Source organism: Felis catus, assembly GCF_018350175.1.
Source record: "Felis catus isolate Fca126 chromosome X unlocalized genomic scaffold, F.catus_Fca126_mat1.0 chrX_random_Un_scaffold_70, whole genome shotgun sequence".
NCBI classification, from domain to species: domain Eukaryota; kingdom Metazoa; phylum Chordata; class Mammalia; order Carnivora; family Felidae; genus Felis; species Felis catus.
The window spans coordinates 1-130,016 of NW_025408527.1; the positions used below are offsets into that span (position 1 = coordinate 1).

Here is a 130,016-nt window from a genome sequence, read left to right on the forward strand (position 1 = left end):
CTCGGGTCCCCAGGATCCCCACCTGTGCCAGCGCCCCCTCGGGGGCGGGGGAAGGAGCAGGTGACGTCACGCGCAGTCCCGGGGTGCCCGCGGCGGTGGCCACAGCCTGGCCGCGTGACCCGCGCGCGCCAATGGCCCCGCGGTCTCCGGGGCGACGCGGAGGGTCCGCGCGCCGCCGCCACTGCGCCCCCGCCCCGAGTCCGCACTGCAGAGAGTGGTGGCGAGCAGGCGCCGGCGCGCTAGCCCACGTGCCGCGCTGAGAGAGGGACAGGGAGAGGAAGAAGGAGAGGGAGTGAGAGGCAGCCAGGAAAAGAGGGGCGCACGACCCCGCTGCCGCTCGGCGCAGCCCCTGCGCCCCACCTGCTGGGACCTCGACGAGGAAGGACCCCGACCCAGAGGAGGGTAGGTGCCAGAACCGGGGAGGGTGCGCTCAGCCCTCCGGGAGACCCGCCCGCCTGCCGCCTGCCCTCCGCCCGCCCCAGTAGGACTGCGGCAGCCCGCGGGGGCGAGAGGGACGCGGTGGGGAGGGGGCCGTGGCCCCGGCGGGCGGGTGGAAGGCGGGGCAGGGGTCTAGCCTGGGCTGCAAAGGCACCGCCCCGGGGGAGGAGGGTCACCTGGGGGGTGGGCGCGGCGGGGCGGAGGGGGGGGGCGCTTAACTTCGCTCTCACCTCGTTTGTATTCACAGGCTGTGGAGACCTGGGCGGTTCTCTCTGAGTCCTAGGCTCCCTCACTAATTCACCCCCCCCGCCCCCTCCACCCTGCCCAGTGTCACCCTGGTCCGCGCCGGGAACCGTTTCCTACGGCTGATATTAACCCCGCGCCGGCGGAAATTGCACGCGATGGCGGTGACGATGCTGCGGGACTGGTGCAGGTGGATGGGCATCAGCGCTCGAAGGGGTCTGCTCATTCTGGGCATCCCGGAGGACTGTGATGAAGCCGAACTCCAAGAGTCTCTGGAGGCCGCCCTGTGGCCCATGGGTCACTTCACCGTGCTGGGCAAAGTGTTTCGAGAGGAGGATAATGCCACTGCAGCCCTGGTCGAGCTTGACCGGGAAGTTAACTATGCTTTGGTCCCCAGGGAAATCCCGGGCACCGGGGGTCCCTGGAACGTAGTCTTTGTGCCCCGTTGCTCAGGCGAGGAGTTTCTCAGTCGCGTGTTCCACTTCCTGGAGCAACAGGGGCAGACGGTGGAGAGTGTGGCTGGGGCCCTGGGGCTGGGACTGCGCCGGGTGTGCTGGCTCAGATCGGTCAGTCAGGCAGTCCAGCCCTGGGTGGAGACCATGCGGTACCAGCGCCTGGGCGTGTTTTCTGGGAGGGATCAGCCCGCCCTGGGGGAGGAGTCCTTTGAGGCCTGGCTAGACCACACCACAGACATGCTACATGTATGGCAGGGGGTCTCAGAAAGGGAGAAGAGGAGGCGGCTGATGGAAGGCCTTCGAGGGACGGCCCTGCAGCTCGTGCACGGGCTCCTGGCAGAGAACCCTGCCAGGACGGCTCAGGACTGCCTGGCGGCCCTGATCCAGGTGTTTGGAGACAACGAGTCGCAGGCAACCATCCGGGTGAAGTGTTTGACAGCTCAGCAAGAGTCAGGCGAGCGGCTCTCTGCTTTCGTGTTGCGGCTGGAAGTTTTGCTGCAGAAAGCCATTGAGAAGGGGGCCCTGGCCAGAGCCTCAGCTGACCATGTACGCCTGAGGCAGGTGCTCGCCAGGGCCAACCTTATTGAGCCGCTGGATGAAGCGCTGAGGAAGTTGAGAATGGTTGGGAGGTCTCCAAGTTTCCTAGAGATGCTGGGGCTTGTTCGGGAGTCTGAGGCCTGGGAGGCCAGTCTAGCCAGGAACGAGAGAGCCCAGGCAGAGGAAGGGGCTGGTGCCCGGGCCAATGCCCAGGCTGATGCCAGAGTCGGTGCTAAGGCGGAGGATGACAAGGTGGAGGAGAAGGAGCAGGAAGAGCGGGAGTCTGAGGGGGAGGACAGTGACGATCATGACGCTGTCCTTGCGGGCCTAGGTCAGGCAAGACCCTCAGAGGCCCCTGGGGGCCCTACCCCTGCCCAGATGGGCAGCGCTTCCAGGGAAGGCCCGGGAGGTCCTGGCTGTGAGCCAGAGGGCCTCGCCCAGGCAGGAGACCAGGAGACTGGGGAGCCCCTGGAGGAGGGGCTCAAGCCCATCCCAGAGGAGTTGGGAAATGAGGACGGGGCTGGGGAGATGAGCCCCGCCAAGTCCTCCTCGGGCAGATAGGCTCAGAAGGCCCAGAGGCCCCCTCTCCTCTCAGACAGCAGAGCTCTGGAGGCAGGGGGAGGCCACTCCAGGGAAGCAGCCTCACCCCACATGTGGAGCAGGGCCAAGGGAAGGACCCACCCAGCCCAAGCCAAACCCCCGGGCACTCCACCACCCCCACGGGGACCTGATCACCACCATCAGCCCTTCCAACGGACCAGGATGACCATACTTGATGCAGAATGGGGCAGGGAGAGGTGCCCCCTCCCATGGCAGCTCCACCCCAGCCCCAGCCCCAGCCCCAGCCCGAAACCCTGCCAGTCCAGGCAGCCAGCCTGGGAAGCACCCCTGAGTGGCTGGCCCTAGCCTAGGTGAGGGGCACCTGAAAATGTCTGCCACCCACACTGGCCTGGGAGATGTTAGGAGCCGTCTCAAGGGTGCCGGCCCCTTGGGCCGCCCAAGAGGGGGACCCTCATTCACTGACCCCTGGAGCACGTCGCTCCATGCTCTGGGAAGCCCACTTGTGTCTCTGTAGGCCCCTTAGTGACCCCCGTGTCAAGTGGCACCACCCCTCCCCCGCTCCCACTACACGCACACTAGTTACCATTCTCATGCAGAGCCCTGAGGTGTGCAGGAGCCCGCGGCCGGTGTCCTGGCCTAACGCAGCAGCCACCTCTCAGCCCGGGTGTGTGGCACGAGCTTCAGTGCGAGCCCAGGCTCTGCTTGCTGTCGTCTGGTGTCGTGAGCTCAGCCTCTGCTTCCTCGGTGTAGATTTAGGCCAACTGCTGCTTGTTCTTGTGGAGATGTATGTGTGTTCTTATCTGAGCAGCCACCCCCACCCCACCCCAGAGACCTCTCGAGCCCAGTCCCAGGAGATGGCGGGAAGGACAGAAGAGAGCATGGCTGGTGCTCACCCCGTGACCTCAGGAAGAAGGAACTGGACCAAGGACAGAGGTGGCCTGTGGGAGTCTCCACGGAAACCGTGCTCTGATGTGCCACTCTCTTGTTACTTGTGACTCAGTTTCTTCGGCTTGTCCCAGTGCCCCGTGCTGCGTTTTCCAGCATCCTGTGACTGTCCTGTGCAGGCCATAGGGCAGGACCAGGCCCCAGCATGTCGGCCAGAGTGGAGAGTGCCCTGGAGTGAGGGGCCATGGCCAGCATCCGCATCCATCATCCTGGCCAAGGGCCGATCGTGGGGCCCTCAGGAAGGGAGACTATGGCAGGAGGGCCACGGTGTTGGGGGAAACAGAGGCACCTCATTTGGGACCCCAAGAGGAGGGGGTCCGTGACCTATGGGCTGTAGTGGCCGTCAGACGTTCCTCTCTGTGTTGTCATTCCCTCTCTTCAATGGTTTCAGTAAATGTTTCTCTTCAATAAATTTCATTGAATGTTTCAGCCGAGTCTTGCCTCTGCTGTGGGCAATTGAGGGAAGGGTCTACTGGGGTTGGGAGAGGGAGCCAGAGAAAAGATTCTTGTTCAGCACCCATGGGAGGCTTCTCCAGTGACAGGGTAGGGTAGGCACTTTGACAGGAAAAATAGAATGTGTTGAGGGCCATTGTTCTATTTTATAGGTGAATTATAAAGTTTTGGGGTTCCACTGGTCCTCATCTTGGGTTGGTCCTGTCACCTTTGATTTTTGAAATGTGTGAGGGTTTTCATAGTTTTCTCCTTTACTAGGGGGAAGTGTACACTGGCATCCAGCTGCTGGGATTGAATATTGTTTCAGGTGCGTGATGCATGGAGTGGGGCCATGCAACAAAGAACTGTCTTGTCCCAAAGGGTTATAACATCCTTGGTGAGAAAGCCAAATTAGACTGATGGGGTTTTAATTTTTTTTTTTTATTTTCAGTTTTTGTTTCAATTCTAGTTAATTAACATACAGTGTTATGTTTGTTTCAGGTGTACAGTATAGTGATTCAACACTTCCATACATCACCCGATGCTCATCAGAAGGGCCCTCCTTAGTCCCCATCATCTATTTGACTCATCACCAACCCACCTCCCCTCTGGTAACCATCAGTTTGTTCTCTATAAATAAGAGTTTGTTTCTTGGTTTCTCATGGAATACTACTCGGCAATCAAAAAGAACGCAATCTTGCCATTTGCAGCAATGTGGATGGAACTAGAATGGATTATGCTAATCAAAATAAATCAGGCAGAGAAAGACAAAAGTCATAGGATTTATCTCATATGTGGAGTTTAAGAAACACAACAGATGAACATAGGGGAAGGGAAGGAAAATAAGATAAGACCAGGGTGGCAACAATGGTATGGTACTGGGGTATGTTCAGGGTTGCATCCAAGATAGGCTGTGTGACTGGAACTTAGCACAAGCTGTGGCTGGCTGAAGCACCTAGAAACCTCAGGGAGTCCCAGGAATAATTAGGTTCAACTTTGAAGGGAGGGGAATGGACATCCGGTAGTACCTGAGGCTCCAGAATCTGTGGAAGGGCTGCATGGCTCAGGGCATCCACAGGCTCAGAGAGTTCATGTGTGTAATCCCAGAACCAAACAGTCACGGAATGGCCTGGTCATGATGTTGGGTGCCCATACGAGGAGCTGCATGCTGGAGTCTGTGGTGAGGGGCTATCCCATGCATTTGTGATCAGTAACCATAAGAGACTATTAAGTACAGAGAACAAACCCAAGGCTGATGAAGGGTAGGTGGATGGGGTTTGGGCTAAATGGGTGATGGTCATTAAGGAGGGCACTTGCTGGGATGAGTACTTGGTGTTATATGGAAGTGATGAATCACTGGGTTCTACTCCTGAAACCAAAACTACACGGTATATTAACTAACATGAATTTAAATAAATAAAATTTAAAAAAGAGTCTGCTTCTCGATTTCTCTATCTCTTATTTTTCCCCTTTGTTCATTTTGTTTCTTAAATTCTATATATGTATGAAATTATATGGTGTTTGTCTTTTCTGACAGACTTATTTCACTTAAAATAATACTCTCTAGCTAGAACCATGTTGTTGCAAATGGCAAGATTTCATCCTTTTTATGGTTGAATATTATTCCAGGATGTATGGATGTGCATGTGTGTGTGTGTGTGTGTGTGTGTGTGTGCGTGTGTGTGTGCATGTGTGTATATGAGAAGCTTCGTAGCTGGTGTGAGGGAGACAAGAGAGAGGAGGGTTATTGTGTAGGATGACTTTCACTATCAGTAATGGAATCACTGCTACCTATTTACTCAGTGGAACCTTTTCCTGCTTGGGGGCCACTGTATATGCTTGCACGGATGTTGACTACAGTACAGCATTAATAAACTCTGGTCATATGCTGTATTTAATGTAACTGGCAATAAGGCAGCAAAGGAAAGGGTCTCTATCTGCAGGCAGCCTGACCTAGAAGGAAGCAAAGCATTCCTAAGCTTACCCTTGTGTGCAAAAGCAAAGGACTGTCCATAGATGCTTTGAAGTGATTAAAAAAAAAAAAACACTAGTACCAGGTGTGGGCACCTTCCAACGTTCTGAAAAATCACTGATTTCTGCCAAACCCTGTGGCCCACCCCAATCCCACAATCCCACAGCGAGAGAGAGAGAGAGAGAGAGAGAGAGAGAGAGAGCGCACCATTGGCTTACAGGTTTTGGGGGAGGGGGGCACAAATATCACTCTCTCTGCAAACTACTTAGATAGTTTGATGTATCGTGGTCTAGAGCTGTCTAGGGCTTGTCATGGTCTAGGGCATGGATGCCCTAGGGATGAAGGGTAGGACAGGGTGGGTTCCACATCCTTCGTGCCTTGTGCAGCAGGAGGAAATTCTTGGAAGGCCACCACAGTATTTCCATGTTTCAGACATTCCTGCTGTATATAAGATACCACACAGGTCTAGAGCTAGAGATTTTCTGTCGCTTAGTAACTTTTTAATTTTTGTTCCATAATGAGATTGTCACACTTAGATACTGAAATTAAAACCAATATGGGTTTTTTTGTTTGTTTAAAAACCCTATCAGTCTAAGAAGATGTGATTGTAGTGTGTGTGTGTGTGTGTGTGTGTGTGTGTGTGTGTGTATCAAAACTGGATTGCAAGTAATTCGTTCTTCAGGCGTTCCACCAGACAAGCAAACATTTCTAATAAATTTCTAATAAAATTTCTAATAAATTTTAACTTGATAAATGAGCTATGTCTGGCAATACTAGTATGTGACACCGAACGCCAAACGATCATAAATCAGCCATAACCTCTCTCTCTCTCTCTCTCTCTCTCTCGCTGTGGGATTGTGGGATTGGGGTGGGCCACAGGGTTTGGCAGAAATCAGTGATTTTTCAGAACGTTGGAAGGTGCCCACACCTGGTACTAGTGTTTTTTTTTTTTTTTTAATCACTTCAAAGCATCTATGGACAGTCCTTTGCTTTTGCACACAAGGGTAAGCTTAGGAATGCTTTGCTTCCTTCTAGGTCAGGCTGCCTGCAGATAGAGACCCTTTCCTTTGCTGCCTTATTGCCAGTTACATTAAATACAGCATATGACCAGAGTTTATTAATGCTGTACTGTAGTCAACATCCGTGCAAGCATATACAGTGGCCCCCAAGCAGGAAAAGGTTCCACTGAGTAAATAGGTAGCAGTGATTCCATTACTGATAGTGAAAGTCATCCTACACAATAACCCTCCTCTCTCTTGTCTCCCTCACACCAGCTACGAAGCTTCTCATATACACACATGCACACACACACGCACACACACACACACACACACACACACACATGCACATCCATACATCCTGGAATAATATTCAACCATAAAAAGGATGAAATCTTGCCATTTGCAACAACATGGTTCTAGCTAGAGAGTATTATTTTAAGTGAAATAAGTCTGTCAGAAAAGACAAACACCATATAATTTCATACATATATAGAATTTAAGAAACAAAATGAACAAAGGGGAAAAATAAGAGATAGAGAAATCGAGAAGCAGACTCTTTTTTAAATTTTATTTATTTAAATTCATGTTAGTTAATATACCGTGTAGTTTTGGTTTCAGGAGTAGAACCCAGTGATTCATCACTTCCATATAACACCAAGTACTCATCCCAGCAAGTGCCCTCCTTAATGACCATCACCCATTTAGCCCAAACCCCATCCACCTACCCTTCATCAGCCTTGGGTTTGTTCTCTGTACTTAATAGTCTCTTATGGTTACTGATCACAAATGCATGGGATAGCCCCTCACCACAGACTCCAGCATGCAGCTCCTCGTATGGGCACCCAACATCATGACCAGGCCATTCCGTGACTGTTTGGTTCTGGGATTACACACATGAACTCTCTGAGCCTGTGGATGCCCTGAGCCATGCAGCCCTTCCACAGATTCTGGAGCCTCAGGTACTACCGGATGTCCATTCCCCTCCCTTCAAAGTTGAACCTAATTATTCCTGGGACTCCCTGAGGTTTCTAGGTGCTTCAGCCAGCCACAGCTTGTGCTAAGTTCCAGTCACACAGCCTATCTTGGATGCAACCCTGAACATACCCCAGTACCATACCATTGTTGCCACCCTGGTCTTATCTTATTTTCCTTCCCTTCCCCTATGTTCATCTGTTGTGTTTCTTAAACTCCACATATGAGATAAATCCTATGACTTTTGTCTTTCTCTGCCTGATTTATTTTGATTAGCATAATCCATTCTAGTTCCATCCACATTGCTGCAAATGGCAAGATTGCGTTCTTTTTGATTGCCGAGTAGTATTCCATGAGAAACCAAGAAACAAACTCTTATTTATAGAGAACAAACTGATGGTTACCAGAGGGGAGGTGGGTTGGTGATGAGTCAAATAGATGATGGGGACTAAGGAGGGCCCTTCTGATGAGCATCGGGTGATGTATGGAAGTGTTGAATCACTATACTGTACACCTGAAACAAACATAACACTGTATGTTAATTAACTAGAATTGAAACAAAAACTGAAAATAAAAAAAAAAAATTAAAACCCCATCAGTCTAATTTGGCTTTCTCACCAAGGATGTTATAACCCTTTGGGACAAGACAGTTCTTTGTTGCATGGCCCCACTCCATGCATCACGCACCTGAAACAATATTCAATCCCAGCAGCTGGATGCCAGTGTACACTTCCCCCTAGTAAAGGAGAAAACTATGAAAACCCTCACACATTTCAAAAATCAAAGGTGACAGGACCAACCCAAGATGAGGACCAGTGGAACCCCAAAACTTTATAATTCACCTATAAAATAGAACAATGGCCCTCAACACATTCTATTTTTCCTGTCAAAGTGCCTACCCTACCCTGTCACTGGAGAAGCCTCCCATGGGTGCTGAACAAGAATCTTTTCTCTGGCTCCCTCTCCCAACCCCAGTAGACCCTTCCCTCAATTGCCCACAGCAGAGGCAAGACTCGGCTGAAACATTCAATGAAATTTATTGAAGAGAAACATTTACTGAAACCATTGAAGAGAGGGAATGACAACACAGAGAGGAACGTCTGACGGCCACTACAGCCCATAGGTCACGGACCCCCTCCTCTTGGGGTCCCAAATGAGGTGCCTCTGTTTCCCCCAACACCGTGGCCCTCCTGCCATAGTCTCCCTTCCTGAGGGCCCCACGATCGGCCCTTGGCCAGGATGATGGATGCGGATGCTGGCCATGGCCCCTCACTCCAGGGCACTCTCCACTCTGGCCGACATGCTGGGGCCTGGTCCTGCCCTATGGCCTGCACAGGACAGTCACAGGATGCTGGAAAACGCAGCACGGGGCACTGGGACAAGCCGAAGAAACTGAGTCACAAGTAACAAGAGAGTGGCACATCAGAGCACGGTTTCCGTGGAGACTCCCACAGGCCACCTCTGTCCTTGGTCCAGTTCCTTCTTCCTGAGGTCACGGGGTGAGCACCAGCCATGCTCTCTTCTGTCCTTCCCGCCATCTCCTGGGACTGGGCTCGAGAGGTCTCTGGGGTGGGGTGGGGGTGGCTGCTCAGATAAGAACACACATACATCTCCACAAGAACAAGCAGCAGTTGGCCTAAATCTACACCGAGGAAGCAGAGGCTGAGCTCACGACACCAGACGACAGCAAGCAGAGCCTGGGCTCGCACTGAAGCTCGTGCCACACACCCGGGCTGAGAGGTGGCTGCTGCGTTAGGCCAGGACACCGGCCGCGGGCTCCTGCACACCTCAGGGCTCTGCATGAGAATGGTAACTAGTGTGCGTGTAGTGGGAGCGGGGGAGGGGTGGTGCCACTTGACACGGGGGTCACTAAGGGGCCTACAGAGACACAAGTGGGCTTCCCAGAGCATGGAGCGACGTGCTCCAGGGGTCAGTGAATGAGGGTCCCCCTCTTGGGCGGCCCAAGGGGCCGGCACCCTTGAGACGGCTCCTAACATCTCCCAGGCCAGTGTGGGTGGCAGACATTTTCAGGTGCCCCTCACCTAGGCTAGGGCCAGCCACTCAGGGGTGCTTCCCAGGCTGGCTGCCTGGACTGGCAGGGTTTCGGGCTGGGGCTGGGGCTGGGGCTGGGGTGGAGCTGCCATGGGAGGGGGCACCTCTCCCTGCCCCATTCTGCATCAAGTATGGTCATCCTGGTCCGTTGGAAGGGCTGATGGTGGTGATCAGGTCCCCGTGGGGGTGGTGGAGTGCCCGGGGGTTTGGCTTGGGCTGGGTGGGTCCTTCCCTTGGCCCTGCTCCACATGTGGGGTGAGGCTGCTTCCCTGGAGTGGCCTCCCCCTGCCTCCAGAGCTCTGCTGTCTGAGAGGAGAGGGGGCCTCTGGGCCTTCTGAGCCTATCTGCCCGAGGAGGACTTGGCGGGGCTCATCTCCCCAGCCCCGTCCTCATTTCCCAACTCCTCTGGGATGGGCTTGAGCCCCTCCTCCAGGGGCTCCCCAGTCTCCTGGTCTCCTGCCTGGGCGAGGCCCTCTGGCTCACAGCCAGGACCTCCCGGGCCTTCCCTGGAAGCGCTGCCCATCTGGGCAGGGGTAGGGCCCCCAGGGGCCTCTGAGGGTCTTGCCTGACCTAGGCCCGCAAGGACAGCGTCATGATCGTCACTGTCCTCCCCCTCAGACTCCCGCTCTTCCTGCTCCTTCTCCTCCACCTTGTCATCCTCCGCCTTAGCACCGACTCTGGCATCAGCCTGGGCATTGGCCCGGGCACCAGCCCCTTCCTCTGCCTGGGCTCTCTCGTTCCTGGCTAGACTGGCCTCCCAGGCCTCAGACTCCCGAACAAGCCCCAGCATCTCTAGGAAACTTGGAGACCTCCCAACCATTCTCAACTTCCTCAGCGCTTCATCCAGCGGCTCAATAAGGTTGGCCCTGGCGAGCACCTGCCTCAGGCGTACATGGTCAGCTGAGGCTCTGGCCAGGGCCCCCTTCTCAATGGCTTTCTGCAGCAAAACTTCCAGCCGCAACACGAAAGCAGAGAGCCGCTCGCCTGACTCTTGCTGAGCTGTCAAACACTTCACCCGGATGGTTGCCTGCGACTCGTTGTCTCCAAACACCTGGATCAGGGCCGCCAGGCAGTCCTGAGCCGTCCTGGCAGGGTTCTCTGCCAGGAGCCCGTGCACGAGCTGCAGGGCCGTCCCTCGAAGGCCTTCCATCAGCCGCCTCCTCTTCTCCCTTTCTGAGACCCCCTGCCATACATGTAGCATGTCTGTGGTGTGGTCTAGCCAGGCCTCAAAGGACTCCTCCCCCAGGGCGGGCTGATCCCTCCCAGAAAACACGCCCAGGCGCTGGTACCGCATGGTCTCCACCCAGGGCTGGACTGCCTGACTGACCGATCTGAGCCAGCACACCCGGCGCAGTCCCAGCCCCAGGGCCCCAGCCACACTCTCCACCGTCTGCCCCTGTTGCTCCAGGAAGTGGAACACGCGACTGAGAAACTCCTCGCCTGAGCAACGGGGCACAAAGACTACGTTCCAGGGACCCCCGGTGCCCGGGATTTCCCTGGGGACCAAAGCATAGTTAACTTCCCGGTCAAGCTCGACCAGGGCTGCAGTGGCATTATCCTCCTCTCGAAACACTTTGCCCAGCACGGTGAAGTGACCCATGGGCCACAGGGCGGCCTCCAGAGACTCTTGGAGTTCGGCTTCATCACAGTCCTCCGGGATGCCCAGAATGAGCAGACCCCTTCGAGCGCTGATGCCCATCCACCTGCACCAGTCCCGCAGCATCGTCACCGCCATCGCGTGCAATTTCCGCCGGCGCGGGGTTAATATCAGCCGTAGGAAACGGTTCCCGGCGCGGACCAGGGTGACACTGGGCAGGGTGGAGGGGGCGGGGGGGGTGAATTAGTGAGGGAGCCTAGGACTCAGAGAGAACCGCCCAGGTCTCCACAGCCTGTGAATACAAACGAGGTGAGAGCGAAGTTAAGCGCCCCCCCCCTCCGCCCCGCCGCGCCCACCCCCCAGGTGACCCTCCTCCCCCGGGGCGGTGCCTTTGCAGCCCAGGCTAGACCCCTGCCCCGCCTTCCACCCGCCCGCCGGGGCCACGGCCCCCTCCCCACCGCGTCCCTCTCGCCCCCGCGGGCTGCCGCAGTCCTACTGGGGCGGGCGGAGGGCAGGCGGCAGGCGGGCGGGTCTCCCGGAGGGCTGAGCGCACCCTCCCCGGTTCTGGCACCTACCCTCCTCTGGGTCGGGGTCCTTCCTCGTCGAGGTCCCAGCAGGTGGGGCGCAGGGGCTGCGCCGAGCGGCAGCGGGGTCGTGCGCCCCTCTTTTCCTGGCTGCCTCTCACTCCCTCTCCTTCTTCCTCTCCCTGTCCCTCTCTCAGCGCGGCACGTGGGCTAGCGCGCCGGCGCCTGCTCGCCACCACTCTCTGCAGTGCGGACTCGGGGCGGGGGCGCAGTGGCGGCGGAGCGCGGACCCTCCGCGTCGCCCCGGAGACCGCCGGGCCATTGGCGCGCGCGGGTCACGCGGCCAGGCTGTGGCCACCGCCGCGGGCACCCCGGGACTGCGCGTGACGTCACCTGCTCCTTCCCCCGCCCCCGAGGGGGCGCTGGCACAGGTGGGGATCCTGGGGACCCGAGAGCCAGTGCCCCCATCCTAGACCCAACCCTGCCCACCTCCCGCCCCTCCCGGAACATGCTCTCGGGGCGTCAGCCTGGCGAGGGGTCCATATCCCCGGGTGCCCACCAGAGAGCCGCTGGGCAGGCCCGAGATGCGCCCGCCAGCGCTGCATTCTGGCATGGGTGGAGCGCGGGATGGGGGCGCGTTCTGGGGCTCCTTCACCTGTTTCCGCCCCTCCTCCCCTCCACCCAGAACGGGTCCTGTCCCAGCTAGGCGAGAAGCACTTCGTCCGGGTGCTACTACGTGGAATAGATGCCACCTGCGCACATGAGCGCTCGCACACACCACCGCAACCGGGGGTCAGCAGTCCCCGTACTCGCGCGGGGGCCGTGGCCGCTGTGGGCACACGACGGGCCAAGATGCGTCGCTGCCCCAGTGCCAGGGCCCTGCCCCAAGGAGGGTGTCAAGGACTTTCCTGTTTTGCTCACTTCATGTCCCAATCCCAAGAACGGGCTTCTGCTACTTAGAGCTCAACCCCTTGGGCCTGTATCTTACCATGTGTCCTTGGGCAAGTCCTTGCCCCTTCTCTGGGCCTCAGTGGAGGGACAGAACTGGGGGTCTCTACCTGAGGGTGTGTACAGGAGAGCCAGTGGGCTGGGCGTGAAGCGCTGGATGTGTCCCCTGCCCCCCTGTGCTCTCGCCAGCCTAATGAGCTCTGAGACATCTGCTCTCTTGGCCCCTGAGGGCAGCATGGGTGTTGTGCCTCCCCAGAGACCTCTGTCTGGCCCCGAGTCAGTCTTCTTCTACAGATCCTTCCCCTTTCCTTTGCTACCTAGGCTAGTCACTGTACCAAGGCAGTGCTGCCACAACTCAAAATGGAGTGCCAGCCCCTCTGGGTCTCGCCACCTTGCACCCATCCTGTCATGGGAGTCTGGGGCCATGTGGACAGCCTCTCCACTGGTCAGATGGCAGACAGGTTCCCTTGGGGTCACACCTCCCGGTGTTGTTGGCTTCTCTTTCCTTGCCTGCCTGGCATCTGGCCAGACATCCTCTTCTGTGACTTGCCTTTCACACTCAAGCTATACTGGTCAAGGTTTTCCTGAGTGTCCAGCTCACTCATGCTCCTTGTTGAATCACAGCCCTGGTTTATTTGTCTATGACCCTGTGGATGGGCGTTCACACTGTTCCCAGTCTTTGTTACAGACACTGCTGCCACCAGCACCCCACGCATGCCTGTCTTAGCCGCTGTCGGCCTGACAGGCTCTGGAACGTACGCCAAGAAGTGGTTTTTCCGGGACTTGGGCTGTGCCCATCAAAGCTATGGCCAGGTGTTGCTAATCTGTTATCTCCCATGAGTGGCTGAACCTGTGTTCACTCCCACCGGCAGCATAGGTGTGGTCCTGTGTGCCCCCACAGCCTGAGCAGCCTTTGGTCTTGTCCAGCCTTGACCACTTGCCCACTCCCATGGGGAGAAGTGCTACCTCATTACTGTGTGCCTTGCATTTCCCTGGTCGGCAGTGAGGTTGGGCATCCTTGCACAAGTGTGTTGGCCATTCCCAGTTCCTCTTCTGTGAATCTCCTTTGCTCATATCCTCCCCACTGCTGAGAAGCCTCATTGGCCTGTTACTGGGAGAAAGTTCCTAGCATCAAGGGCAAAGGCACTCTCATTTTTTTTCTACACTCACCCATCGCCCAGAAACAGGCCACATTGGAGTTGGTCTCATAGTGGGAGCTTGACTGGCCCATATGGTCTTACTCTCCCGACTTTCCTGTCTCTCAGGTGGTAAATGCTGGGTAAATGAAGAAGCACGAGTGTTCTGTCACAAACCAGCTTTCCCAGTCGGCCTCGTGTGTGGACCCCCTCCCCTTCTCCCCACTGAGGGCCAAGACAGCCTCTCCTAATACAGGTGAACTGCTGCTCTAAACACCCACAGTGAGAATTTCTGTCCACCAAACCTTGGTGTTAGCCCTGCCATGGCTCGCACCCCACATTGTCCTCTTTCTTGGTTTCTGCCATGATTTATCTGGGGTCCTTCCTCAGAGAGGGTGCTCCCGTGGGAACATACATGGGTCCCGTGTCCCCAGCCAGCCAGCTGGCCTGCAGACCGACTGTCAATTCCTTCCCTCTGTTTTCAGCCTCGTCTCTTCCTACTCTCCTTCCTTCCATACCTGCTGACTCCAAGTCCAGGACTGTCTGGCTCTACCTTGGGGTGCCCATTACTCCCTCCCCCCGCTAGGGCTGGACTGTGATGCCTTGACTACTTTTCCTTTGTCACCTTTCAGCCCTCATTTTGCTCCACCTCTCAGCACAGTTGACCCTCCTTCCTTCTCACAACCTTTTCCTTTCTCAGCTTCTGTAAGCCCCCACCTTTGGGCTAATCTCCTCCCTCCCTGCCTGCCCATCGTTGGAACTCCCTCCTCCTTCTCCTTTGCTTGAGTTCAGTGCGGTGGAGGTGGCCTCCCAGCCTCAGCCCCAGGACCTTTGGTGCCTCCAACGCCATTCTCGCCCAAAGTCCTCTCATCCGAGGGACCATCTGCCCGCTGATGGCTCCAAATGTTTTGTCTCTGGGTGGGACCCCCTTCCCTGAGCTCCTCATGTCCTCATCAAACTGCACGCTTGGATGCCCCATGGGAACTGCAGGATGAAGATGTCCAAACAGGAGCATTTCATCCTCCTCGACACACTTGCTTCTTCCCCGGGATTCCCCCAAGGGCTCCACCTTCCACCTGGTTGCTCCAGCAAAGATGCCAGGATTCTTTCTCCCCTCTCCTTTGTTCCTTACGCCCAATCTAACCCAATGTGGGATTTTATCCACTTTAATCGATGACTGCTGGCCCTCTCCACGTCTCCATGGTCTCCTGCTCTCCCAGCCTCCACTCTGGCCTCTCTTTCTACTTCACTCCCACCCACAGGGAAGCCAGGGCAAACTCTCTGCAACAGCACCAGACCATGCTCCTCCCCAGTGACAAGTCCTCCCTGTGGCTCCCCATCTCTTTAGACTAAGGAAACTCCAAAGTCCCTTCCCTGGCCAAAAGCCCCCTTTGCCCCACCCCCACCCCCCGGGAGCTGGCCTCCTCTTATGGTCTTCTTCTTCTCATACCACCCACCCCCAGCACCTCTCACCAAACTCCTGATTCGTTGGCCTTATCAGCTGGCCCCAGAGCACCATACCCAGCTCTTTCCCGTCTGTGGCCTCTGCCTTCCCGCCGCTTCTGTGTGGGACAACCCACCCCAAGAACTTCCTGTGGTGGTGGCCTCCTCTTCCTCCTCTTCCTCATTCAAGTCTCAGCAGAAATGCCTTCTCCTCCCAGAGGCCTCCTCTGCCCAGCCACCCACAACAAAAGTGGAACCTGGAATACTCTCCATTCATATTTAGCAGCATTGATTTATATGTCATCATATGATAGATAGAAAGCAGAGATTTGGGTCTCTGCTTTGGGGCATCAGGGTCTCCCTCCCCAGATGGCAAGCTCCCCAGGAGAAGGGGCCTTGCCCATGTTTCTCATCCCAGGGTCTCATCCCAGAGCCTGGCTCAGAGGAGGCCCTCAGTGCCTTGTTTTGAGCAAGCACCTGAATATGTCAGCCTGCTGCCATCTGCCACGGGCCTGGGACCTTTACCCTGAGGGCTGTGGAGGGCCCCGATGGGTTTGAAGTGAGAGGGTGGCAAGGATCAGACCTGCTGTGTGGTTAACTGGGCAGCAGGGAGGTAAGCCTGGAGCAGACAGGGTTTTCTGCAGTCGGCCAGACCAGACGGTGATGGGCTCGGTCTCTTCAGGCAGAGGGTTTAAAGAGAAAGGGGGAAGATACAGTCTCTAGGGAGGGAGAAGGCACAGGGAGGGCTCAAGCAGGGTCCCAGATTTTTCACTTGTGTGTGGGCTCAGAGGATGGGAGGGTCCTTCTCTGACATGGAGAATCACACCAACAGTTATCTTTCTTTTCCTCTCACCTTTTGTGAGAGAGGGTGTTGGGAAGTGGGGTGACGGGGGTGGGGATGAGTTCCTGTGGCCATGCTTGCATTTGAGAGGCCTGTGTGACACCCAGGTAGATATACACTCTTCCCTCTTCCTCCTACCCCCACTGCCACCCAGGCCCTGTGGGCAGCTGGGCTCCCTGGTAGAGGTAAAGGAATTGTAATTGTGCCACCTTCTTGGCCCAGCTCCCAGGGTCTTCCATCTTTTGGCTTGGTCCCCCTGATTTCCAGTACTGGGCCCTGCACAGAGCCAGCACCCAGTAGATGTTAACCACGTGGAGAAATAAGCACAGAAACACTTCACTTTGGGTGGTGCAGAGATGCTTCCATCAAGACTCACAGAGGGCCCGGGCCACTAGGTGACTGGACGCTCCCATAAGATACTTCCTCTAGTAGTAGCTGTTGGGAATAAAGTCCAAGGGATGGCCAGCCTAGCTGAGCACATAGAACATGGGCATGGCAGCAGAGGGAGATCTCGGTGCTTCCCTTCACTTGGCTGCTTCACTTGACCTCAGGTGTGTCCCTTAACTTCCACAGGTTGAGTGAGAGTGTTGTCTGCTCACAACCCAGGAAGAGCTTCTCTGCTTTGCACCACAAACACCAAGGGCCCAAGCCCTGCACAGCCAAACGGGCCCCTCCTGTCTCCTCCAGGGAGAGCCTGAAGTTCCCTCCTACCTTCTTACCAGGCAGTGCCCATCCACACTTCCTAAACTGTGGCTTCAGACCAGGCCCCAGCCAGCCGAAGACTTCTCTGGCTGCTCAACAGCCCTCTTCCTCCACCACCCCCTCTCCTCACACACCCGGCTCTTGCTCCTAGCCTCTGGGGGCTCCCTGCCCTGTCCCAAGCCTTCCACAGGCTCTTAGGCAGCCAGGCGGGCCCTCTCCTCCCTTTTTGAACCCGCCATCTCCTTGTTGGCTGCTCCTACATGGGGGACAGTACTTTCTCAGCTTCTTCCTGGCTGCCAGCCCCCTCTGTGTCCACCTGCCCACTGAAACCTCGAAAGTGCAGGTGGCTCCTTTTGGGTTCACACGGCGCATTGGAGCATCACCTCAACGTGGCACTCATGCTTCCCCGACTCAGGGTACTGCTGGGCTGGATAAGTGTCAGCATGTCCTCCTTCGGTCCTTCACAGACCCGGTTGCCTACGGCACACTCTGTAACTCATGGAAGTCCCTCTGGGGGATGCAAATGTGGGACTCGGGGTGTGGTCAGCCTTGAGTGGTTGCCAGCCTCTCTCTGCCTTGGGTCGGGGTTAGGATGGTTCTCATGTTGAGAATTGGTGATAGGCGTGTGAATTGTCAGAACAGCTTTAAATATCTGCATGCAGTCATTTTCAACAAATCATCCAGCTACCTTGAGACCCAGCCCTGGCTCTCCTACTTATTTACCTAGGAGAATGGAACATAAAGAAGGAGACTCACTCAACAATGTTCCCATCAGCTTTCATCATAATAGCCCCACACTGGAGCCAACCCAAATGCCCATCAGCAGGAGAAGGGATAAGGGGCTTGCTGTGAATCCCTACCCTGTGGCGATCCCACACAGCAGTAAAAACCAGTGGGCCCCTGACCCTCACAACCCCATAGGTGTGTCTCACAGACAATATGCCAAGTGAGAGAGGTTAGACGCCAGAGTGTGACGCCGTATGATTCCACTGATACAGAATGCAAGAGGAGGCAAAAAGGATCTGCGGCACAGGACATTCTGAGGGCGGTTGCCTCCAGGGAGGCAGGAGCAACTGGCGAGGCAGTCAGAGGTACCTCCTGGGAAGACAGAAATGGTCTGTAGCTTGACAAAGGGCTGGGTCAGTCACTGAGTGGATGCAATTTTCAAAATGCATCAAACTGTGTACACTTTGAGTAGAGGCAGCAGTAATAAAATGAACCATGTTCTTTAAGGCTCTGTTACAGAGCACCTGGTGCTATGGACTGAATTTTGTCTCCCCAGTGTTTGCATGAATGTATGTACGTATGTTTGTATGCCAGGGCCCTAAATCCCAATGACTGTATTGGGAGATAAGGCCTATAAGGAGGCAATTAAAGTTAAATGAGATCATAAGGCCCTGATCCGATAAGGAGTAGTGTCCTTCTGAGAAGAGATGCCAGGTAGTGCTCTGTCTGTCTCTGTCTCTGTCTCTCTCTGTCTCTCTCTCTCTCACACTGTCTCTCTTTCTCCCCTCTCCCCCATCTCCAAATGCACAAAGAAGAGGTCCTGTGAGCACACAAAGAGATGGAAGCCACCTACAGGTTGGGAAGAGAGCTCTCAGCAGAAACCAACCACATTGGCACCCTGATCTCAGACTTCCAGCCTCCAGAACTATGAGAAAATCAAGGTCTGTTGTTTAAGCTGCCCAGTCTGTGGTATTTCCTTACAGTGGCCTGAGATAAACTAAGACACCTGGGTTCCCTTGTGTTTGCCTGGGAAAGTCACACTTCCCTGGAGAACCCCTATTTCCTCATCTGTCAATCGGAGTCATCTGCCTGTCTCACTGGGAGGCTGTGAGAATCCCCTGAGAGAGTGTATGTGGTAGTGTTTTGGAAGATTCCAAGTTCTGGCATTCTCCTGAGGTGACATTGTGTTCCCTGCCATGGTGAGTACAGTGCCTCTGTAATGTGCAGGCTCCTCTCCCAGCCCTGCCTCCTCAGAGCCTAGCCATTGCCATTGCCACCTCCTAGGAACGAAGCCCTTGAAAGGAGCACAAGTCTCTCTCTCCTGACCTGCCACCTCTGTGCCTGGAATAAGGGTGCGTCCTGCCCTATAATGCCTTGACCCTGGTGACTGAGTCCACGTTCTCCCTCAGGAGCCAGACCAGCCCAATCCAGCCCAACAGGACCTCAGTGAGCCCTGAAGCCTTTGCTTACTTGTCTATGGCCCTCCTTCCTGGGCTGCCTCTCTCGTAACTAACCTCCAGCTTTCTCCAAATGCAAGTGTTCCTTTAGCCTCCAGGGGCCAGGTGTACAGGGGATCCCTTCCCTTGGGAAGGAAAGATATGTTTTATCTTTTCCTTCCCTCCTTCTCCCCCACGGGGAAGGAAATTCCATCCTGGTGAACTTGGGGGAGCTCCGAGGGCCTTCCCCAGACAAAGTGAGGAACTTCTTTAATTTATCCAACAAGGAGTTGAGCTGTACCCTCTACATTCCACTCATTATAGTATGTGCTGAGCCTCCGCCTGCACATCAGAGCAGAAGTAGACCCTGCCCTAACTCAGTGCATAATCTAAGGGGTGACCACAGACCATAAGGAAATTATCCCCCATGCAAACGTTGAGGAATAAACTCTGTCATATCCATCAAGGGGACTCACCCCACCCCTACCCCAGTGTCCTGGCATCCATTCAGGTGGCAGAAAAAGCTCTTTGTGCACATTTCCTTCCAGGAATGGATAGTACAGAGCTGCAAAGGATCAACCAGTATTCACTGAGTGCTTGTTTCAAGTCAAGTATGGCTCTAGAGTTCAGGGATCCGGGCAGTCAGTGCAACAAGAAACGTCCAAAGAGAATAAAGGGTATAACTCTTGGCCTCATTCTCCTCCTCCTCCTCCTCTTCCCTCCCTCGCTCCATCCCCTCCCGCTTCTTCTCTTTCTCCTTCTTCTTCTCCTCCTTTTTCTCCTCCTCCTCTTCCTCCTCCTCCTCCTCCTCTTCTTCCTCCTCCTCCTCCTCCTCCTCCTCCTCCTCCTCCTCCTCCTCCTTTTCTTTCTTCTATGGGGCCTGATAAAGACCATCCTCTTGAAAACTATGACTCTTGGATGTCGGAGCCAGGTGCATGAAACAGAAGAGTGTCCTTTTTTTAGTGTCAAGACTCATCAAGTGAGGAGAACTCAGAGCATGGAGAGTGACCCATAAACTGTAGTGTAGGAAGGAATGAACGGAGGCCAAAGAGCTGTTCTGTCATTCAAAAGGAATCGAGTGGATGGCTTGGGAATGCATGTGGAGGAACTGTAATTTTGAATTTTTTAAAAATCACTCCTTTTTCTGCTGCTTCGTTATTGGTGTATAGAAACGCAACAGATTTCTGCACATTGATTTTATATCCTGCAGCTTTGCTGAATTCATGTATTAGTTCTAGCAATTTTTTTGGTGGAGTCTTTTGGGTTTTCTACATAGAGTGTCATGTTGTCTGCGAATGGTGAAAGTTTGACTTCTTCCTTGCCGATTTGGATGCCTTATATTTCCTTTTGGTGTCTGCTGAGGCTAAGACTTCTAGTACTACATTAAATAACAGTGGTGAACGTGGACATCCTTGTTTTGTTCCTGACCGTAGGGGAAAGGCTCTCGGTTTTTCCCCATTGAAGATGATACTAGCTGTGGGTCTTTCTTACATGGCCTTTATGATGTTGAGCTATGTTCCTTCTATCCCTATGTTCTTGAGGGTTTTTATCAATAATGGATGCTGTATTTTGTCAAATGCTCTTCCTGCATCTATTGACAGGATCACATGGTTCTTATCCTTTCTTTTATTAATGTGGTGTGTCACATTGATTGATTTGTGAATATTGAACCAACCCTGCAGCCCAGGAATAAATCCCACTTGATCATGTTGAATAATTCTTTTAAGGTACTGTTGAATTCGACTTGCTACAAATTTTATTGAGAATTTTTGCATCCACGTTCATCAGGGATATTGGCCTGTAATTCTCGCTTTTAGTGGGGTCTTTGGTCTTGGAATAAAGGTAGTGCTGGTTTCATAGAATGAGTTTGGAAGTTTTCCTTCCATTTCTATCTTTTGGAATGGTTGAAGAAGAAAAGGTATTCACTCTTCTTTAAATGTCTGGTAGAATTCCCCTGGGAAGCCGTCTGGCCCAGGACTTTTGTTTGTTGGGAGATTTTTTACTACTGATTCAATTTCTTTTCTGGTTGTGGATCTGTTCAAATTTTCTTCTTCTTCCTGTTTCAGTTTTGGTAGTTTGTAAGTTTCTAGGAATTTATCCATTTCTTCCAGATTGCCCAGTTTGTTGGCATATAATTTTTCATAGTATTAACTTATAATTATATTTCTGTGGTGTTGGTTGTGATCTCTCTTCTTTCATTTGTGATTTTATCTATTTAGGCCCTTTGTCTTTTCTTTTTGATAAGTCTGGCTAGAGGTTTATCAGTTTTATTAATCTTTTCAAAGAACCAGCTCTTTGTTTCGTTGATCTGTTCTCCTGATTTTTGTTTGTCTGTTTGTTTCTATATCATTTATTTCTGCTCTAATATTTATTATTTTCCTTCTTCTGTTGACTTTAGGCAACTGCACCAAAAACAAAAAGATACCTAGAAATAAACCTAACTAAAGAGGTAAAAAGATCTTTACTTTGAAAACTATAGAACACTTATGAACAAAACTGAAGAGGAGACAAAGAAATGGAAAAACATTCCATGCTCATGGATTGGAAGAACAAACATTGTTTAAATGTCTATGCTACCCAAAACAATCTACACATTTAATGCAATCCCTATCAAACTACCACCAGCATTTTTAATCTTAAAATTTGTATGGAACCACAAAAGACCCCAAATAGCCAAAGCAATTCTGAAAAAGAAAAGCAAAACTGGAAGAATCATGATTCCAGGTTTCAAGCAATATTACAAAGCTGCAGTCCATCAGGGCAGTATGGTACAGGCACAAAAACAGACACCTAGATCAATGGGACAGAATAAAAAACCCAGAAATGGACCCACAGCTATATGGTCAACTAATCTTCGACAAAGCAGGAAAGAATATCCAATGCAAGGAAGACAGTTTCTTCAACAAATGGTGTTGGGGAAACTGGACAGCGGCATGCAGAAGAATGAAACTGGACCACTTTCTTACACCATACACAAAAAATTAAATTCAAAACGGATGAAAGAGCTCAGTGTGAGACAGGAAACCATCAAAATCCTAGAGGAGGGCACAGGCAGCAACCTCTTTGACCTTGGCCGTAGCAACTTCTTACTAGACACGTCGCCAGAGGCAAAGGAAGCAAAAGCGAAAAATGAACTATTGGGATTTCATCAAGATAAAAAGCTTCTGCATAGCAAAAGAAATAGTCAACAAAACTAAAAGGCAACCCATGGAATGGGAGAAGATATTTGCAAATGACATATCTGATAAAGGGTTGGTATCCAAAATCTATAAAGAACTTATCAAACTCAACACCCAAAAAACAAATAACCCAGTGAAGAAATGGGCAGAAGACATGAGTAGACACTTTTCAAAGAAGACATCCAGATGGCTAACAGACACATGAAAAGATGCTCAACATCACTCATCATCAGGGAAATGCAAATCAAAACCATGATGAGATACCACCTCACACTTGTCAGAATGGCTAAAATTAACAACTCAAGGCACAACAGGTGTTAGCAAGGATGCGGAGAAACGGGAACCGTCTTGCACTGTTGGTGGGAGTGCACACTGGTGCAGCCGCTCTGGAGAACAGTATGGAGGTTCCTCAAAAAACTAAAAATAGAACTACCCTATGATCCAGCAATTTCCCTACCAGGTATTTACCCAAAGGATACAAAAATACAGATTCAAAGGGGTACATGCACCCCGATGTTTATAGCAGCATTATCAACAATGGCCAAACTGTGGAGAGAGCCCAAATGTCCATCGACTGATGAATGGATAAAGAAGATGTGGGGTGCGTGTGTGTGTCTACATATATATATATATATATATATATATATATGAATATTACCCAGCCATCAAAAAGAATGAAATCTTGCCACTTGCAATGACGTGGATGGAGCTAGAATGTACTATGCTGAGAAAAATAAGTCAATCAGAGAAAGACAAATACCATATGATTTCACTCATATGTGGAATTTAAGAAACAAAACAGATGAACCTATGGGAAGAGAGGGAAAGAGGAGAGAGGGAAGCAAACCACAAGAGACTCTTAATGATAGGGAACAAATTGAGGGTTGATGGAGGGAAGTGGGTGTGGGGGGTGTGGGCTAGGTGGTTGATGGGTATTAAAGAGGGCACTTGTTGTGTTGAGCACTGGGTATTGTATGTAAGGGATGAATCATTGAATTCTACTCCTGAAACCAATATGGCACTGTACGTTAACTAAAATTTAAATAAAAACTAAAAAAAAAAATCACTCTTGAATCTTCGTGGATATGCTTTAAGTATCATACCTGCTAACACATATAAGATGGCAAATATGACTAGTGCTATGAGAGAAAGGTACACAATGCTGTATGAGAACTCTCAAGGGGGGGTATGAATTAGTCTGGGAAGTCAAGGGAGTCTTTCCCAAGAAAATGGCAGGGTGCTGGGGCCTGAAGGACATGTAGGGCATACCTCGTGGAAGGAAGAAGGCAAGAGCATTCCAGGCCAAGGGTACAGCAATGTTCAAACGTCCAGTGGTGGGAACAATATTACCTAAGAGGGACTGAAATATGGCAGGTCGAGCAAGAGTGAAAGGCTGGTTTGAGATCATCATGGTTGGCAGACAGGTATCAGAAATCTCAGCCTGTGTAAACCAGGGTTAAGCATTTTAGCCCTATGTCAAAGCACAATGGGAAGTCGTTGAAAATTTTCTAAGCAAGGGATTAATGTGATCAGATTTGCACCTTAAGAGATCACTCTTGCTGCAGTGCGGAGAAAGTTTTGGATGGGGCAAGGTGGTCTTTTGAGAGACGAGTTAGTGGGATACTGTAGAATCCTATCCAGCAGAGGAGAACAGCTTAGACGGGAAGTAGTCAGTGTTTGCTCACAACCCCTCTCAAACAATTCTGAGAAACTGTATATCCCCTCACACATGGAAGTTGACAACTAAAACATCTCACTCTAAGTCCAAATAGTAAATGTGTCATTTCTGCTACATTGTAAGTGTTGACATTTTAGAACAAAACCTTAACATCACTACTTTGATGGTATCCAATGAAATCTAAATATCCTGGCAATTTGACACCCATCATCATCTATTTAAAAATACACCAAAAAACTCTCCATCAAGTTGGAAAATTGACATCCACATTTCATCTCCATGAACTTATATCTCCATCCCCCTTCCCTCACATAGTTTTATCTGAATGTAATCTATCTTTTATCCTCAACATCTTTTGTGGAACCCTATGGTGTTTCTTTGCAACAAAAATATATAAACAAGTTGAAATGCTATTTTATTCATTGTGATTTTTATTCACTGTGCTAAGACTCCACATTTTTGAAGTTTTCATCACCACAATTGTTGATCATGACACCCAGTTGCTCAGAATAGCAAAGATAGTAAAACTTTTGAAAAATAATTAATCAACATGTAAAGTAAAATTTGGTTGGAAATGAGTCTTTAGAAGAGGTGGGTGGGATTTTTTTTTTAATGAATTAATGTTTTCATGGAGAAGTATGCAAATATGTGTGCAAATATGGGGCAGGATTCTGCTTTAATTGTAATGCTGTTTCCTTTTTTTTTTTAATCTAAAGAAGCAGATGAGCCTAGCCACCGCAGTTAGAAAACAAAAAGAAATAAAAGGCATCCAAATTGGAAAGGAAAAAGTAGAAGTGTCACTATTCACAGATGACATGATACTATATGTATATAGAATACCCCAAAGACTCCACCAAAAACTATTGGGACTAATTAAATGAATTCAGTAAAGCTGCAGGATACAAAACCAATATACAGAAATCTGTTGTGTTTCTATACACTAACAATGAACTATCAGAAGAATAAATTAAGAAAACAATCCTAAATTCCACTGTACCAAAAAAAAAAAAAAAAGAATAAAATACCTAGGAATAAAGTCAACCAAGGAGATGAAAGACCTGTACTCTGAAAACTATAAGACACTGCTAAAAGAAATTGAAGACAACTCAAATAAATGGAAAGATACACCATGCTCATGGACTGGAAGAATTAATATTCTTAAAATGTCCAAACTACCCAAAGCAATCTAAAGATTCAGTGCAATCCCTATCGAAACTACCAATGAATGTCATTTTTCACAGAGCTAGAACAAAGAATCCTAAAATCTGTATGGAATTACAAAAGATCCCAAATAGCCAAAGCAATCTTGAGAAAGAAGAACAAAACTGGAAGTATTGTGCTCCCAGATTTCAAGTTATACTGCAAAGTTGTAGGAATCAAAGCAGGATGATACTGGCACAAAAACAGAAACATATATCAATAAAACAGAATGGAGAGCCCATAAGTAAACCCACACTTGTATGCTCAATTAATCTACAACAAAGGAGACAAGAATATACAATGGAGAAAAGACAGGCTCTTCAATAAATGGTTCTGGGAAAACTGGACAGCTACATGCAAAAGAATGAAACTGGACCATTTTCTTATACCATATACAAAAGTAAACTCAAAATTGATTGAAGACTTCAAAGCAAGACCTGAATCTATAAAAATCCTAGAAGAAAACAGGCAGTAAGCTCTTTGACATTGGTCTTAGTGATTTTTTGTATCTGTCTCCTCAGACGAGGACGACAACAACAACAACAACAACAACAACAACAACAACAACAAACCAAGTTGGACTATGTCAGACTAAAAAACTTTTGCACAGCAGAGGAAACCATCAACAGAACAAAAAGACAACCTACTGAAGGGGAGAAGATATTTACAACTGATATACCCAATAAGGGGTTAACATCCAAAATATATAAAGAAGCCATAAAACTCAATATCCAAAAAACAAACAAAACAAACAAACAAACACAAAAACCCACCACCAATCTGATTAAAAAATGGGCAGAGGTCCCGAGTAGACATTTTTTTCCAAAGAAGAGATATAGGTGGCCAAGAGGCACACGAAAAGATATTCAACATAAATAACTGTCAGGGAAATGCAAATCGAAACCACAATGAGGTCAACACCTCACACCTGTCAGAATGATTACTGTCAAAAAGACAAGAAATAACCTGTGTCTGAGAGGATGTGGGGGAAAGGGAAGCCTCGTGCACTGTTTTTCTGTTTGGTTTGATTTTTTGTTTGTTTGTTTTGGGGGGAGTTGTAGGTTTTCTTTGGAGTTTTGGGGAAAACCTTTTATTTTATTTTTATTTTTTTTATTAAAGTACAGTTGACACACAATGTTACATTACTTTCAGATGTACAACATGGTGACTCAACTCTATCCTTTATGCTATAGTCACCACAAGTATAGCTACCATCTACCACCATACAATACTATTACAATCTCATTGAGTATCTACCCCATGCTGTGCCGTTTATTCCCATGACTTACTCATCCCACAACCGGAAGCCGGTATCTCCCACTCGCCTTCACCCGTTTTGCCTACACCCCCGCCTCCTTCCCCTTTGGCAACCATCAGTTTGTGCTCCGTATTTGCAGGTCTGATTCTGCTTTTTGTTTGTTTGTTTGGTTTGGTTTTTTATTTTATTGTTAAAAATTTTTTAATGTTTATTTATTTTTGAGACAGAGAGAGACAGAGCATGAATGGGGGAGGGTCAGAGAGAGAGAGAGAGAGAGAGAGAGAGAGAGAGAGAGACACACACAGAATCTGAAGCAGGCTCCAGGCTGTGAGCTGTCAGCACAGAGCCCGACATGGGGCTCGAACTCACGGACCTCAAGATCATGACCTGAGCCGAAGTCAGATGCTTAACCGACTGAGCCACCCAGGTGCCCCTGTTTTGCTGTTTAGATTCCACATGTGAGTGAAATCATGTGGTGTTTGTGTTTCTCAGCCTGACTTATTTCACTTAACATAATACCCTCTAGGTCCATCCATGTTGTCACAAATGGCACGATCTCACCCTTTTTATGGGTGTGTAATATTCCATTGTGTATATGTGTGTGTGTGAGAATAATTGTGTTAATATGCAGATACACACACACACACACACACACACACACACACACACTACATCTTCCTTATTCATTCGTCTATCAATGGATTCTTAGGTTGCCTCCATATCTTGGCTATTGTAAATAATGCTGCAATAAACATAGGGGCACACATATCTTTTCAAATTAGTTTCTTCTTTTTCCTTGGGTAAACACCCAGTAGTGGAATTATTGCATCATATGGTAGTTCTATTTTTAATACCCTTGTGCACTGTTGGTGGGAATGCAAATTGGTGCAGCCACTATGGAAAACAGTATGGAGTTTCCTCAAAAAAAAAATAATAATAGAAATACCATATGACCCAGCAATTCCACTTCTGGGCATTAATCAAAACATAAGAAATAAATACACAAATTCAAAAAGGCATATGTTCATCAGAGCTTTATTTACAATAGCCAAGATATGGAAGCCACCTAAGTGCCCATCGATAGATAAATGGATAAAGAAGATATGGTAATGAAATGTTACTCAGCCACACAAAGAAAGGACATCTTGCCATTTGTGACAACATGGATGGACCTAGAGGGTATCATGCTAAGTGAGATAAGTCAGACAGGGAAAGATGAACAGCGTATGACTTCACTTACACGTGGAATCTAAAAATACAAAACAAAACCAACAAAACAAAATAGAAACAGACTCATAGATGCAGAGGACAAACTGATGGTTGCCAGAGGGGAGGGGAGTGAAGGGAGTATGGATGAAATAGGTGAAGAGGTACAAACTTCCAGTTATAAAATAAATAAGACAACGGGGACTTAATGTACAGCATAAGGAATATAGTGAATGATATCGTAACGACTTTGTATGGTGACAGATGGTAACTAGACTTAGTGTGGTGACCATTTTGTAATGTATACAAGTGTCAAATCACTATGTTGTACACCTGAAACTGATATAATATTGTATTTCAATTATTCTCCATTAAAAAAAAAAACACCCAAAATCAGAAAAGAAAAAAAAAAAGAGGATGGGAGCAAAAAAAGATTTAATGTGCTATGTGATCTCATTCTTTGAATTCCTTCCATGAGGTGAGGTCAGCCAACAATCGCACAACAATCTCTCATCATCAGTTAAGGACCTATCAATCAGCTGACAACTCAAGTAAGTCCCTTTGGAAACCACCTGGCCTGCAAAAGGATTGGTCCTCCACTCATTACGGTCCTTTGTTTCACAATTTCTGAGACATACCAAAAAGCCCTTGCAAAGACATGGCTATAAATTCTCTCTCTTACTCTTTTACTTAGAACTACTCTGTTTCACGGTGCCTGGGTGGCTCAGACGGTTAAGCATCTGACTCTCGATTTCAGCTTGGGTCACGATCTCAAAGTTTGTCGGTTCGAGCCCCAAGTTGGGCTCTGCGCTGACAGTGTGGAGCCTGCTTGGGATTCTGTCTCTCTCTCTCTCTCTCTCTCTCTGCCCCTTCCCTGCTCACGTGTGCTCTCTCTCTCTCTCTCTCTCTCTCTCTCTCTCAAAATAAATATAAACTTTAAATTAAAAAAAAAAGAAGAAGAGGGGTTCCTGGGTGGCTCGGTCGCTTGTCGACCAGCTCTTGATTTAGGCTCAGGTCATGATCTCACGGTTCGGTTTGTGGGATAGGGCTCTGGGCTGCCAGCAGGGAGCCTGCTTGGGATTCTCTCTGTCCCTCTGCCACCCCACCCCCAACCCCACACATGCATAGTGCTCTCTCTGTCTCTCTCAAAGTAAATAAATAAACATTTTAAAAAAGAAAAAAAGAGAAAACAAATTTCTGTTTCATCTGATTTGCTCAGAAAAGTCTGGGCACACTGAAAATTAGTTTAAATACAGTTTTGACAATAATTAATTCTTGATAAAAATGCTCTTACCTTATGCATATTTTCCACATATTGTTGCTGAAACTTTAAAGTTGCAGATCTAGCTCATTCAATATATGGGAAATATATGCCATGGAACTTTGTTGGAGAAAGCCCTCATCATTGTCACACCAACGAGGCAAATCAGCCTTAATTTCTGTCAGAACAGTCTGACTTTTTTTAGGCAATTTGAATAATTGCATAATTAATATGCAGTTGGAAAAAATCTTTTATTATTTATTATTTATTATTTATTATTTATTTATTTATTTATTTATTTATCAATATATGAAATTTATTGTCAAATTGGAAACCCATGGGGGAGGGGAAGAAAAAAAAAAGAGGTTAGAGTGGAAGAGCGCCAAAGCATAAGAGACTCTTAAAAACTGAGAACAAACTGAGGGTTGATGGGGGGGGTGGGAGGGAGGGGAGGGTGGGTGATGGGCATTGAGGAGGGCACCTGTTGGGATGAGCACTGGGTGTTGTCTGGAAACCAATTTGACAATAAATTTCATATATTGAAAAAAAAATTGGTTTCCATACAACACCCAGTGCTCATCCCAACAGGTGCCCTCCTCAATGCCCATCACCCACCCTCCCCTCCCTCCCACCCCCCATCAACCCTCAGTTTTGGAAGAACATCTTTTAAACCACTAAGAAATACATGATAGGATACTTCTTTGAATATAGATATTACTAGAGTCTTCAATATCGAGATTTAAATACTACAGAGGTAACATACTTTATCCATTTTATAATCAATTGTAAAACTGGGTAATAAGGCTGTTTCTCATCACCTAGTGTATGATAAACCTATGTGAACTATAACTAAAATTTTTAAGTTTATTTATTTATTCTGAGGGAGAGAGCAAGCGGGGAAGGGGCAGAGAGAGAGAGAGGGAGAGACAGAATCCCAAGGAGGTTGCACACTGGCAGCGCAGAGCCCAACATGAGGCCCAAACTCACCAAGAGAGCCCGAGATCATGACCCCAGGCAAAATCAAGAGTTGGACGCTTAACACACTGAGCCACCCAGGCACCCGTGTAACTAAAATTTTATGTTATCAAATAAGGCATTATAACGGAAAGCATGACATGCATCCTTGTGTGTTTTTCATGCTAGTGTTGTCCTTTGGGAATAAATAAATCACAGTCATGTGAATCTCAGAAATAATTTCATTAATTATACTAGGCATTATGGGCAACCTTTCCTCATGTCATTAAGAAAGAGAAATGGAAGGGGAAAGTGGGTGATGGGCATTGAGGAGGGCACCTGTTGGGATGAGCACTGGGTGTTGTATGGAAACCAATTTGACAATAAATTTCATTAAAAAAAAGAGAGAAATGGATGTACTGCTAAAATTTAATCAGTCTGTTAGCTGGCCTTTTGTTTTATAAAAGGAGGTGGAAAACATAAAACATTTTGTCAGTGAAATAGGTAATGATAATTGGAACACTTCTCGATTCAATTTGGTAAAAGTAGTTTTTAACTATTTTACAAAGTTAATTTATCTCAAAATCTTGTAAACTTTTTATTTGTTGATATTATTCAGTGTATCTTGAATGTTGGTAGCATTAGAAAATGTTCCAGATGTAAAACAATAAAGTAAAATTAAATTAAATTAAATTAAATTAAATTAAATTAAATATTGTCCAGATAATCACAAAATGATGATTGTTCTAACCTGATTCAGTTATTTGATTGTAGTTTTCCCTAGCTATTTACATGTTCTAGGCAAAAGTTTCAAGAATAACTGGCAAAATAATTGTTACGGGGAAAAATAAAAGGCTGTTTTTAAGAAAATATAAATTAAGTAATAATATTACGGCACATTAGATGTCAAATCACTCCCATGCTCTAGCATACAATATATCTGAAATCGTAATATCTCAACACAGGCTAAAATACTGATGTTTTTGAACCATGCCTCATTTCCAGCAGAAATTAGTGTGTGTACGGTAGGAAAATTCAAGTCTTAAGGAATTTCTTGATGATTTCATTAACTCACTGATGGAAGGTTTTTCCAAACTAATGATTGGTGGTGTTCCTTTATTTTGCCAACCCACTGGAGTTTTTAACTCCTGGGATTATATAGTTCAGTTGTCAGTATAAGTATTTCAGGATGAATAATGAGTATGCTTTCCTTTATAAAGTAAGTACACGAAACGTGATTGTGGAGATGGAGAGAGTGCATGACCAAAGTGTCAGGCTCTTAAGCACCTGAATGTGGAAATTAAAGATAGCCTCACCCACCCAACCCTTGGAAAGTGTGCACATCCCCAGGGGCACATGAACCCCATTTTTGTAGGCCACTCGGTTGGACTATGGTGGTAGGTAAAGAACTGGAGGAAAGTAAACAATTTTGAAAATAGTTTGAAGGTAGATTGGATAATGTTTAGGGGTGTTGAAGGAGATTATTGATGTAACTGGTATTTGTCCTGTTGCATCCACACGACTCCTGAAACAGAATGCTACGGGCACCGGTGACAGTCACAACAAAGTCTATTACAATGAGAGGCAAGGCCGACCGATCGGGACCAACACTCTTGATAAGAGTGTGGCTCCAAACAGCCGGGGTACAGAGTTTTTAAAGCCGATCACATCGTTTTATCGTTATCTGGGAACAGAACAGAGAAACAGTTCCCAGATGAGTTAGAAACAGTTATTGAATGAGGTGATTATTTTAGACTTTCTGCCGCTAAGTTGCAACCAGTGGATCTCCTTGGCCTTGTCTCTGATGCTCTTTTTTTGAGCTTTTGTTTCCTTCATTGGTAAAGCCTGATTCACAAGAGTATGAAGTATGATTTACAAGAGTAAAAGCAAGGCTGTTATCTTTTGACCTTCAGGGTCAGAACAAAGTTGTTATTTTTCAAGCTAAGCGTTAGCCTTACACTACAATTTAACCCTTACAGTCCTTCACCTTTGTCTGGCTAAATTGTGTTGTTCCTTATAGTAGTGCTTTGATACATGAAGGTGACCCATAGACCCAGAATCGAATTGGGCTCTGCAGAGATGAGGTCTGGGTATCTCAGGCATTTTTCTGGCTGAAAGTTACCTACTGGGCCCCACCTCTACTGTTACTGTAGGCTAAGGGTTGGCTACCCTTTTCAGTAGTTTCCTGCACCCTTGCACCTAGACTCACTGCCCTGTAATTGCTGAACTCCCCAAGGGTGCGGCCTGTGCCTGTCTGGGTTCTCTGTTCTCCTGAGCCTGGGCTAGTGCCTCCCTACTGGGCTAGTGCCTCGCCCACGAGAGACACTCAGAGTTAATCTTCAGGACCTCACTCTGTCCCCTGCAGTCTGCTGGAACACCAAGTACCTGTCCTGTAACCACGCTGGTGCCTTTCCTGCCAGGACACCCATGGCTGCAGGTGTGTTAGCAGGCAGCTGGGCTGAAGGAGCCGCCAGACGGCTCATCCCCGAGATTCTCGTCCTCAAGGACCTTGCAGCTGATGCAGCTGCCAAGGCTGTGGCCTCCAAGCTAGCCACCTGTGGAGGGGCGGTGCTCATGTCGACCCCGCCTGCGTCTGGGCTGCGGACTACAACTCCCAAGATCATTCGGGAGGGCGGGACCGCCTCCGTCTGTCCTGGGGGCTAGAGATGGCTAAAAGTGCGATCTTAGGAGCGTACATCTGAGAGGCAGCAACTGCGGAAACGCGGCTGCGGGTCCAGGAGGAGCTCGGGAGGCGGCTGTGGCTGCAGCTGCAGAGTGGAGCGCAAGCGCCCTGTGTGCCTGTGGAAGGCTTGGTGGCCTTCCCGAGGCTGCGGTTTTGCTGTCGTTGAGTGAGTTTGATAGCTTGTGAGGCTAAGTTACTGTCGTGGCGGCCGTGCCTTGGAGCATATGATGGCTGGATGAGAGCTTGCTGGAGGAGATCGGCGAGTCTTGGCGCTGGAGGTAAGCTGGCGCAAGGACCAAATGCACTCTGTGACTGCAGCTGCACACGGGAGCGTCCCTCTGCCCCAAATCTTGGAACCTAAATGGCTTAGTGTTGGAGCCCTAGCTGGAAGGCGTGGTGTAGAGCCACTGCTCATATGGGAAGAGTGACGTGGAGGAACCAACTCAGATAGTGGGGGCAGAGAGGAGAGCCCCTCGGGCTGCAACTGAAGGAGTGGATCAGCCCTTACCCAGACTGAGGGAGGGGAAAACCGATGCTTGGGGTTGGGAGGTGCGAAGGACTGCAAGACTGGATGTTTGGTGCAGAGAGAGCATCGGTTGCCTTGAAGATGTCAAGCCGCCACCATTCCGTAGGGGACGGTGCTGTCCAGTAGAAACATAATGCGAGGTACATGTGTGCCGTATGGGAAGTTAAAAGAAACTGGTGAAATTAACTTTAACAATGTGTTTTATTTAACCCAACATATCCAAAAGTATTATCATTTCAATGTGTGATCAATATAATAAGTTATCAGTGAAATATTTTACACTTTTTTTCTTCACTAAGTCTTCAAAATCCAGCGTGTATTTGACCTGTACAGCACATCTCAACTCACACTCAGCACATTTCAAGTGTCCATAGCCACATGACTGCATGGCTGCCCCATTGGACAGTGCAGCCCAGTGGAGCTGGGTATAGAGGGGTAGCTCAGATGTCACCTATTTCCTGGCAGTGCAAATCCTGCCTTGCCAAGGTTTCTGCTATTTAGGCTTTCAGTCATTCCTTTTATTTCATTCTGGCTTCCCCTTAGCAAGGCACTGCCATGTCTCTTATCTCATTTTGAACTCCAGTGCCTGTAAGGCAAGTAGGATAGGTGATAACACTATTTCATGGGTGAGAAGTATCCAATCCAAGGTGAGTTTTTATCTTACCTTGCTGCAGGAAGGGCCAGAGTCTCTCACGGTTTCTTCCTCTTCTTCCAGCACTACCTTCCCAGGACTCTGCTCTTACCCCGGAAGGATGACCCAGAAGAAGAGGGTGTTTAGAGGTGAGCTGGGATTTCTTTTTCCTCTCTGAAAGGCCCCCTCAGTTCTTAGGGAGAGAGGGTATTATCGTCCCTGCCCTGCAGTGTCTCTGCCAAGCCAGTTTCCTTCAGGAGCTTGAGCCTCAGACTCCTCATAGATTTCCCATCTTGGAAGAAGATGGAACCCATAGGACACCTTTCTTCAGTTTTCTCTTCTCCACCCACCATTTAATCATTCATCACACCTTTGAGATCTACTCTGTGCCTCAGCGTTCTCTACTATGTGGGACCCAGTCCCGAGCATGAGGGAACTTAGGGACTGTTGGGGGAGAGAGAACAGGACAAGATCTGAGTATGAAACGATGAAATAATAAGAAACTGCATGATTAACTACCCATATCAGAAGTTTAAACAGGAAGTACTCTGGGGAAAAACAGAAGGAGAAATTTAAGCTGCATTTGGAGATGTAGAAATGACAGGGTGTTTCCAGGCTAGAGGAGAGTATGACAAAGGCTCAGGGACAGAAACGAACAGATTTTCCAAGGACTAATGAGAAGATAGGCTGGAGTAGAAGGTGTGTGAGGGCATAAATCAAAGTTTATATGTAAGAAGAAACGCAGGTGGTGTTTACACTCTTGTAAAAACATTACCGTGACAAAATATATATAACACAGAAGTTACCATTCTAACCATTGTTATGTGTATAGCTCAGTTACACTGAGCACATCCACATTGTTGTGCGGCCACCACCACTGTCCATCCCCAGAACTTTTTCATCCTCCCAAACTCTGTGTCTCTATTAAACATTAACTCCGCATCTCAGTAACCACCATTTGACTCTCTTGTCTCTATGATCTTGCTCTAGTAAGTGGAATCTATAGTATGTGTCCTTTTGTGTCTGGTTTTTTTCATTAGGCATAACGTCCTCCAGGTTGGTGTGTATATTGTTGGTAGTCAGCTTCGCTGGGCCTTACTGCGTGTGCATCAGGAAGCTGGGAAACATTTAGTATTTTAGGGAAAGTCTATAGGGTGTTTAGAGGAGGGAAGACCCAAAGTGACCTGATGTGGTTTTGTGTGTGTATGCGGGGTTTTTTTTGTTTGTTTGTTTTTGTTTTGTTTTGTTTTGTTTTGTTTTAGCTCAAAGGCTGTCACAACCACAGCCCTTATTACCTAAATGAGAAGCCTTTAGCGGGCCTCAGGAAGCCCTCCAAGAATCCATCGTTTTACACATAAGAAGGGTTTCAAAGATCTAATTTCCAGGCCGTTGGCACTGTGTAAAAGAGAAAAGGCCCCCACTTTTTCCTGGGCAGTTGCCTCAAGTAGTCAGTCATGGATTCCTGAAGGGTTTCCTGTAGTCCACTAACGAGGCACAACCTGGTCAGGCAGAGACCTGGAGGAAATGGCTGCTTTTTGGTGCCAGCTAGTTGTTTTTGACTGGATGCAAGAAAACAGGCAGAAGAGAGTTTAGTCTTTTACTGTTGTATTAGCCACAATAAAGAAGGTGTTTATTCCCTGTGATTTTAGGTCAATTTTCAAATTAAGAAGTTTAGGTCAATTTTCAAAGTAGCAGGTTTTTTTTTAATTTCACATTGCATATAATTTCAGATCTACAAATCTAATATCAGTGCAACTCTTCTCAAGACCAGGGAAGTGGATTTAGAGCCAAAAATAAATGAATAGATTTCAAGTTTTGTTTATATCCATTTCTTGTGTTGGACATGTGAATTGTCACAAGGTTTTCAGAGACTCTGAGATCTAAATAAGACTATTGCTTTCCATACTTTAGGCTTATTTGTTAAACATGATTTACATACCTGAGACACAGAATTTGAGAGAGAAGCAGCTTAAAGGAATCAGCTCTTTCACAGATATGAGAGTAAACAGGGTTCAGTTGCATTTTCTAGTCAGAGCATAAACCTTTGTAGTCTTTATTGTCCACATTATATAAAACTGTATTGTTTGCCTTTAGAATGTGATGTGAGCATTGGGTTGTGTGGTATAAACATATTAGCTGATATCGACCTTGCAGCACCAACCATAGTCTTTCCTTCTTGGGACTGGTTTGCTTGGAGGCACAGGGACTGACACCTGCTCTGTTTGCCTGTGGGGTACTGACCTTGCTGAATCCTGGCCTGCTTGCTCATCTGCCCTGTCAGCCCCTGTAGAAATGCCCGTGACTCAACAATGCAGACTCTGACAAAGTCACCTCCTCTAGAAGCTTCACTCTGCAAACTCGTTTCCCTCTGGGAACACTAACATCCAGATTCTCTCCTGCCCTGTTGGCAAGGCACATAAATCCCTTCAGGGGCTCAGCTGTCTGAACCAAGATCCCTGGCCTCTGGCTGCTTCTCAGGGAACTGTCCATATATTTTCATTCCCTGATTTGTAAAAAGTTGATATAGAGTTAAATGATTGCTGTTTTTACATTTCAAGATCTTTCTGTATAGTGTTTTAAAAATCTTGCTTTAATAATTTTATTTTATTTTATGTTCATTTTTGAGAGAGACGGAGAGAGAGAAAACATGCAGGCAGAGGGGCAGAGAGAGAGGGAGACAGAGGATCTGAAGCAGGCTCTGCACTGTCAACGCAAAGTCTGATGTGGGGCTCAAACGCACCAACCTTGAGACCATGACCTGAGCTGATTTCCGACACTTAACAGGCTGAGCCACCCAGGTGCCCCTATTATTTTATCTTTTAAAAAACTACTTGAAAAATTATAACAATCGCCTTTTGAGACTTTTAATCCTAATACTTAAATTTGTTAAACTTTCAGATCACATTAATGGTTATGGAAGGGGGGGGGGTACATCTAGGAATCCATCAAACTAATTCCTTCTTCATTTACAGTCAAAAGAAATTGCTTTAATGTTATTATAACAACATTAAGAAAAACTACCAGAGGTCATCAGGAAAGCACCCATGATCTCACTGTTCAATGTGATTAACTTTATTTTGTCTGTATTCCCTTTCAGGGGGCTCAGAAGTATACATAGGCACTTCTTAGCTCTGTCACTTGCATGCTAGGTGCTAAGCAAGTTCTAGAACCACTCTGAATGCATTTCTGTTGTGAAAGGATATAAGAGGTATATACCTCACAGGGTTGTTGTGAAGGTTTCACAGCCTACTATATGTAACTTCTGACCATGGTGCCTAGCATGTGTAGATAATCAACAAATATTATTTTCATTCCTGCTTCCTCTTATTCTTAGAAACTTCTGCTATTCCCAAAGGAATAACAGGCTCCTTGGGAATTCACCACTCTTCCACTCTCAAGAATATGGCTCTGGTAACTGTGCAGCAGAACCAGTGTGTTCTCAGGTACCAAGTCATGTACCATTTCTAGATATTGGTGGCCATTCCAGGCCCCAAGTATGGTCACATTATCTCTTGTCTAGGAGTTGTCTGACTTCCATCCATTTTCCTGTACTCCCAAAGCCTTTCCATTCTGGTACCTGACCCCCCTTTTATAGTCTTTGTTTGTGTCTCTGGAGCACAAGACCTCCTGCTCCTTCTAGATGTTGTGACGTGCTTTAGGCCATTCCCTCCTACTTTTTACTCAAAACTCTTCTCTTCCATGATGGCATCTGTGGTAAATCCAGCCCACTGTGCTCTTTCACTTGAATAATTGTCCCCAAAGCAGATTCTTTACCTTAAAGCTTTCCTGTCATTTGGTACACTATTGCTTGCTGGGTTTTTTAATCATTAAACAAGATATTAAAGCAACACTAACGTATCTTTTCTTGTAGAAGAAAAGAAACTGTTTATAACTCTATTACTCAACAAGACTTATTTCAAATTTGTGTATTTCCTTCTAATCTTTGTCCATTTGTACATCTATTTTGTTATATCATATCACCTTTTCCACTTATGCATGTAAAGAGGTTCTAGATGTGTTATAATTTTTTTAAAGTTTTATTTATTTTGAGAGAGAGAGAGAGAGAGAGAGAGAGAGAGAGAGAGACAGCGATCAGGAGAGGAGCAGAGAGAGAGAGTGAGAGAGAGAGAATCCCAAGCAGGCTCCATACTATCAGCATGGAGCCTGACACGGGGCTTGAACTCACGAACCGTGAGACCATGACCTGAGCCAAAATCAAGAGTTGTACACCTAACCAATTGAGCCCCCTAGACCCCCCCAAGATGTTTTAAATCCCCAAGGAGACAGTGAGGATATTTTTAAGACCAGATGGTCATTACCTTTGAACTTGAATGTGTTTGAAAGCAACTACAAAAGCGTTGGAAACATAAAAGAGCATAGTAACATATGTATTCGGAGAACAGTGAAAAGGACAGTTTTCCTGGAGTATGGAGTCTATGTGGGCAGGAGTTGGAGTAGATGAGGACAGACAGGTAGGTCAGGTCCAGGTTGGTAAAGGTCTGGAATATCACCTGAAGGAATGTGGTTTCATCTTTGAAGGAGTGCTTGCAGAGGATTTTAAAAAATAAACGTGCTGGGCCTAGGTTTGCTTTTCAGAATGGCCACTCTGGTGTAGACAATGGAATGGTAGAACATGAGATTAGAGGTGGCAGTAAATCCAGTTCTAAAACAATCACAGTAATCCAGCAGAAGGCTGTGGCAGTGGGGATGCCTCCCTACAAAGCAATGGCAGTTGAAGGGGCTTGAACTACTGTTGTAAGGATTTCTGGTGCCATGGGCCAAATGTGGGAACTGTCCCCTACAAGTCTTACCCTCCCTTAAAGACCACTTCCTTCATAAAGCCACTCTCAATCCATTATCACTACCCCCACCATACCCCACCCCCATCTCTCTTCCTTCTCTGTGGCTCCAGCAGGCTGTATGCTCTCTACAATAAAACTAATCATTTGACTTTGTAATCAGGGCATTCATTCTCAAATTGTTTGTTTGTTTTTTCTTTTTATATCCATTCATATTTTTTAATTGAGATTCAAGTTAGTTAACATATAGTGTAGTATTGGTTTCAGGAGTAGAATATAGTGATTCATCACTTATATATAACACCCAGTGCTCATCCCAACAAGTGCCCTCCTTAATGCCCATCACCCATCTAGCCCATCCACCCTCCCACCTCCCCACTATCAACCCTCAGTTTTTTCTTTGTATTTAAGGGTCTTTTACGGTTTGCCTCCCTCTCTGCTTTTATCTTATTTTTGCTTCCCTTCCTCTATATTCATCTATTGTGTTTCTTAAATTCCACATATGAGTGAAATGATGATATTTGTCTTTCTCAGATTGACTTATTTAGTTTAGCATAATACACTCTAGTTCCATCCACATTGTTGCAAATGGCAAGATTTAATTCTTTTTCATCACTGAGTAATATTCCAGTGTGTGTGTGTGTGTGTGTGTGCGTGTGTGTGTGTGTGTGTATCCATTCATCATCAGTTGATGGACATTTGGGCTCTTTCCATACTTTGGCTATTGTTATAGCATTGCTATAAATATTGGGGTGCATGTGCTCCTTCATATCAGTATTTTTAAATCCTTTGCATAAATACCTGGTAGTGCAATTGCTGGGTCATAGGGTAGCTCTATTTTTGAACTTTTTTTTTTTTTAATTTTTTTTTTCAATGTTTATTTATTTTTGGGACAGAGAGAGACAGCATGAACGGGGGAGGGGCAGAGAAAGAGGGAGACACAGAATCGGAAACAGGCTCCAGGCTGTGAGCCATCAGCCCAGAGCCCGACGCGGGGCTCGAACTCACTGACTGCAAGATCGTGACCTGGTTGAAGTCGGACGCTTAACCGACTGCGCCACCCAGGCGCCCCTATTTTTGAACTTTTTGAGGAACCTCCATACTGTTCTCCAGAGTGGCTGCACCAGTTTGCATTCCCACCAACAGTGCAAAAGGTGCTGGGAAAACTGGACAGTAGCATGCAGAAGAATGAAACTGGACCACTTTCTACACCATACACAAAAATAAATTCAAAATGGGTGAAAGACCTAAATGTAATATAGGAAACCATCAGAATTCTGGAGGAGAAAACAGTCAGCAACTTCTTTGACCTCAGCTACAGCAACTTCTTACTAGACATGTCTCTGGAGGCAAAGGAAACAAAAGCAGAAATGAACTACTGGGACCTCATCAAGATAAAAAGCTTCTGCACAGCAGAGGAAACAATCAGAAAAACTAAAAGGCAACTGACCAAATGGCAGAAGATATTTGCAAATGACATTTTGGATAAAGGGTTAGTATCCAAAGTCTATAAAGAACTTATCAAACTCAACACCCCAAAATCAAATTGTTTTAATTATTCTCCTGACAATTATTTATTGAGCAGGCAGAGATCTGGGGCTGGAAGGGATTAGAATTGGGAGTCCTCAGCATATACCACGGGGCAAATCAAGCCAGTTCCTTGCTGCTGAATTTCCTATCTCCACCATGCCCAGCATGTAGGGGCTCATTGGAATCTGCTTTAAGTGTTTTCTTCCCGATTAAATGACTTTCTTCTTGAGAGACATGTGTCCACTCTTTTTTTGTAGTTTCCATGGAGTAAAACACTCAGCTAGACATACACTAGGTGCTCAGTAGGCATCGGACTTGGAGCCGAGGAGACCTTCCTGTCCATCTTCTCTTCCTACAATGCTACCAACTCCAGCCTTCCCCAAGGAGGCTCATGGTAAGTAGGAATGGTTTGGGTCTTTTAGGAGTCTGTAATATTCACAGATGTGCCCTCAGACTTTTGTCAAGAGGGTGGTAGTTAGCTGGCGCCTGCTCAGCAGGATGTGGGTAAGGATGGGACACCAGCGAAGTACAAGACCCTGATCTCCCTCGGTAAGGACAGCATTCCTTCTCTGGACCCTATGAGCCGGGGCTGGAGAGCCAGGGCTCTGATTTGTGTTTCTTATGGAGCCAGAAACAGATCGTTTCTGTTTCTGTTTTCTGTTGCAAGACCTGTGACAAATGGAGTTGTTGATAAACTTCCTTATGGTGCTCAGAGACTTTGGTCTCTCTGTCCTCTGATCTTCTAGGTCAGGGGTTTTCCTATCACATTCCATTGGAGATGACCAGATTTCCATTCTATCTGGGAAGGCAAAGCTAGTTGTTCCTTGCAGCTGAGAGTTTCCCACTCCTGCCCCCATACCCATCCTCCTTCCTTTCCTCCTGTCCTTCTTGGAAGTCACATTGGACCCTGTGGAGATATTCTTGGTACCACCGTGTGGTGTCCTAGAGTACCTTTTCCTCCTGGAAGCCAAGTGATTGGAATGGATCTGTGGGACACCATTGTGACCCTAGCACAAATATCTAAGTCCCCTTTATTTTTCAAAAACCAGGGATTCCAATTCCCAAACCAGACATGATTTCCCAGTTAGAGCAGCAGAGGAATCATGGATGCTTAAAGGAGAAGGGCCATGAAGCCTCTGTCTAGGTGAGTGAGTGAAAGCCAAGTAAGTTGATATCCTTCTGGTTAGCAAAAGCGTGCAAGGCCTTTTTCACTTTCCGGTAGTGAGAGCAGTTTTATGTTTATTTTGTATCCCCCATGGGAGGTACTCATACCTGATCCATTCAGAGAAAGTGAAAACTGACCATTTGGAGACCCTGGATTGAAGTAAGGTTTGCAATTCTAGCTCTGAGAAGAAAAATGAACATTTTAAGAATTCTAAATGCTGTGTGGTGTTTTTGTTGGCCTCTGCTACCTACTCACATTCAGCATTCATAACTCTGTGTGAGGTGTTCCCAATTGCATTCTCCTTCACAGGACGTTTACATTCCAGTCAAAAGAATAGCGTGTTTAATAATGGCAAGTTGAGGGGCGCCTGGGTGGCTCAGTTGGTTGAGCGTCCGACTTCGACTCAGGTCACGATCTCACAGTGTGTGAGTTTGAGCCCTGTGTCAGGCTCTGTGCTGACAGCTTGGAGCCCAGAGCCTGCTTTGGATTCCGTGTCTCCCTCTCTCTCCCTGCCCCTCCTTCACTCACACTCGCTCTCTCTCTCTCTCTCTCTCTCTCTCAAAAATAAATAAGCATTTAAATTTTTTTTTAAATTAAGGCAAGTTGACCCCAAAGAAAGGGTGGAAGTAGGGTGACAACGAAAACTATTTGTTGCATTTTGTGTTTTTTTAAAAAGACATTCATTCATTTAACAAATAGATTTTTTTACCCAGATTGGCCTATGACAAAGATAATATGTGCTCAAAAAAAAAATGAGAGAGACATCCAGAAGAAAACACAAATGTCTTGAAAGCCTAACTCCCAGAGCCAATCACCGTCAACCTTTGTATAAGCATTCTTCTGATCCCTTTCTTCCCACACAACTACTTGTGGAGATGTGGCTACTCTGAGGTACGTGCTGTGATCCTTTACCTGCCATTTGGCCTTCATAGTGTGGTGTGGACAGCTCTCCGTGTCATTGCATATATATGTGTAGCTGGGTATTCATCCCCTTCAGTGGCTGCATAGCATTGCACTTTACCAGCATGTTGTCCTCTATTTACCCCAGTCCACTATTGATAACGAGGTTGTTTCCAGATTTACATTATTCTATGCAACACCAAAGTCAAATAACCTTCTGTTACATCTTTGCAAACTTGTCAGGCTATCTTTTATGGATAAATTCCTCGCAGTGGCATTGATGGAGCAAATGGTGACGTTCAAGTCATCTAAAATACGCTGTTTCCTTTAAACTCATGATACTCCTGAATCATTTTTAACTAAAAGCCAAATGCAGTGAATTGATCTTAGAAAAGTAATTGACAACATTTTCTAAAAGCTTCCCCAGGCCTGTGAGGGAGATTGATGATACTGGGATGTGGGGTTCCCTTTAACTTCTTCATTTTCACCCAAGTCTCTATTGTGTTCACTTCTTCTGTGCCTCCCTCACAGATTGATGACTTTCCCCATTTTAGAACTGAACCCCTTAGCATTCACCATTTGTATTTTAGGTCGTCTCAAATTAGTACACAGGTAATGGCAACAGATAATAACAATAGCAAACACTTGTATGGCATGTACAGTGTGTCAGGCATGCAGTGGTATGTACTTTTCAAATATAGCTGAGTTCATCTTATAAAAAGTCTTAGGTAGAAATTGCCAACATCTTCATTTCACTGGTGAAGAAACGTAGGCCCTAAAAGACTAAATGATTTGTTCAAATTCAGACAGCAAATATGTGGTTGAGCCAGGAATAAAACCTGTGCAGTTTGGCTCCAGAAGCTTACAGGTTCATCTAAGCCAATGTGCCTTCCCTTGCCAGCTCACAAAGGTGGTAGACACAGGTGCTCCATGCCCTAGCTACTCAACTTCTGTGAGCAGCCAGTCATAATCCCCTCCTCCCCCAGCATCTCAGTTGAATTAAGATGTGGAAGTTACCTGTGTTCATTTGGTAGGATGTAAGCCTCTTGTGTTTGAATGAACCCTCTAGAACTAATACAAGATCCTGCTTTCTACATCTCTCTTTCCCCTCCCTATTGTTCAAGGCCAAGTTCACCATACTCATTCTGGAACAAAAGTCTCTTCTGGTTCCTTATTCAAGGCAGTGGGCAATTTTGCATAGGACCTTGATTCTTTCATGCAGTTCTAAACTTCAGGGCTGGAGGAAACTGGGATTTCTCCCTTCCTTGTTTGTAAATAATGTCTCTTGTTGGCAGAGTTTGTTTTAATCATAAAAGTATGTTGTGTTGGTTGCAGAAAAAAATTTTAACAGGCAGAAAAGTATAAAGAAGCAAATAAAATCACTTGTTAGAGGAAAGCACTATTAATGTTTTTAGTGTATTTCCTTCCATTATTTTTTATATACACATGTAAGTATATATGTACTTATACATTATAACTACAAAAGATTATGGTCATGTATACTGGTTTTTGTTTGATTTTATAATCATAACCAGTTTTACAAATCATTAAAAAATCTTTAGGGGTGCCTTGGTGGTTCAGCCGGTTAAGCGTCCAACTCTTGGTTTCAGTTCAGGTCACAAGGTTTGAGTTCAAGCCCTGCATCAAGCTCTCCACTGACAGTGCAGAGCCTGCTTGGGATTTTCTCTCTCTCCTTCTCTCTCTGCTCTTCCCGAGCATTCTCTCTCTCTCAAAAATAAATAAATAAACTCTTAAAAAAAGTTAAAAAATTCTTCAAAATCATGATATTTAATGACTATTTCATCATCTAGATATATAATTACTTTAATCATTTATGTGTTCTGGGAAATTTTAATTTTTTCCCTTTTCACTTACACTGTTATGAACATCTTTGCATTTAAATGTCTCTCCACAGCTCTGTTTTTTCCCTCTAGAATAACTAGAAGAGGAATTTTCATGGTACTTGATTTGTGTTATGAATTGCTTGTCAAAAAGCTTTCCAGTTTACATTCTTGTAGAAGTATATGAGAATGCATATGTCCCTATACCCTGCCAGCATGTACTGTAGTTTTTAAAATCTCTGCCAATTTGAAAAGGGGAAAAACGGTTTTAATTTTGAACTTTTTTTTCAAGTGCTTATTGGCCATTTATTGTTTTATTCCCCTGTTCCCTCAGGCTCCCCTTTTAATGACAGGGGATCTGGCGAACCATAGACCCTTAACCTGGATATTTGGATTCTCTTACTCCTTCTAGTTTCCTCTTTAAAGCATGCCCTTCTGCTTGCACTCTGAAGCCCATCCTAATTTGTCCTCATGCCCTTGTCCCCATAATTATTATGTCTTCTCTCCCTTCAGCAACTTCATCCTTTCCTCTTGAAGTCATGCATTCTCTGCCTTCCATCAGAATCAGAACTTCATACTTACTCCTATTCCCTTTTCTAGTATATGAAGTGTGAAGGAATTTGTCAAATTCCTCCAATGTGTACTTAACATGTGACCCCTGCTCCTGAAGGAGGTCCCCATTGGCTGGCCCTCATCCTTGTTCTCTTGTGCTTCTCTATGTTGGACAGTGCATATTTTCTTAAAAACACTTGCTTTGTGTCATTGTGCTACACTCCCAGTAGCTTTGGCTACTTCCGGGCCTCTTCCAAATGCTCCTTGGTTCCTTTCTCTTCACTAACTGTGTGTTTCACATTACATAGCTGCTAATCACTTGGTTCACTTAAGACACGTAGACCTTTTAGTGATTGCCTTGTAATGATTGAATGTTGTCGCCAGTGGGGCAGCTCAGACAGTAAATTCTGGGAGCTGTGGCCCTCAGGGTTGTATATTTGGAGGAGGGAGTTCCTGCCTCCTTGCTTAAGTTTCCTTGCCAAAATACGGTACAAAACTGAACTCTATTCATTAAAGCAAACTAAAACTTAGGTACTAACACAATGCCACCATAGGTTTCCTTCACAACAAACTTCATGTTTACAAATTGTTTTTCATCTATTTTTGACTGGGGTTCACTTGATGCCAGAATTTCACACTTCTCCTAGTGCTACAACATAGAACTCTAGACTGTAGAGTCACCAAGTCACTGTGGCGTCAAAATAAACAAACAAATGGTTTAGAAAGAGACTACAGGTGGTATACACATGCACACATATGTACAATATAAATGAAGGAAACATCAGTCATCACCATGGAGGGATGATTCAGAGATGGTATCAGAACATTTAGCAATTTGGAGGAAAACAGAGCAGATCGTTAACACATGGCGTACTCTAAAATATGTATCCACAGGATTAAAGGCTAAATGTAAAGACAAATATTAGAATAAAATACCAGTGAGTACTTACATCGGCTCTGGATAGGAAAGAATATTCTGAGCTTAAAAACAGTGAAAACAGGGGTGCCTGGGTGGCTCAGTCGGTTAAGCGTCCGACATCAGCTCAGGTCATGATCTCATAGTTCGTGGGTTTGAGCCCCACATCGGGCTCTGTGCTGACAGCTCGGAGCCCGGAGCCTGCTTCAGATTCTGTGTCTCCCTCTCTCTCTGCCCCTCCCCCCCCTTTCAAAAATAAATAAACATTAAAAAGTTAAAAAAAGAAACAAAGACTTAAAGAACAGAGGTACATGGTTAATAGTGCTAAAGAAAAAAGCCAAAACATGAAATTGCACACATAAATAGCATAGCCTTAACTATGAAAACAAAACAAAACAAACAACAACTAAAAGTAACATCAATTCTCATTACATGCCAGGCACTGGGTTGAGCAACTGGGCCTGCGCTCTCTCCAAGAGTCCTCAGAGGAGCCCTGGCGGGAGGTGGGCACTGTTGTGGCCCCTCTTCTCCAGATGAGAACTGGGTGCAGAAAGATGCAGAGATTTGCTCAAAGTCCCACAGCCCCTCAGTGGATGTGCTGGGATTCTAGGTCAGGCTGGCAAGACCACACAGCCCGGCCCCTGGAAACAACGGAAAGAACCTCGAGGCATGTGGGTAGCAGTGACGGTCCCGGAAGCAGAGCCGACGGACACGCGGCAGATTGCTAATGGTGACAGCCCTGAGAAATAGCTGAATGAAAGACATACCGCACATGGGGAGCAGTGATGGATGCTCCCTGGGTGGGGAGTATGTGGTGCTTCTGCCATCAAAGCAAAAACTCAAGAACGTCGATGTCTTTTTAAAGCCTCCAAGAAAGAGGTTGGATGTACATGTGTCACATACTCACGGCAACTGCATGCTTATGAGATGCGATGATGGTGAATTCTCAGCTTCTCTTCTGAAGCCTTTAGTCAAGCGTGCACTCCTAGACACAGTGGCAGAAGAGACCCAGTGGGGTGTGCCCTAGTCTTCACCTCCCACATGCTCCTAGGCATGGCCCTGTTGCCAGCTTTCTGCTGGGGCAGGTGTTGGAATGTCTCTCTGGCGTCCCCTGGGATGTCATCCCTTCCCTGTCTTGGGGCCCTACTGGGTGTCTCCTTGTGCACCATTTTTTTGTGCACACCACCTGCTCACTCTTAGCCAGGTCAAACTTGTTGCACACATGGTACCCTGGTCCAAGCATGATGACAAGCAAGGGTGGCCAGGACCCCTGGAAATGGAAAGGAAGAGAGCAACAGAAGGGCTAAGGCAGAAGTGGAACAGGCCTTTCGGCTCACCTTAGTCCCTGTTCCGGAAAGCACACCAGACGCCAGACACGGGGCCTGCAGACATGGGCTCTAATCCCACCGTACCTGACCTTGGGGGACCCTCATGTCCTTCCCAGGCCCTCCGTCTGATGCTGTGGCTGTCCTCAGACCAGAAGATGTGGGGACCAGCACCAGGCTCTGTGGAAGCCCAGGGCAAAATGGACTCCCAGAGGGGAGGCAGATCAGTGGTTCAGGTGTGAAGTGCATGTCAGGCAGGACTCATGTCCCCATCTCCACTCCCACCCCATCCTGGGAGTCAGACTTCCTAGTAGAGACCAAGGAACAGGACTGAAAGGGCTTGGCACAGCTTTATAATTGGAGGGGATCTGGGCACATGGGCAGGAAGCAAGGTGAGGCTGCACAAGAAGATGGGGAGCCCCCCGTGGGGCCAGTGGGTTTGAGCTGGCACGAGGGGATGCCTTTGCCCACGTTGTCCCAGAGCCTTTGGGGTCTTTCCTGGGGCAGAAACTGGTCCCTGGGAGAGGCCTGGGTAAGGCCCCAGAGAGGCCACAGGGCCTCGGGGTGATCAGGGCCAGGCCACTGCCCACATACGCGGACCCTGTGGACCCTGTGTCCCTTGCCAGTCCTCTCACCGACCCCCTCAGCCTGCAGCAACCATGCAGTTTGAAACAAGGAGCTCCTGTCCCCTTAGATTGTACTTGGTGTTCCCAGGGCTGTGCTTCCTTGCCCCGGAGCGGAGCACATCGCCTGTTGCTGGAGGCCCTCAGCCTCCTCAGGCACAACCCTCAGGACAACCCCTTCTGCCCTACCCCCTCGCCCACACCCCTGCTGGATCTGGGACAACTCCCTCTCCTGGGGCTCCAGCTGCACAGCTCCAAGCTGGGACTTGTTACCTCAGGCCATGTCCCTGTCTCTCCAGGACTTCCTGAGGAACCTTAAGCTCTTAGTGGCTGTGTCCAGGCACAACTTGGTGGACAGGGGAAGGGGGTCTTCCTTTTCTCTGTCATTCAAGTACAGAGGAGCGGTGGTGGCATTCGCAACACCCTAGTTCAGAGGGCACTGTCCCACCGAGTCCATCCAGTGCAGCCTTGCCCAGGGCCAAGGCTCCCCTTTCATGTTGCCATCACCCCCAAAGAGGGCCCAAGTGCACCTTTTCCATCGTGGGGGCTCAGGGGTGCTGGGACTGTTGGGTGGAGGGGTGGGGAGAAGCTAGCTGGGCCTAGGGGCCTCCTCCATGCAGCCCCTGCCATTTGTAGGAACAGTTCCTTCTCCTTCCCCAGATGGACACAGTTTTCTACTCCTTTGCTTCTTTCTCTCCAGCCCCTTTGGGCTCCTGCTTTCTCCAAGATCTTTGCTCTCCATCCACAGGACCCAGTCATCTCCATTTTCTCCAGTCTCTCTGCCTTTGCTGCAGCCCTTAGCCCAGGAACTCAGGGATGTGGCCAGGGGAGAGAAACGCTCCAGAGAGAAGGCAGAGAAGGTGACAGTGGGGCAGAGAAGCACTCTGATTTCATTTGTGCATAAACCTGCCCCATTTCCCCCCAACCACACACATACAGACATGGTGGTTTGCCCTCTAGTGAGTACTTACATCAAGCACTTTCCCCCTTAACACTGATACCACCTTGCTCTTTCATTCAGAGCCATTTCTGGAAGGCCTTCTCTGGTCCAAGACTTGCACCAGATGCTGGCGATTCCAAACTGAATGTCATAATGAGGCCTGCTCCAGTGGTCCTTACAGTCAATGAGGGGAATGGACAATAAATCAAGGGGAAAATCTATATAATTGCAAATCATGGTCAATATGAAAACAAAAGGATGAAAAGTAAGCATTGAAGAAGAATTACTGTATTCAGGGTGGTTTAAAAAGCCACTTTAAGAAGGTGAGAGGATGAAAAGGAGCCCAAATTTTGGGAGTACTGGGGAAAAGCCTGGGAAAGCAAAGGAACAACAAGGGTTTAACCTCTGAGACAGGCGTTTTCAAGATATAAAAAGGCCTAAGCCCCTTGCCTGGAGTAGAACCACTGAAAGGGACATGAGTGGGAGCTGCACTGGGAGGACTAGGCAAGGACCTATAGGCCATGGACAGGAGTCAGGTAGCCATTGGAGTGTTCTGAGCCAAGCAGTGACGTGATCAGATAGGCAGTTTATTTTTTTTTAATTTTTCTTATTTATTTAAATATAGAGAGCATGAGCAGGGGACAGACAGAGAGAGGGAGGGAGAGAGAGAATCCCAAGCAAGCTCCGTGCTGACAGTGGGGAGCCTGACACGGGGTGGCCGACATGAGGCTTGATCCCACAAACCATGAGATCATGACCTGAGCTGAAGTTAAGAGTCAGATGCTCAACCAACTGAGCCATCCAGGTGCCCCTTGAGATAAGCATTTTAGAATGACCCCCTGATTACTTTTTGGAAAATGGGTGCAGAAGAAACCCAAACAAGGAGTGAGTGGTTGGGAACATAGTGAGTTATCCTTGGTAAATATGGCAGTGGCATGGAGAGGCAGTAGCCATGAAGCAATGCAGAAGCACTCCAGGGAGGTGTGTCTGGGTAGGCCCCAAGCTTCACACTATAGCCCCCTTTTGCAAAGGCAGAGGAGTCTCTTTTGATGAATATTCACTTCTTACTCACTTCAAAATGAAGAGTATATATATATATATATATATATAGAGAGAGAGAGAGAGAGAGAGAGTAAGGCCCTTAATGGATTGGAACTGATTAGAAGCTCTGTGTGTACAGGGGTCAGAGAGACTTACTCACTGGAGGCCATGGTTGTGGAGTCAGAAGTAGGTGAACTGGGTTTCCTATGGTGGATTTACTCATGGTAGTGTCTGAAGGTCTCTTCTCTTGACCTAGTTTTTTTTTTTTTTTTTTCTCAATGGAGAAGTTTTTTTTTTCATCTTTTGCCTGGGAGATATTCACCTTATTACCAGTGGTCTGGGAGCTGGGTGGGAAATGGAGCTGGGTGTTTCACTGTTCATCTATCTACACCTTCACCTCATTTTCTAGTTTTTAATAAGTGTTTCTACCCCAAGGCATGCATCAGCATTTGCTGGAATACTTCAGTCACCACACCTCAGTGGTTTATAACATTTCTTTCTCATGCACAGGCCTTTGGGTTGGTTGTGGTGTGCATCAGTTTATGGACATAGCTTCAGGTGTGCTCCATTTGTCTTCTCATTCTGGAACCCAAATGGAAGGAATAGTGGCTACCTGAGTAAGGCGGGGTCTCCTGATGGTTTAGGGCAGGGGTAGACTATGGCAAGCTAAATGACGCAATCACATTGAAGCCTCTCGCTGGACATGGTATACCTCATCTCCGTTCACATTTCATTGGCCAATGCAAGTCATGAATCAAAGCCCAAAGGAGTGGGGCATGGAAGTATTTTCTACCTACAGTGAACCATGGCAAGGACAGGGAGGGAAGGGAGACTTATGACCAAATAAATCTTCCTACGTCATCTGCGGAGGCAATGGTATTAGATGGAGACCTGAATGATGGGGAGGTGTTGGGCATCTGGAGAGGAAGAACACTCCCAAAAGAAGGAATAGCACATGAGAGCTTGGTGAGTCCCTAGAACTGGGAGATCTGAGTGGTTGGAGCAGAGTAAGGGATCAGCATGAGGTGAGGTCAGATAGGCACTTGGGTCAGTGAGGCAGAAGGCCATGAGAAGAGGTCAAGATTCATTTCCAAGAGTGATATGAAGCCCCAGCCTGGCATATTTTAAGAGAGGGATGTAACAGGTTTGTATTTACTTTTTAAAGGATCTCTCTAGCTGCTTTGGGAAAGAAAGATGGAACGGGAAAGAAAGGTCACAAGAGGACCAAATAGGAGGTGAATGCAGTCAGTAGTTTAAGCTAAAGATACTGGCATCTTGGACTTATGGTGTAGCCATGGAGATAGAAGTTGGTGGGCTTGGAAGACTGTTGGAAGCTGAATGGACAGAACTTGGTGACAGAGTAAATGTGGGTAAGGGAGAGAAGGAGATGTGAGAATTTGGTCCCAGGCACCTACCTTGGATTACCACAGGGCTATGGTTATCATTCAGAAACAGAGAGGTGAGGGGAAGGGAGAGGAAGAGAAATATCAAGATCATAGGGCGTGGAGGAAAGGTCATTTCTAAACTGAGGAGTCTTGCTGGGACATACTGAGGTCTCTTAGGACAAAATAACCCAAAGAACCTTCCATGAGCAATAAAAGGGAGCCAAGTGGTGGGTCTGGCAGAGTGAGCTTGCAGCCTGAGAGGGGCTGGCCCAAGGCAAGTTCACCTCCAGGGCAAATGAGTCTGAGAAAGTGCAGCAAACTCTCCAGAGGCAGTTCATTGGAGTGTGATTCTTTTTATCGTTATTATCATTGACAGTGGGTACGGCTGGGGAGAGGAATAGAGCATGTGGGACTGTAAGAGGTCCATGGTATGCTATTATATTTTGTTCCACATAAATGTGGACCGTTTACATTCTTTTACATATAATATATCATGTTATTACTGTGGGGCAAAAACCATGAAAACCATAAAGGAATTCACTATAATAATTGAATGTAGCATGGTATATATTTAAGAACTAGGGAAATGAGCATGTTTCAGCTTTAGCTATGCCGTCTCATCACTGTGGGACATAGAGCAAGTCCATTTCCTCCATGGGCCTCAGTTTCCCCATCTGTACAATGAGGAAATGTCACTGCAACCTGCTTACTCTGAAGGCCTGGGACTCTGTAACCCTGAGGCTATCCTCATGTGGCCCATGTGCTTCCTCTTTCCTTAGTGCATCTTTACCCCTTCACCACTCCCAGGAGTTCAAATGGTCCCCATGGAGTGAGTGAAGGAGGAAGAGAAAAACTGTGCAGATGACTTTATGGAAGAGTTTTACTGAGAAGGAGCACAGAGAACCAGGGCTGTCATTAGAGGGAAATGTGAAGACAAAAGAGAGCCAGTATACGAGAGGCAGCCAGTACAGGTTTGGGACTTAAATGGATAGAGTGTGACACTGTAGTGGATGCTTGCTACATATTTGTTGGATTAAATTTACATTAAAGCAATCCTAGCAATGGAGATGCACAGTTGCAAAGCATGGAGAGAAGAGATGTAGTTGAAGTATTTACTTTTTAGGAAGGGATTTCAAGGGTAGTGAGGGAAATAATGTTTAATGTTTGATTTTGGACACACTAAAAATAAGATACTCATGGAATTTTCAGTAGTCTTAGAAATTTGTATTGAAAACTTGGGAGAGAGTTAGAAGCTAGAGGTAGAGATTTGGAAGACATTGTTAAAGGTCATAGTTGAAGCCAGAACGAGATTATTCAGGGAGAGTGTAGTGTGAACTAAACACAAGGCAGAGAAGGGAACCTGAGAACTGAAACACTTCAGGGCCAGGAAAGGAAGAAGAACTGAAGAGGAAAGATAAACAGGAGATAGAGGGAAGGAAAGAACCATCCTCTTCATGGCTTGGAGAGGAAACATTCATCCAGGAGCTATAGTCTGCAAGAAAAGAGGGATACTGACTTGGAGTTAGTCAATGACTACAGGGAAAGGTAGAAGTTAGCAGAGTCTGATGACAGGATGGTTAAAGTTTGGTGTTTTTTAGGGAAGAGGGGAGGAGAATGATCTGCAAGTGACAATGAGTATCGGGTTCAGGAGGAGATTTGCCTCACATTCTTGTCCAAGTGTTTAAGACACATGTTTTAACTCTTAATGTTTATGAGCCTAGATTTTAGTATCATTCCCGTTATTCAGGTAAAGTAACAAGGCCAGAGAGTGAAAACTATAAATGGAAAATCTAGGACAGACGCTCAGGCAGTCTGGTGCCAGAGACTGGACTCTTACCACCATGCGGATTGCCTCCCAAGAGAAAAAAAGGAAACCATCTTGAATTAAAACAGTACTTCCATACAAATTATGTCACCCATAGATATTCATATAATGTACATAGAAATCAGGAGCCCCATTAGACCAATTGCTCAACAACACACTATGGGAATTGTTCACGGTAGGGCAGGTTATGCTAGTAAACTGATAGCCTCCAATCCTAGTAGCTTCTCATCACAAAACCTTATTTTTTTAAGTGTATTTATTTTTGAGAGAGAAAGAGAGAGAGAGAGAGAGAGAGAGAGAGAGAACACGTGTGGGACAGGGGCAGACAGAGAGGCAGAGAGAGAATCCCAAGCAGGCTCCATGCTGTCAGCGCAGTCCCTGATGCGGGACTCAAACTCATAAACCAAGAGATCATGACCTAAGCCAAAATTAAGAGTCAGACACTTAACCTACTGAGCCACCAGGCACCCCAGAAAACCTTGCTTTTTAAAGCTCATGCTTCCTGTTCCTCACAGGTCAACAGAGGTCCTGGATAATCAGGAACTCCATCTACTTTGTACCTTCATCCTCTGGAACTCATGACGTCCTCATACTCAAAGAACAAAGCATACCAACTCTTAAATTCTTTGGTTTAGAAGCACTAAACATCATTCAAGCACTATTTATGGGCCACAGGCCAGCACTGATCACATGGCTCTTCCTAATTGCATGGGGTCAGGTCGAGGTGGAGGAGGAAGGGACTGGGAAATATAAAGAAACAAATAGGATATTTGCTGAGCACTACTGTGTGAACCACAGGGACCTTCTACTAGAGGGGCTTGGATGACTTGTTTCACATATGGCTTAAAAATCCTTGGAGGCTTGTTTTGTTGGGAATTGTTATGGCTGTTTTATTTGTGTGTGTGCCTGTGTGTTTGCAGTCATAGCTCATTGGAGACTTCAGTATCTCTGCTATTTCTGTACTTTACTCTTACCATTTTATTCACGCATGCATTCATTCACTCATTCAACAACTATTTATTGAACACCTACTGTGGGGCAAAAATTTCTGCCCTCATAAAGGTGCTATTTGAATGGGATCAGATAATTGACACAATGAACATATGATGCCTGGCAAGTGGTGAAGAAAAATAAAGCAGTGAGGGGATATGAAGTGCCAGGCCTGAGAGCTGCAGTTTTCCATATGCAGTCAGGGAAGGCCTAAGTTTTGGAGCTTAGGAGTAAAAGTTTTGGAGCTTTAGGGGCCAGTTATGTATGGCAGTCTGGATAGGTTAGCTAGGTTTTGTGAGATCTCTGTGGATTGGCTAATGTAAATAATTTCCTAGGTTCCAGGGCATAGAGGCTATCCTTAAGTGTCTGGTACCTGGCCCCAGGATAATTAGGACAGGTATCCTGGAGTGTTAGAGCATGGTGTTGGAAGTAGTTGGAGTACAGACTTAACCAGCTGCTCAAGAAAGGGAACTGACTGGCCCGTGACCAAAGCCTCAAAACTGGGTCAAGACATCATTTTGGGGAAAAAACCATACAACTATATTACAGAAGGTTGCAGACAAGGCCCTGAAGAAAAAGGGAATCTGATATGTTACAGCAAAAGCAATGAGGCTAGTGGGACTGAAGAAGAGGGAGTGCAGGCGAGAATGGGAGGAAATAAATTCAAGAGCTTTCTAGGGGCCATGATGTAGTGAGTTCTCTAGAGCATTGTAAAGGCCTAGACTTTGACCCAGAGCCAGAGGGTAAGCCCCTGGAGGTCTTTGAGCAGATAAGTGCCATGATCTGCCATAACATTTTAAGAAACTCTCTTGGGCTGTTGTGAGTAGAGTGTATCAGGGAGTAAAACAGAAGCAGGGTGACCAGTTTGGCTGCTCTTACAACAATCTAGGAAAGAGGTGATGGTGACTTGGACCAGGGGAGTGGCCCTGGAGGGGAAGAGAGGTGGACAGATTCAAGAGATACTCTGAATATAGAGCTGACAGGATTTGCTGGTAGGTCAGATATTAGGATGTGAGATAGAGTCAAGGATGAACTTAAGGTTTTTGCCCTGAGCAACTGGGAGTACAGTTGACATAACTGAGATGGGGATGATATGGCAGGCACAGGTTTGGGAATTTGAGAGTTTGAGAGTTACAAAGGGAGTTGAGAATTCATAAGCAGAACTACTGTACAATCCAGCAATTGCACTACTAGGTGTTTACCTAAAGAATACAAAAATACTGATTTGAAGGGATACATGCACCCCAATGTTTATAGCAGGATTATCTACAATAGCCCCACATTGGGCTCTGTGCTGACAGCTTAGAGCCACAGACCCTGCTTCGGATTCTGTGTCTCCTTCTCTCTCTGCCCTTTCCCCACTCATGCTCTGTCTCTATCTCTCAAAAATAAATAAAGATTAAAAAACAATATCATTGACTATATTCTCCATATACTACCTTTTATTGTCATGACTTATTCATTCCATATCTGGAAGCCTGCAACTCCTACTCCCCTTCACCCATTTTTGCCCAACTCCTTATCCTTCTCCCCTCTGACAACCATCTATTTGCTGTCTGTATTTAGAATTCAATTCTTTTTTTTAATGTTTATTTTTGAGAGGGAAAGAGAAAGAGTGTGAGTAGGGGAGGGGCAGAGAGAGAGGGGGGCAGAATATCCGAAGCAGGATCTGTGCTGACAGCAGAGAGTCCGACGCAGGGCTCAAACTCATGAACCCCGAGATCATGAACTAAGCCAAAGGTGGATGCTTAGCCAACTGAGCCACCCAGGAACCCCTAGAATTCAAATTCTTCATCAGTTTTATGAATCTTCTGTGAGTTAACACATTTTAAAAGTCATTTGCAAATCAGCTCTTGGTCTTTTGCAAAGAGATGTCTATTCTAGTATTATAAAGTGTGTTCCAAAATTTTAATCAGCAGAGTCACTGCATCTTTGTGTTTCCTGTGTGCTCTCTTTTCCCACAAAGGTAACTGTCCACTAGAATAAGAGAGGAAAATACTACTTGTATCCCTGAGTTTTTTTTAAATATAATTTATTGTCAAGTTAGCTAACATATAGTGTATACAGTGTGTTCTTGGTTTCAGGAGTAGATTCCCATGATTCATTGCTTAAATACAACACCCACTGCTCATTCCAAATCCCTGAGTTTTTAGTTTTCTACCTGACAATATGCAAGATTGACTTTGATAAATCAGGAGACTGGAGAGGAGGAAACTACCCAAGAAGCCATTAGAGAGACTCAGCACTGTACAGTCGCATCTACCAGTCCTCCCAGTTCTGAGATCATCTTCTGCTGTTGCTTGTTATCTTCAATCCTTCTCTACCTCCTTTCCCATGGCTTTATTTCCCAGCTACTTTATGGCCTAGTGAAGCTCTCTGTCTTCATCTGTTTGGGTTCCTACAACAAAATACCACAGACTTGGTGACTTATAAACAACAGACATTTATTTTTCACAGTTCTAGAGCTGGAAGTCCAAGATCAGGGTGCCAGCATAGTTGTGGTCTGGTAAGGACCCTCTTCTGTTTGCAGAAAGTCAACTTCTTGCTGTGTCCTCACATGGTAGAAGGATGAGCTTAGCTGTCTAGAGCCTGTTTTATAAGTATAAGGACACTAATCCCAGTCCTGAGGGTTCCATCTTTATGACATAATTATTTCCCCAAAGTCCCACCTCCTAATAGCATCACTCTGAGGATTAGGTTTCAACATATCAATTTTGCAGGGACACAAACATTCAGAACATAGCATTCTCCTTGGTATTCATTTCTCACGTACCATTTCTGTTATTTATCTGCCTGCTTGTACACATCTCTATTCTTTTTTTATGACTATAATTTACTGTCAAATTGGCTTACATACAACACCCAGTGCTCATCCCAACAAGTACCCTCCTCAATGCCCATCACCCATTTTCCCTGTCCCCCACCCCCCCCATCCACCCTCAGTTTGTTCTCTGTATTTAAGAGTCTCTTGTGGTTTGCCTCCCTTCCTCTCTGTTTGTAACTATGTTTTCACTCATATGTGGATCTTGAGAAACTTAACAGAAGACCATGGGGGAAGGGAAGGGGGAAAAATAGTTCCACTTCTCTATTCTAATCCCATTTTGAATCTACAGAGGTGACTCTGAGAATTGTTGACACCATGTATGCCTTAGAGGTACTGTTTTCCATTGCATGTCCCTGGCCCAATTGCCACTTTTGTATTGCTTTCAGACTGGGAATACAGACCTGAGACTAAGGATCAACTTCCCAGCAGGACATTTTTGAAGAAGATTCATTCCAGGGAGTGACAATAGAAAGACTGACAGGGAATGGTCCCTGGGACTCTGTGTTGCATGAGACTTGGGGATGTGAGGACCATTTAGAGAAACATTCAGGAAAAGTAGTCATATTGCACAAGAGAAACTTTAGGGAGGTCACTATTTATGAATGCAGTGCTTTTGAGGGAAGCTTCAGTCTGTAGTCAATTCTTGTTTCACAGTAGGGAATTACTACAGGAGAAAATCTCCTTACATGTGACACACATGGAGGGAGTCTGACACCAAATTTAAACCTGATTATTCAACAGGGCTTCTGTGCAGATAAGAAACTGTGGCAATGTAGTGAATGTGGGAAGTCATTATGTGACCATTCCACCTTCATTGGTCACCAGGGCATTCACAATGGAGAAAAACCCTTTATGTATAACAAATGTGTGAAAGCCTTCATTCAGAGCTCATCTCTTACAAAGCATCAAAGACCTCATACTGGAGACAAACCCTTTAAATATAATTAATGTGAGAAACCCTTCAGCCAGACCTCATCACTCATTGACCACCAGAGAATCCACACAAGAAAGAAGCCTTATCAATGCAGTGAATGTGGGAAGGCATTCAACAATAGCACACACCTGACTCAGCACACATGCATACACACAGGGGAGAAGCCCTATGAGTGTCATGAGTGTGGGAAGGCCTTCAGCCATAGCACACACGTGACCCAGCATCGCAGTATCCACACTGGAGAGAGGCCTTATAAGTTCTGTGAATGTGGGAAGACCTTTAAAGATGCCTCCTCTGTCACTCATGACATTGATTCACAAAAGAGGGAAACCCTATAAATAAATGTCTTGACTGGGAAAGGTTTCAATGCTCTTTCAGAGCTTGCTCAGCACAAAAGAATTCATACTGGAGAGAAACCTTATCATGGTTGAATGTGGAAAAACCTTCAGCCAGAGCTCATCTCTAATAAAACACCTCAGATTTCATACATGAGAAAAGTTATTTAAATGAGTGAATGTGACAAAACTCCTCTCTTTGGCCAGAACTCATCTCTTATTCACCATCAAGGTAGCTTATATTGGAAAGAAGCCTTTCTGATGCAATGAATGTGGAAGAGCTTTCAACCAGGGCATATACCTGACTCAGCACTTTCAAATTTATACCAGAAAAAAGCTGTATGAGCGAAATAAAGGTGGGAAAGCATTAGCTTGGAACTTTACTCTTATTTTTTTTTGATGTTTATTTTTAGAGAGAGAGAGAGAAAGACAGGGTGCCAGTGGGGGAGGGGCAGAGAGAGAGGGAGACACAAAATCCAAAGCAGGCTCCAGGCTCTGAGCTGTCAGCACAGAGCCTGATGTGGGGCTCGAACCCACAAACCATGAGATCACAACCTGGGCCGAAGTTGGATGCTTAACTGACTGAGCCACTCAGGTGCCCCTGAGCTTGTCTCTTATTAATCACCAGTGGATCCACACTGGAGAGAAGCCCTATGAGTGCAACATTTGTAATAAGGCCTTTATCCAGAGCTCCTGCTTCACCAAACATCTCAGCATTCACACTGGAGAGAAATCCTATGGCTGTCCTGAGTGTGAGAAAACCTTCAGCAAGAGCTCATCACTTAATGAGCACCTGAGGACTCACACTGGAGAAAAGCCATAAGAGTTCTGTGAGTGTAGGAAGGCCTTCAACAAGAGCATGCACCTGACCCAGAATTACAGGATCCACACTGGAGAGAGACCCTATAAATGCAATGAATGTGGGAAGGCCTTTGCTGATACCTCATCTTTTTCTAGATGCCTCTTTGTTTCCACTGGAAAGAAATCCTATAGATGTGATGAATGTGGAAAAGCCTTTAGTAGCCCTTCAGGGCTTATTCAGCATCAAAGAATACACACAGGGAAGAAGCCCTACAGATGCGCAAAATGTGGAAAAGCTTTTAGTAGAAGTATACACCTTCTTGAACATCAGTGAATTCACACTGGAGAGAAACCCCACAAATGTAAAGAATGTGGGAAAGCCATCACTCAGAGCTCACATCTTACAAAACATCTGAGAACACACACTGGAGGGAAACCCTATAAATGTAAGGAATGTGAAAAAACCTTCAGCCAGAGTACATCCCTTATACATCATCAGAAAATTCATACTACAGAAAAGCCCTATGAATATTATAATTCCTTTACAGAATTGCACCAGAGTATTTACACTGGAGGCAGAGCCTATGAATGAATGTTGATGCTCAGAGGGACCATTGGATGTGAGGATTACTGAAATTAACTTTTAACATTCCTTCCCATTCTGAGATATCATTGTAGGAAATGTTGGGGTCCTCCCCTTTGCCTAAGATTGTGTTGCATGTTGTGTGGGTAAGATACCATTGCAAATATATCTCTTTCCGCTGTAAATTAGAGTGGACTGAGAATTAACATTTGATGGGGCTTCAAAATCAAGGGATTAAATGTAAATGTAAATGTTGAGTATTAAAAGTATTATATAAGATACAGTTGGGATTTTTCAGGGCATGATGCTCTTACATAATATGTGTTTGTACTTCTGGTCCCTATAAAAGTCCCACAGTGACTGCCACTTGAGGTTTTAGGATGTGTAGGCTGGGACAGATGAAGTTATACTAAAAGTGTGTAGAGTTGTGCAATGTGAAAAAGTGCGGTAAAGAACACTGAGAACTCTGAAATGAGAGAGAGAGGAAGCCATGGAGTTGGAAGGTTATGTGAGGCCATCTAATCTAGGGCTTTTCAAATGTTTTGAAGTGACATACTATATACATGTATACACATGTATATGCATGTGTGTATACATACATACATATGTATATATACACATATATATGTGTATATACACATATACATATATGTATACATATGTATATATACATACACATATGTATATATGTATGTATGTATTTATACACACACATAGTACATGGAAACTTGGTACATGGTAAAGTTTCAAATTAACCAATATTAAGATAGCAAATTAGAGCTTAGGGGTTATAATGCAGTTTGTTGTTCTTGTCTTTGTTCCTTATGTAAATAATAGTCAAATAGATGTACCAACTTTCTCTTATATTCCAGATATATTCTTATCAAGTTGAATACATAAAAGTCAAATTTCACATGTATTTTTTTGAAAATTACCTTTTGAATAAATAATTCTTCTGTGAGTCACACACATAAGTGATGTCTCTCTTTTACTTAATGTCCAAGGCAGTAAGTGTTGTCTGTATCCCAATGTAAATCTAACACCTTCGTCAATTATGGTTCTACTTTTCATTCTAAATTTATGCTTCCCCTTAGCCCACTGCTAGATTTCAGTTGTCAGAATTCACCTTTCCTGACTTCCTAAAAGCCCATCTCCAAAACCTAGTTTAAAGGGTTACCTTTTGGGTCCAGTCAGGAACAGAAGGTTAGGAAGAAACCTGGAGGCTTGGGAGGATTGGCAGTGAAATCCAGGTTAAGGATCCTCCTTCTCTTCAAGTAGGCTTGAGCAGTTGTAAAGAGCTTCTGTTCACAGGGTCTGGGCCTACAGCACTGGTTTTGATGCTTTTAGATATCCCTTTCCAATATCAAGTTTGAACAACTTTCCTGTAGTTATCTGGCTGGCCATTAGTAGACCTAAGGCAAGAACAAGGGTATATGACGCCCAAGATATGCTTTCTTCCATGATACGAGGCTGAGAAACAATTCCTGGAAGGCTCCCAGGACTTCGAGAATAGTAGATATGGAGGATCCTGGAAACTGGAAAATTCATAGTCCCATGATTCTACTCATGTAATGGTCAGATTCTGTACACAGGGCAACTAAATGAAGGAGACCCAAACTGTGATCAAAACAGTATGATACTGGCACAAAAATAGGCACATAGATAACTGGAACAAAATGGAGAGCCCAGAAATAAGCCCACACTTATATGGCCAATTAATCTATGAGAAAGGAGGCAAGGATATACAATGGAGAAAAGACAGTCTCTTCAATAAATGGTGTCGAGGAAACTGGACAGCTGCATGTAAAAGAATGAAACCGGACCACTTTCTTAACACCATACACAGCAATAAACTAGAGATGGATTATAGACCTAAATGTGAAGCCTGAAACTATAAAACACCTAAAAGAAAACATCAGCAGTAATCTCTTGGACATCGGCCTTAGCAACATATTTATTTCTCCTCAGGCAAGGGAAACAAGCAAAACCAAGCTTTTTTCAAAATTATTTTTAATCTTTATTTATTTTTGAGAGAGAGAGAGAGAGAGAGAGAGAGAGAGAGAGAGAGAGAGAGAATGAGCATGAGCAGGGGAGGGGCAGAGAGAGAAGGAGACACAGAATCTGAAGCAGGCTCCAGGCTCTGAGCTGTCAACACAGAGCCCGATCCGGGGCTCGGACTCAATGACGTGAGATCATGACCTGAGCCAAAGTCGGACGTTTAACCGACAGAGCCACCCAGGCGCTCCTAAACTGTTGGTTCTAAAAATAATTTCTTAATATCATTAAATATCCAGTTAGTGATAAGGCTTCTTCTATTGCATGAAAAACCATTCAAACCATTAGGTCAACATTAAGCAATAGTAAAAAAAAAAGTTTTTTAAACAGTTTGATTATTTGAATCAGAAACCAAATAAGTATCATACATTGTGATTGGTAGAGATGTCTCTTAAGTCCCTTTTAATCTGTAGGATCTTCCTTCATACTTTTCCTGTTACTTTTTCTTGTTTTACTGTGTTAAGGTTCACATAACATAATGTTTACCACTTTAATCATTTTAAAGTGTACAATCCAGGAGCATTTAGTACATTCACAAAGTTGTGCAACCATCACCTCTAATTAGCTTCAAAACATTTTCGTCACCCCAAAAGGAAACGCTTACCCATTAAGCAGTCATTTTCCATTCCCCCAGTTCCCAGAATCTGGCGAACACTAATCTGTTTTGTGTCTCTCTCAAGTTGCCTCTTCTGAATATTTCATATAAATGGAATCAAACAACACGTGGTCTTTTGTGTCTGGCACCTTTCACTTAGCATAACGTCTTTAAGGTTCATGAATGTTGTAGCATACATCAGAACTTCATTCATTCTAATTGACCAAATAATATTCCACCACATGGGTATACCAAATTTGTTTACCCATTCTTCATTTGATGCAAACTTGAGCTGGTTCCATCTCTTGGCTGTTGTGAATAGTGTTTCTATAAACATTCTTGTAGAAGCTTTTGTTTAAGTGCTTGTTTTCAATTATTTTGGGTGCACACCTAGCAGTGAAATTGATGAATCATATGGTTATTCTAATTTAACACACCGGGGAATCACCAAATTGTTTGACATGATGGCTGCACCATTTTATATTTCTACCAGTAATATATGAGGGTTACAATTTCTCCACATTATTGCCAACACTTATTTTTATTTTTATTTTTAATTAACATACAGTGTTATATAAGTTTCAGTTGTACAATATAATCATTCTATAGTTGTATACATTACCAGTGCTCATCATGGTCCGTAAGTGTACTCTTAGTCCCCTTTATTTGTTTCATCTGTCCAGCCACCCACCTCCCATCTGGCAACCACCAGTTTATTCTCTGTAGTTAAGAGTCTTGTTTTTTCTTTGTCTTTTTTTTTTTTTACTTTGTTTATTTGCTTTGTTTCTTAAATTTCACATATGGGTGAAATCATATGGTATTTGTCTCTCTATCTGACTTCCTTTACTTAGCATTATACCTTGCAGGCCCATTCATGTTGTTGCAGTGAAGCCTTCAATAAAGATGGGGGATATATATAAAAAAGAAGCTGTCAGAGATGTAGCATTCAATAACTTAAATACAAAATACACTAGAGTACTAGAAGGGGGACGCCTGGGTGGCTCAGTCGGTTAACTGTCTGACTTCTGATTTCGTCTCAGGACATGATCTCATGGTTTGTGAGATGGAGAACTGCACTGTGCTCTGCACTGACAGTGTGGAGCCTGCTTGGGATTCTCTCTCTCTCTATCCCTCCCTCTTTCTCTCTCAAAATAAACAAACAAACAAACATTTAAAAATACACTGGAGAGAGTCAATAGCAGATCAGAGGATGCAGAAGAACAGAATAGCAATCTGGAAGATACAGTAATGGAAAGCAACCAAGCTGAACAGCAAAAAGAAAAAAGAGTGATAATAAATGAGAATAGGTTGAGGGAACTCAGTGACATCATCAGGCATAGTAATATTTGCATTCTGGGGATCCCAGAAGGAAAAGGGGGGGCAGGAAATTTATTTGAAGAAATTATTTTCCTCTTTAAAAAATTATAGCATTCTTAGTGTGAAGTGATGTCTCATTGTAATTTTGAATTCTATTTCCCTAAGGACTAATGATGTTGAGCATCTTTCCATGTGCTTATTGGCTGTTTGTAGATCTTATCTTTTTTGGAGAAATTTCTATATTCAAGTCTTTTGTCCATTTTAAAATGTAGTTGTCTTTTTGTTGTTGAGTTGTAAGAGTTCTTTATATAGTCTAGATACTAGATGCTTATCAGATATATGATTTGAAAATACTTTCTCCCATGCTACAGGTTGTCTTCTCCCTCTTTTGAAAGTGTCCTTTCATGCTAAAATTTTTATTAAGTCCTATTAATGCAGTTTTTCTTTTGTTGCTTGTACATTTGTTGCTATATCTAAGAAAATATTGCCAGATCCAAGGTCATGAAGATTTACCCCTGTGTTTTCTTTAAAGAGCTTTATAGTTCTAGCTATATTTAGGTCTTTGATCCATTTTGAGTGGATCTTTGTGTTCGTTGTGAGAAGAGGGTCTACCATCCTTCTTTTTGCATGTGGATACCCAGTTGTTCCAGCACCATTTGTTGAAAGGACTGTTCTTTTCCCACTGGATGGTCTTGGCACCTTTGTTGAATATCAATGGCCATATGTGTATGTGTTTGTTTTTGGACCCTAATTCTATAGTCTACTGGTCTAAATGTCTACACTTGTGACAGTACACACTATCTTTTTTAAAAAAATATTTATTTAAATTCAAGTTAGTTAACATACAATGTAGTATTGGTTTCAGGAGTAGAACCCAGTGATTCATCACTTATTTATACCACCCAGTGCTCATCCCAACAAGTGCCCTCCTTAATACCCATCACCCATTTAGCCATCTCCCTACCCACCTCCCCTCCAACAACTCTCAGTTTGTTTTCTTTCAGAGTCTCTTATGGTTTGACTCCCTTTCTGTTTTTATCTTATTTTTGCTTACCCCCCCCCATGTTCATCTGTTGTGTTTCTTAAATTACACATATGAGTGAAATCATATGATAAAGAATATGTATATTCCCTCTCTCTCTCTCTCTCTCTCTCTCTTTATATATATATATATATATATATATATATATATATATATATTCTTTAAATTAACATCCCAGGAAACAACAGATGTTGGAAGGATGTGGGGAAAGGGGAACCCTCTTACACTGTTGGTGGGAATTCAAACTGGTGCAGTCACTCTGGAAAACAGTACGGAGGTTCCTCAAAAAATTAAAAGTAGAACTACCCTATGACCCAGAAATTCCACTACTAAGTATTCATCCAAAAGATATAAAAATGCTGATTCGAAGGGGGCACATGGACCCCAACGTTTATAGCAGTGCTATCCACAATAGCCAAATTATGGAAAGAGCCAAAATGTCCACGCTGTCTTAATTATCATAACTTTGTACTCAGTTTTTTTTTGTTTTCAAGTTTGTTTTGGTGTTGGGAGTCCCTTACAATTCTATATGAATTTGAGGATCACATCTCCATTTCTACAAATAGGGCATTGGGATTTTGATAGGGATCACACTGACACTGCAGACGAATTTGGAGAGTGTTGCCATCTTAACAATATTACATCTTCCTGTCCATGAACCCAGGGTGTCTTTTCATTTATTTAGGTTCTCTTTAACTTCTTTCAACAATGTCTTGTTGTTTTCAGCATACAAGTCTTGCATCTCCTCAACTAACTTTACTCCCAAGTATTTTATTCTTTTTAATGCTATTGTAAATGGAAATGGAATTATTCTCTTAGTTTCCTCTTTAGACTGTTCATTGCAAGTATATGGACACACAACTGGATTTTGTGTACTGATTTTGTATTCTGGAACTTTTGTAATAGATTTCTTAGGATTTTTAAATAGATAAGATTCTGTGATCTGCAAATAGAGTTAGGTTTATTTATTCTTTTATTTTATTAAAAAATTTAATGTTTTATTTTATTTTTGAGAGAGAGAGAAAGAGAGAGAGAGAGAGAGCAGGGGGAGGGGCAGACAGAATCCGAAACGGGCTCCAGGCTCTGAGTTGTCAGCACAGAGCCTGATGTGGGGCTCAAACCCACAAACCGTGAGATCATGACCTGAGCCAAAGTCAGATGCTTAACCGACTGAGCCACCCAGGTGCCCTTAGGTTTATTTCTTCCTTTCCACATTTGATGCCTTTTATTTCTTTTCCTTTCCCAATTGCTCCGGCTAAAACTTTCAGTACAGTGTTAAATAGAAGTGGCAGGAGTGAACATTTTGTCTTGTTTGTGGTCTTAGGGGGACACTTTCATTCTTTTACCATGGAGTGTGATATTAGCTGTGGGTTTTTCATAAATGCCCATTTTCAAGTTGGGGAAATTCCCTTATTTTTAATTTTTTAAATGTTTATTTATTTTTGAGGGAGAGAGCGTGAGCAGGGGAGGGTCAGAGAAAGAGAGGACAGAGGATCCAAAGCAGGCTCTGCGCTGACAGTAGTGAGCCCAATGTGGGGCTCGAACTCACAAACTGTGAGATCATGACCTGAGCCGAAGTCGGATGCTCAACTGACTGAGCTCAACCCAGGTGCCCCAGGGAAATTCCCTTCTAATTCTAGTTTTCTGAGTGCTTTTTACCATGAAAGAGTATTGGGTTTTGTCACATGCATTTCCTGCATCATTTTGTGATAATCATGTGGTTTGTTCCCTTCATTTTATTAGTGTGGTGTGTTATATTGTTTTTCATATGTTGAACCACCCTTTACATTCCTGGGATAAATCCCACTTTACGATGATGTATAATCCTTTTAATTAAAAGTCTTCTAATTAAGGAAACTGCTGTTTTGTCTGCTAGTATATTTTTTGGTGTTTTTGCATTTATATTGTTAAAGGATATTGGTCTGCACTTTTCTTGTGGTGTCCTAGTCTCACGTTGCTATCAGGGTAATGTTGGCCTCATAAAATGAGTTAGGAAGCTTCCCCCCTCTCTTCTATTCTTTGGGAAGCGTTTGAGAAGGATTTGTAGTCCTTCTTTAGCATTTGGTAGAATTCACCAGTGAGGCCACCAGGTCCTGAGCTTTTCTTTGTTCTGAGGTTTTTGATAATAGATTCAATTTCTTTACTTTTTCATAGGTGTATTGAGAATTTCTATTTCTTCATCAGTCAGTTTTGCCAGTTGTGTTTCCAGGAAATTGTCCATTTCATGTAACTTATTTAAATTTGGTGCCATCTTTCATAGAAATCACTTATAATCTTTTTTTTTTAAATCTCTGTAAGGCTGATAGTAATGTTCCCAATTTTATGTCTTTTTTTTCTTGTTTTTCCCAAGGTTTATCGAGATTTAATTTACAAAAGTTGTATACATATAAGGTATACAACTTGATGATTTAATATACTTGCACATTAAAATAATCACTGCATTTAAGCTGGTTAACCTATCCACCAATGCACATAGTTACTTTTTTTTCTTTTGCTTGTGAGTAATCTGAGTCTTCTCACTTTTCTTAGTACAGAATTAGTATTTCTTTTATTTTCTTATATTGTAGGGAGATAGCAGCTTTGTAGGCTTCCATGTGTGCCTTTCCATATAATGTCACTTGTGCTAATATGAAGATTCTGTCACCTACCAAGCACATTATTGCCAACTATATACTGAGAGTCTGGAGAAAAAAAAAAAAACCCTGGGTGGACCCACAGAACCGTTGGATGTCCTGTCAGAGAGAAATGAGACAGAAGTCCATTATTGCCTAGACTTCATAAGTCCCTTTATAAGCAGAGAACTCATATTCAATATTCTTTTTTTTTAAATGCAGGTATCCTCCTTACCACAGTGCACAATTACCTTGGTAAAATAGATAAGGGTTTTTTAGGAAAGGCTTGGCTGGGTTTTTCCACCACTTCACTCAGAGGGCTCTGTCTGGGCCTGGGGGATGACTTAGACCTGGATACTTGGTGGGAGACTACAGTTTTCCACTACAGCTGCTAACATCAGCTTTCTGCTTGCCAGCTCTCATTTTGTTTATTTTTTGTTTTCCTTATAAAAAGCAAATAACAACTCAGCTAGCTGTACACACATCTAGATCCTGGAACACTACTGTCTATAACATTGCCACAGATTCTGGTCAGTCAGATGAGACTGACCCCCACCTTGGCCTTGCTGCCCAGTAGGGTAATGATGCTCACCCTGTCCATGATAGTTTTGTGCCACCATTGGGACCCTGCCTTTTGAGAATCCTGTCTTCTCCATTGATTGCCAATTCCATGCCAGCATTGCTTGCTTCCAACAATGGTTTGCAGAGGAGAGTCAGCACTGAGTTTCTCAAAGATGCCAGTGCCACTTCACCAGCACGTTCCTTATTTGAGCAGTGACTTCTCTGCCCTCCAAAGAAAGAGAGGCTGGAGGTAGGACATATGATCTCACGTTACAAATCACAGCTAAAAACCTTCCGCCCTGGACCTTCTCGCCAATTCCTCAATTTTCCAATATTTCCATGCCATTTACTGTAGACTGTTGTTGTCCAAGCTTATATAACATGCATATTAGGCTGCTGGGTTGGCCCCTTTAAGGACATCAAACCCTGAGTCACATCTCTGTGCTCCCACGTTATTAAGTTCTCCCCCATATTGACTTATATTCTGTCCCCTGACTTGCAGGCTCAATATTCTCAAAATCCATTGGCACATATATTATCTCACTTCATGCAAATAGAGATGAGCCACGTCCTACAGTTTTTCTGAATGTAAGGCATTTCCCATCCAAACAAAGCTTTATTTTGTTTTCCTGTGCTGTGATCTTACCTAGTCTTACCTGCCCTTGTTATTAGTCCGATAGCAATGAAAGTTAGCAGAGATTAATGTTGAATAAGAGAAGCAACATCTGTTCAGGCAGCTGCCCTAGATGAGGTCTTTGCAGGCTCTCCATGAATGAGGCAGCTTCTCTCCAGTAGCAAACATTAGGGGGTTGATAATGCCCAGGTGAGGTTTCAGGAGGATTCTGGGTATTCAGTGTTCTCCTGCTGGTCACTATAGCGTGTCTCGGGGTTCCACTTTTTCTTTGTCAGATTCATACATAAATATGGAAACCTGTAAATTCTGTGCATGCCATCTCCATGCAGCTCTGCCAACCAACAGTTAGGATCAGGACCTGATATTCCACAATCTGCCTTATGACTGGAGGAGAGGAGGTCTCCTTAATCCAGTGGATTAGGGTGGGTGACAGATTGGGCTATCCCGTCAGACACACACACCCATGATAGAGAACCAGTTTAGGGCAATCTTAGAGCCACCTTAACAACTACAACTGTTCAAGCTGTAAGGTATCTCACAGTCTACACAGCCAGCCCCCAATCCAGCTGCATACCCCAAATGTGATCCTGGAGGAGAATAGATGTATGTCCTAGGCATGTCTTTCTTCTTCAGTGACTGCCTCTGGCATCAATGACACCCCAGGAGGGACCAGGTCCTTTCCCGTCATCCCCAACCAAGAGACACCCACGATCTCACAAGTACGGGAAAATCTGGGGTTCTGGTTTCACTTATAGGTCATCATTCCATGATGCCAATCTTCTTTCTGTGGCACCTGAAATTTATCCTCAGAGCGGTCTTAAACCACATCTTACTCTACTGACTCACAATGCTATGAATCAATGGACAGCTCAGTGAATGAATGAATGAATGAATGAATGAGGTAGTGAAGAAAATATTAGAATGTAGAGCCAAATATGGCTATATGAGAAAGCTGAAGTTGAGTGACACATTTGACTCAGCGACGTGATGTTTATAGAGGAACTAACGTGTGTTGTTCCAGTGCACAAGGTCCACACAGAGTGTGGAGATGGTGTGTTTCCAAGTACTTTCCAGGACCATGAGAACGTCATGTGGACTAGCTCATGCAGAATGCCTCAGGAGTCATTGGTGACTCTCAGGCAGAGTCCCAAAAGGTTCTGTTGGGCCTGAAGCTTACACCATTTGGAAGGTTCTCTTCTAAAATTATGAAAACAAGTACAAAAGTGAATATTTAGGATTAGAAGAAAATTTATAATGAACCATAAAGGTGACAACTAAATTACTAAAATTCCAAAATATTATGTGTCTATCTATCTATCTATCTATCTATCTATCATCTATTCATCTATCTATATAAATATGATGAAGCAAAAGTTCAAGGTGAAAGATACAGTGGTTTTATTGTGAATCAAAACAGCTAGCTCTTGAAAATTTTACACACACACAAATCACATGGCCATGTGGACACATAACATGGGCCTGTGAGTGACAGTTGACTCTCTCTGAGAATAAAAATGCACTCAGGTGTATATTAAACCTTTAGTGTTTATTTTCACAACAAGTTTTAAAAGTAAACTAGCTTTCCCAACATTTTTTGTCTCAAAAAACTCTTGTTTCAAGTAGGATAACAATTCATGGGCTTCAGAATTTATCTTTTAGTTACATATGTTTCATTGTATTCTGACAACAGCCATATTTAGCCAAACGGATACTTTTCTGTAGCCCATTTCCAAGTTCCCAGATCCAGGTCCATCTATTGCTCAAGCAGCCTGGAATGACTTTCCAGCCTGCATAACTGTTGGAACCTGTCAGGGTTAGTCAATGAATAAGTCAAAAGAGAAAGCTTGCTTAGCTTCAGACAAACGACTGCATTTTAGGGCACACAGGTCCAGAGCAAAATGCGAGCTTTCCTACAATTTGTGCCAGACGGGCTCTTAGCAGTGAGCCTGGACTCCTAGGTCTAAAATAGGTAAACGGTGTGTACGATTAGTCTAGTTGTCATCCACATGGGGATAAACCAGTATACGCAAAGGATCCAGTCAGTTAAGAAGACAGCCAGGAGCCTGTCTGTTTTAAGGAAACCATTCAGCCATTGAACAAGAGCTACTTCCGTAAGTGGAATCTCAGGGAAATGTAGAGTTTAACAATCTTTCACAGGCTGGCAAAATGTTTACTGCACATTGAGATTTCATTCACCCACGTGTGGACTATGTGCAAATGATCCATTAACTTTGGATTCCAGACTGCTTTTGCAAGAACCATTTGAAGGTAGTGATAATATATAGAAAACATCTCTGTCATTGGTTTCAGCTCTCAGGGCTATTTTTCCCAAACAAACAAGCATGGCAGAAAAAATTCAGGAATTATCTTAAGAAGGAACCCAATCATTTATACTCAGGTGTCACAAAAAGAATGAGAGATTGCAGATTGTTTCTGTAAGAATCTATCTTGGATTTTAAAAATGATTGTTGCTTAATGTTTGATACCAGTGCTCTTTCATGTAATAAAATAATGTGTGTGTGCTATATTAAAATATGAAGTACGGTTAAAAGCCATGTTAGGAAAACATCTGGACAGTTAACACATCCAAGCAAGTAGAGGGAAGTACAACTGTTTGCAATATTTTAACAAATTAATTTGTGAGGCATTTGGGTACTAGAAAAGATGATGACTGTGCTACCCACAAGTGCTAGAGATGGATCCAAAATGAATCCAGCATATTCCCAAGGTCTCAAATTTCCAGAACATATTTACATGCCATAGAGAGCGGAACGATCACACATTTCATACAGACAGGGTAATGAGAGGTCTTCCTGCTAAAGTGTGGGTACAGGGGGAGTTAATTAGTCTTGCTCCTTGTTGCTTATCTCTTTCTTATTTTCTTTAGGATATTTTTATCAAATAGCTCTTTTTCCCGGTAATGCACAGGTGGCCCCTGTAGGTACTTTTTTTCTGCCTCCTTGTAATCCAATCCATCAAGTGCAGCAATTGAACAAATGATTGCTTCTGGCAGAAGAACTTCCAGAACAAAACTCACTTTGTCATCCCTTACCAGATTCAGCGTTTTCTTGTCTATTTGTTTGTAGATTTCTTGTAAATGTCTTACCACCACATCCAACTGGTCTTCGTCCTCCAGGTATGTTTCAACGCAGATCACGTACCTGCTCGAATTCCTAAATGATACCAGCCACCTGGACTGTTTCCTGCCTTGGACAATGTCCAGAAGATGGTGATCGGCCCCCTTTGTTTTCACGATGAAGTCCACTAGCTTCTGGTTGGCTCGGTCCTGAGCAGCCTTCATCCGGTCAGGGAGAATTTTCTTGCAGGGCCTCTTCCCGTCCAGGGAGGTCTCCTCCTCAGAATCTTCCAGGTCGGCATAATTCACCTTTGGGAAATCAATCTCCAGATCCCTGTCTTGGATGGCTTTCCTAATTGGGTAACTGATGTCAGCAGCATAATAGTCCAGGAAACTGCCTGCAAAAGAACCTCGCCTGAGGCTTTCTCTGTAGTGGGCAATCAGGGAGAAGCACCAGTTCACACTTTGCTCGTACAATTTCCTGGCTCTCTTTATTAGTTTTTCTTTCTCTTTACAATCCAGGTGCTTTAATCTTCGAAGAGGAACTCGAATGCCACTCATTTCACAGTGCATGTTTGCCTCAACCAAAAGCACCCTTGCAGTCTGCTCTGTTTGGCTGACACTCTTTACTACTGCAGGCCAAAATGGGTGATCCTGAAATTTGAACCAGACCATCATTCCTCCTTCAATGGGACAAGGCTCTTGTGGAAAACCCATGCTTGCCACTTGTCCCATTTCTTTGTTGGCATTCTTTTTAATAGGGGTGGTGGGGTTAATAGCCTTTGAGTTGACTGAAGGTTGAAGTTCTTGCAGCCCTTTCTCAAACTCTGTCACCTGCAGCTTCCTTTTTCTATTTGCCAGACCGAGTGAATAACACCGCCTCTGTTTAGGGGCACTGGAGGATGCTGCTGCACCTTCCAAGCCTGGCTTCCAGGCAACCTCTCCATGGTCCTCAACATTCCCCAAGAAGGCAGAGCTTTCAGAGGAGACAGCCAGGGTCCTTGGGTAGGTGTCATGTGCCTCTTCTTTGTGAGCTTTGGGCAAAGTGAGGTTGAAGCTTGGTGACAAAGGTGGAAGGATGCCTCCATCTTTAGCACTTGTACCCTTCTCTTTGACTGTGCGATGCAAAGACATACCTCTTGATGTGTCCCTATTTCCTTTGCCTCCTGTCTTATGATCATCTTCTGAAAGTGATGGGAACTTTGAGGACACACTGCAGCTTCGCGAGGACTTTGCTCGCCTTTCCTTTAGAGTACACGTGACCGTTGCGTGTGCGTGTGGTTGACCTCCTGTCTTATGATCATGTTCTGAAAGTGATGAGAACTTTGAGCACACGCTGCAGCTTCGCGAGGACTTTGCTCGCCTTTCCCTTAGTGTACGCGTGACCGTTGTGTGCGCGTGTGGTCGGCCTCCTGTCTTATGATCATCTTCTGAAAGCGATGGAAACTTTGAGCACACGCTGCAGCTTCGCGAGGACTTTGCTCGCCTTTCCCTTAGTGTACGCGTGACCGTTGTGTGCACGTGTGGTCGGCCTCCTGTCTTATGATCATCTTCTGAAAGTGATGGAAACTTTGAGCACACGCTGCAGCTTCGCGAGGACTTTGCTTGCCTTTCCCTTACAGTGCGTGTGACCGTTGTGTGCACGTGTGGTCGGCCTCCTGTCTTATGATCATCTTCTGAAGGTGATGGAAACTTTGAGCACACGCTGCAGCTTCGCGAGGACTTTGCTCGCCTTTCCCTTAGTGTACGCGTGACCGTTGTGTGCGCGTGTGGTCGGCCTCCTGTCTTATGATCATCTTCTGAAAGTGATGGAAACTTTGAGCACACGCTGCAGCTTCGCGAGGACTTTGCTCGCCTTTCCCTTAGAGTGCGCGTGACCGTTGTGTGCATGTGTGGTCGGCCTCCTGTCTTATGAACATCTTCCGAAAGTGATGAGAACTTTGAGGACACGCTGCAGCTTCGCGAGGACTTTGCTCGCCTTTCCTTTAGAGTGCGTGTGACCGTTGTGTGCACGTGTGGTTGACCTCCTGTCTTATGATCATGTTCTGAAAGTGATGAGAACTTTGAGCACACGCTGCAGCTTCGCGAGGACTTTGCTCGCCTTTCCCTTAGTGTACGCGTGACCGTTGTGTGCGCGTGTGGTCGGCCTCCTGTCTTATGATCATCTTCTGAAGGTGATGGAAACTTTGAGCACACGCTGCAGCTTCGCGAGGACTTTGCTCGCCTTTCCCTTAGAGTGCGCGTGACCGTTGTGTGCACGTGTGGTCGGCCTCCTGTCTTATGAACATCTTCCGAAAGTGATGAGAACTTTGAGCACACGCTGCAGCTTCGCGAGGACTTTGCTCGCCTTTCCCTTAGAGTATGCGTGGCCATTGTGTGTGCGTGTGGTCGGCCTCCTGTCTTACGATCATCTTCCGAAAGTGATGGGAACTTTGAGGACATGCTGCAGCTTCGCGAGGACTTTGCTCGCCTTTCCCTTAGTGTATGCATGATGGTTGTGTGCGCCTGTGATCGGCCACTGTCTGGGGTGTTTTTATTCTGTGAACACACCAGCAGCGATTTGAGGTTTTTTCTTTTCCTAAGACTCCTCAGTAAGGTACCTTTAGGCTTCCGGTACTTTTTACGAGCTTGCATTTGTGGTCCCCTTTGAGATGGTGTAGTGGTCTCTAGACCATCTGATGCTCTTGCTGGACCGAAATTTGCTCTCTTATTCAGGATCTCCAGTGCCACTTTAAGAGCATTTCTGTAGGCCACTTTCTGTCCTGGTGGAACACTGGCCTTTGACTGGGCCACAAGCATAGAGGTAACGGATTCAATTTGAGACTCATTTAGGAGCTTTATGTCTGTGCTTTTCACTTTAATTTTTTTACCTACTGAGAGTATTTGAACTTCTAGAGAAAGTGCTCTTTTCCTCATATATTTTGGTGAGATCCCAGATCTGGACAAAACCTTTGCTGGCCAAATGTGGCCTTTCCAATTGCATAGGATATACTCAGCAGCCATTATGATTTGAGTTTCCTCTCAAGACGGAATTAATAGAGGTTGAAGGGTCTGGCCGTCATACCCACAGCCATGGTAGGTGTTCCCTAAAGCAATGTTCTTCACCACACCTTTTGGCCTAGGACCACAAAGGGTTTACACCTTATGTGGCCTGTCTTTCTTCACCTGAATCTCCCAGGGTCGCTGGAGCCTGTGTTTTGAATGGACTATATTGGAGAGTACTGGAATGTGGAAAAGGAAAAGAAGAAAAGTATTAGAAAAAATACTCCTTTTGTGTGAAATTAGAACAATGTTGGTCAATGAGAATTGATAAGAGGCAAAGCAAAGAAATAGAGTGTGTATCAGACGGTGGGGGGGGGGGGTAAAATACACGGCAAGTATCAGGGAAAAATACAGAAGATACCAGAGGAGTTTTATAACTTGCCAAACCCAACTTCTTGCCCTGCTTGTTATGACTGCATATTAAAGAGCATCTGTGTGGGGAGGTGGGTGTCATTTTCTAGATCTCACCTGTGGTATTGGACATCCTGTGCCTTTTGTGCTCCCCCGGGTTCATTCTGGGGGAATGTTTCAGTTTTTATTTCCCGGGGTGCTGGTGCCACCCTGTGTACCCAGGGAAGCCAGGGGTGATCTCCAGCCTACAGACACTGAATGTCAGCATAATGTTGTGTTCAAGAGCACGAGCCTAGAATCCAAAGGTTCACAAAGATCATCATGGTGGTTACTGGTACCATCTTCATAAGAGTTGCTGCAGGCGTGGGCCATTGGCTGTGACCTGCACTTTTTCATTTCTCTATGGTGGTTTAAAAGGCTTCCCCCCACCCCACCCTCCCCACACCAAGCACTTAATTTGTGTAAAGAAGTGGCTGTAGAGTGAGGAGCAAAGTAAACCACACTCCAGATTCAACATGAGATGACTGCAAATGGGATGTTTAGTAAAATGGGAACGTCTTACTGAATGCCACGTAAATCCTGGGAGGTGTGGTTCTGTGAGCTACATCTGTTGATTCATACGCTCCAACTGCGTGTCCAGCAGACCCTTTATTCTGCTCTGTGCTTCTGAGGTGCGCTGTCCTTCCAGGGATCAAATGACGTCAAATGTAGATAGATACCCAGGACGTATGCACCTCTAATGTCAATCTAGAAAATCAGAAAAGCAGACGGGAAGTTAAGCCAATGAAATGGGGATGGATTCATCATTTTCCCTTCCCCAGCTCTGGAGTGCAGGCCATTCTGAAACAGAAATGTTAGTTAAATCTCACTTATAATGTAGACATGTCTATTTTCTTCCTTCTTTTGCATTTCAAATACATCTCCACGTGAAGCTACTTAGTTTATCCTAGTCCTCCTATTTCAGAACAGTGGGAAGTACTGCTTTCATACTTTCAGTACAGCCTTTGTCTGTCTTGGACACACAGATTTAATGATAGTAGTGGCTTGTGTGTGTGTGTGTGTGTGTGTGTGTGTGTGGTGTGTGTGTAACAAAAACAGAGTCTATAAAGTAAGTGTGTTTTTGGTGTTTCTGAAGTAACGCTAAATGCATTTGTGGAGAACATAAAACGTGTAGAGAGATATATACAGGAGGCAATACATTATAGATGCTCACTCTCAATATGATGGTGTATGGGCTTCTCACACATTTCCTATGCATCCATATACACATGCCTGGTGCATATTACCTAGGACTATATTTCTTCACTCAAGAGCATATTTGATCACTGTTTCATGTGAATGCTAATTTTTCACATAACTTTTGTGAGTCTCTTTACAATGTGGTTTTTCCCTGACATTTAAAAACTTTATTTAAATACATTTCAAACACTCAGATGTGTGTAATGCAGAAAATGCAACTGTTCTCTCAATCCCTCCCCCCCAGAAATTCCCTGTTCATGGGTTCCGCTTTTCTGTACACACTGCACAAATATGTATAATAATTCATTTATAGATTTTAGCTCATCCATTATCAGTTTCAAATGATATATTTCATAATACAAAATATTATTTCTCTAAGAAATGTGTGTATGCACAACTTTCTTCACACATACTCATAGATATAATATGAAATGTATGACTAACTATACATACTTTGGGCATAGTCCGCACACACTTTTTCTTGCCAGACTGTACGATCATGCAGGTATTGTGTCCTCTGCTTTAGAGAACTCAGCGTACTGGCTCTCAGAACACAAGTGTCACGTGAGGACACAGAACAAAAGGGAGAAGGAAAAACAGGTGACTCAGCCACTGCAATCTCCCTGCAGCAGGACCTGCCAGCCTGTCACACAAAACAGGAGGGCCTGAGTCACCTCAGCCCCAACCAGATAGCTACCGACCCCCAAGACACACATACACACACTTACGCACATACACTCACAGATATGTACACACACTCAGAGCAACGACGTTAGTGACCCAAGATGCCTGATATTGATGCATATAATCCATGCTTTCTGCTCTACACATGCAAGCAAATGTTTCTGCTTCCAGTGTAAATGTTGTTTTCAGCTCCTTATTTTGAAAATACACGTGGGAGAAAAACAACAAACAAACAAACAAATAAACAAACAAAGTTAGAGAGGGAGGGAGCCAAAACATAAGAGACTCTTAAAAACTGAGAACAAACTGAAGGTTGATGACGGGTGGGAGGGAGGGGAGGGCGGGTGATGGGTATTGAGGAGGGCACCTGTTGGGATGAGCACTGGGTGCTGTATGGAAACCAATTTGACAATAAATTTCATATTTAAAAAAAAAAATGAAAATACACGTGGAAAATCTAAAATGCTGTTTACAATTATAAAGTAGAAAAAATGTTAAGCATCAGTAATCTGATCACCTAGGAGGAATGCTAACTGCAAATATGTGAGTCCACAGACTCTATTTGTACATATTTTATATAAGGTACTAAAAAGGGTTTTAAAAACCGTACCACCAGGGCACCTGGGTGGCTCATTCAGGTAAGCATCTGACCTTGGCTCAGGTTATGATCTCACGGTTCGTGAGTTCAAGCCCTGCATCAGGCTCTGTGCTGACTGTGCAGAGCCTGCTTGGGGTTCTCTCTCCCTCCCTCTCTGCCCTTCCACTGTTTGTGCGCTCTCTCTCTCTCTCTCTCTCTCTCTCTCTCTCTCCTCTCTCTCCCTCCCTCTCTCTCAAAATGAATAAATAAGCTTAGAACAAAACCCATACCACCTATTTGAATACTCTCTCATATTCACATTTGTGTATATCTATTATAAAAGTATGAAACACTTCGATGGAGTAACTTTCACCAGACAACCAAAACAGCAATTACGGTTGTTTTTCCAATTACTAAAGCAATGCATCTTTGAGAGAGGCAATCAGAAGGGAAGGGTGTGAAATGAAAGTATTAAATCCTAAGTGGACTTCTCACCATATGCTTTGGCCCATTGTCCAAATATCTTCCATGAAGGGTTGGTACCTAATCTTGCAGAGGGTTTTCTTTTTCTTTTTCATACTAACAGAAGCTCAGCTCTCTTCTTTCCCTCTAAAGATGTATACAGGTGGGTGCATAGACAGACATGATAGAAAGAGATAATAATATTTAAGTGTTGATCCTCTTTTTGCACACCAGGGGCAATGAATTAAAATAGACTCTTGGGGTGTCTGGGTGGCTCAGTCAATTAGGCATCCAACTTCAGCTCAGGTCATGATCTCACAATTCGTGAGTTCGAGCCCTGCATCGGGCTCTGTGCTGACAGCTCGGAGCCTGGAGCCTGCTTTGGATTCTGTGTCTCCCTCTCTCTTTGTTCCTCCCCTGCTCGCACTCTTGTCTCTCTCTGTTCTCTCTCTCTCTCTCTCTCTCTCTCTCTCTCTCTCTCTCTCAAAAATAAACAAAAATTTAAAAAATTAAAAAAATTAGAATCTTGAATGACACGAAAGTAACTTTCCAAGTGACCCCCAATCCTCAGAGACCTTGAATATGAAAATGCATCCAGAATTTTAGTTTCCTATGATCTATCAAACATGCCTGCCCAGTAAAATCACATAGAATAAGACAGAAGTGGAATGGTATAAATAGCAACTCCACAATCTATAACTTCACAGTCAATTCCAGACCATCAAGAAGTAGAGCCTTCAGATGGACCAGCTTCAATTTTTAAGTCCTGGTATACCTTTTGTTCTATTCCATTTGCTCTTTGGTTATGGAATGAAAGAGCCTGATGGCAGTGAGTATTTATTTATCCAATCAACGGCCATGAGTTTTAGAATTGTTTTGGAAGCTTTATTCTTTAACTCCTTTCCCCAGGGAGGGCTGTAATCACTTCACTTCCAAAGAAAAAGGAAAAGAAAACAACCCTCTGGAGGTGTTGTCTCAAAATGAGGGCACTTTCCTTGCTATGACTGCCCCCATCCCACTCCCCAGATGCAGGAATTCTCTCATATTTACCCCAATGCCCCATCCCTACAATTACTGCCTATTTGTTGGAGCTTCTTTCAAGCTGTAGGTTTTGTGAGTTTAAACTGTCCCCCAAATATGTATTTCCTTAAATGGATGAGTTGGCAGTTCCCCTTTTTTATTATAAAGGCACATTTTATGTCATTTCAGTTATAAAAGAAAATACATTCTTGCCTATTTTTGCACCTTTCCAGTGCCAGATGAATTCAGCATGAACTTTCACATGCAAGAGTTGTTAAGCTTTCATTGGGTTTGAATTCTATTTGTAGGACAACTGAGTGGGATCTTCAAACCTTTCCCTTATGTTGTTCACTAGTTTCATAAATTCATAGAGGTCATGCCTACTTGGAAACGTGAGCCATTTTTGTACAAACATTTAAATGGCAAATGTTACAAATTGAAAAATCATGAACTGCCCTCAGTCGTCTCAAAGAAGTGAAAAAAATAGGCTTGTTTCTCACCTACAAATGATCAGCTATGACACTAAATAGACATACACCTTCAAATCGCTGAGGTCTGCCTCCCAATTTTTCATTAACAAAGAAGGACCAACAGCGCCTAGTCTTGCAGACACACATCTTCAAGAGCTATCTACTCACAGAAGGAGAAGCAAGAGCACTTGAGCAAAGAACTATACAAAGTTCAGGGTTTCCCTCAGGGCCTTGTTTTAAGACTAAAGAGACTTATCTCCTATTCCTCTAGCAAACTCAGGTGGTTTCTTCCTTCCAGTAGGCTAACTTTCTTCCAAAGGTGTTCTGTTAACCCCTCGGGTCCCTATTACCTGCCACAAGGAAACCTCCACTACCCTCTATAACACCAATGAAATCATGCATGGCATTAGGGTTAAAAAAAAAAGTCAAGGGCAGCCTCCATAATTACTAGTATCTAGGCAAGTTGATGAGGTGTATATCTCAGAACCTATCGATTGCCCTGTGTCGTGCACAAGGAAAAAACTGTGCCCTCGTTCATATGATAAGTCATTGCATCGTAATTTGTCACAACGACACTGGACATATGCCAGGTCCTTGATACCCATGGGGAAAGACTAACAAACCTATAATCTAATCTGACAAGGGCATGTTATGTATCCAACACAAAGACTGATGCACACCTTCATGTATTGACACAGGAAGAAAATTCGGACAAAAAAAAATCGAACTAGAGACCAATTAAGTACAAATAATATGCTTTACATAAAGCACATATTCACATGGAGAACAATGGTATATACTTTATCTTAGGACACAAAAGACATGTAAATGAAAGAGAAAAGTCTAGAATGGCAAACAGAAATGTCATGGCATGGTTCCACTGAAAACAGAAGAGGAAAAAGGATGGAAGTGGGTGGTGAGGGTAGACATCACTTTTCTTTCCTTTTTTTTTTTTTAAACTAGTTTTCTCCCCCAGTGTAGAGCCCAACACAGGGCTTGAACTCATCGACCCTGAGACCTGAGCTGAGATCAAGAATCGGACGCTTAACCAACTGAGCTACCCAGGCTCCCCTATATCACTTTTCAAATCATGTTTTAAAATATTACAGAGAGGACGCATTTATGTGTACATAGGTACCAAAAACCTTACTTTATAAGGACTCTAAGGAGATATGAAGTGAAATACTGGATGTAAGTGAACAAAAAGAAGGCAACCAAAACTGTACCATGCCGTTAGCATAGAAAACGATGAGAATATATTTGAAATGTCTTTGAGGTGTACTTTACATTGGTCAAAGGAAAAATTATTATTAAAATGTATATTTTTAACCACATAAGAGATACTGTATTGCAGTCCAAGAAGAGAGCAAAGGACTGCTGAATGTGTGAAGGAACAATCTTCCAAAATAAAGAACGATATCAGGTGGTATATTTGATGTGCCAAACTGCAAGCATAATACATTCCATCACACACACACACGAAGACACACATACAAACAGGTCTAGGCTCATCATAGTAAAAGTTCTAGAAACCAAAGGGAAAGGAAGGGCCTTAAAAACAAAGAGGGAAAAACAAACATGACTATTAAGCAACATTCTCTTATTATTTTAATTAGAGACAGCTTGATAGAATTCTTTGGAGACCAAAAAGGAAAAAAAAAAGTCAAAAAGGGAGCAATGAGACAAGAGTGCCATGATAGGAAGAGTGGGCACTTGTAGTTCTAGAAAAACCAAGGGAAGATATGGTGCTTCTGAGAAGCCATGATCTGAGGAGGAGACCTCAGAGCTTGGGCTCACACTTTGTCTTTTAGACATGCTTCTTAGTTTGTGTGTGTGTATGAGCTACTCATTGTGTGATAATACTCACAATATTATCCTCTAGGCTACACAAAGTAACATTAGATCTCCCAACCCTACCCATTTCCCTCATTTACTGACTTAAAATTTTCTCTCATTTTATGCACGCAATAATTTTACTATAAGTAGGAGTAAATGAGTAAACTTACATCTTAAGGGTTCATGGGACAATCGTTAAGCAGAGGTACATGATGAGAAATACTTGGGGACCTCTGCTTTCAAGTACTCAGGTAACAATTCCCTCGTGCAGTGGTGTCACCTTAGGACAGTAAAACGGGACTGAGGTATGACAGGTTATTCAATCACCCTAGCCCTTCACAAGAGGAGCTGCCATCCTCTCTTATAAAACAGGAGAGATTAGAGCTCTCAATGTCCAACTAAAGACCACACGCTGGCAATGCACACACACACACACACACACACACACACACACACAACTCACATTGATAGCAGACACCGACTAGTCTCGATGTTTCTACAGTTACTCCATCTCTCCAGTCTGTAAATATCCTCGTTAAATGTTTCTGTCTCCGGGAAGGAATGGCTTACCCCAGTTGTCATGGAAACCAGAATATCATCAAAATGTTCTCCCTGATGTTAGCTTTCTATGGAAACCAGGAAGTACTAATACATCCTCAGATGCAGAGCGTTGATTTCACTCTCAGTCAGTTACACCCTGACCAATCCAATGAATGAATGAATGAATGAATAAAATATTAGAGACAGTACTCGATGTTCTCATGGAAAAGGCATTGAGGGCAGGGGAGTTTTCACAAAATGGATGAGAGGAAATAAAGTAGAAAGATAACAGCTTTACACACACAGACACACACACAGACACACACACGCCCCACACTTAGGATCCAAGTCCTGTTAAGGACCTCCTTTCAACCTTCCAGGACACATGAGGCCAGGTGCATTTGTGTAGGTGGGATCCAAGGACTGTCACTCAATTTAAAATGACCCAAGAGGAGAAAACATGTGAGGATAAAGGACCTGGAGGTCAGAGGAAGGCAAACTAGAAACTCAGGTTGCAGCAGGACCAAATGACCCTGAGTCAACACTTGGACAAATGTGTATTGACAGGGTTTTCAGGACACCAGTGGTTCCTGAGAAGAGAGACAACTTCCACAAATGTCCTTGATCTAGGACATTAGGGAGGTGGAGATGAACCTCTTACATTTGGAATCTGTGCTCAGCAGGTACTGCTGCAACCACACTGCCAAAGAATACTATGCTCAGAGATAGGGCTCCTGTCATCAGGGCACACAGCACATACTTCTTCTCTCATAGTCATTTATTTTAGGGGACAGAGCTGCCCTGTGGTGCAGCTTTTCCTCCTATTAATGAATTCTAGGTGATTCTTCTGTGGCCAGTCTTGGGCAGTGATGTGCTGGAAACAGGTCTTTGGGAAGGGAGACTGCAGTTCCGATTTCCAGGGTTTTCCTATTTCCATGATGCAAATACTCCCACTATGGCCGACTTTAAGCCACCAACATGATGTCACTGAATGCTGATTTGGCGAGTGATGCCCCAAATCAGCCCTCATGAGGTGATGGATCCAGACACAGACACAGATGGCCCAGCACAGCCCTGGACCCCAGATTCTGAAGCAAGACAAAGCCCTCCCATCCCGCATGCAATCCACAAGAGAAGGGCAAGCTGGACTTTTATATAACAGTGTGCCAACTAAATAAAGGCTTTCAACATGTTCTTAGTGTAGAGGAGTGGGAGAGAGATATCAAGACACCCCCCCCCAGTGTAGCCTATGTAGTTTTGGGGGAGGGAAAATAGTGGGGTGCATTCATGGTCGATCTTCTCAAATCAGAGATACTTTCTGAAAGACGGATGTGGGTTTGAGTCTCAGCTCTGCCTCTCCTCAGCTGTGTGACTTTCACATTGTGCCCTAAGGTCTCTGTTCCCTAGTGTCCATTTTTGTCAAATCAGCTCATAGTGTCTCTGCTCTCAAAGGGTTGGTTAAGCTTTATGAAAGAACACTGGACGTCAGCAGTGCCCGGTGGTCATTCTGGAACCCTGGTAGGGAGGGGGGTCCCTGAGAACCTGCTGGAGGGCCAGTGAGGTCTTCCTCTCCCTACTCAGTATCAGTGAATCTGGATTTCTTGGTTGCCTTCCACTGAAACAACAGACTGTAAGAGGTGAAGAGGCAGGTAAGAAAATCGAGGCCTTTCCTATTCAGGTAGGTATTGAATAGACTTGCAAAGATGTAAAACAATGCCATACTTTTAGTACTTTTGTTTGTTTGTTTTCAAAAATATAGTAATTTTTTCAAAAACCATATTTACATGTAAGCAATAATGAGCTGAATATTATTTTTAAATGAATGCATTAAAATAGACTGCTAAGGGGCGCCTGGGTGGCTCAGTCGGTTAAGCATCCAATTTCGGCTCAGGTCATGATCTCACAGTTGGTGAGTTTGAGCCCCATGTCGGGCTCTGTGCGGACAGCTCAGAGCCTGGAGCCTGCTTCAGATTCTGTGTCTCCCTCTCTCTCTGCCCTCCCCTGTGTCTCTCTCCCACTCAAAAATAAAGAAACGCTTAAAAAATTTTAAAGAAGGGAAAAAAAAAGACTGCTTAGTCTTTTTCAAAATACTTGAATATTTTATTAAAGTGGCCTCAAGAGCATTATTTTTGAAAAATTAAATCAAGTTAGTTAACATACACTGTAGCATTGGTTTTAAAAAGCATTATTTTTTCATTAAAAATTTAAAATATTTTATTGAATTGAAATTCATATATTTATTTATTTATTTATTATTTTTTAGTTTTATTTTTAGTTTAGTTTTTTTTATATATATTTTAGTTAGTTAATATACAGGGCAATGTTTGTTTCAGAAGTAGAATTCAGTGATTCATCACTTCCATACAACACCCGGTGCTCATCGTAACAAGTGCCCTCCCTAATATCCATCACCCATCCAGCCCATCTCCCACCCACCTCTCTCCATCAACCCTCAGTTTGTTCTCTATCGTTCAGAGTCTCTTGTGGTTTGTTTCCCTTTCTTCTCTTCTGCCTCCCTTCCCATATGTTCATCTGTTTTGTTTTGTAAATTCCACATATTAGTGGAAAAATCATATGGTATTTATCTTTCTCTAACTTATTTCGCTTAGCATAATACATTCTAACTCCAACCACGGCACTGCAAATGTCAAGGTGTCATCTTTTTTTTTTTTTTTAATTTTTTTTCAACGTTTATTTATTTTTGGGACAGAGAGAGACAGAGCATGAACGGGGGAGGGGCAGAGAGAGAGGGAGACACAGAATCGGAAACAGGCTCCAGGCTCTGAGCCATCAGCCCAGAGCCTGACGCGGGGCTCGAACTCACGGACCGCGAGATCGTGACCTGGCTGAAGTCGGACGCTTAACCGACTACGCCACCCAGGCGCCCCTTCATCTTTTTTTTGATGGCCAGTTAATATTCCATTGTCACATTTTAAAGTATACTATTCGATGGCATTAGGTAAATTTTCAATGTTGTGAAATCATGACCTCTATCTTCTTAACAAAACATTTTCAGAAGTTCTAAAGGAAATCTTATACCCACCTTATACCCAGCCACACCTCATTCCCACCTGCCCCTACCTCCTGGCAACCACAACTCTACTTTCTGTCTTTATGGGTTGTCTTATTTTGAATATTTCATATGAGTTGAACCACACATAGTGTGGTCTAGCTTACTTCATGTAGAATGATGATTTTAAGGCTCATCTACATTGCAACGTTCCTTTTAATGTCTGCATAATATTCTGCTTTATGGATATTCCACCTTATGTTTACCCATTCATCTGTTGATAGAGGATTGAGTTGCTTCCACTTTTGGCTGTTTTGAATAGTGCTACTATGAACATACATGTTCATGCGTTTTTGGAATGCCTGTTTTAAATGGAGGGTGGTATATACCTCTAGGAGCAGAATTGCTGAGTCATATGCTAATTATATGTTTAAGCTTTTGAGGAACCACCAAGCTGTTTTCAACAGTGGCTGTGCCACTTTAAATTCCCACCAGCAGTGTGTGTATAAGGCTTCCAATTTCTCCACATTCTCAACAGCAATTTTGTTATTTTTCCCTTTCCCCTGAACCTTAGTTTTAGACACCCTAGTGGGTGTTAACAGCTATTGTTAGGTTTTGATTTCCAATTCCTAATGACTAATTATGTTGAGCATATTATCATGTGACTGATGGCCATTTGTATATCTTCCTTGGAGAAATATGTATTCAGATCCCTTTCCCATTTTTGCTGTTTGTTTGGTCATTTGGTTGGAGTTGTAAGGGTTCTTTATATACTCTGGTTACTAGACTCCCACTAGACATATAATTTGCCAATGTTCCCTCCCATCTTGTAGGATATCATTTCTGTCGATAGTGTCTTTTAATGCAAAAACATTTTAATTTTGATGAAGGCCAGCCTACCTATTTTTTGTTTGTTTGTTGCTTTTGGTCTAATATTTAAGAAATCCAAGGTCATGAAGGTTTACTCCTCTGTTTTATTCTAAGAATTTAAAAATTTTAGCTGTTATATTTAGGCTTTTTGTGTATGGTGTGACTATAGTGTCCAACTTCATTCATTTGTACATGGATGCACCATTGTCCCAGAGGCACTTGTTAAAGAGACTATCCTTACCCCATTGAATGGTCATCATCAGTCATCCCTCACCCAACACACTGGTGTGCTTACAAGCGCCAGTGAAATGCTGAGCATTATAGGGAAGAGAATTGCAAGTAAAACATAAATCATTGGCTTAGCATTAACCTGTTACTTGAAGTAGGCAGTATGAAAGTGTGATCAGACTGAATAAAATATTGAAGCTTTGCTTCCAAATCTTAGATGAAAGAAGTAAAATGTGTGATTAAAAACAGAAAAAAAATACAGAGCTTGTAGAAAGTAAGGCAGGTACAAAAAAGCGAAATGTCAAATGGAAAGAGTATAGGGGAAGAGAGAGAGGGAGAGAGGGGAAGGGAGAAGGACAAAAGCAAAGAGTATCCCCCAATTTCGAATTGTACGGTATATCGGAGTGGTGGAATAAAGTATGAATTTCATTTCCTTCATAAATTTTATATTTTCTAAAAATTATTTTACCACGAATGTTTATTGCTTTTATAATTAGAAGAAAGACTTAACAGTAGAACTGAATTTAACTAAGAGTGCCCCATATTAAATTATTTTTGGAAAGTGGCATGTTCCTTATTAGCTAAGCTCTAGAAGGATAACTTGATAATTCATGAAATCCTCTTGGCATCACTGTATGAAACCAAAACGTGGTGTAGTGATCTATAGATAGCAGCCATCCAATACCTGTGTTTTCATGTAGTCGGATGACAATTGAAATGCATCAATTTGACTTCCCCTTAAAAGTTTAATACAGATAAGTTCAAGTTTGGTGTTGGAAAAGTCAAAAGATGTTATAACTCAATCTTGGTTATTCGTGGAGCAGATACTCCACTAATGTCCTTTGTTCCTATTTCTTTTCTGTTTTTCAGATTTTTAATAGTTTCCTAACATCCATGGACTGCATTTGCAAAACAATGACAGTGGTGTTAGGAAGCCACAAGATGGAGATGTTGAGCTGCCATTGTTAATGACAGTCAGGTCCTCCTTGACAAATAACAGTGGTTCCAACTTCAGTGGGGTTGAGAGCAACCTGGAGAATTTATTTAAAATGCAGATTCCCAGGGGCGCCTGGGTGGCTCAGTCAGTTTAAGCGTCTGACTTTGGCTCAGGTCATGATCTCACAGTTCGTGGGTTCGAGCCCCGCGTCAGGCTCTGTGCTGACAGCTCAGGGCCTGGAACCTGCCTCAGATTCTGTGTCTCCTTCTCTCTCTCTGCCTCTCCCCCACTCACTCTCTCTCTCTCTCAAAAGTAAATAAACATAAAAAAATAAAAATAAAATAAAATGCAGATTCCCAGTGCCCACCCACATATTTGATTGGGCAGGCCTTGGATAGACCCAAGGAATCTGGACTCTAACACTCTCCTTTCTGTGATTTTGACATAGGTGATCCCACGCACCACACTTTGAGAAACTATGATGTAAATGGTAATCAAAACCATGGACCTATATGGAAACATTTAGGGAAAGGGTATAAATTGAGAAAAGAACCGAGTAAAATCAAGTCTTGAGAAACGCCATCATGTGAGGGCTCATTTGAAAAGAAGGAACTTGCAATGGTAATAAGAAGTTGCGAGAGGGGCACCTGGGTGGCTCAGTCAGTTAAGCGTCGGACTCTTGATTTTGGCTCAGATGATGATCTCACAGTTCGTGAGTTTGAGCACAGCATCGGGCTCATGCTGACAGTGCAGAGCCTGCTTGGGTTTCCCTCCTTCAATCTCTCTCTCGCTCTCTCTGTCTCTCTGCCCCTCCCCTGCTCGTGCTCTGTCTCTCAAAATAAATAAATAAACTTTTATAAAAAGAATAAAAATGCCCTGTGACATTTGACACACCCTAAATAATTCATATACTTGAAATATATTATATTTCCCATCCCAAATTTTTTAATGTTATATTTAATCTTGATGATCAAAACATTCATTTTTTAGGCTCTGAAATATATAGCAGGCACTAGTTTGCAGTCAATGTTTGATGTTCAGGAAATTGTATACCAGTGGCTAAAAATGTGGCCATAATAATGACAATATAAAAATTATTATAATATAATCACAATTGTGGTATAACTAATTATAAACATTAATATTATTGTGCTGTTATCAATATTTGAGTGCTTGCTTTATATTATTGAGTGCCCATAAGATTTTTTATGCATTATTTCACTTAATTTCATCCAAAATACTATGAGAACAATACTGCTGTTATGCCTTTAAGATAGTAAGAAAGTCACTGAGGCTTAGGGAGGTCAAGAAATTGGTTCAAAGTCTCACAGTCTGTAAGTGGGAAGGCTTCGTTTAATTTCATGCTGGACTTTGTCTCACAGTCTGTAAGTGGGAAGGCCTCGTTTAATTTCATGCTGGACTTTCAGTTCATGCTTCTAGGATTTTTGTGAGTTTCCCTTTAAGAAAACCCAATGCAGTCAAGTTTTACATTAATTTTAGAAAGGCATAGATTGCGGGGGCTTCCAGCTCCCCACCTAAGTCCTGGCTCTCCTTGTCTTCCTGGGCCCCTGTGTAGGCATCATTTCCCAGCTTTCCTTGCTGTTAGATGTGACCGTGTGACTGAGATGTAGGCAATGAGGTGTCAGTGGAAATGGTGTGTGCCACTGCCAGGCCTAACTCATAAAAAAAAAAAAAAAAATCCCCGTACCTGGCACACCTCCGTGCCCTTTTCCCCTTCTAGCAAACTGCAAAGGAGGCCACGTCCAGGGCACCCGTGGAAGTCACATGTTGGATGTGGCAGACTTTCTGACAGCCTGGGTCCCTGTAGAAGTGCATGGATAATGCCCACCATGAGGACATACTGACTTTCCCGGTAACGTTACAGGAGAAATAAACGAACTAGTTTGGAGTTATACATGTTTGGGTTTAAATGTCACAGTAATAGTGTACCACACCTGATGCAAGTTGGGTAAAAATAAATTTCAGGTATGCACTGTTCTATCATTATGAATTGCAATTGACTGCATTTCAAATGGTGGCTTAGACACATAGGAGGTTCACTTATTCCGGTTAACATGCAGTAGGAATACACTGTTCAGGGCTGGTGCTACACAAGGAGCCAGGATCTTCTCTTTTCTTGCCCCTCTGTCCTTAAATGTGGCTTTTGTCTCCAAGGTCACAAGCATTGTATCTATATCGCTGGCAGGACAAAGGGTAAAGATCAAAGGGGGAAGCCAGCTGCATCTTTCCAGTTCATGAAGCTTTCCTAGGAATGCCACCAGTGTCATCTGGGACACGTATCATGGCCAGCCCAGGGGCTGGACTGGGCCACGTGCTCACCTCTACACATAACGGGGTCAAGGTTCTGTTAGCAAGGATGAAAAGGATGAAGGGTAGAATGCTTAGGTAGATGCACGGCCTGCCATAGCACTTATGTTACACTGTATTTATTAATTATCCAAATCCCTTGTGGTAGCTTCTTACAAATCCAGATTCCTGTCCTCGTGCTAGCCATAAAGAATCAGAATGTCCCTGAAAATTTGGATGCACACTACTTTCAGGTTGCTGAACTGCTGATCTTTGCTCTATCGAGGATAGCCCCTTTGTCTTTTCACCTGGTCTGGTGTCCATGAACTCTTCAATGGGTTTATCATTTCATGACGTTTAGGTGCATTCCAAAACGTTAAAGACAGTACCTTCCTCAAGTAACTTGTTTTGAAATTTACATTGAAACCTACAACTTTTTAAAGGACTCCCACATCTGCCGTCACACTGTTCAAACACACAAACACTGCTAGAGATCATGATTTACAGCTGAAGATGAGGTTTATTTCCAGAGCAACAAAGTAACCCAAAACGGTCACAGGTGCGGGCCAGGGGAGAGCAGTGGGGCAAAATACCAAAGGTCTGGTCCTAGCTCTACTGTGAAGCTCTACAAACTTGGGTAAACATTTGTGCTCTTTGATCCTCATCCTCTTAAATTATAAACTGGCCTTACACTAATTCATCTTCCAGAGGGTTATTAAGATGATTAAATGAGCTATGGGTATGTATACTTTCGAAGGGCAGTAAAGCTTGCAGAAATGTTGTTTTTATTTGCGGGCAAACAGTAACCAATTTGAATTGTAAGTTTCAAATCTGCTCGGTCGAATCGTACAGGTTTCCAGCATGATCAAGGTGAGGCACAATAGTACAGTCTCATTAGCACACAGATGATTGGATTACAGTGTAGTGAGAGGAGAGAGGCAGCACAAATCACAGTATCAGGCAAAGGAAGGAGTGCCAACCAAGACTTGACAGAGAAGTCGACTGAGCTTGTTCAAAGGCCCAGTGGTGAAACAGCAATGGTGTGCTTGAGGAAACTGCAAGAAGCTCAGGATGGAGTGGATAAAAGGGAAGTTAAACGAGTCCAGATGCTAAGGGTTCTCATACATAGGGTAGACCCTCTTGTGGAGGCTCTGAGGAATTCACCGAAGGATCTTAGGCATCCTAGTATCAGCTAATATTTGAGGATTCAGAGTTAGACAGTTCTGGCTTAGAGTCTTCATTCTACTCCAAGCTGTGGTTTTTGGCACAGGATAAATGAAATGACTGGTGGACCAGGATAGGGAAGCGGAATCAGGGACAGAGTGAAACTTGGCATATGATAGACATGGCATAGCTGATAGTGGGGAAGTGTGTGCCATTCAATAAATGAGGGTGGTACAATTATTTTTTCATGGGAGGAAAAAAGAAATTAGATCACTACCTGAGAGCAAGCACAAAGATCAATTCAACATGATCAAAGACTAAAAAAATGCAAGATCACACCTTAAAACATCTATAAGAAAACATAGGAGAAAACTTTTATGACCTTAGGGTTCAGACAATTTTATCTGCAAAGGCCCAGGAGGCAAGGAAACAAATAGATGAATTGGACAACATCAAAATTTAAAACATTTGGGCATCAAAGGACATTCTCAACAAAGTGTTCAGGCAATCCATGGAATTGATAACAACGATTGCAAACAATCTCTCTGATAAGAGATTAAAATGCTGAACATATAAAGAGGTCCCGCAAATCAACCACAACCACCACCACAACTACAGCAAAGGTCATCTGATTAAAAAATTGTCAAAGGACTGGAATGGACATTTCTCCAAAGAAAGTATACAAATGGCGATAAGCGCATGAAAAGAGGCTCAACATAACTAATAATTACTGAAATGCAAATCAAAACCACAAGGAGACAGCACTTCACACTCATTTGGATGCCCATTATCAAGCAAACAAAATACAAAAACAAAACAAAGACCAAAAAACCCGGAATAACAAGTGTTGGCATGGATGTGGAGAAACAGGAACAATTCCCCATTGTTGGTAGGATTGGAAACTGGTACAGTTACTATGGAAAACAGTATGGAAGAACCTCAAAAACTAAGCAATAGAGCTACCACACAATCCATCAATTCCATGGCTAGGTATATACCCAAAAGACGTGAAAGAAGAGAATCAAACAGATACAGAGTGTCAGAAAGATATTTGTGTACCTGTGCTCATACAGCACTTTCACAATAGATAAACGTGGAAACAAAGTGTCCATCCACAGATGACTGGAACCCCCCCCCCCCAAAAAAAAAAGTGGACTACATGGGGAAATCATCTCAGAGGTCAGCCCAGCCGCCGCCACCGCATGCTGCCCTTGGGGGCCTCGATCTGTCCTGTCCTGTCCTGTCCTGTCCTGACGGAGCCCGGGAGGACTCTGGGCGGGACATCACCTCATAGGTCAGCCCAGCCGCCCCCATCCCATGAGCCCTCGGGGGCCTCGTCCTGTCCTGTCTTCTGTCCTGTTGGAGCCCCCAAGGACTCCGTGGGGCCATCACCTCAGATATCAGCTCAGTTGCCACAACCCCACACTGCCCACAGGGTCTTGTCCTGTCCTGTCCTGTCCTGCCGGAGCCCCGGCGGATGCCTCAGAGACGTCACCTCAGAAGTCAGCCCAGCCGCCGCCACCCCACATTGCCCTCGGGGGCCTCGTCCTCGTCCTGTCCTGTCACAGTCCTCAAGGACTCCATGGGATCACCTCAGAGGTCAGCCAAGCAACTGCCGCCCCACACCCTGGTCCCCTCGTGGCTGAGTAGACGCCCCCGCCCACCTCCCATGGCCAGACAGAGTCACCAGACCCGCCTCCCCACCCGCCTGGCCTCCCTAAGGGTCCCTATGCCCCACCCTCATCTTCTGTCTCTCTGTCCCTCCCTCCATCCCTCTACCTGCACGACGACCTCCACACCGAGTCCTCTGCGAAGCTCCTCTGAGAGCCTCGGGAGGGCAACGAACTGCCCAGCGGTTCCTGGGCAGGAGCGTCGCTGATTGGTTGGCTAGGTGCACGTGACGGGGGCGGGACCTTCGCCGAGACACGCCCCCTGAAGGGACTGCCCAGGACCTTGGCGTCTGGGCCAAGGGTGGAGGCCAGGGCTCGGGGTTTCCCGTTCTACCGCCGAGGACGTTTCGCAGGCCATCTTCCTGGGAAATCACAAAAGGACACGGGAGTGGGCGACAGGTGCACCTTTCCGATGTGGGGGAATTTAACAATTCCTACTCCGTCTCCTCCCGGGGCCCTTTCCACCCACTGCTTCCGCTTGCAGAGGAATGGCCATCCTCCTGAGTGTTCTGTGTAAACCACCCCCCTCCCTTTTCTACCGCTTTTGGTTTTGTTTGGTTTTGTGGAAGACCCGTGTGTGTATCCTTGAATATCCTTGCTTCCTGGTGCGTTGCCTGGGTATTACAATAAACTGTATCGCGTTGTGCGTAGTATTCCGCCACATTCTTTCTCACCCAACATGGTGTCCTAACAGTGACTATACTATTCTGTGGAGCCACAGTGCTTTCATTTTGCCTGTGGTAGCACACACCGTTGTGGAACCACTCCTCGGTTCGTTCATCCATTTTCCTGTCCATGGACACGTGGATACTTTCCACTTTAGAGCCCTAAAAAGCAGTGATACTAGAAATATTCCAATGCCTGGCATCCGTGCAATATGCTTTGCAGCGTCGGAAGGAGCCAAAGAGGTTAAAGCAGTTAGTGACCTATTCCTAGGTCATAGGCTAGCTGAGTATTCAGTAGAGCAAAATTATTTCCAACGTATGTGACTCCACCAGCAGGTTGGGTTCTGATTGTTCCATATACGCACCAATACTGGGTATAATCAGATTACAATTGGCTGGGGAAGGGTGGTGGGGGGGGGAGGATGGGGATGGTGTCCGTGCTGGTGGCGGTGGCGGTGGTGGTGGCGGTGGTAATCCTCTTCAGCATTTCTCCCACGCTAAGAAGAATGAGCTCTTTTTTATGCTCATTGGCCAATGCAATTTCCTTTCCCACCACATTTATCTATGTGGGTGTTATGACCTTTCTTCCACTGGGTAGGATGACTTGCTTACAGTTTTGTAGAGCTAGACATCAGTCTTTACAGCAGCGTTTCCCTCTGCCTTTTTATCGCAATAAAGTAGAAACAATGCAAATTGTACCTGTTCAGCCATTTGTAGGTGTACAGCTCAGTGGCATTAAGTACATTCCCATTGTACAACCATTACTGCCATCCATCTCTCAACCTTTCTCATCTTTGCGGACTGAAACTCTGAACCCATGAAACACCTATTGCCCATTCCCTCCTCCTCCCACCCCCTGGCAACCACCACTTTACTCCCTTTCTCTATGAATTTGGGTACCTCATACGTACACCGTTTGTCCTTCTGTGACTAGCATATTTCACTGAGCATAATGTCTTAATTCCCCCACATCGGGAAGGTGGAGGCTTGTGCACCTGTCGCCCACTCTGGTGTCCTTTTGTGATTTCCCAGGAAGATGGCCTGCGAAACGTCCTCGGCAGTAGAACGGGAAACCCCGAGCCCTGGCCTCCACCCTTGGCGCAGACGCCAAGGTCCTGGGCAGTCCCTTCAGGGGGCGTGTCTCGGCGAAGGTCCCGCCCCCGTCACGTGCACCTAGCCAACCAATCAGCGACGCTCCTGCCCAGGCGCCGCTGGGCCGTTCGTCGCCATCGCGAGGCCCTCAGAGGAGCTTCGCAGAGGACTCCGTGTGGAGGTCTCTGTGCCTGTGGAGGGGTGGAGGGAGGGACAGAGAGACAGAGGATGAGGGTGGGGCATAGGGAAGACCCTCAGGGAGGCCAGGCGGGTGGGGAGGCGGGCCCGGTAGTCCTGCCTTGCCATGGGAGGTGGCGGGGGGGTGCCTTCTCAGCCATGAGGGGACCAGGGTGTGGGGCGGCAGCGGCTTGGCTGACCTCTGTGGTGATGTCCCCATGGCGTCCACTGGAGCTGTGACAGGACAGGACAGGACAGTAGAAGACAGGACGAGGCCCCCAAGGGTCCTGCGGGGTGCCAGCAGCTGGGCTGACCTCTGGGGTGATGTCCCTACGGAGACCTCTGGGCTGTGACAGGCCACGACAGGACAGAACAGGTCGAGGCCACCGAGGGCAATGTGGGATGGTGGCGGCTGGACTGACCTCTGAGGTGATGTCTCCGTGGACTCCTCTGTGGCTCTGACAGGACAGGAGAGGACAGGACAGGAGAGGACAGGGTAGGATGAGACCCCAAGGAGAGTGGGGTGGTGGTAGCTGGGCTGACCTCTGAGGTGGTGTCCCCACGGAGTCCTCTGGGGCTCCACAGGACATGATAGGACAGGAGGGGAAGGCATGAGAACGAGGCCCCTGAGGTCAGTGTGGGGTGGCAGGGGCTGGGCTGACCTCTCAGGTGATGTCCCCACGGAGTCCTCTGGCATTCCAACAAGACAGGACAGGACAAGATGAGTACAAGGCCCCACAGGGCACTGTGGGATGGCTGTGTCTGGGCTGACCTCTGAGTTGGTTTCCCCACGGAGTCCTCCGGTCTCTGACAGGACATGACAGGACAGGAAGAGGACGAGGCCCCTGAGGGCAGGGTGGGGTGGCGGTGGCTGGGCTGACCTCTGAGGTGATGTCTCCAGGGAGTCCTCTGGTCTCTGACAGGACATGACAGGATAGGGGGAGGATGAGGCCCCCGAGGGCGGTGTGGCACGGTGGTGGTGCCTGGGCTGACCTCTGAGTTGGTGTCCCCACGGAGTCCTCGGGGCTCCAAGAGAACAGCACAGGGCAGGACGAGACCCTGAGGGCAGTGGGGTGGCAGTGGCTGGGCTGACCTCTGAAGTGATGTCCCCATGGAGTCCTCTGGGGTTCCCAGAGAACAGGACAGGGTAGGACAGGTTGAGACCCCGACGTCAGTGGGTGGTGATGGCTGGGCTGACCTCTGAGGTGATGTCCACGGAGTCCTCCAGGGGGCCAAGAGAACAGGGCAGGGCAGGGCGAGACCCCGAAGGCATGTGGCATGGTGGTGCCTGGGCTGAATTCTGAGGGGTGTCCCCATGGAGTCCTCCAGGGCTCCAAGAGAACAGGACAGGACAGGTTGAGAACCCGAGGGCAGTGGGGTGGCGGTGGCTGGGCCGACCTCTGAGGTGATGTCCCCACGGAGTCCTTCAGGGCTCCAATAGGACAGAACAGGACAGGTCAAGGTCCCTGAGAGCAGTGTATAGAGGTGGCAGCTCTATGGACCTCTGCATGATATCCCCACAGATATCCCACCGGGACTCCCACTGGACAGGACAGGACAGGACAGGACATGGCCCGCGAGGCAGTGAGTGGAGGCGGCAGCTGAGCTGACCTCTGCGGTGATGTTCCCATGGAGTCCTTCAGGTCTCCGATAGGACAGGACAGGACAAGACAAGGCCCCCGAGGGCAGTGCATGGTGGCAGCGGCTGTCCTGACCTCTATGTTGATGTCCCCACGGAGTCCTACGGGAATCCGACAGGACAATACAGGACGAGAACAGGTTAGGATAGGACGAGGACAAGGCCCCCAAGGACAGTGGGGGGTGGCGGCAGCTGAGCTGACCTCTGAAGTGATGTCCCCACGGATTCCTCCGGGGCTCCGACAGGACACGACAGGATAGGACAAGGACAGGACAGGATGAGGCTCTCGAGGGCAGGGCTGGCAGGGTCTGCAGGATGGGAAGCGAGCCCGACGTTCCCCTCTTCAGGACAGGGCCACACCTGGTGAGGAGGCAGCATCTGCGTCTGTCCCTCCTGCCCAGCTGGTTGCCCTGCAGGACTGCTTGGTTGTCCTGGGGTCCAGATGGCATGTCGAGGAGACCCCTGACCTGACTGTCCCCGGACAGGTGCAGAACGGTTTCTTCCCCACCCATTTGGAGGGGACACTTCTTTTGGTCACGGTCAAGTTTAGGCCTCCAGACCAGCACGTTGTCCCTTGGGGACCGAGAGCAGGGGACAGCCGCTGTGCCAACATAGGGGCAAGAATCTGGCAGAGGGTCCTGACACTCAGGTGTCCTGGGGCAGGTCGCAGCCAGGGAGAGGGGGTCACAGCCACGGGGGGCAGGGGTCTGCTGTCACCATTGTCTTTGTCCCCTCCTGGCCCAACGAGAGACAACGAGGGCGCTCATGCTCTGATCTGCGCAGAGGACCCTTGCCTGGCATCGCTCATTGACCATGTCCCCATTTCTTTCACGCGTGTTTGCACTCACAAGGTGCAGGAGAGCTGTCTGTACCTGGGAAGACACCTTGGGATGGCGCCACCTCGGAGGAAGCGCCTGAGGAGAGCTGCGAAGGCCCCGGTGGAGGCTCCGGCTATGGCAGCCAATGACTTTTGGGGACAAGAGAGAAGAGACCTGAGTGGGCCGGAGGCTGTTCCTGAAGGTACACTCTATCTGACACCTTTGCAGATGCAGCACCTGTAGATACCACCCGCGGGGCAGGTCGCTGCTTCTGAGTCCTTGGCATTGTAAGCAGTAAAACACGTGCGTGTGTGTAAAGCGGTTTCATGTACCGGACGTTGCCCACTCGATCCTCCCATCCCAGACCAGGATTACAGAAGCTTAGATAGCAGCACTTCTGCTCGCCCACAGTTGCTCTTTCCAGAATGTCTCACACGTGCCGGGTGGTGTAGTCTGACCTTAACCCTGAAAGGTTTGCAACACCGTCTCCAGAGCATGGTCCTCGTCCCCCATCCAGTTTCATCTGACCTTGTGCATACGTGGTTCCTTCCTTTCATATGTCTGCCGTAAAGACTTTTGCTTGCAAGAGGCCTAAAAAACTCCACACGGCGAGGCTACCGCCCCCTGAAAACTGATCAGAATACCATACTTCCTTTTAAAATGCTTTCCACTTTTATTTCAATGCAGGAAACAATCCAGTACCGGATAAGCCCGGGGAGAACAGTCCTTCTGCAGGAACATTTGAGGACGATGTGGGGTAATGTCTTCATAGTGTTATCACCTGCCAGCTCTAGGCAACATGGCTCATACAATTATTCTCCATAAAATCCTAGAATGACACATTTCCTCCAAAGCAAATATGATCTTTGCTTATCCTTACTCAATAATGTTCCATGTAACTTCTTCACAGGAATGAAGTACAGAAGATGCAGGAAAGGCTTGGAGGTATGCTTAAGTGATATTTGCAGTCAAAACAATTGTTTAATCCATACAACTTTTATAAATGGGAATGTTAGTGAGTGGATTCCAAGACTGGTTTTAATGCCTTGTTCTAGTATAGAGCACTTTATACCAGTATTTATAGTGTGATTCAACTTTGTAAGTTTCTTTACTGACCTTTTGAACTGTTGATGTGGAAAACTGAAAACGGTACTAACAGTCATGAGGTAAGAATGATGCCATTATTTTATGCACGTGTACACTTAATGTACTGTGTAAGACTGTGTGAGAAAAGTTTATACTGCCTTTTCTGTGCACAGCTTAGGTGGTGTATCAACGTGTATTGCCAATTTTAAATTTTCTTAATTTCGCTACCTTTCATAACTTTCCAGTGTGCTTTGGAGTAGCAGCACAAATCGAATCCTCTAATATAACTCTTTATTTTTATTTTTCATTAACAAACTGTGTAGTTGCAAAGTAAATAACTCTGCTAGCTAGTGAGAAGTGTCTAATCATATCCACACTCCTAAATTTTATGTTGTTCTGTCAGATGTCACTTACACCATCTGCGCTATAGGACAGTACACTTAGCAGAGTGTGAGTCAATATATGGCTCTCCATAGAGATCATCCTTACAAGCAAGTATCTTTTGAAGGCTTTGCTCTATTTGGTGGCGACAAAGTGCTTGCTTTGTGAGCTGTCTAATAAACTTCTTATTATAGATGGATTCTGGGTGTATAAAATATTTTTATTGTAGTGCAGATCCTTCATGACTACTGAAAAATAACTATGGACTGTAGATCCATAAAGTCAAATCATATGCTCTGCAAAGCGTTATTTGAAGTATTCAGATTCTGTGAAATGCGGCACTTATGGATGAAAGTGTTATATAAAAAGCTCCATGAAAATATTTTTTTAAATGTTTTTGAATTCATTTATTTAAACTAGAATTTTACACCCACGACCTTTGTCTCTGTTAGTAAAATGCAGTTAAAAGCATCACTCACTAGATTGCTTGAAAAATAATTTTTTAATGTGCGATATAATTATTTTTATCCTTTTTGAGGGTCATTTTTAAGAAAATACTTTTGTGCTTTTTATAAAATGCATTCTAATGGTAACCCATCTAAATGTATCCCTTGAGTTGGAGGACATTTACCCATGTAAACGTGTCCCTTGAGTTGGAGGATATTTTATAAGTTTAGAAAAATGTGCCTGTTAGCAAATTTTCAGAAGGAAATTAAAGTCTGTCTTTGAGATTCTTTATACACATTTTGATAATGAAAAATATATTGATTATTAAGCCCTTCTCATTATCTCTAAACTAAAAGGTGACCTGCAGTTAGAAAAATTAGAATTGGGATACTAGCACTGGAAAGATTTTACAGAAAATAGTGAGCAAATCTTGCTTTTTGAAATGATGCCTGAATTATAAATTTTATTTTACTTACTTTGCTTTTTGAAGTGTAATTGACATACGACATTATATTAGTTCCAGGTATACAACATAGTGATTGCACATTTATGATGTCTGTATTATAAATTGTAAATGTACTTTGCACATCGCCAAGGCAACATTTACCCGTACTGATTTGAATATATGAAAACGAAATAACTTTCAACATTTAAATTTCAGTGAATATCTATTTTCCATACAGTTGACATTAAACAGCCTCTTCTCACAAAGAGAAAAATGTTCGAAATGGGTACAAAAGCTTCTATCAAAACCACTAACGAAACAAGTGAGCATGTTTGGAAACTACAACAAGAACAAAGGTGAAGTTGTTGGAGTGTTTTTGTTTTTGAGTCACGATGACATTTGTATCATTTCTTTGTATTCATTGGCACAAATAACCTAAGACAAATTCTATTATATTGAATTTTCCAGCGAAAAACATATTTTGCTTGTTTTTTTTTTTCTAAGCAGATAAATTCCTTAGTTCTGTAACCTCACTCCTTAACAGATTCTGAGATGTATTTCCTAGAAGCCAATAGAGATGACCTTTCTTCCCTTTCAAATAACAATTGAGTTTTCTTCCTATAACATTAATTTATATTCATTCTAGACCTACACTAGCTGAACTTCAGGTAAATGTCTTAAACCATTATTCTTGTGATAGTTAACTGTATTCAGTTATGTAGAAAAGGTTAATCTTATATTGTAAGTAATTTGCATATTTTAGGTAAATTGTGTTCACCGTTCTTTAAAAAAAACAAAAAAACAAAAAAAACATTGTTCGGGGGATATATTTAAGTGAAATATTCCTGTTTGGAAATCTTCTATGATAAATGGATATAATATCCTCATTGAATGAATCTACTTATCATATCAGAACATATATGCTATTCAGTAAGAAGAAATGAAAAGTAAACTGCTTTTAGATAAAATGAATTTTTCTGGAAAACTGATAGTAGAGTAAATCCTCATTAGCTTTTAAGAGGTAAGGCATGTGAGATAGCTTTTATGTTGGTCAGTTAGGAACAATACTTTTGGAATAAGAGTAAATTGTTCATGTCACCTTTCTGCTTCCCATGAGACTGCTATTTCAGCTGCTGTTATGCTATTACTGCCTTCTCCTTTTGTAGCGTAAATTGTGTCAAATCAATTTTGTTTTGAATACGGTTAATTCTTTCATGTCTTTATGAATTATGACAGTGCTCATTATTATGTTTTACAGGCAGAATCTTCATCTCAAATATTCTCAGCAGTTTCTGACTTTGTTTTGGGAGTGGAATGTAGACATGCAGAAAGCCCAGAAACAACAAGAAAAACTAGCCGTTGGTATCAGCTTTGGCTTTAAAATTGATTTATTTATTGTATCAAAGTCTCAAGTAGCAATAGGTCATGCAAAAACACAGGAGAGAATGTAGGGACCATGAGCCCAGATGGGTAAAGGTGGGTAGAAGATGTAGCGGTGGGAGACTGAATGTCCTCTCTGAATTGCTTCTGTCTATTTAGGGATACAGGAAGGTCACCAGTTAAGAGTTAGAGTGGTGGAGGAGGTGTTGCCTCTCGGGAGCAGAGAAGAAGTCCTGGAATTGTTTCCTGAGAGCAGGCCAGTGAATGGACTAGGGAAATGCCATTGCCAAGCAGCATTGTGGGTCTAACTTAGGTTGGTGTCATAGTGACCATGAATTTAAAGTGAGACCACATTGCATGGTTGTGGCAGAGCAGCTGGAGAGTTGGATTTTCCAGGGTTGGGGTTTAGCCACGCAAATTGGCGGAGTGAAAAGGGGGTAAGGTACATGTGCGAGGGCATAGGTATAATGATTGACCATGGCATTTAGGCCAGGAAGGAGGAAAAGGGAGAATATGAGGGTGGGGATCAGGGGCAATGAAAAGTCATAGGATCCATGGGATGTTAATCCTGAAAGAGTGTTGGACTATAGTAAGAAAGGGAGAGAACTACAAACAGGGAGGTAGAGGTTGAATATTGGGGGAAAAAATGGAGAACCAGTATAGTACAGTGGTCCAGAGCCTGGACTCTGGAACCAGTTTTTGGGATCCAATCCTGGTTGACCGGTACTAGCTGTGAAATCAGCGGCAAATTGTTTATCCCTGTGCCTCACCCAGGTTCCTCACCTATTATGGAAGGAGACATAACAAAAGCACCTGCCTCGTAGAGTTGTTTTGAGGATTAAATGAGATCATATATAATGTTTATTTAAAATGGTTCGGAACAGTACCTGGCACACAGCTCCTATATAAGTTTTTGCTCTTATTAATATAATGTAGATGTTGCAGTTATTGGGAATGACAGAATCCAGGGTGTGACTATGTAAGTGAGTGACTGAAGTAGGGAAGAGGACAAAATTGTTGTTGGAGATCAGGTCAAGGAGCGGAAAGGCTGGGATCATCTGTGTACATACTGAAATGACCAAGAATTAATACATGTTTTGAACGTTGTGAAGAAAAGAATATCCCCTCTGTAACTACTGTTAGGAAGGATCAGTGTATAGATTTTTGACTACTTGTAGTAAACACATTCTTGGAAGGGTCATTTGTGGGTTTTGAAATCAAGAGCTAAAACCTGTTTTCCATATTGGCAAGAAAAAAAATTTCCTACTTAATGACTACTAGGTAGGATCATCGTATTGTTTTTGTGTATTAGTGGTGAACACAGTTATCTAAACTCGGTCATAAAGGTTGTTACAACAGGAAATGTTAACAAGTATTGATTTAAAGAATATTCCTTTTAGACATGATGTATAATTATGTTTCTCTAAATATTAAATGTCACCCACATTTTATCATCCTTTTCTTTTATATTTGTAGAGTATGTTTCAAGAGCAACGAAAGGTTCTTCAACAAGCTAGAGCTGTTCAGAATCAGAGACTGCAAAAAATTAAAAATTTATATGTGCAATTCTTAGAGGTATTTGGCAACATAATACATTCTTATAAAACATAACATGTGTACAAAAGTAGGAGATAGTTTGTTTCTTTCTGAATCTATGTGGGGGAAAAAACCCAGTTAGGTTGTACATCTGAACCGTTAACCATTTTCCATTTGGAGTTCATTGCTCTGTATTTAACATAATTGGTAAATGTGTTTTGATTTTGGGGATTAATTAATACTTTTGTGGGAGTCATTTAAAACAGGGAACTGTAAGCTGGGGATTTTACCTAGAAATACATGTATCGTGTAGAAAAGTGGTACTTTATCAACACTTTAATCATAATTTTTTGTGCAACAATCAGTTCGGAGGAGATCAGCAATAAATATATAGTGGAAACTAAGAAGTCTATAAAGCACTTCTACGTGCCTTTTACTTGTATTGACGGTTTCTGTTAAATATGAGTAGGCAGTGGTAATTGATGAATACTGCTTTTATTTCCAAATGCGCTACATGAGTGTTTTGTGGCATAGTTGCTTTTGGAATATTAATGACTAATAATGACTTTATATGCAAACTTAAAATCATAAGAGAAGGTCTAAATACAATATAACAGAATGAAAAAGCCAGAGGAGGACCAAACGTTTGTGAATTGAGAATGATCTGCTGTGATATTTGCACATTGACCAACTGTACTCAGTGACACAGACCTCTTCTTCATGCAGATATATACTTATTTAGGAGGCAGTAGAATCCTGCACATTCCTCCTCTTTTTTCTTGGTGTGTGTTGGGCGGAGGGGAGGTGTCCTTTACCTCTGCAACGGTACCTTAGTATCTTTCTTCGAATTCCAACTGCTGCTCCCTAGTTCAGGATCTCGTCATTCCTTGCTTATGCTACTAAACCCTCATCTGAGTTCTCTTCTCCAGTCCATCCCTCACCATTCTGCAATATGATCTTCCAAAGCATAGACCTTCCCTCCTGAGAACCTGTCGTTAGCTTCCCATTTTAGGCCCTCAGGTATTCAAAGTCTGTGCCCCGCTTCCCCCATAACAAGGCTCCCTTTGTAGTTTTACACTTAACGTTCGTTCTTTCCTCCCACCCCTCCAGGTTGGTTGCTTTCTCTGAACTAACGCACCATTACTTCCTTGTTTCTAGAATACTTTCAATTGCCTCTTCCGTTTACCTACCAAAATCTTACTCTTTTGCCAACTAAATCAGAATCAATCTTATTTTCCACTACATAGTCACGGCAAGTTGTGTTACCTTAATTGTTATAAAGTTTTTGTGTTGTTTTTGTTTACATGTTTTTTTGTTCTCACTGGAATAAGGAAGGAAGAGATCGTGTATTCATTTTTAAATTCCTCCACAGCACTTTTTATGTAGGCTGCAGTAGATCACCATTTGTTGGGTGAATAGTAAAGATTTAGAACATGTTTGTTTTTCATAACTTAAAGAGGTCGTGTCACAGATCGTTTTATTCCCTCCAGTGGAATCATGCTACATTGATTATGAGTCATTATAAATGCACTGTTACATGGTGTCTAGAAAGCTTATTAGAGAGTTTTAAAATGATGGCATCTCGTTCAGTGGGACTGTCAGTCTTTTTCTTTTTTTCCCTCCACCTTGACCTTAACTGTTTATTAACTGTTTATTAACCCATTGTTTTGAGCCTACTACTGTTGTGCCTCTATACTAATAATATTTGACTCAAACACAACATTTAAAAAATTTCTTAGGTGGGTATTTTGGTCTCCATGTATTAGGTATAATATCTTACTTGGAATAAATAACAGGCATCCTTTGCATATTAAGAGATGTTAGTTTTGAAATTTGCTTTTACATGTTTAGTGCGTGAGATGAAAAGTGGTGGTTTATAACTAAACTAGGCTTTTTGTTTTAGAGTATGCAGGACTTAGAGAAGGACCATGAACGTCTTCTTACTGATGAACAAAGTGCAGTTAGAGAAGAAATGACCAAGTTGCAAAACAAAATTATGATGGAAGTTGTAAGTACTTAGTGCATATTTAATATTAAGAACTAACGAGGGATGTGAGCATTGGGGTATTTTGTTTGCTGAAGTGTATATAACAATGACCTAAATAGCATGTAAATGTTTAATATTTCCTTCCTTGAAACAGCAACAGCAAGAGCTGGCAATTGTTGAAAAGTATCTTCAATCCCTGTTATTCTGATGACTTTGAAGAAAGAACTTGAACCTAAGTGCTATGATAGAAGCATAACATTAGCTACACTGAACCACATTGCGGTAGTTTAAAAATTGTAGTTGAAATCAGTACATCTTGTTTACCATAGCTTGCTTGTTTAGTGCAAGAATCTTTTCCTGCTAAAACCCCAAGCCCCAAACAGTTACGTGGGTAGCAGCAATTCCACAATTATATGTATTAAGCTTTCAGCCCTTCGTTAGTAATGATGACTTTGTGTACTTAACACTGTTAATTAACTTTTAGCAACAGGATGATTTAATTTGAGGCTTGGCCTCCGTGGATCTGTATCAGTCCCAAAAGGTTCAGAGCACATGTACAGAAAGAAGGTTACTTTGCTTTTCCTAAAGGAAAAATAAAATTAAAGGGTATAAAATCTCTCTTACCCGTGTGCCCGCTTGTGTTTTACTCATTAGTTTACAGAGCCAATTCTAATAAAAAAATATGATTTCAGAAAATCTACTCTACTGCCTTATAAAAATTATTAAAAGCAAACATAAGATTGTGGGGTTTTTTGGGAATAAATTAAACTGCCTAAAATCATTGGGGGCACAGAACTAGATACATAAGTGTCAGTGCTGAGACATGGGTTTGTGAAAATGTCGTTTCCACAAAGACACCAAAATGTCATTTAATTGGTGTTGGTTCACTATTAAATGACACTTGCCCTTAGCATTGATTGAAAGTATTTCATTAATATGTACATATACCTAATGACTTATGGTTTAAGTATTTCACATCTCTCTTTAAAGATAAATTACCTATAGTGCCTTGTTTTCAAGTTTAATGTTCATTGAGTGTGTGGAACGTTGATTTTATATTTGAGAACTAACAACTTGAATAATTAATTCTTAAACCTTTCTTTTTGTAATGGGCATTTTCTTTTTACATTTAATAACATAACACCATCTTCGTTTGGGCATGTTATTTAATAAACATGACATTGTTTCAGAATATATTTGGAATAAGTCAGTAAAATGTGTTTTTTTCTCAGTTCCTGAAGTTGCTTTCATGAATCATTCAAAATAAAGCATTTCCATTCGGAGGAGAGGATTTATTTTCTCCTGTCTTTCTGCATTTTTTTAACGCTAATCCTGACCCCTGTATACCACCCTTCTGTTTGTTTTAAGGCTTTCCAAGTTTTTAAAAAATAAGCCCATATGGAATCTCTTTTTCTAACTGCAACAACGTATACAGGAATGAATGAGTCCTCCACCATTATCCAGTATTTGACATTATGGGGAGAATTTAATTGCTCAGCTTCACATGTTTGTAAAGAACTTTCCTGTTAAGCCAAAGCATGTGTTGGTATATGCGTCTGAAGTTCTGTTCCAAACTTCTAAGAAGGTCCTTATTTGGGAAGTTTTCCAGTAGCTACAGAGGCACAAGTAAGTACTCCAAAGGTCCTCGTGAAAGTTCTAATATTCATACTAAGCCATCTAATTTTATGTGAGAGTGCAGACACGATAATCAGTACATAATGTACTTAGTGATCAAAGAGTTGACATTTATTTCCATCCCCTGGCAACCTCAAATGAGTAAATATGTACTTGAAGCAACTTTGGCTGATATTCTAAGGGGAAGAAATATTTTGCCGTTATAACTATTTATGTATTTATACATAATTTGCCATTATATATCATCTGTGTGCATATTACAATTATATATATGTTCTAAACAGTTTTAGGTTTACAGCAAAATGGAGCAGAAGGTACAGAGATTTCTCATATACTCCCTGCCCCCACACACCCACAGCGACAAACTTAATCATTGACACATCGATATTACCCATAGTCCATGGGTTACATTTAGGTTCACTCTTGTGTTACTTTTTTCTTTCTCTTGGTGAACAGTTTTCTTACATGTCACCTGTGCTTTAGCCATTGTTTTATTTTTCATAAAAGGGAACATTTAATGTCCACTTTTTTGTGGCAGTGAAATTTTAACTCAGAATATCAGGAAAGTCACCCTAAAGCAAATGTAAAAATTCATTTTTTTCTCCCCAAAAACGGTAGGACAGGTTTCTTTTACTAAATACAAATTTCAGGAAATTGCAGCCAGTGTTTTTATTAAAAAAACAAAAAAAAAAGCTTTATTATTTTTATTTGAGGATAGTTGACACGCAATGTTACATTAGTTTGGGGTGTAGAATATAGTGATTCAACATCTCTATATGTTATGCTATGCTCACCACAAGTGTAGCTACCACCTGTCACCATACAATGCTATTGTAGTATCATTGACTGTATTCCCTATGCTGTATCTTTTATCCCCTTCACTTATTCATTCCGTAAATGGAAGCCATATCTCCCACTCTCCCTCACCCATTTTGTCCACCCACCACCCCAGTTTATTCTCTGTATTTATAGGTCTGATTCTGCTTTTTGTTTGTTCATTTATTCATTTGTTTTGTACTTTAGATTCCAGATGTAAGTTAAATCCTAGGGAATTTGTCTTTCTCAATCGGACTTATTTCACTTAGCTTAATACCCTCTAGGTCCATTCACGTTATTGCAAGTGGCAAGATCTCATTCTTTTTTATGGTTGTGTAATATTCCATTGCCTGTATATACCACATCTTCTTTATTCATTCATTCATTTACCAATGGACACGGGTTGCTTCCGTATCTTGGCCATTGTAAATAACGCTGCAATAAACGTAGGGGTGCATATATGTTTTCAAATTAGCATTTTCTTTTTCTTTGGGTAAATACCCAGTAGAATTCTAGTTGGCAGACGAATGCACATATTCTCTTTTCTTCCATAGTAACTAGAGACCTTCTTTGAAAAGTAGCTGATATCAAGAAGTCACTTCCTCTAATACTGTTTGGCTCAACAATTGCACTATTACAAGCATGCACTTATGCAGTATCATGATTTAACATTTCAATTTATAGCAATCAAAGTATGCATCACCCTTTGTAGCAATCAGAGTAAGTATGGCTAAAATTATTCATGTCCAGGATTTTTTTTCTAATCCTTCAAAATGGGATATTTCAGAGACAGAGAGATTACTCTTTTGACTACAGTGGTTCACTTATCTTCAAGATTGAAATGTGTTTTGTTTTGGTGCGGGGGAGTGTTTCTGATTAATGTACAGATTGCTACCTGTGAACCTAAATGTTGACAATTAGGGTGGGGATGTCTTCTCTTCTCCTACAGCTTCTAATCAGTCACTCAGTTTGTGAACCTGATGAGGTGTTTGATGATACGATGTCTTGAAGACATTAAAATGAAAGTGTCTTGAAATTTGCACGCAGGAAGCACCAAACATGTCATGGAGGAAACGATGCAGTAACCATTAGAAGGATGGTTGCTGCATCGTTTGAGATTATATATATATATATATATATATATATATATATATATATATTCTTATTTGTCTTTCCTGGAGCAGGAGCTGTTTGCCTACTTATCTCAAAAATCAAATGGTACCCTAAAATTTTTGGCTGAAAATATTATTTTAATTTTTTTTAAATTTGAGAGAGAGAAAGAGAGGGAGAGAGAGATCAAGAGGGGCAGAGAGAGAGAGAGAGAGAGACAGAAGATCCGAAGTGGCCTCTACACTGACAGCAGCGAGCCCGATGTGGGGCTCGAACCCACGAACCATGAGATCATGACCCGAGCCAAAGTCAGATGCTCAACCAACTGAGCCACCCAGGTGCCCCCAAAATATTACATTTTAGAGTACTTCCTGTACATCATATTTGAACCTCGTTGGAGTTGTATGAAATAGGCAGCACATTTCACAATTACAGAAACTGAGTCACAAGAGGTAAAAGGCTAGGATGAAATGTTAAAGCTTGAAAGTCTCGGAACCCAGGTGGAAGTTCTGTGGCTTCGTTTTACAGCTGAAGAAACTGAGGAAAATGAGGGTAAGTGACTTACTGAAGGTCACTTAACAGTTATGTGTAGCCAGATTTCAATTCTACCAAACCATGTGATTCCAGAGCCTGTGTGTTTAACTATTAATCTGTAAGCAGAATCAATACTAATAAATGACGGTAAAGGTATTTGAAAGTTGGAGAATTATTAAGTAGCAAATATGTAATAATAGAAGTAAAATCTTAAGTGTTTGGGCCCAGTGAAGTTCTAGCTCCAGATTTAAAAAAAAAAAAATTCTCTTAACAAACACTAGAATATCCTTGTCGTTAAATTCTATTATTTAGTGTCCCAAGGAAAGGAACTTTAACTATAATACTCCAGCTAGATTTATTGCCAAGTGGTCTTCTAGTAAATATGATGTGAATATGATGGCATTGCTTAGCATATGCCCTTTATACCTGTCCTCCAACTTGTTTTCTTTCATATAGGTATTCTAATCAGTGGAAGTTGGTATTGAACAGCCTACACCTGTAGAACAGCCACTTTTTTTTGTTGTTCAGAATTGCGTTTTGCCAGTGTTGTGTTTAGGGACTGCTCGCAAATAATAGAGCTGGATAAACTACCTTAACTAATGAAATATACAAATCTTAGCCCAAAAGCCAGTAACTTGCTTAATGGGGAAACATTAACTAGAGACTCTACCACTAAAGTCAGAAACAAAAAGAGATGCCTAATATCTCATTACTATTTAACATTGTGGTGGAGCTATGTGCTGATGTAATTACACAAGAGACAGGAAATGCCCACACAAAATTAGAAAGAAATAATTAATGGAAAAAGTGCTATAAACAGTGGAAGATATTAGTAAAGTAACAGGCAATAAAACTAACATACAGAAACCAAAAGTTTTCGTATATAGAAGGATAACCAGCTAGAAAATAAGAAGGAAGATTCCATTAATAATGGCAAAAATGAAATGCCTAGGCATACATTTGACAAGAAATAACCAAAATATAAATAAGGAAAACTACAAAATCATTCTGAAAGACACAAGAATAGACTTGGGCAGATGGAAAGATATGCCAAGCTCTTGGATCAGAAGACTCGACATCATAAAGAGTCAGCTCTTCTGCAGTAAATTTGTAAGTTTAATACAATCACAATAAAAATTCCATGAGATTTTTTTTCTGAGGCTAGACAAGTTGGTGTGAATATAGATTTTGGGGAAACAAATGTGCACGCATAGACAGAAAAACTTTGAAAATGAAGAAAGACCAATGGGGGGAGCCACCTCTACAGATACTAAAACCTATTACAAATCTATATAACAGAATAGCATAGTATTCATGCCTGAATAGAACAATTAAGCAAAAGAGAACATGTATGAATAGACTCAAATGCACATGGAAATTTGCCATACGATAAATATGGCATATCAAATCAGTGGGGGATAATGGACTTTTAAAAATGTGTCATGGCGGGGAGGGGTGTTGTAACTGAATAGCGATATGGAAACAGACAAAATTGGATCTGTTCCTTACACTGTGTATCAGAATAAATTCTAAATGGGTCAGAGGTCCAGTTGTAGAAAATGAAACCATGCAAATATTACTTTACAACCTAGGATTCTCTTATGATTTAGAAGAGCTACTAACAATTGAGAAGAGGTCAAAAACATAATAGAAGAACACATTAAAATTGTGAATAAATAATTCACAGAAATGAGTATGAACTGGTTTTTAAATATATGAAAATGTTACTTACTCCTAGTAAGAAAAACATGTTCAGACCTTCCAATATCATAAAGGTTTTTTTTTTTTTTCCTGGAACTAGACCAGTTGGTTTTGCAGTCCATTTAAGGGGGGAAGATTAGTACAGATGGACAGGGAAATCTTAAAAAAAAAAAGAAAGTTTACCTATTTATTTTGAGAGGGGGTTCAGAGAGAGAAGGAGAGTGAGAATCCCAAGCAGGCTCCATGCCCAGCTCAGAGCCCAACTCCGGACTCGATCTCAGCACCGTGAGATCATGACCCAAGCCAAAATCAAGAGTCGGTCGCTCAACTGACTGAACCACTCAGGTGCCCTGACAGGAAAATCTTGAAAAGGAATAAATAGAAACAAGGGGAGCCATTCCTACAGAGATTATTCCTCATTTATCAGACTGGAAAAATAATTGTCAACATTGATCATTAGCTTTATAGCCTGCCAAGGCCTAGAAGCAATGATTCAGTTGCAGTGAGTAACTTAGAGTCTATTTTATGATCTTGAACACAAACAAGAGCTCCTTGGAGAAATAGCTGGTGCCAGATACGGGGTGGAATATAAATAATATAAGCCTGTAAAATCTTGGGAGGAAAAAATATATATATAAGCCTGGAACATCTTATAATATCCGAAAGTCAGGATGTGTGTTGAGGTTATGTCAAAAGGACACAGGAGGTGGGACACAGGGGTTCCTAATGGGCAAATGCAGAAATATGTGAGCATCAAAGGAATAATAAATGCAATGGTTTGAATCACAAATATATTGACACTCATGAGTTCATTATAATACTAAAAAAAAAAATCCACAAATGACCCTTGCTCACTCTAAGTGATTGGAGCTAGCTCAGTCACCATCCCATCACTCTGAAAGGGATAGAACAAAGCATTAATTCTAGCTTTCTTATATGAACCATAATTTTAGGAAAATCAAATATTTACAAAGTTATGCCTTATGGTATAATTCCAGACAGTAAATGCAACCAAAAAACCCATGAAGAGTGTGTGTGTGTGTGTGTGTGTGTGTGTGTGTGTGTGTTTGTGTGTGTGTGTGCATGTGTGTGTGGAGGGGGGAATCACCATTTTGCAACACCTAATGAATTAATGGATCTAGGCAATAACCCTCACTGGCTGCTAAATCCATGATGTGGAGGTTGCTATGTCTGATGAACATACACCATGATTTTCCTGGGACAAGTCCTGGTTTACATTGGTTGTTCTATCATCATTACTAATACTACACCTTACTTTACCCCCTCTACAAAATAGTCTCCATTTGGATGACATATGATCAACCTACTGATAGGGAACTTTGTAATGAACAAGGAGGGCTCAAAACACCTGGACCCGCTGGTCAATCTTAACATCACAATGAAAAAGAGACACAGAGACATTAAGTATCTCCTATTGGGCTGCAGATGCAATAGGAAGTACAAAGCACCATCTCTGACATATTTTTGCCATGGAGCCAAACCTGAATCTGATGATGAAGCCTCAAGTTCTGTCAGTTCAGGGTACATGCTAGTGACAGAAGAATATGTTGAGAAACACAGCAGGGGTGTGATCTGCCAGATCCAGGATTTCCAAAATTCAATGACACAATGACCTAGTCTCTTCCACAAAAAAAAAAAAAAAAAAAAAGATAAGATAAGATAAAGGAAAAGCAAGAGATGATATGTATTAAAGGAAATTTATAAAACATATTAAAGAAATGCAGTCTGGACATCCTGTTTGAATTCTGATGTAAACGAGCCCATGGTAAAAGGAAATTAATTGGAGAAATATGTTGACTAGGTATCAGATAACATTAATGAATTTGTTATTGTGTATATTGATAGTATTTTTATTTTGTAGTGTGGGTTATGAATAAAAACATACCTAGGATTTGCTTTAAAATAATTGAGTGGAGACAGGAGCAGTAGCAGAGTTGGAGAGCGTAATATATGTGAAACAGAATGAACTGTATTTTGATAATTGTTGAAACCGGGTGACGAACATGTGAAGACTGTTATACTGTTGTATCACTTAGGTGCATGTTTGACACGTTCTAGAAACACTCCTAGGGGCGCCTGGGTGACTCAGCTGGTTAAGCGTCTGACTTCAGCTCAGGTCACGATCTCACCGTTTGTGAGTGTGAGCTCCGTATTGGGTTCTGTGCTGACAGCTCAGAGCCTGGAGCCTGCTTCAGATTGTGTGTCTCCCTCTCTCTCTGCCCCTCCCCCTCCCCCTCTCTCTCTCTCTCTCTCTCTCTCTCTCTCTCAAAAATAATAAACATTAAAAAAAATTTAAAAACACTCCCAATACCCTTATTCGATATACTCAAAACCTCAGAAAACCTCTCAGGCCTTCCCTGATCTTTTTGGCCATATGATGTACTGGGGACCATATGGGCTTTGGAGCCAGACAAACTTAGACTCAAATACTGGGTGATCTGGAACATACTACTCAACACCAACTTTGGTGATCCTCAGTGCCTGGTTTTGTAAGATAAGGATGACTTACTCCATCCCTGTTGCATAATTTTTTATTTTAGTTGATACACAATGTTATATTAGTTTCAGATACACAACACAATGATTCAACTTCTCAATATGTTATGCTATACTCACTAGAAGTGCAGCCACCATCTGTCACCATACAGTGCTATTACAATATCATTGCTATATTGCCTATGCTGTGCCTTTTATTCCTGTGACTTATTGGTTCCATAACTAGAAGTCTGTATCTCCCATTCCTCTTCATCCATTTTGTCCATCTCTTCACCCCTTCCCCTCTGGCAACCATTAGTTTGTTTTCTGTATTTATGTGTCTGATTATGCTTTTTTAAAATTGTTTATTCATTTGTTTTGTTTTTTAGATTCTACATATGAGCAAAATCATATGATATTTGTCTTTCTCAGTCTCAGGTCACGTAGCATAATACCCTCCACATAGATCCATGTTGTTGCAAATGGCACAAACTCACCCTTTTTTATGGCTGTGTAATACTCTACTGTGTGTGTGTCTGTGTGTGTGTGTGTGTTCAAGCCCACGCATACATTCCACATCTTTCTTATCTATTTGTCTATCAATGGACACTTAGGTTCTTCCATATCTTGGCTATTGTAAATAATGTTTCAATGAACATAAGGGTGTACATATCTTTTCAAATTAGTGTTTTCATTGTCTTAAGGTAAATACACAGAAGTATAACTCCTGGATCATTCACTGGTTCTCCATGTAATTTTTTGAGGGACCTCTATACTGTTTTCCACAGTGGCTTCACCAGTTTGCATTCCCATCAACAGTACATGATGCCACTTGTCTCTTCACATCCTCACCAACAATTGTTACTTCTTGTATTTTTAATTTAATTTTTATTTTTTAAATGTTTATTTATTTTGCAAGAGAAAGTATGAGTGGAGGAGGGGCAGAAGAGAGGGAGAGAGAGAATCCCAAGCAGGCTCTGTGCTATCTGTGCAGAGCCTGACACAGGGCTTGATCTCATGAACCACGAGATCATGACCTGAGCTGAGCCAGACGTTTAACTGACTGAGCCACCCAGGAGCCCCATCTTGTATTTTTTATTTTAGCCATTCTGACAGGTGTAAGGTTGTATCTCATTGTGGGTTTGATTTGCATTTCATTGATGATTAGTGATGTTGGCCATCTTTTCATGTGTCTGTTGGCCACCTGCATATTATTAAATGATTTATTTTAATGAATTTGCTCCCATGATTCTGGGAGATGGTAAGTTGAAATCTGTAGGGCAAGCTGGCTAGTGAGAAATTCAGGGAAAAATTGACCATGCAGTCTTTTTTTTTTTTTAATTTTTTTTTCAACGTTTATTTATTTTTGGGACAGAGAGAGACAGAGCATGAACGGGCGAGGGGCAGAGAGAGAGGGAGACACAGAATCGGAAACAGGCTCCAGGCTCTGAGCCATCAGCCCAGAGCCCGACGCGGGGCTCGAACTCACGGACCGCGAGATCGTGACCTGGCTGAAGTCGGACGCTTAACCGACTGCGCCACCCAGGCGCCCCGACCATGCAGTCTTGAATCTTAAATATATATGGTAGCCTGGCCATCTAGAAACTGAAATGGGCGTTGATGTTGTAGTCATGAGGAAGAAACATATAGCACATGCTGGCAGTATGGAAACGCAGAGAAACTCCATGTTAAAGTCAGGCAGTATTCCTTCCTTCCTCAGAAACCTTACTTTTTGGCCTTACACATTCTTGAGGGTAATCTCCTTTAATTAAAGCCATACACAATCCATCACAGCAACATCTATATGAGTGTTTCACTTAACATCCAAGCACTATAGCAATCCTGTGTGGAATACAAAGATAGAAGATAAGGCATTCCTTACATCCTCAGATGGTAGTTTTTGAAGAAGCACTGGGGGCAAAGAAGATATAACTGTATCCAGAGTAAGTGTCCATTACAGTAAAAACAACACTGCCCCTTCCAATCTGAAAGTGTCCCAATGTAATCAACCTGCCACTAGGTTGATCACCTGGAAGATGGTGCCATATTAATGACTCAGTTTTGACCTCTGATGCTGGCAGATTGAACATCCAACAGTGCCCATAGCCAGGGGAGCCTTATGTTACTGTGTCCATGCATATCTTCCATCCCGTGACAATGACCACTATTTTGATGACCCCATTGAACAATGAAAAGGTTGGCAGGATAAAGAGGCTGACTGAGATCCACAGAATGGATCATCTTATCCACTTGATTCTTTTTTTTATTAAATATAATTTATTGTCAAGTTGGTTTCCATACAACACCCAGTGCTCATCCCAACAAGTGCCCTCCTCCCTGACCATCACCCACTTTCCCCTCTCCCCCACCACCCATCTATCCTTAGTTTGTTCTCAGTCCTTAAGAGTCTCTTATGGTTTGCCTCCCTCCCTCTCTGTAACTTTTTTCCCCCTTTCCCTCCCCCATGGTCCTCTGCTAAGTTTCTCAGGATCCACATATGAGTGAAAACATATGGTATCTGTCTTTTTCTGCCTGGCTTATTTCACTTAGCATAATACCCTCCAGTTCCATCCACATTGCTGCAAATGGCCAGATTTCATTCTTTTTCCCACTTGATTCTTAAAATCTTCCCTGATTCATGTCAGCCTTTAATGAGCATTCATATGGGACACAAATAATTTCATGGTTTTTGTCCATTGAGAGAGGTCTGTTGTTGGGGAAGTAGCCATTGTGTTACCTGCCACCTCTCTTTGGGATTGTCCAATTCTCTTGTGTGTGTGTGTGTGTGTGTGTGTGTGTGTGTGTGTGTATTCTATAGCTATTTTCTTTGTGGTTACCATGAGGATCACTTTGTTGTATTCCATCTAATGTGGGTAACATCAAAATGAAAACCATGTATCATTTTGCTGTATCTTCTTTTTAAACCTATCAGAAAGAAAAGAATAAAAAATGTGCTTTATTTTATGCATACACCAAAGATTTGTGCTTAGCAGCCACAGCACATATAAGATGGGGAAATTCTGTTGGAAATGTATAGCTATAAATGCTTACACTAAAAAAGGAGAATTATCTCAAATCGACAACCTAACTTTTCAACTTAAGGAACAAGAGAAAGAAGAAAAACTACACCCAGAGTCAGCAGAAGGAAAAGAGGAATAAAGAATTGAGTGTAAATTAAAAAAAAAATAAATTAAATAATAAAAAACAGAATAGAACAGAGAAAATAAAAATTAGAATAGAAAACTAGAGAAAATCAGTGAACCCAAAAGTTTGTTGTTTTTTTGAATAAAAAGGACAAAAGTTAGGACACCTGGGTGACTCAGTCGGTTAAGCGTCTGACTTTGGCTCAGGACGTGATCTCACGGTTCATGAGTTTGAGCCTCATATCAGGCTCTGTGCTGACAGCGCAGAGCCTGCTTGTGATTCTCTTTCTCTCCCTCTCTCTCATTTATTCTGCCCATAAGAATAATTTTTTAAAAAATAGAAAACAAGCGTTAATTGTTTGAATAAAGAATAAAAATGTATAGAGAAAATTAATGAAACCAAAAGTTGGTTATTTGGAAATATCAACAAAATTGACAAAGCTTTTTGCTAGTTGAACGAAGAAAGAGAGAAGACTCAAATTACTAAAATCGGATATGAAACTGGGGACATTACTTACTATCAATCCTACAGAAATAAAAATAATTATAAGAGAGTGCTATAAATAATAGTACACCAACACACTGGATAGCCTTGATAAAATGGACAAATTCTTAGAAACACAAAGCTTACCAAGACTAAATCATGAAGAAACATAAAATCAGAATAGACCTCTAAGGGGATTGAGTAAATAATGAAAAACCTCCCAACAGAGAAAAACCCTGGACCTGATATGGCTTCACTCATAAATTCTACCAAACATTTAAAGAACTAACCACTACTCTTTCTCAAACTCTTCCAAACACTGAAGAGGATAGAGTATTTCCTAACTCATTCCATGAGGTCAGTATGCCCTGAAACCAAATCCAGACTAGAAAATACAGGAGAAATATAGACCTTATGAACACGGAAGCAAAAATTCTCAATAAAATACTAGCTAACTGAATTCAACATGTTGAAAAAGGTTGTAAACCATGACCAAGTAGAATTTATTCTTGGAAAGCAAAGATGGTTCAACATATGAAAATATTGATCAATGTAATACACCACATCAAGAAAATGAAGAGGAAACACCCTCCCCCAACACACACATAGACATTCACCTCAATTGATGCAAAAAAAAAAAAAAAAGCATTTGACTAAATTCAACACCCTTTCACAATAAAGACATGCAATAAACTGGGAATAGAATGAAATTACCTCAGCATAATAAAAAAAAAGCATATTTGAAAAATTCACAGTGCAGTCAGTGGCAAAAGACTGAAAGTTTTTCATTTAATGCCAGGAGCAAGGAAAGGATTTCTGTTCTTGTCATTTCTATTGAACAGAATATTGGAAGATCTAGTTAGAGCAATTAGACAAGAAACAGAAATTAAAGACATCCTAAATGGCAAGGAAAAAGTAAAATTATCTCTATTTGCAGATGATATGATCTTAGAAGTACAAAATCCAAAATATTCCACACCAAAAAACCCCTGTTAGAAGTAATAAATGAATTCAGCAAAGTAGCATGATATAAAATCAACATGCAAAGAAAATAAATTGCATGCTTACGCACTAACAAAGAACAATCTAAAGAGGAAATTAAGGGAAAAAATAATTTACAATAGCATCAAAGAGAATAAAATACTTAGGCAGTAAGTTAACCAAGGAAGTGAAAGACCTGTATAATGAAAGCTACAGAATATTGCTAAAAGAAATTAAAGAAGATATAAATAAATGGAAAGACATTCCATGTTCATGGATTGGAATGCTTAATATTATTAGGATGGCAATACCACCCAAAGCAATCTACACATTTGATACAATCCTGATCAAAATCCCAATGATGATATTGCAGAAACAGAAATATCCATCCTAAAATTCTGATGGAATGTCAAGGGACCCTGGATGGCTAAAACAATCTTAAAAAAGAAGACAAAGCTTGAGGACTCATACTACCTGATTTCAAAACTTAGTACAAAGCTACAGTAATCAAAACAGTTTGGTACTGGCATAGACACATGTATGAAACAATGGATTAGAACAAAGAGCTCAGAAACAAACCCTCTCATGCATGATCAAATGATTTTTGAAAAGGGTTCCAAGACCATTCAATGCAGAAAGGTCAGTCTTTTTAAAAATGTTGTGGATAAAACTGGATATCCACGTGCAAAAGAATGAAGTTTGACTCTTGCCTAACACTACATACAAAAATTAACTCAAAATGGATTAAAAAAAAAAAAACCTAAACATAATATACAAATCATGAAAGTCCTAGAAGAAAAATAGGGCAAAGCTTCATGAAATTAGATTTTGCAGTGATTTTTTTTAGTGTGACACCAAAATCACAGGCAACAGAACTAAAAAATAGACAAATTTGACTTCATGAAAGTTAAAAACTTTTGTGCATCAAAGGACAGTATCAACAGTCAGAGTAGGGGCTTAGTGAGGTCAGGCGATCAATGGAGCTTTAGTGTAGGTCCATCTTGCAGTGGTCACAGTGGTTCCTCAAACTCATCCTGTGGTTATTTCCACAGTCCTGGAATGCATAATTTGAGTAGACATACAAAGCAACTGGTGGAACCCCCACATTCGCTCCCTGACCTGTGGAGTGAGAGGTACTACAGTGGGAAAGGCCAAGGGGAAGCCACCAGAATTGCCTCTACCTAGGAATATTGCTAAAAGAAACACTACTTCCGTGGAGGGATTGTAGAGATTAATGCCACTACCAAGGACTTGAAAGATGAAGGGGTGGTGATTCCCACCACAGCCCCTTTCAACTCAACTATTTGGCCCGTGCAGGAAACAATGGATCTTGGAGGATGACAGTGGATTATTGTAAAGTTTACTAATTACAGCTACTGTTGCGGATGTGGTTACATAGCTCCAACATATCCCCTGGTTCTTTGTATGCGGATATTGATCCATTATATTAATTTCTTGGGACTGCTATAACACTGTACCACAAACTGGGTGGTTTCAGTAAGATAAATTTATTGTCACATAGTTCTGGAGTCCAGAAATCTAAGATCAAGGTGTTGGTAGGATTGGTTCTTTCTGAAGACTGTGAGGGAAAATCTGTTCCATGACTCTCTCCTAGCTTCTGGTAGCTTCAGGCATTCCTTGGCTTCCAGATGGCCATCTTCCCGCTGTGTTTTCATATTGCTAGCCCTCTTTACTTGTCTGGATCTGCATCCAAATTGGGATATGGGATTAGAGCCCACCCTAAGGACCTTAACTTAATCATCTGCAAAAGTCCCTTTTGCCAAGTAGAGTCACATTCACAGGTACTGGAGGTTAAGACATCAACACCTTTTTAGAAGTCACAATTAGACCCAAAACATCTGGAAAATGCTTTTTCTTTGATACTATTAGTAAATACCACTAGAAACCATTTGCCAACATTACTCCTTCATTGTCCTACCCCAGGAGTATATCAGTTCTCCAGGCCTAAATCATAATTTAACCCACGGGAACCTTGACCACTTTTTCTTTACACAAGGCATCACATTGGTTCATTACATTGATGACATTATCCTGATTGGACCTGGTAAGCAAGAAGCAGCAACTACTCTAGACTGACTGGTAAGACAGTTGCGTGTCAGAGGGTAGGAAATAAATCTGACAAAAATTCAGGATCCTTCCACCTAAGTGCAATTCCAATAGGTCTAGTGGTATCAGGCATGTTGAGATATCCCTTCTAAGGTGAAGGATAAGTTGTTGCATCTGTCCCTTCCTACGGCCAGGAAAAGAGGCACAACACCTAGTGAGTCTTTTTGGATTTTGGAGGCAATGTATTCCTCCTTGGGGTGTATTATTTCAACCCATTTACCAAGTGTTCTAAAAACCTGCTAATTTTGAGTGGGACCCAGATTAAGAGAAGGCTCTGCAGCAGACCTAAGATGATGTGCACGCTTTGTCACTTGGGCCACATGATTCAGCAGCCCCAATGGATGTTTGAAGTGTCAGTGGCAGATAGGGATGGTGTTTGGAGTTGGAACCTTTGGCAGGCTCCTTTAGGTGAATCACAGCACAGGACCTTAGATTTCGGAGCAAAGCCCTGCTATCCTCTGCAGATAACTACTCTGCTTTTGCAAAACAGCTTTTGATTTCCTTCTGGGCTTTAGGAGAGACTGGATGCTTGAACATGGGCCACTATATTATCATGTGACCTCAGCCGCCCATCATAAATTGGGTGTTATCTGACTCACCAAGCCATAAAGTTGGGCATGGACATCATCAAATGGAAGTGGTATATATGTAACCACGCTTGAGCAGGCCCTGAAGGCACAAAGAAGTGAAAAGTGAAAAAGTGGCCATAATGCCCCTGGACCCCACTCCTGCTACACCGCTCCTCTCTCCAAGCCTGCACCTATGGCCTTATGAGTTCCCTATGATCAGTTGACAGAGGAAGAGAAGACTTGGGCCTGGTTTGCTGATGGTTCTGCACGATATGCAGGCACTACCCAGATGTGGACATCTACAACACTGCAGCACCTCTCTGGGACATTCCTGAAGGAAGATGGTGAAGATAAATCCTTCCAGTGGGCACAACTTAGGGGCAGCACACCTGGTTGTTCACATTTCTTGGAAGGAGAAATGGCTAGATGTGCGATTATACAACAATTCATGGGCTGTTGCCAATGGTTTGGCTGGATGGTCAAAGACTTGGAAGGAGCATGATTGGAAAATTGGTGGCAGGGAGGTCTGGGTACAAGGTATTGTGAATAGATATCTCTGAATGGGCAAAAGGCATAAAGACATTTATGTCCCATGTGAATGTTCACCAAAGTGTAACTTCAGCAGGGGAGGACTTTAATAATCAAATGGATAGGATGACCTGTTCTGTGGATACTAGTCAGCCTTTTCCTCAGCCACCCCATGTCATCGCCCAGTAGATGATGACCACAAAGTGGCCATGGTGGAAGGCATGGAAGTGATGCATGGGCTCACCAACATGGACTTCTATTCAGCAAGAATAACCTGGCTACAACCACTGCTAAGTGACCAATCTGCCAGCAACTGAGACCAACAACACTTAGCCCCCAGTATGATACCATTTCCAAGACTGGTCAGCATGGCAGCAGGATGATTATGTTGGGCTGCCTCCATCTTGGAAGGGGCAACGTTTTTTCTTGCTGGAATAGACACTCTGGATACACATTTTTCCTTCCCTGCATGCAATTATTCTCCCCCTCCCCCAGTTTTATACCTTTATTTGACAATAAGTGATTAATTCCCATCCACATCAACTGTCTGTAGATTTTTGAGAGTGGTGACAGGTACAAAGGTAACCAGTGTATAGAGCTTGTCTGGTGAATCTTCATCTTTGTTACGTTTCCTGGACAACCACACATGGATATGGTATGGAACATTCCTTATTCCTTTAGCCCAGACAGCTTTGTTCCCATCTCCTTCATGGCAAATTTCTGGGTCTCTTTGAGTGCCCAGTGGCACGCTTCTTGAAACCTACTCCACGGATGCACTTGTGAATGTTGATGGTGTGTTCTCTGGTCACTATCTCAATAATGGCAGAATGGACCTTATTCTTCTCACCATCCTCCTTTGCAGGAGCCGTTCTGCTGGGCCCAGGTTGGAAAGGAAGTGTATACAATTATTCTGACCAGACTACTATCCATGGACTTACAGGTGCCTTATCCACGATCATGGTATTCCACACAGCATTACTTCTGATCAAAGAACTCCCTTCATAGCAAAAGAAGCACAGCAATGGGCCCATGCTCATGGAATTCATTGGCATCACCATGTTTTCCACCTTCTTGAAGCAACTGACTTGATAGAATGGTAGAATGGCCTTTTTTTAAAAACGCTTATTTATTTTTGAGACAGAGAGAGACAGAGCATGAACGGGGGAGGGTCAGAGAGAGAGGGAGGCACAGAATCCAAAACAGGCTCCAGACTCTGATCTGTCAGCACAGAGCCCGACGTGGGGCTCAAACTCACGGACTGCGAGATCATGACCTGAGCTGAAGTCAGACGCTTAACCAACTGAGCCACGCAGGTGTCCCAAGATGGCAATACCTTCTAAGACTGGGTCAAGGCTCTGCAGAAGGCTGTATATACTCTGAATCAGTATCCAACATATGACCCTGTTCCTCCCATAGGCAGGGTCCAAGAATCAAAGGGACCCACTAGAAAAATGTTTGCTTCCTGCTCCCATAACATTGTGTTCTGCTGACCTAGAGGCCTTAGTCTCATAGGGATGAAGGTTTCCAGCAGAGGACACATTGAATTGGGAGTTAGGACTGCCACCCAGCCACATTGGGCTCCTCATGTCTCTGGGTCACCAGTCAAGGAAGGCAGTTACTGTACTGGCTGGAGTGACTGATCCTGATTATCAAAGACTGTTACTCAACAATGTAGGTAAGGAAGAGTGTGTCTGGATGTCTGGAATACAAGAGATCCCTCACAGTATCTCTTAGTACTACCACGGCCTGTGGTTTAGGTCAATGGAAAACCACAGCAACCCAATTCAGGCAGGACTATTAGCGGCCCAGACCTTCCGGTATGAGTTAGTCAAAGAACAATGACCAAATGTTTTTTGGTTTTTTTTTTTTTTTTTTTTTTTTTTGGCACAGAGGAAAGGGAAATGAAAGATGGTAGATATAAATACCGACAACCATTTGACCAGTTGCAGAAATGAGAACTGTAATTGTTATGAGTATTTCTTCTTTGTTATGAACATGTTTCTATGTAGGGGTGTGTGTGCATGTGTGTGTGTGTGTGTGTGTGTGTGTGTGTGCGTGTGCGTCCATATGTGTGTGTGTATACATTCATCAATAGATAGATAGAACAAATATAGTTTTCCTTTCCTCTGTTATCCCCATATCATGTTTCATAAGATGAATTGATTTTATTTCACAGTATTTACATTAAAAGATATCAAGTAGAAGAAGGAACATCACCCAAGGGCTTGCATCTCTACTGGTAAAAGGGTTAGTGTGTTTTGAGTTGTTTCACGTTATGTTGAAGTACGACTTTGTTATTGTCTTTACTTTGAGATTAGTAATAGTTTAAGGAGATTGTACAGATGTCAATATAAGAAGAGCAGGGCTGTGATGGTCAATTTCACACATCAACTTAGCTAGGCTATGGTGCTCAGTTGTGTAGTCAAACACTGGTCTAGGTATTTTGTAGCTATGATTAACATCTACAATTAGTTGACTTTAAGTAAGGAGATTATACTCCATAGCTTCCTTAATAATGAAAACTAAGGTTTCTTGGGAAGGAAAGAATTCTGACTCAAGACTGTAATATATCAAGTCCTGTGTGAGTTCCAGCCTGCTACACTGCTCTATACATTCCTTTATTTATTTATTTTTATTTTTTTATTTTTTAAATATAATTTATTGTCAAATTGGTTTCCATACAACACCCAGTGCTCATCCCAACAGGCGCCCTCCTCAATGCCCATCACCCACTTTCCCCTCTCCCCCACCCCCCATCAACCCTCAGTTTGTTCTCAGTATTTAAGAGTCTCTTATGGTTTGCCTCCTTCCCTCTCTGTAACTATTCTTCCCCCTCCCCCTCCCCCCTGGTCTTCTGTTAAGTTTCTGAGGATCCACATAGGAGTGAAGACATATGGTATCTGTCTTTCTCTTCCTGACTTATTTCACTTAGCATAACACTCTCCAGTTCCATCCACGTTGCTACAAATGGCCAGATTTCATTCTTTCTCATTGCCAAGTAGTATTCCATTGTATATATAAACCACATCTCCTTTATCCATTCGTCAGTTGATGGACATTTAGGCTCTTTCCATAATTTGGCTATTGTTGAGAGTGCTGCTATAAACATTGGGGTACAAGTGCCCCTGTGCGTCAGAGCTCCTGTATCCCTTGGGTAAGTTCCTAGCAGTGCTATTGCTGGGTCATAGGGTAGATCTATTTTTAATTTGGGGGGGAACCTCCACACTGTTGTCCAGAAAGGCTGCACCAGTTGGCATTCCCACCAACAGTGCAAGAGGGTTCCCATTTCTCCACATCCTCTCCAACATCCATAGTCTCCTGATTTGTTCATTTTAGCCACTCTGACCGGCGTGAGGTGGTATCTCAGTGTGGTTTTGATTTTTATTTCCCTGATGAGGAGTAACGTTGAGCATCTTTTCATGTGCCTGTTGGCCATCTGGATGTCTTCTTTAGAGAAGTGTCTATTGATGTCTTCTGCCCATTTCGTCACTGGATTATTTGTTTTTCGAGTGTGGAGTTTGGGGAGCTCTTTATAGATTTTGGATACTAGCCCTTTGTCCGATATGTCATTTGCAAATATCTTTTCACATTCCGTCAGTTGCCTTTTAGTTTTGTTGATTATTTCCTTTGCAGTGCAGAAGCTTTTTATCTTCATGAGGTCCCAATAGTTCATTTTGGCTTTTAATTCCCTTACCTTTGGAAATGTGTCAAGTAAGAAACTGCTGTGGCTGAGGTCAGAGAAGTTTTCTCCTGCTTTCTCCTCTAGGGTTTTGATGGTTTCCTGTCTCACATTCAGGTTCTTCATCCATTTTGAGTTTATTTTTGTGATTGGTGTAACAAAGTGGTTTAGTTTCATTCTTTTGCATGTTTCTGTCCAGTTGTCCCAGCACCATTTGTTAAAGAGACTGTCTTTTTTCCATTGGATATTCTTTCCTGCTTTGTCAAAGATTAGTTGGCCATACATTTGTGGGTCCAATTCTGGAGTCTCTATTCTATTTCTTTGGTCTACGTGTCTGTTTTGGTGCCAATACCGTACTGTCTTGATGATTACAGCTTTGTAGTGGAGGCTAAAGTCTGGGATTGTGATGCCTTCCGCTTTGGTTTTCTTATTCAATATTACTTTGGCTATTCGGGGTCTTTTGTGGTTCCATACAAATTTTAGGATTGCTTGTCCTAGCTTTGAGAAGAATGCTGGTGCAATTTTGATTGGGATTTCATTGAATGTGTAGATAGCTTTGGGTAGTATTGACATTTTAACAATATTTATTCTTCCCATACATGAGCATGGAATGTTTTTCCATTTCTTTGTGTCTTCTTCAATTTCCTTCATAAGCGTTCTATAATTTTCAGCATACAGATGTTTTACATCTTTGGTTAGATTTATTCCTAGGTATTTTACGATTCTTGGTGCAATTGTGAATGGGATTAGTTTCTTCATTTGTCTTTCTGTTGCTTCATTATTGGTGTATAAAGATGCAACTCATTTCTGTACATTGATTTTGTATCTTGCGACTTTGCTGAATTCATGTATTAGCTCTAGCAGACTTTTGGTGGAGTCTGTCGGGTTTTCCATGTATAGTATCATGTCATCTGCAAGAAGTGAAAGCTTGACTTCTTCTTTGCCAATTTTGATGCCTTTGATTTCCTTTTCTTGTCTGATTGCTGATGCTAGAACTTCCAACACTATGTTAAACAACAGCGGTGAGAGTGGACATTCCCGTCGTGTTCCTGATCTCAGGGGGAGACAGCTCTGCTTTTCCCCATTGACCATGATACTAGCTGTGGGCTTTTCATAAATGGCTTTTATGATGTTTGAGTATGTTTCTTCTATCCCGACGTTCTTGAAGATTTTTATTAAGAAAATTTGCTGAATTTTGTCAAATGCTTTTTCTGCATTGATTGACAAGATCATATGGTTTTTATCTTTTCTTTTGTTAATGTGACGTATCACGTTCATTGATTTGTGAATGTTGAACCAGCCCTGCATCCCAGGAATGAATCCCACTTGATCATGGTGAATAATTCTCTTTATATGCTGTTGAATTCGATTTGCTACTATCTTATTGAGAATTTTTGCATCCATATTCATCGGGGACATTGGCCTTTAGTTCTCTTTTTTTTACTGGGTATCTGTCTGGTTTAAGAATCAAAGTAATACTGGCTTCATAGAATGAGTCTGGAAGTTTTCCTTCCCTTTCTATTTTTTGGAATAGCTTGAGAAGGATAGGTATTATCTCTGCTTTAAACGTCTGGTAGAACTCCCCTGGGAAGCCATCTGGTCCTGGACTCTTATTTGTTGGGAGATTTTTGATGATTGATTCAATTTCTTTGCTGGTTATGGGTCTGTTCAAGCTTTCTATTTCCTCCTGATTGAGTTTTGGAAGCGTGTGGGTGTTTAGGAATGTGTCCATTTCTTCCAGGTTGTCCAGTTTGTTGGCATGTAATTTTTCATAGCATTCCCTGATAATTGCTTGTATTTCTGAGGGATTGGTTGTAATAATTCCATTTTCACTCATGATTTTATCTATTTGGGTCCTCTCCCCTTTCTTTCTGAGAAGCCTGGCTAGAGGTTTATCAATTTTGTTTATTTTTTCAAAACACCAACTCTTGGTTTCGTTGATCTGCTCTACAGTTTTTTTTAGATTCTATATTGTTTATTTCTGCTCTGATCTTTATTATTTCTCTTCTTCTTCTGGGTTTGGGGTGTCTTTGCTGTTCTGCTTCTATTTCCTTTAGGTGTGCTGGTTGATTTTTTATTGGGGATTTTTCTTGTTTCTTGAGCTAGGCCTGGATTGCAATGTATTTTCCTCTTAGGACTGCCCTCGCTGCATCCCAAAGCGTTTGGATTGTTTTATTTTCATTTTCGTTTGTTTCCATATTTTTAAAATTTCTTCTCTAATTGTCTGGTTTACCCACTCATTCTTTAGTAGTGTGTTCTTTAACCTCCATGCTTTTGGAGGTTTTCCAGACTTTTTCCTGTGGTTGATTCCAAGTTTCATAGCAATGTGATCTGAAAGTGTGCATGGTATGATCTCAATTCTTTTGTACTTATGAAGGGCTGTCTTGTGACGCAGTATGTGATCTATCTTGGAGAATGTTCCATGTGCACTCGAGAAGAAAGTATATTCTGTTGCTTTGGAATGCAGAATTCTAAATATATCTGTCAAATCCATCTGAGCCAATGTATCATTCAGGGCCCTTGTTTCTTTATTGACCATGTGTCTAGATGATCTATTCATTTCTGTAAGTGGAGTGTTAAAGTCCCCTGCAATTACCACATTCTTATCAATAAGGTTGTTTATGTTTGTGATTAATTTTTTATATATTTGGGGGCTCCCATAGTCGGCGCATAGACATTTATAATTGCTAGCTCTTCCTGATGGATAGACCCTGTAATTATTATATAATGCCCTTCTTCATCTCTTGTTCCAGCCATTAATTTTAAGTCTAGTTTGTCTGATATAAGTATGGCTACTCCAGCTTTCTTTTGCCTTCCAGTAGCATGGTAGATAGTTCTCTCTCCCTTCACTTTCAATCTGAAGGTGTCCTCAGGTCTACATTGAGTCTCTTGTAGACAGCAAATAGATGGGTCTTGTTTTTTTAATCCATTCTGATACGCTATGTCTTTTGGTTGGAGCATTTAGTCCATTTACATTCAGTGTTATTATTGAAATATATGGGTTTAGAGTCATTGTGATGTCTGTAGGTTTCATGCTTGTAGCGATGTCTCTGGTACTTTGTGGTCCTTGCAACATTTCACTCACAGAGTCCCCTTAGGATCTATTGTAGGGCTGGTTTAGTGTTGACGAATTCCTTCAGTTTTTGTTTGTTTTGGAAGACCTTTATCTCTCCTTCTATTCTAAATGACAGACTTGCTGGATAAAGGATTCTCGGCTGCATATTTTTTCTGTTCCTCACATTGAAGATCTCCTGCCATTCTTTCATTCTTTTCTGGCCTGCCAAGTTTCAGTAGAGAGATCGGTCACGAGTCTTATATTCTCCCTTTATATGTTAGAGCACGTTTATCTCTAGCTGCTTCAGAATTTTCTCTTTATCCTTGTATTTTGCCATTTTCCCCATGATATTTCGTGCAGAAGATCGATTCAAGGTATGTCTGAAGGGAGTTCTCTGTGCCTCTTGGATTTCAATGCCTTTTTCCTTCCCCAGATCAGGGAAGTTCTCAGCTATGATTTCTTCAAGTGCACCTTCAGCACCTTTCCCTCTCTCTTCCTCCTCTGGAATACGAATTATGCGTAGATTATTTCTCTTTAGTGCATCACTTAGTTGTCTAATTTTCCCCTCATACTTCTGGATTTTTTTATCTCTCTTTTTCTCAGTTTTTTCTTCTTTTTCCATAATTTTATGTTCTAGTTCACCTATTCTCTTCTCTGCCTCTTCAGTCCAAGCCATGGTTGTCTCCATTTTATTTTGGAGCTCATTAATAGCATTTTTTAGCTCCTCCTGACTGTTTCTTAATCCCTTGATCTCTGTAGCAATAGATTCTCTGCTGTCCTTTATACTGTTTTCAAGCCTAGCGATTAATTTTATGACTACTATTCTAAATTCACTTTCTGTTATATTGTTTGAATCGTTTTTGATCAGTTCGTCAGCTGCCATTATTTCCTGGAGGTTTTTTGAGGGGAATACTTCTGTTTCGGAGGGGCAGGCTCAGCTCACTTTTCCTTCGGAGATCTGCTTCTGGAGGGGCCCTGTGGCACCGGGAAGGAGTCAGACTCGTCGGAGGGATGGATCCGCAGAAGCACAGCCTCGGGTGTTTGCACGGTGCAAGCAAGTTCCCTGGCAGGAACTGCTTCCCTTTGGGATTTTGGCTGGGGGATGGGCGAGGGAGATGGCGCTGGCGAGTGCCTTTATTCCCCGCCAAGCTGAGCTCTGTTGTCCGGGACTCAACAACTCTCCCTTCCGTTGTCTTCCAGCCCTCCGGTTCTCCAAGCAGAGCTGTTAGCTTATAACGTTCCAGATGTTAAGTCCCGCTTGCTGTCAGAACACTCTCCGTCCAGCCCCTCTGCTTTTGCAAGCCAGACTCGGGGGCTCTGCTTGGCTGGCAGGCCACCCCTCTGCCTGGCTCCCTCCCGCCAGTCTGTGTAGCGTGCACCGCCTCCCCGCCCTTCCTACCCTCTTCTGTGGGCCTCTCGTCTGCACTTGGCTCTGGAAACTCTGTTTTGCTAGTCTTCTAGCGGTTTTCTGGGTTATTTAGGCAGGTGTAGGTGGAATCTAAGTGATCAGCAGGATGCGGTGAGCCTAGAGTCCTCCTATGCCGCCATCTTCCAAGCTCGGAATGAAAAATACTTTTAATAAAAATTGAAAATAAAAATGAATTTTTTCTTTCTGTATTCAAGAGAAGGAAAAGAAATGAAAAAAAGAATAAAGAAAAAGAAAAAAGGAAATTGTTTGAAAATTTGAAAAAGTGAATACACTAGACTAAAATAAAAGGATGGAAGTAAAATAGAATTTGAAAAAATTTACACAAAAGTAAAAAATACAGTAAAAAATTAAAGAAAAATATTTTTAATAAAAATTGAAAATAAAAATGATTTTTTTTCTCTTTCTGTATTAAAGAAAAAGAAAAGAAGTGAAAAAGAGGAAAAAAAAAGAAAGAAAATTGAATAGATGTACCTGCGAATGGATTGAAATACGACTGAAATTATTTCATTTTCCTCTAGAAGTCAGACTATGAAGCACTTTATCGTCCATAAACTAAGCAGGTGGTGAGACTTGTGTTCCTGAAGAGCGAGGTTGGCCCACTTGGGTGGGACTTAGTGTAATGGCTCCTTTCTTCACTAGATGGCGCTGCTAGCTTACTGGGGTGGATTGTTGTGGCGCTCGTAGGTGCATATGCACATGCACGAGATCAGTGAAAATGGTGTCACCCAGCTACCCAGTCTCTAGTATCGGAGCTCTGTTCTCCCAATCAGCAATCGCACACCCATCCTCTGTCTTCAGCTTTTGTCCACTCCCCGCTTCTTCACTGTCCATGACCAAGCCCCAGGCAGTACCTCTCTCCCGAGTTTTGTCTCAGATGTGGCTGTTTTCCCTGTTCCCTTACTTCTGAGGGACTGTGGCTTTGACCCTCTCTGCTCAACTCTGGAGGGTCTAATTGAGCAATGGCCAAATGCTGGCTGCACCCAGGAACGCTTGCGGGACCATGCTGCTGCTGATGCCCAGAGACTGCGGCTGGGTGCCAGCCCACCTGAGAAAAGTTCACGAGATAGTGTAGCAGCAGCGTTTCAGGGATTATGGAAAATCACAACACACATCTGGCACCAGCCTTCAACCTTAATGACCTTGTTCCAGCACCAGCGAATGTGGTCATTTTCTGGGGTCTTCTGGGACCAGGTGGCTTCAACAATCTCCACCAAATGTCCTTCCAGAAGTGGAACTGCTTTTTTCCGTGTGGCCCGAGAAACCTCCCAGACCCCACTCTGTTCCTGGGGATCCGCCCTTCGCACCAGAGCACCACCAGGTATCAAGCTGCGGAGTTGCAGCCTTTGTGCTCCCCTTGTTTACAGTCTTAATGGAACTTAAACCCTCTCCTTTCTCCCTTTTTAGGTTAGTCTCTGCGGTTATTTCCAAGTTTCCACTTTCTCTCCATCTGCTTTTGGGGAGGGGTGCTTTTCCTGTATTCTCCCCCCCCCCATCTCCATCCTCTCTCCGCCCGCAAAACACCTCCCTTGCCATGGCTTCTTTCTCCCCAAGTTCACCTCTCTGTGCCACGTACCTTCTGAATTCTGTGGTTCAGGTTATGCAGACTGTTGTGTTAATCCTCAGATCAGTTTTCTAGGCATGCAGGATGGTTAAGTGTTGGTCTGGCTCTATTTCATGTACTGGAACACACAAAAAAACCTTCCATGCTGTTCCACCATCTTGATTCCCTCCCACCTTGTAGTCTTTCTTTATGGAAGCTGGTAACACTTAAAACAAGTACCAAGAACTGAACTCCACCTAGTTTTGCTGTATTCTTCTGGTTAAATAAGCCAGTAAAAGATTAATTTCCATCATCTTTCCTTTGAGAGCTCTTCCTGAAAGCTACTATAGTAAAAGGTAGTAGTGGAAAAATTAAATTTAAGTAAAACTCACGTACTTGGGCAAATAAAACTTCTTGTTACAACTGAGAAAAAAGGTAGAACATTTCATATCCCTATATATTAGAAACACAGAAGTGTTTTCTACAATGTATATAATCATTTATTTAATAAGGTGTTTATCATTGTTGAATCACAGCATACAAGCAAAAGGAGAAAGAAAATTATGATTTTAACAGGAACAAAATAGAATATCATTGTAATTCAATTTACAGTTGTTCTAACCTGAAAATTAAAGTCTTTTAATTTTATTTTTTAAAGTTTTTATTTATATTCCAGATAGTTAACATACAATGTAATATTAGTTTCAAGTGTACAATATAGTGATTCAACACTTCCATACAACACATGGTGTGCATCAAAAATGCACTTCTTATTCTCCATTTCCTATTTTCACCCATCTCCCCCCCACATCCCCTCTGATAAACATCAGTATGTTCTCCATAGTTAACAGTCTGTGTCTTGGTTTGCCTCACTCTTTTTCCCTGCTATGATTGTTTGTTTTGTTTCTTAAATTCCAAATATGAGTGAAATCATATGATTTTTTTCTTTCTCTGATTTATTTCACTTAGCATAATACACTTTAGTTCCATCCATGTTGTTGCAAATTACAGCATTTCATTCTGTTTTACCGCTGAATAATATTCCATTGTATATATGTACCACATCTTCTTTATCCATTCATCAGTCAACAGACATTTGGGCTCACTCCATAGTTTGACTATTGTAGATAGTGCTGCTATAAACATTGGGGTGAGTTGTCCCTTCACATCAACATTTTTGTATCTTTTGTATAAATACCTAGTAGTGCAATTTCTGGGTCATAAGGTAGTTCTATTTTTAATTTTTTGAGGATCCTCCATACTGTTTTCCAAAGTGGCTGCACCAGTTTGCATTCCCACCAATAGTGGCAAGAGATATTCTTTCTCCAAATCCTTGCCAATATCTGTTGTTTCCTGAGTTGTTAACTTTAGTCATTCTGAAATAGGTGTGA

The 130,016-nt window shown here is 43.6% G+C and overlaps 4 protein-coding genes and 1 pseudogene across 11 annotated transcripts; 2 read left to right on the forward strand and 3 right to left on the reverse strand.

Annotated features, from left to right (window-relative positions):
* Nucleotides 1–179: 179 nt before the first annotated feature.
* On the forward strand, nucleotides 180–3,605 carry LOC123383681 (paraneoplastic antigen-like protein 6B). Of its 2 annotated transcripts, none has more exons than XM_045051670.1 (2): nucleotides 180–402; nucleotides 686–3,605. In XM_045051670.1, exon 2 carries the CDS (start codon nucleotides 840–842, stop codon nucleotides 2,232–2,234), a length of 1,395 nt encoding a protein of 464 aa, XP_044907605.1. In that variant the 5' UTR covers nucleotides 180–402; nucleotides 686–839; the 3' UTR covers nucleotides 2,235–3,605. The 2 variants fall into 2 exon arrangements, with proteins under 2 accessions (XP_044907605.1, XP_044907606.1); XM_045051671.1 differs by having other exon boundaries at nucleotides 767–3,605.
* Nucleotides 3,606–8,577: 4,972 nt separating this feature from the next.
* On the reverse strand, nucleotides 8,578–12,077 carry LOC123383682 (paraneoplastic antigen-like protein 6B). 2 transcript variants are annotated; one of them, XM_045051673.1, is made up of 2 exons: nucleotides 11,781–12,077; nucleotides 8,578–11,416 (listed from the first exon to the last, which is right to left on the reverse strand). In XM_045051673.1, exon 2 carries the CDS (start codon nucleotides 11,341–11,343, stop codon nucleotides 9,949–9,951), a length of 1,395 nt encoding a protein of 464 aa, XP_044907608.1. In that variant the 5' UTR covers nucleotides 11,344–11,416; nucleotides 11,781–12,077; the 3' UTR covers nucleotides 8,578–9,948. The 2 variants fall into 2 exon arrangements, with proteins under 2 accessions (XP_044907608.1, XP_044907607.1); XM_045051672.1 differs by having other exon boundaries at nucleotides 8,578–11,497.
* A 20,289-nt stretch (nucleotides 12,078–32,366) lies between these two features.
* LOC123378916 (synaptonemal complex protein 3-like) lies at nucleotides 32,367–103,421 on the forward strand. 2 transcript variants are annotated; one of them, XM_045051669.1, is made up of 10 exons: nucleotides 32,367–32,658; nucleotides 33,622–33,686; nucleotides 95,570–95,738; nucleotides 96,224–96,293; nucleotides 96,447–96,481; nucleotides 98,134–98,251; nucleotides 99,154–99,253; nucleotides 100,752–100,850; nucleotides 102,715–102,819; nucleotides 102,953–103,421. In XM_045051669.1, the coding sequence occupies exons 3-10, from the start codon at nucleotides 95,609–95,611 to the stop codon at nucleotides 103,004–103,006; spliced, it is 711 nt and encodes a 236-aa protein (XP_044907604.1). In that variant the 5' UTR covers nucleotides 32,367–32,658; nucleotides 33,622–33,686; nucleotides 95,570–95,608; the 3' UTR covers nucleotides 103,007–103,421. The 2 variants fall into 2 exon arrangements, with proteins under 2 accessions (XP_044907604.1, XP_044907603.1); XM_045051668.1 differs by lacking the exons at nucleotides 32,367–32,658; nucleotides 33,622–33,686 and adding an exon at nucleotides 92,929–93,083.
* On the reverse strand, nucleotides 69,037–91,599 carry LOC111559186 (PWWP domain-containing DNA repair factor 3B-like). 5 transcript variants are annotated; one of them, XM_045051665.1, is made up of 4 exons: nucleotides 91,255–91,599; nucleotides 74,694–74,878; nucleotides 74,249–74,423; nucleotides 69,037–73,959 (listed from the first exon to the last, which is right to left on the reverse strand). In XM_045051665.1, the coding sequence occupies exon 4, from the start codon at nucleotides 73,739–73,741 to the stop codon at nucleotides 70,526–70,528; it is 3,216 nt and encodes a 1,071-aa protein (XP_044907600.1). In that variant the 5' UTR covers nucleotides 73,742–73,959; nucleotides 74,249–74,423; nucleotides 74,694–74,878; nucleotides 91,255–91,599; the 3' UTR covers nucleotides 69,037–70,525. The 5 variants fall into 5 exon arrangements, with proteins under 5 accessions (XP_044907600.1, XP_044907597.1, XP_044907601.1 ...); XM_045051662.1 differs by lacking the exon at nucleotides 74,249–74,423; XM_045051666.1 differs by lacking the exons at nucleotides 74,249–74,423; nucleotides 91,255–91,599 and adding an exon at nucleotides 87,713–90,616.
* A 16,024-nt stretch (nucleotides 103,422–119,445) lies between the features above and the next one.
* On the reverse strand, nucleotides 119,446–119,792 carry LOC123383680 (annotated as a pseudogene).
* Nucleotides 119,793–130,016: the final 10,224 nt, after the last annotated feature.

Bases quoted from the DNA above. Each gene is read 5' to 3' on its own strand.
- LOC123383681 (XM_045051670.1), top strand. From the start codon at position 840: ATGGCGGTGACGATGCTGCGGGACTGGTGCAGGTGGATGGGCATCAGC.
- LOC123383682 (XM_045051673.1), bottom strand. From the start codon at position 11,343: ATGGCGGTGACGATGCTGCGGGACTGGTGCAGGTGGATGGGCATCAGC.
- LOC111559186 (XM_045051662.1), bottom strand. From the start codon at position 73,741: ATGGCTGCTGAGTATATCCTATGCAATTGGAAAGGCCACATTTGGCCA.
- LOC123378916 (XM_045051669.1), top strand. From the start codon at position 95,609: ATGGCGCCACCTCGGAGGAAGCGCCTGAGGAGAGCTGCGAAGGCCCCG. The intron at 95,739-96,223 runs GTACACTCTATC...ATTTCAATGCAG, and splicing joins GCCGGAGGCTGTTCCTGAAG to GAAACAATCCAGTACCGGAT. The intron at 98,252-99,153 runs GTGAAGTTGTTG...TATGTTTTACAG, and splicing joins AAACTACAACAAGAACAAAG to GCAGAATCTTCATCTCAAAT.